The sequence below is a fragment of the Camelus bactrianus genome, chromosome 19, assembly GCF_048773025.1.
Source record: "Camelus bactrianus isolate YW-2024 breed Bactrian camel chromosome 19, ASM4877302v1, whole genome shotgun sequence".
NCBI lineage: Eukaryota > Metazoa > Chordata > Mammalia > Artiodactyla > Camelidae > Camelus > Camelus bactrianus.
In genome coordinates, this window is record NC_133557.1 from 8,903,351 (window position 1) to 9,024,455 (window position 121,105).

At 44.7% G+C, this 121,105-nt stretch overlaps 4 protein-coding genes, 1 non-coding gene and 1 pseudogene across 9 annotated transcripts; all 6 read left to right on the top strand.

The window, feature by feature from the left end:
• The first annotated feature begins 13,588 nt into the window (after positions 1–13,588).
• Positions 13,589–31,966, top strand: LOC105073647 (signal-regulatory protein beta-1). Its single transcript, XM_074347051.1, has 7 exons — positions 13,589–13,745; positions 16,743–17,096; positions 24,726–25,040; positions 27,749–28,060; positions 28,798–28,909; positions 29,330–29,459; positions 31,678–31,966. Exons 1-6 carry the CDS (start codon positions 13,670–13,672, stop codon positions 29,406–29,408), a joined length of 1,248 nt encoding a protein of 415 aa, XP_074203152.1. The 5' UTR covers positions 13,589–13,669; the 3' UTR covers positions 29,409–29,459; positions 31,678–31,966.
• Positions 31,967–32,478: 512 nt separating this feature from the next.
• On the top strand, positions 32,479–33,529 carry LOC105073646 (hsp70-binding protein 1 pseudogene; annotated as a pseudogene).
• Positions 33,530–42,632: 9,103 nt separating this feature from the next.
• Positions 42,633–54,178, top strand: SIRPB2 (signal regulatory protein beta 2). The gene is made up of 5 exons (XM_010960940.3): positions 42,633–42,833; positions 47,638–48,003; positions 49,104–49,445; positions 49,986–50,051; positions 50,999–54,178. The coding sequence occupies exons 1-5, from the start codon at positions 42,713–42,715 to the stop codon at positions 51,094–51,096; spliced, it is 993 nt and encodes a 330-aa protein (XP_010959242.2). The 5' UTR covers positions 42,633–42,712; the 3' UTR covers positions 51,097–54,178.
• On the top strand, positions 53,113–53,185 carry TRNAD-AUC (transfer RNA aspartic acid (anticodon AUC)). Its single transcript has one exon. It is a non-coding gene; the product is annotated as a tRNA-Asp (tRNA).
• A 4,217-nt stretch (positions 54,179–58,395) lies between the features above and the next one.
• NSFL1C (NSFL1 cofactor) lies at positions 58,396–77,495 on the top strand. Of its 4 annotated transcripts, XM_074347052.1 has the most exons (10): positions 58,396–58,556; positions 60,931–61,028; positions 64,641–64,766; positions 65,984–66,058; positions 68,668–68,833; positions 69,476–69,568; positions 70,595–70,704; positions 71,109–71,246; positions 75,783–75,947; positions 77,095–77,495. In XM_074347052.1, exons 1-10 carry the CDS (start codon positions 58,452–58,454, stop codon positions 77,255–77,257), a joined length of 1,239 nt encoding a protein of 412 aa, XP_074203153.1. In that variant the 5' UTR covers positions 58,396–58,451; the 3' UTR covers positions 77,258–77,495. The 4 variants fall into 4 exon arrangements, with proteins under 4 accessions (XP_074203153.1, XP_010959241.2, XP_045377039.2 ...); XM_010960939.3 differs by lacking the exon at positions 64,641–64,766; XM_045521083.2 differs by lacking the exons at positions 64,641–64,766; positions 65,984–66,058.
• Positions 77,496–88,847: 11,352 nt separating this feature from the next.
• On the top strand, positions 88,848–110,186 carry FKBP1A (FKBP prolyl isomerase 1A). 2 transcript variants are annotated; one of them, XM_074347056.1, is made up of 5 exons: positions 88,848–89,007; positions 89,106–89,153; positions 103,430–103,542; positions 107,034–107,198; positions 109,093–110,186. In XM_074347056.1, the coding sequence occupies exons 1-4, from the start codon at positions 88,971–88,973 to the stop codon at positions 107,160–107,162; spliced, it is 327 nt and encodes a 108-aa protein (XP_074203157.1). In that variant the 5' UTR covers positions 88,848–88,970; the 3' UTR covers positions 107,163–107,198; positions 109,093–110,186. The 2 variants fall into 2 exon arrangements, with proteins under 2 accessions (XP_074203157.1, XP_074203156.1); XM_074347055.1 differs by lacking the exon at positions 89,106–89,153 and having other exon boundaries at positions 88,879–89,007.
• Positions 110,187–121,105: the final 10,919 nt, after the last annotated feature.

Genomic DNA, 121,105 nt, shown 5'->3' on the forward strand with positions numbered 1-121,105 from the left:
ATTTAGAGGGAAAAAACTATGAATGACTTCAATTTTCCTATTAAAATCCAAATAGTCAGATATGTAGTGAATTTATACCACTTCTACATAATAAATGAAAAGCACACAACAACTTTTAAATACTGAACTACATACACATATGTTTGCTGTGGTTGCTGTAACCAACTGTCACAAACTTCAGGGTTTTAAAACAGCAGGAATAGACTTCTGTGGATGGCATGACAGTGTGAAGAGCTCCACAAATCTACTTTCCAGTGAAACTGGTAAAAACTATTTTAAAAAATTATTTAGGGGAGTGACATCAACAAGATGACAGAGTAGCAAGCTCCCAAACTTTGTTCTTCACTCATAGGGGATTCCAGTGAACACTGTAGGAAACTCTGCAATGTTTTTTACACTCATACCCTTCCTCCAACCTGTTATAGCAACACAACGGGGAGGAAACCTCCCATACCTGCTCCTCCCTCAGAAATACAGTGGACCATGCATCCAATATTCTGACTTGTCTGGGGGCTGCCTGAGGGATTCGTTTCTATCTCATCTGACTCAGAGCACTAATAGGAATAGCAGCACAGTTCAGAAGTGCTGAGAAGAAAGGCTGTGGAAGGGGTTCACTAGAGCTGTAGAATTATGCAGTTCTACAGGAAGACATGGGAATGAGATTGTGAGCTCCTGAGAAGAAACAGGTAAGTTGTTTAGGGAATTTGAGATAGCTAAGTACACATATAAGCCTAGAGAAGACATATCCCCAGAAAAGGTTTGAAAGACCCCAGAATCTAGCCAGGAGGACTGAAGAAGATATTCCCCTGCACAAAGCCAGTCCATAAAGAGATGGTTATCTTAGTCCATTCGGGTGACTATAACAGAACACCATACACAGAGTAGTTTATAAATAATAGAAATTTATTTCTCACAGTTCTGGAGGCTGGAAATCCAAGATCATGGCAACAGCATAGCCAGGTAAGAGTTCTATTCTGGATCACAGAACTCTCATTGTATCTTCACACAGCAGAAGAGACAAGGGAGCTCTGTGTGGTCTGTTTTATAAGGCCATTAATACCATTAATGTATTATTAGTATCATTTATTGTGATTCTACTTTCATGACCTAAGCACCTCCTAAAGGCTCCACCTATGAATACTATCACATTTTGGGGATGGATTCCAACATATGAATTTGAGGGACACAAAAATGGTCTATTTAAATGCCCAAATCTCAACAAAAGATCAGAAAGCATACAAAGAGTGGGAAAACACAGCCTAATCAAATGAAAAAATCAAAATGCCAGAAGCTGACCCTAAAGAAACTCAGATCATGTACTGGCCCACATGTATGAAGAGAAAATCTAGCTCAAGGGCAGAAACTGACATTGCCAGCAGGAGAAAAACCAGCTTAGTAATGAGATACAAACCCCTTGGACACTGACCCAGCCCCCAACCAAGGCATGCTCAGTGGGATAAAAGTGAGACCAACACAGAAGTATAAACTCTTCAGCCTCTCCCATGACACCAAGGCAGAGACTTCCGTAACAGAAGGGAGAAACCTAACTTCCTCAGAGCTTCTGCTCAAGTACTCTCAGACATGCCCCCTGCCCCAGTAGGTGATGACTGCCATTGAGCACAGCAGAAGCTTCAACTGCAGTTTGGCTCTGGCTCTAGTCCCTCCATCTCCAGCCCTAACTCTCATCAAGGTTGTGGCTGCCAGCAAATCCTGAGAGAAGTGACCCATGCTCATTTCAGATCCAGCTCGCCTATCAAAGCTACTATGCACACACAGACTGTATAGGGATGGTCCAACACAAGACCATCCCTTCAAGATTGCAGTAAGTGACTGTTTCACCTATTTATATACAGAGAAAGTTGAACAAAATGAGAAGATAGAGAAATATATTTCAAACCAAAGAACAAGAAAAAAACCCTGAAAAAACTAATAAAATGAGATTTTAAAATTGAACAGATAAAGAGTTCAAAGCAATAGTAATAAGAATGCTAACTGAACTTAAGAAAAGAATATATGAACACAGAATTTTAACAAAGAACCAGAAAGCATTTTTTTAAAAAGTCAGGGTCATGGCTGAAGAATACAATGTCTAAAGTGAAAATTATACTCAAAGCAATTAACAGCAAACTAAGTGATACAGGAGAACACGTAAGTGGTCAGAAAGGTAGAACAATGGAAATAACGTATTCAGAACAGAAAAAGAAAATTTTTTAAAAATGAGGATAGTTTAAGGGACTTCTGTTACAACATCTAGAATACTAACATTCAGAGTACAGGGATTCCAGAAAGAGAAGACAGAGTGGGGAAGAAAATGTATTTGATAAAATTATGGCTAAAAACCTCCCAAGCTGAAGAAGGAAACAGATTTCCAGGTACAGGAATCACAAAGAGACCCAAACAAGATTAACTTAAAGAGACCCACACCAAGACATATAAAATGCTAAAGTGAAAAATAAGAAAATAATTTTAAAGGCAGCAAGAGAAAAACAAAGAGTCACATAGAAGGGAACCTCTATACAGCTATAAATTGATTTTTCTGCAGAAACTTTGCAGGCCAGCAGGGATTGGCATGATACAAAGAGCTGAAAAGTAAAAACCAACAACCTACAGGGTAATCATTTAGAACTGAAGCAGAGATCAGAGCTTCCAAAACAAGCACAACTAAAAGAGATCATCAATACTAAACCAAACATAAGTAGTATTAAAGTGCCTTTTTAAGTGAAAAAGAACAGACTAACAAGAAGTAAGAATTTATAGGAAAAGGAAATCCCTACTACTAAAGGCAAATAAACTAGTACAAAGGTTAAAAGACAAAAATTGTAAAATCAACTATAACTACAATAAACAGTTAAGGTACAGGCATGAAGATATCAAATATGATACCAAAACAGAAACGTAGGAGATGGGGGAAGATGTGGATCTTTTAGAATATGTTTGAACTTAAATGAGCATTATTTAAAAATAAGTAGATATAGTTCTAAGTCAACATATATGAACTCAATGGTAACCACAAATCAAAAACCTACAATAGATATACACACAAAAAAGAAGGAACACAAGCATAACACTAAAGAAAATCATCAAGCCAAAAGGAAATAACTAACAGAAGAAAAAAACAGACAATCAAAAACAACCAGAAACCATTGTATTTTAATTAAAAAAAAAAAAACAGAAACCAAGTAAGAATATGATGATACCCATCAACAATCTCTTGAAATGTCATTGGACTAAATGCTTGATTCAAAAGAAATAGGGTAACTGATTGGTTTAAAAAGAAGATCCATATATTTTCTACCTACAAAAGACTCAATTCAGAGCTAAAGACACACACTGAAAGTGAGAGGATAGAAAAAGACATTGCATGCAAATGGAAAAAAAATAAGAAGCACTATATATAAGGAAACATAGACTTTAAAACAAAGTCTGTATGCCCAAAAAAGAATGTTGTATATGATAAAGGGATCAATAAAAGTAGGACATAACTCTCATGAACATATATGTACAACAGCACACTTGATCTCATCAGAGTATGAATCAAAGAATTTGAACACAGTTCATTTGAAATCATTGAGTCAGAAGAGCCAAAGGACAAAGGAAGAGAAGTGAGGAGAGTATAGGGGCCCATAAAACACCATTAAGCAGAACAATATACACATTATGGGTATTCCAAAAGACAGAAAGAAAGAGAGAACTTATCTGAAAAATCAATGGTCAAAAACTTTCCAAAATTCAGGGGAAAAAAACAGGTATACAAGTTGTACACAAATCTGAATAACTCCAATCAGAGTAAATCCAGAGACCCACACTGAGACACATTATAATGAAACTACTGGAAGTCAAAGACAGAAAAACTTCATAGCATCAAGAGATAAGCAATTCATTACATACAAGAAGCTTCTTTTAGTGACATATGTGAGAAGCTTCTATAAGATTACCAGTGGATTACTTGGCAGAATCCAAGCAGATCAGAACACTATGGGATGATATGTTCAAATGCTTAAAGAAAAAACCTGTCAACCAAGAATACTGTATCCAACAACACTGTCCTTCAAAAGCGGAAGAGAAATTAAGTGGAAATTTTCCAGTTAAACAAACGTAGAGGGAGTTCACTACCACTCGACCTGCCCTAAAAGAACACTAAATGGAACCTTTCAAATTGAAATTAAAGAATGCTGGACAGAAACATGAAGCCATACAAAAATATAAAGTTCTTCAGTAAAGAAAAATACATGAACAAATATAGTAACCTCTATTACTATACTTTTGGTGCATTAGTTCACTATTATTTTGTGTATATAATTTTAATGAAAATACATAAAAAATACAAATCTATGTTAATGAGTATATAATACATAAAGATGTAATATGTAACAACAGCATAAAGTTGGGGTGGAGCTGTAACTTGTGGTTCAAGGACACTGAGCCAAAACAACAATTAATCTGCAGTTTCAATGGAAGCCATTTTCCCAGAGTAATCCAAATGGAAAATAATGACATGGCCAACCAAACAGACTATTCCATCCACATCACTAATGTGTTACCTGAGGATGCTGGCACCTACAGTGTGCCAAGTTAAGAAAAGGGCATCCAGCCCATTATGGACCAGTCACCACTGCATATGTAAATGGTGAGTACAAACTGGCCCACTTCTGCATTTGTAAAGATAAACTTAAAAAAACCTGTAACATGTACCAAATCATTACTACACACTGGATATTACGCCTCCGCATACAAACAGCACTGTAGGCTAGAATTCTACAGATGGCCTTTCTGATAAGCCATTCTGGGGTCCTGTGGCCAATGTTGAATCAAGACATGTTACTATGCCTTTCCCTGGCGGTCAATACCAACAGAACCCAATGACACAGGACAAGGGGACACTCCCATATAAAAAGATAGTGGGTAGGCAAAATGCAACTGCATGAGTGCACTGCATGCTTCTAAATGTGAGAAAACTGAGATTTAGAAGACTGTCTGACTTTTCTAAGACTTTAGGAACAATCCTGGAATGAGAACTATCCAATGTGTTTCTCCTACCCTGCACCTGAGACTGAATTTCCATTCACTGATCCTTATAGCCACATGTTAGCTTGTAGACTCATAATGAAGTCTCAGCACAGGTGAAGTTTGCACCCAAATGCCAAAATCTCCCAAGCCAAAACAAACAGATGGTCAGGTAGACAGAATCACCACAAGCCTGCACAATTTCACTCACCAATTTCCAACTGGAATGTGATCAAGACCTGTTGGCAGGTACCTGAGAAGTCGCCAGAAGTCAATTACTGGGTATGTCCTCCTACACAGCCAGGAGTAGCTTTCAGGGAATCATGAGACCAGGAGGAGGAGTCACGTGTGTCACCCACTCCTAGGTCTTCTTTGGAAAAGCCCTCCTAGAGTCACTCTCCTGGCACTTGACTTTTTCCTGGTCTGCCCTGAGAGTTCTACTCCCAATTCTGCTTTTCTCTTATTCTCTGAAAACAACCAGTGTTTCCATCTCCTTGCCACTGTCTGAATTAATTTCAGGAAATACAGTGAGATTAGGGTGTCCTTCTTTTCTTCCAGGAAAACTGGCCTGCCCTAATAATGTTTTCAAGTCTAGCCACATTTCACAGCATCCAATTCACCAAGGAAAATTCACATATTTCTTTCAAGCTGAAAAATGTACGTACAGGTGGCTTACCTGCCATTCTCTCCTGCATTGCAATTGCATAAAGTTCCATCTAATAGATCATCTTTATCAGGTTAAGTAACTCACTTCTATTTTCAAATATTTAAAGATGAACATTGATATTTTAACGTTTTCCTGCAACTATTGAGATGGCCACATGTTTTCTATTGCCTTTCTTTCAATGTGTAAGTGTGATGAATTATATGGTTTGATTTTGTAATATTAATTTCATTTTCCATTCCTGGAATAAAACCAACTTGGTGTTGGTGTGTTACTTGGTTTGCTAAAGTTTTACTTGGGATTTTTAAATCTGTTTTTAAGTGAGAATGATCTATGATTTTACTTCTTTATAATATCCTTGTTGGAGTTTTGTTATTGAAGTTACGCTAGCCTCAAAAAATGAGATGGGAAGTGTACCCTTTTTCTATTCTCCAAGAATGCTTATGGAAGATTGAAAGTACATTACTTGAATGTTTGTCATAACTTGCCTTAATGTCATCTAGAGCTAAAGATACTCTTCTATTATTTTTCCTCTAATAGTTTCACCAACTTTTAGATTTAAGAATGTAATCTGTTAGGAATTTTTTTGTGTTCAATGAGATTCATAAAACACTAATTATCCCCAACACAACATGTTGCCTGGCCCACTTTTTCACTGATCCCCAAATTCCCAACGTATGTGAGTTTTCTAATCCATTAGCCTTTTAGTAAACAGATTTAATTGCATTTCCTGTGTAGGTTTATATTATATTTTTCTTCCTTCCAAATCATTATTTATTCATAACTTTTTCTTGCTTCATGTATTGGCCAGATTCTCTAGTAAATCACCAAATAGATGCAGTGGAGTGTATGGTATCCTGTTGTTGCTAATTCTAAAGAACATTCTTTTCTTTTCCCAGGATATTTTTAAACCTTTATTAACTTATAATATACATAAAGAAAAGTTCATAGATCATGAAGTATAGATCAATAATCACATAGTGAACACACTTTGGTATCTAATACCTAAAGCAAGAAATTAAATGTTATTAGCTATCCATAAAGGACACTCTTGTAAAATTCCACATTAAAGGTGACATGTTGTTTTAGGATTTTGGTAGATAAATATCAGGTTAAGAAAGTTCCCTTCTATTCTCAGTTGTCTAAAAGTTACTAATGAGAATGAATAGTAGGAGGAACTAACACCAAAAATGGTAAGGGTATAGGAATGTGGCTCCTGAACAGAGAAACAGTGTGTCTGAGGAAAGAACACAAACTATGTGACTGGAGAAACCCATATTTCAATTTTCCAGCTCTGCCTACTGCTAGTATGTCCCTTGCCTCTATGAGCCTCCATTTCCCTTTTTATAAAATAGACATAATCACAGAGTTGTCAGAATTAAAATCATATAAAGCACACCCAATGCTGCCTGGCTCACCAACATTAATGGTTTATTATCTTCTTTCTTGTAGCTCCACCTTCTCTGCCTGTGATAATAGGCCCCTTGGGGAGGGCCCTAATTGGGCAGGCTGTGAATTTCAGCTGCACGTCCTATGGCTTCTTTCCTGAAAACATCAGCCTAAAGGTGGTTCCGAAATAGGAAGAAAACCTCAGCTCTCCAGACCCAGGTGGTCAAGTTGAAAGACACCAATATCTACAAAATCCCCAGTACCACTGAGGTAGTCCTGACTCTACAGGGCTTCTACACTTACGTCACCTTCGACGCGAACCACCTAAGCTTATGTTATTCTCTTCAAGGGACTATTGATTTGTCTAAGACCATGCTAGGTAGGTGACAACACATGTGGCTTTGGGGAACAGTTTTCCCCAAATTTTCTGCAGGGAGTAGGCCTAAATAATAACAGAATCTTCCAGCTGCTGAGTACCTACTCTGTGCTAGGGACTGCCACATGCTATGTAGCTTCTAACTAAATGGCCGTCGAGTAATAGGTAAGATGGATCTGATTGTTTCTTGGAATCTGAACCTTTGTCCTAGGCTATTTCAGTTCCAACCACCATGTCTCTCTTTGAACACCCTATCCCAAAGAAGATAAATTTCACCTGCAAGGCAAAGAAGTTCTATCCCCAGGGCATACAGCTGACCTGGCTGAAGAATGGAAATATCTCTCAGATAGATAAAACCCTGACCCACACCAAGAGGAGAGATGGACTGTACACCGTGCAGAGCTCAATCCTAGTGGACAGCCAACCGTACAGAGGACACTGTGCTCACCCGCCAGGTAGAGCAAGATGGGCAGCAGGAAGTCACTTCAAAAATGACATTTTTGGTTTCTGCTCATCTGGACAAGTCTAAAAATTAGCCAACGCCAAATCCTCAACGACTTATTTAAGGAAGCACTGATATCTTTCTTTAAAAGTTTCTTCTCAAAATTGTGTGATTTTAAATTATAAAAGCAAAGCTTGCTCTCTCTCTTTTTCTGTCTGTCTGTCTATCTGTCTGTCTCTCTCTCTCTCTCTCTCACACACACACACACACACACACACTCACGGACATATCCAAACAATCCAAATGACTCAAAGTGACATGAAGTGGATTAGACATTATATAACTATTAGAAAACAGCACACCCAAATCCAACTCCCCAGAGAGATCGCCTGCTTACGATTTGCTCACATCCTTTTAGGTCTCATCTAGCCACAAAGCGGATCTCAGTTACCTGGTTGTGGGAGGACTAGATAAGGTCTGAGGCCCCTGCCAAACCAGGGAGGCAATGTTCCCTTGAATGACCTTAATGATTTCTTGCCAGGTTTTTTATTATTCCCTCAGTTCCTATTGAATTCAAGTCCTATGCTGAGCAGGGAAGCCTTGAAATTGTCCAAAGAGGAGTATGTTTATACTCCACCTACTACTAGAATAAACAAACAATCCTGTGACCTGTACCCTGATGTGTTGTCATTCTCCTAGTCCCCCTCTGGATGTCTGGATATCCTGTACTTTCCAGATCTAGTGGGGCAGCAATAATGAGCATAGTGTTTCAGACATGGGTTTGACTCTCACCAGCTTGTGACCCTAGAGAGTTTCCTAAAATCTCTAAGCCCCAACTTTCTCACCAACATGAGGATAATAATGCCCATCTCATGGGACTATGTTGGGGAGCACACAATGTCATGCAAGATAATTAAATGACTGAGGCTGCCCCTCCTATTTTCTACATAAAGCCCAGCCCAGCAGTGTGAGATGTATGTGTGTTTGCCTTGGCCCCTGCCTCGGGTTTCTGTGCCAGACAGGACATACTGCAGCAGGAACAGTTGTCACCAATGATGGGAAAGCAAAGCCCCCAGAGTATGACTCCCATGTATTCTGTTGGCTCCTGTCCCCCACCCTTCCATTTGGGGCTCTCCTGGACCACAATGCGTTGCTAGTGATGGAGGTATCTACCTCTCCTCTGCATGAGGCAGAAGACCTGACAGTAGATTGAGAGGAGACTCAAGGGGGTAGGACAAAGTGGTGGCCACAGCCTGGCCCAGGAGCAGGCTAAGATTAAAATCAGTCCAAGAAGGGGCCACCAGCTCACACGGTGCTAAGGTGCACCTGGAAATATGAAAAGGACACACAGCTATTACTTCCCCCACGGATTCCTAGAATCTTGTAAGTAGCTGGAGTTTGATAATACAGGAATGGGGCTTGATCAAGGATTTGCAGAAGATGTCTAAGGGACAATAGAAGGATAGGATGCAAGGAAGGGGCAGCTTCTGATCTCATAGTGCTGAGTATCAACTCACCCGTAACTCCCCACACCTCTCCAGACTGAGCAGAGATGTCGACTTGAGTATACACTCAGGAAACCTGCACTGACTAACTGAGTAGACGCCTGGACATGTTTCCTCACAGCTATTTCCTTTTCTGCACTGTGGGAACTTCAGTCTCTATTACTGTCTTCTGTCCTGAGGAATTCACCCTGAGAGAAGGAAAGAGAAGAAGCCATCTAGGTCTTGGGAGCTTCACTATGGACCATCTGCCTGCCACACTCCTTTGAAAACCACGGAGCTCCCAGAAAGAGTCTCAGGACAAGACCTAGAGATGCTGAACAGGAGACCCTGGGGGGCTCATTTCACCTCCTGGGAAAGCAGAGCAAGGGATCCTGAATGCCACTCTCCTACCTAAGTGTTCATGAGTTCAACTCGTGAACCTGGAGAGTTTATCCGGGACACCAGGAGAAGGGGCCCCATGCTCCGAGCTAGGGAAGGAGAGAGCAGGGATGTGTTCAGCGCTTGAGGAAGTGAAATTGACCAGACTGGCAACTGATGGCGGAGGGTTAGGGGAAGGGAGGAGGTAGGGGTGACTCCCAGGTTTTTGGGCCCAGGCTACAATGTCTCCAGCTTAAAACGTTTGGTTTTGTAAAACATTGATGGGAAGAGACACTGTAGAGCGTCCCACATGATTCCCAACACTGCTTTTAAAGCTCTAGGATCTGTATTAGCTTTCTATTCCTGAATTTAAAAATTACCCCACAATTTAGTGGCTTAAATCAATAGATATTTTCTCACAGTGTATCTTAGTCAAAAATCTGAGTGTGCCTCTGGTTCACAGTCTCATAAAGGCTTCAGTCAGGGTGCCAGTCAGGGATACCGTCAACTGAAGGCTTCAGTGGTGGGGGTTGGGGGGGATCTGCTTCCAAGCTCACTTCCCATGGCTGGTGACAGGACTAGATCCTTGCGGGCCAAGACACCAGACATCAGTTCCCTGCCTCATGGATCTTCCCCCAGGGCATGTCATGACATAGAAGCTGATCTCCCTTAGTGTAGCCAGGGAGTGAGAGGAAGAGCAAGACAGCACTCGCAGACTTAAGACTACGTTATGGAAGTGACATCTCATCACTTTTACTATATTCTGTTCACTTAGAACTGAGTCACCAGGTGCAGCCCATAAGCAAAGAAAAGATGCTGCACAAGGATGTGAACTCCAGGAGGCAGGGATCATTGGGAGCCATCTCAAAGACTCTCAACGGCATATGCCTAAATCTTGGAATGATCCTTGGTCCTCTTTTGCCTCATACCCCACATCCAAGTTGTAGCACACATCTTATCATCTCTACATTCAAAACAGACCCACAATCTGACCACTTCCAACCACCTCCAAGGCCACCACCCTGTTCTAAGTCTTCGTTATTACTCACCTGGGCTACTGCCATAGTTCCCTAACTCTGGTCTCCCTGTGTCCACCCTTACACACCTCAGGCTACACTCCTCAGAATAACCAGAAGGATCCCACCACTCTTCAAACCCAGTGCCATCCTATCTCAGAGTAAACCAGAAGTCCGTGATGGTCTACGAGCCCTTATTCCAGGTAACCCACCTCTCTGACTTCATCTCCTGCCACTTTCCCACTTACACACTGGGCTCTGGCCACAGTGGGACCGTAGCCTTCACTGTCTTCCCTCAGGAATTTGCCTTTGCTATCCTGTCTTCCTGCAACAATCCCCTCCCATTATCTGCACAGCTCACTCCTTCATTTCTTCTAAGTCTCTACTGAAATATCTTGTTATTTCTAAGAGACTGACTGCCCTATATAAAGCAGTACCATCCAAGCCTAGCATCCCATCCCGGCTATGCTGCCATATCCTTCTCTTAGCAATCTCACCGTCTGACATTCTATGTATTTACTTGGCTGTTATTATATGGCCCCACTCAAATGCATGTTAGCTCTTTGGGGACTGAGGGTTTGCCTTTTTTTCCCACTATTATACACCCTTATCTAGAACAGTGGCTGGAACCAACCAGATCCGTAATAAAGACTTCCTAAGTGAATGACTAGATACTCCATTCAGGACTTCGGTTGCTGTTTACAATATAAATCAGTTGGAATTCAAAAACTTTTCTCCACTAGTCACCTGACTCTTGCATTAAAAGCCTTAGTTCTACAGTTTACTGCTTTGACTTTAGCTTAAAAGACCCACTCATGTTCTCTTTGTTCTCGGTTGTGCCCACCCCCACCCTTAGGGATCTCACCTGAGTCTTAAGGTCTAATTCTAAACTAGTGGAATGGTCTGTACATGCCATGCATGAAATTTTTGATGTCTTCTGTGTTAATACACCCAGACTTTATCCCATCCCACAAGCCTAAGGCTTCCCACCACCACCATTCCATTCTCCAGTACTTTCCAAAGCCTACCAATGAGCCAGGCACCTACAATTGAGACACTAAGAAGTCTGCCTCTTTGTCTCCTCGTAACATTCACCCAGGGGAGCTTCCACTATTAAAAGGAGAGCCCAGCCCAACTAAGTGAGGTCAAGATTGAGTAGCTGTGAGGCCACCTCTGTGGTTTAGTTTGATTGTCAGGCTCCCAGGGCTTCCAAGAATAGAGGAGCCCCAAGAAGGAAGAAAAGGAGAGGGAGTCTGTGGAATACCAGGAAAAGTAGGGATCCTGTGGCTCACTGCTTCTGGGGAAGACCAGACCAGTCACTGACACCTGGAGTCACTGCACACATACTTGCCATGAATCCACTATCCAGTCCCTCCTTGGTCCAAGACCACCTGTTGAGCACTCTCTGTGGGAAGCAGAGCAGACCCAACCTCTGTTCCCACTGAGGAACACACTCTAGTGGGGAAAGCAAACGTTGACCATAAATATATGATTACAAATTCTGATGAGGTACTTAAGAGTGCTTTTGGTTTATCAATAATATAGAGGAAAAAAGGAGCATCCCCAGTACAAGGAAGAAAAGGAGGACATGGGGAGTTTGAGTCACTGCCAAAAGGACAGTGTAGCTGAGCCGAAACAGGACTGAAAGGACTTCATAGCCGAGGCTGGCAAAGCTTTTGGGTCAATCATGATGAGTTGGGCACATGAGAAGAATCTAGTTTTACCTTCAGAGCAGAGCGAAGGCACTTAAAGAGAGTGGCACAGATTTCTGTTTTTAAAGTAGCCCTCTGGCTACATTATGAGGAAAAATTTGAAATAGGGAAAAAGTGAGTGAGGCAAATGGATAGGCTGTCCCACCAGGGATGAATGTGGAGAGAGAGACACACTGGAGTATTTAAGATGTATTTAGATGAAGGGATGTGGGGGAATGAGAGGGCTTAGCAAAAATGATACCCAGGTTTGCTAGCTTGACTAACTGGGTGGATGGGGACACAAAATGAAGAGCCTGATGGGGAGTTAAGATGTTGGAATCTGAAGTGGGGTCCTTGGACAAGGCTTTTTTCTTTTTTTCTGCTTCTCGCGGCCAAGGGTACTTGGGGAATTGTTTCCACTACAGCAAGACAAGGCTGCTGGTGCAAGAAGAAAACGGGAGGTGCGTTCTTGATGTGAGAGTTTCCCCTGCTCATCCTCCCCTCCTGCCCAGAGCTGGCTCCAGACCAGAGCCGACAGAAGAGGCACCCTTGCTCCTGCCAGCTGTGATCTGGTTGTGTTGCCCTCCCCACAGGATAAACATGCTAAGGCCTCTTCTACTGGCCTCCTCTATTCTCTAAAATAGTAGTCATCCTTACCCTCCAGGGACCTAACTCCTTGCTCACCCAAAGCCATGTCCCCTGCAGTGTAGTCTCAAAGCCAGCGGTGTCCATCAGACACTGCTCATTTTTACCACTGACACCTCTGGAGTGGGGAGAACATGGCTCCACTCCCTTGGGGCCCATTCCCAGGAGACCTCCTGCGAGCAGCCATGCAGTCACTGAGTCCACTTCTTGGACTGTCACACAAGACTGAATATATCCTCCATACGACAAAATTAGTCCCTGAGGCTCCTGGATGAGGAAGGTCCACCAGCACCCTTGAGATGGAGTGTGGGGGCCCTGGGGTCAGAAACTAGGCACTAAGACAGTCTCCCAGGGCCTTTCCAAGCATTTGGGACCCTCACAGCAGTAATTTCTTAACTTGTGTCTGATTCCTGTTTCATCATCTAGAAGCAGGAACTGTCAAAAATCTGACAGCCCTTTCCTCCCATCATAGTTACTTCCTCTTATATCAGGAGACAAGGCTTCACCTCTCACCACAGAGCACAGAGTTCCAGGCCTCTCCAGCACAACATTTCAGAGAAAGCAGGCCCCAGAGGCCACCATGAAACCCATCCCTGCCTCCCTGTGCTGCCTGCCCCTCCTCTCCATGCTGCTGCCTCTGCTACTGGGACCCACAGGTAAGCACCTAGCCCTCAGGTACCACTGCACCAGGATGCTCACTTGAGTTTGGCAGTGATATCATTTTCCCATTGGCAGTGAGGCAGATGGATCTCTGTTCCAGAACCTCTTTCTTTGCTGCCTCTTGCCCAAGACATTTCTCCAAATATTCTCTTCTACAAGGATCTCCCAAACAAAAACCCCAGAGTTCTTATTACTTACAGAGGTCCTTTCCTCTTCGTTGCAGGTCCAGGCAGGCTTTTCTCAGTGACAGGGGTTAACCAATCCCTCCTAACTTCCCACAACCCTGACACCCTGTGATGTCTCCTGGACCCCTTGGGGTGAACTGCAGGACCTGGTGCCATCCTAATGGACAAGGCGGAGATGTGGTATCTGACTCTTCTGACCTGTTGGAGACCATAGAACCTAGGAGTCAGGGCTGTCTAAATTAATGTGGATACAGTTTAGACAGACAAATAGGTATATGGCAAGTACTACATACAGAATGGGGAACTATTAAAAAGTTAGAAAAAATCAGTTCTTTGTAGACTATTAAGTCTCCCAGAATCTCAGCATCTCAGGATTATATTCTTGGTGTGAGAGCTAATCCTGCCTGTCCACTCCCTTCTCTCCACAGCTGACCCCAGAGCCAGGCAGAAAGGAGAGGCTCCCCTCCCTTCCCAGTGGTGTTAACATCTCAGTTGAGAGGTGATTTTCTAGGAAAGTGGTTAAAGGCATAAATGTATTTTGAAAACAATGTGCCAGGGTTCAAAACCAAGTTTTATCACTTATACCATGTTTGACTTTGGAAAAGTTATGAAACATCTCTGTGCCTCTGTTTTCTTATCCAGGAATATGGGTAAGTAATAATGCCTTACTTAATAGGATTGTGGCAAAAATTAAATGAAAATTAAATTTTTAAGAGTTTAGAGTGATGTGTGGCAAACAGAAGCTTCTGTGTAAGTTTTGGCTGTTAATTGCACGTATGAACATAAAGTGGTCCCGCTGATTCTGGCCATTATCGCATTCACTCTGTGTCCTTGACAAGCCTGTGCTTCATTTAAAACTCACAGCATGGTGAAAAAAAATATGAAAATGAATATAAGTATATTCATGGATGACTGAAGAATTGTGCTGTACACCAGAAATTGATGCAACATTGTAAACTGACTATAACTCAATTAAAAAAAAAAAACCTCACAGCAGACGCAGAAAAGAGAAATGATCCATCATGCTTCATAGAAGAGGAAGCAGGAACAGAGGAAGGGAGTGGCCTTCGAGAATCACCAGGCTTGTCAGCGGGGCCTCGAGCCCACATCAGCCTGGTGGTGCTCAGGCCAGGGCCCTCCCACTGGGGAGGCCCCTCAGACATAGTCCTGAGTGTATCTCAGAGGTTTTCAGATTCAGTCTCACATAAAGTCACAAAAGAAGTCTTATTTTCCTACTAAATATGTTGCATAGAGAAGGAAATTGTGGCTCAGAGAGTAAGTAATTTTCTCAAGGCTAAACATCAAGCAACCACTTGAGGAGGCATTTGAACCCAGGTCAGTGGAAGCCCACAAGCCCTCGTCTTAATCTCTTCACTGTGCTGCTTTCATCTATGTTGAATTTTTAACAAAAATAGATTTGCACTATCTATGGTGTTCTGTTATCTTGCTCTTTTGCTTAATAATAAATCGGAGACCTCTCCCATGCTGATGTATGTGTCTATGTCATCATCAATACATCCCCAATATATACTTCCCCACTATTTTTAATAGCTAGATACTTTTCCATCGTGTGTGTGTATCTTCACTTATTTAATGAACTCCTTATTCTTGGGCAGGTACCTCACATCAAACTTTTCAAAATTGTAAATATACTGTGATTGCCATTCCTTTACAAAATGTCTTCACCCTTGTCTGACTGTTTCATTGAATAAGTCCCTAGAAGAGAACTTGCTAGGTCAAAAGGTATGCGTACATTTTGAAGGCTTTTGAAATATAGGATTTCCCAATAAAACATGGATGTCTCAATGTAAGTAAAACATTATTTCAATTCATTACAACACAGGAGAGCAGTGGATAGTGGACTTACTCAGTATTTATGATCGGAACATATTTGGTTAAAGCCTTTCCCCTCTGCTTGTTAAACCACAGCTCAAGCAAGTGTACACATATCACAGGGTCACAACTATGATGCCATTAGTGGCACCTAGAAAGGTTCCATCATTCATATTCCCACCAGCAGGACGTGGCAGTGTCTGCCCAGCTGTACTCTTGGCAACACTGAAAACTGGAAACCTCTTTCATTTTTTTGCCAAGATAATATTCAAAAAACTGTGTCTGTTCATAACTTACAGAAGGGAAACATGCTTCATTTTATTTTACTTTCACAATACAAGCTCAACATGAAAAACCCAACCAGGGAGAGAATGCATAAGTAAAGAATGAATGTGTGTTCCCATCCCACTCCCTGGAGGCAGCCAGTTTTTAAGGGTTGTGTTTGTTTTCTTCCAGATAGTTTTCTGCCACAGACAAAAATGACACCTTCATCACGTGGTAATTCAGCATAGTACCTTGGTCCAATTCTAGGCTCTCTCTTCTGTTTCACTGACCTTCTATCTACTTTGGTAACTGGTCTCTATTATGTAGCCTAAAATTGTGCTCTAACATTGAATCTGCTCAAATCTGACTTCATTATTTTTTAACTTTCCCAAGTATTCTGCTGTGGACTTTAGCATTTGACTTATGATTAAGTGTACATTTCATCATTTACTAGGAATTGTTGATTGTCTGTTCATAGATTTGTTTCTTCTGCCATGTCTTTCCCGCATGTGGCTTTTGCGAGGTATGGCCGTCTACCTGTCTTGTCTCTATGACACTCTCAGCACCCAGGTCAGCAGTCTGTCCATCCCAGATACATGGGCTAAAAAGAAAGAATTAATGAAATTTCAACTGCAGTCTAGACCTAGGCACCTGCTCGGCCCCAGCTGGGCCAGGGCAGGGGACTTGCAGCTAACTTGCGTTTCCTTCCAGGAGTGGTGGGTCAGGAGCTGAAGGTGATTCAGCCTAAGAAGTCAGTGTTGGCTGCAGCGGGAGAGACGGCCACTCTGCCCTGTACCACGACCTCCCTGCTCCCTGTGGGGCCCATCAAGTGGTTCAGGGGCACAGGGCCAGGCCAGGAGTTAATCTATGACCACAAAGGAGGTCACTTCCCCAGAGTAACAAATGCTTCAGACACCACAAGGAGAGACAACATGGACTTTTCCATCCGCATCAGTCACATCACCCCGGCAGACGCCGGTGTCTACTACTGTGTGAAGTTCCAGAGAGGAAGCCCTGGTGACGTGGAGTATAAGTCTGGACCAGGCACCTGGGTATTTGTGTCTGGTAAGTCCAGATCCCTGAAAATCCAGCCCTCTGTTCTAAGACACTCACAACCCCCAAGCCCTTAGCCCAAGACTCCCCTGCCACTAGCCATTGTGTCAAGCTTGAGGACAGAAGATGGCGATAGTGAGCAGTCACAGAGGAGGAGCAGAGTAAAATGTAGAACTGTGCAGCTTCCAAAAGCACATAAATAGACTGGAAATCACAGTGAGTAAAATTACAGACTCCAGGGCCAAATGGCCTGGGTTCAACTTCTAACTCTGCTATTAACAAGCTCTGTGACTTTAGTGAGTTTCTTAAATTCTCTGTGTCTCATTGTCCCCTTCCATAGGATAGGGGTAAAAGTGGTGCTCACCTAGTGGATTTACTGTGAGAATTGTAAACGTAAATGAATTTATAAATGTGAAATACTTTCAAGAGCGCCTGTGACATAAGAATTATTATATTAGTGTATATTATCAGCTTTCAGAATATTAAAACCGATCAGACTTTAAAAAAATCTTCAAAGCAAGGAACAATACATTTACAAAGGATGATACAATTGTTTGGGGAGAAAATTATAAAATCACATTTTTTGATGTCGAATATGTAATCCTGATGCTTCCTAAATTTTGTCCTGGATTTCTGTAAGTCCTGTATATTCTTAGGTTTGGTCCTGGATGATATAATCATGGCTGAAAACAAAGCCTGCAAGACTCTAAACAGCATCCATTTAAAAAAAGACAGAGTATTGATGAATTAATAATTATAGTGTTTTACCTATAAAATAATGAAGTGACAATTTAGTCTTAAAGAACCACAGAAACATACATAACAGAATTTTTGAATCTTTTAAATGTTAGCACCGGAGGACCATGGAGAAACAGAGAATGGTGCGCAGTCTTTTGGGCAAAGAGAAGGTCATATGATTTTCAAGATTTGAAAGTAGAAAGCAAGTTGTATGTGAACCACTGGAATGAGATCAGCATGAGATGTCCAAGGTAACACTGAAGATTGAGTATAAGGACTACTGCTTTCAAAATTCTTAGGGAACCTGATTTCCAACCTAAAATTCTACACCCAGACAGTTTGTTGAGTTTGTAAGATCACCAAGAACTACCTTTCATGCACCCTTTTTGCTTTACCAAAACAAGGGTTAAACAAGACATAAGAATGGGAAGCACAAATAGGAGATTGGAGACCCCAAGATAACAGCTGTACAGGAGGGACAGGAATGGCTACTGGGTCATTACAGACCAGGAGGACTGAGCACTTTAAGAGGGACATCTCAAAAAGATAGAATTGCTAGAATATTAAATAGCTTACAAATCGCTCACACCCACCACTTCTAATATTATTTAACATCATGTTGAAGTATTAGTGTTTTTATGGGGGAGAAAGAAATAAAAAGCATAATAAATACAGAGGAAAATGATCTCCCCTTGTAGATGACATGGCATCTGGAACACTTAATAAAGCAACATTAAGCTTTACAAACAATGAGATAATTTAGCACCATAGCAAGTTAAAAAATGACCAAACAGATCAATAATCTTTATATATATATATCAAAAAAAAAGATATAATGGAAAAGACAAGCACAAATACAACAGCAAATTTAAGTCAATTATATACTTAAGTCAACTTATACCAAAACAGAGATAGGGATTGGATTTCCTCACTCACTAAAGATCTGGACAAACTATATGAAACAGTGGTTCACAAGACCCTGGAAGTCAGGCAACAAAGGACGGTGACCTCTAACAGATGGGAAACAAATGAGGTGAGACCCAAAACTGCCTCCAATTCACGGTCTCAGAAAGCTTCCAGGCCACCATGCAGGGAGAGAGAACTCAGAAGGAGCCTGGACAGCTCCCCGAGTTGATAAGAAGGAGTTAGAAGTCTAAGGAGGGCAAAGTGGTAGAGTTTTCAGAGTGCAGCACCAAAGAGGCGAGAGAACTCCAAATATCTTCAGCATTCCACTGAGTACTAAAAGTGTATGTACATGAGAATCTACATGTATATGAGTGCATTACATGGCCTCAGGGGAAAAAAACCTCTGGAACTTACGCAAGGCTGAGAGTAGTGCTTGTTTTCAACAACCTAAGGAAAAAAATCTCATAATTCATGTGGCAGCTGATAGCGTATACTGCCTCAGTAAAGGTTAAAAAAAAAACTCGCCGTAGGCTAAATGATGCTGTGGTCCTGCACCACAAATCTTAAATACAACACATGAGGAGATAAAATGTTCTTGAAGTCATTTGATCATGTCCCGAAAAAAGTCCAACAATCCCACTTTTAGAAATGTATACACTAACATAAATGCAAGATGACTTATTTTTAGGCTCTTGATTACACCACTATCTGCAAGAACAAAAGATGAGCTGGTAAATAAACCATGGTGCAGTCACACAATGGGGTACTATGCTACTATAAAAGGGCATGAGAAAAACCCAGCACACTGCTTCAGAGAGACCACAGGACATCATTAAACAAGAAAAGCAACGTGTAGAACAGAGTAGGGAGCACACCACTTTTTATGATAAGAGTAGGAAATACAAGCATATACATATCTGCTTCTAAAAAATGAGTAATAGGGGAGGGTGTAGCTCAGTGGTAGAGTCCCTGCTTAGCATGCATGAGGTCCTGGGTTCAATCCTCAGTGCCTCCATTAAATAAATAAATAAACTTAATTACCTCCTCCCTAAAAATAATAAAAAAAAAAAGAGTAATAAATCAAAATATACTTTTATAATTTTACTATAGTGGATGGAGGGAACAAGAACCTGGAAGCAATGACAACCCAGTAGTAATGATGACTGCTATACACAGATATGGTCTCCAGGCCACACTTTCACTAAGAGAGAACCAGGGGTCCTCAGGGAAATGACTGATTTCAGACCTTGAACAGGGAAATGTGTAAAATGAGCTTGGAATATTTTGTTGTACTAGAAGCAAGGAAGCTTCTCACGTCTCCTGAAGTTGTATAAAAAGACTCAGTAACTAACGTAAAGGAGGCTTTCAAAGATGTGACAATTTGAGCATTAAAAACGATAAAGATTACACTATACTGACATTCATCAAATATGTTAAAGAAATGTCATTGGTCACTTTGGAGATTACTAAGGCACCAACTTGTTACCATGAAATCCCAAAGATAGTAAGCAAAGATGTTTATCCTGCCTTTCCTGTAAGAACTGTATGTCAGAGTAACCAAGAAGAGTTGAAAAAGCCAGTTCCAAAATAAAATGGTGTAGAATTGATTGTGGTGCTAGTTACATATCTCTGTGAATATAGAAATTGCTAAATTGTACACTTGAAGTGGGTGGATTACTTGGTACATATGTGAATTATATCTAAATAAAACTGCTTTTTAAAAAAGAAAAAAAAAGTTGATGAGAGAAAGAATAATTCCAACTAATAAAGGCAGAAGGAATGGTAGCATTAGACTATCACCAGTGTGCAATCCCTAAGGAAGTGATGGATCTAGATAATAATTGTCTACAGCTGTTAAAGACACTGGTCTAAGGGCTAGTGGAGAACTTTAGGTGGATTGAGATGACAGTGTCCAAAGCCACTAGTCAATCTAGTGGCACGAAAAGAAAGACAGTCAAACATCACATGCCTTCTCATGTAATGTAGTAAGAAGCTGTCAGAATCATAAAGAATTCTTACCAAAATTATGAACTTGATCCTAATCAACTAGACCCTCTAGTTCCATCTACAGTCAATACAGGGGAGATAGGATCATTTTAAATGATATGAGCTAAGGCATATGAGCTAAGATGTGGGAAATTCTGCAGATTTTTCCTGCAGACCAAGTTTTTTTTTAGCAAACAGTTGTTAAAAGTAAGAGGGAAGGGGAAATCCTTTAGATCAAAAGAGTACTAAAAAGAAATAACAACAAAATGTAACCAATGGATCTTTTTTGCATCCTGACTCAAACAAACCATTTAAAAAATGATATTTGGGAGACAAGCAGGAGATTTTAAATGCTGACAAATATTAGATGATATTAAGGAATTATTCAATTTTAAGTGTGATAATGGCATTATGATTATGTTTAAAAAAATTCTTAAATCTTAACTATACACCCTGAGGTAATTGTGATGATACTCTATATAGAAAACCCTAGAGTCTCCACCCCAAAACTATTAGAACTAATAAATGAGTTCACCAAGGCTGTAGGATGCAAGATTAATATACAGAAATCTATTGCATTTCTATACACTAATAATGAAATATACAGAAGAGAAAGTTTTTAAAATCTCTTTTAAAATTGCATTAAAAAATAAAACATAGACATAAACTTAACCAAGGAAGTGAAAGACCTATACTCTGGAAACTATAAAACATGGATGAAGGAAACTGAAGATGATTCAAAGAAATGGAAAGATATCCCATGCTCTTGGATTGGAAGAATCAATATTATTAAAATGGCCATACTACTCAAAGCAATCCATAGATTTAATGCAATCTATATCAAAATACCCAGGAAATTTTTCAAAAACTAAAACAATTAATCCTAAAATCTATATGGAACCACAAAAAAAAAATTGCCAAAGCAATCCTGAGAAAAAAGAACAATGCTGGAGGTATAACCCTCCCAGACTTCAGATTATACTACAAAGCTACAGTAATCAAAACAGCATGGTGTTGGCACCAAAAAAGACACACAGATCAATGGAACAGAATAGAGAGCCCAGAAAGAAACCCATGCACTTATGGTCAATTAATCTATGACAAAAGAGGCAAGAATATACAGTGGAGAAAAGACAATTTCTTCAACAAGTCGTGCTGGGAAAGCTGGACAGCCACGTTTAAAAGATAAAATGAGAACATTCCCTCACACCATATACAAAAATAACTCAAAATGGTTTAAAGATCTAAATATAAGACCTGAAACCATAAAACTCCTAGAACTGAACATAGGTGGAACACTCTTTGACATAAATTGCAGCAATATTTTCTTGGATATGTCTCCTAAGGCAAAAGAAATAAAAGCAAAAATAAGCAAATGGGATCTAATTAAGCTTAAAAGCATTTGTACAGAAAACAAAACCAGCAACAAAATGAAAAGACAACCTTTGCAGTGGGAAAAAAATATCTGCAAATGTTGTTACCAACAAGGGTTTAATAACCAAACTATACAGACAGCTCATACAACTCAATATCAAAAAGTCAAATAATCCAATAAAAGAATGAGCAGAAGACATACAGATAGCTAAAAGACAAATGCAAAGATGTGCAACATCATTAATTATCAGAGAAATGCAAATCAAAACCACAGTGAGGTATTACCTCACACTGGTCAGAACAGCCATCATCAAAAAGTCTACAAATGACAAATGTTGGAGAAAATGTGGAGAAAAGAAAATCCTTCTACATTGTTGGTGGGAATGTAAATTGCTGCAGCCACTAAGGAAAACAGTATGGAGGTTCCTTAAAAAACTAAAAACAGAAATATCATATGATCCAGCAATTCCACTCCTGGATATATATCTGGAACAAACAAAAAAACTAACTCAAGAAGATATATGCACCCCAATGTTTAAAGATATAGAAACAACCAAGTACCCATCAACAGACGACTGGATTAAGAAGATATGGTGTGTATATATATATACACACACACACACACACATATACACACAATGGAATATTCCTCAGCCATAAAAAAGAATGAAATACTGCCATTTACAGCAATGCGGATGGACACAGAGAATATTATGCTTAGTGAAATAAGTCAGACAAAGAAAGACAAATACTATATGATATCACTTATATGTGGAATCTAAAAAATAATACAAATGAATGAACATACAAAACAGAAACAGACTCACAAATATAGAAAACAAACTTGTGGATCCCAAGGAGGAGAGACAAATTACAGGTATGGGATTAACAGATACAAATGACTATATGCAAAACAGAGAAGCAACAAGGATCTACTGTATATCACGGGGGATTATATCTCATATCTTGTAATAGCCTATAATGGAATATAATCTGCAAAAATCCTGAATCACTATGCTGTAAACCTGAAACTAACACAATATTATAAGTCAACTATGTCAATAAAAATTCAAATTAAATTAAAAATAAAAGACATAGCAACCTATGGATCTTGTTTGCATACTGAGACAAATAAACCACCTGTAAAGTGCTTTTGTGAGACAATCAGGAAATTTAAATATTAACAAATATTAGAATATTAAGAAATTATTATTAAATTTTAAGTACAATACTGGCATTATTATTGTGTTTAAAAAAGAATTCTTAACTCTTAGATATATATGCTGAGGTAATTGTGAATAACATAATAGTGTGTCTGGCATTTCCTTTAAAATAACCTATGGAAGGTACAAGAATAAAGATAAAATAAGATTGGCCATTTGTTGATCATTGTTAAAGTCCCATGATAAGCACTTTCTATTTTTTTCTTCCAGTTTTACTTAGATATAATTGACATATGACACTGTAAGTTTAGGTGTGTAACATAATGATTTAATTCACATACATCACAAAATAATTACCACAATAAGCTTAGTGAACATCTATCATCTCATATAAACACAAAAATTTTTAAGAAAAGAAGTTTTTTTCCTTGAGAGGAAAACTCTTGAGATTGACTCTCTTAACAACTTTCATATATAAAATACAGCAGTATTAATTATATTAACAAGTCCCAGCATGATTACTTTGTCTTCATGTGTGTTTACAAATTACTATGATAGAAGTTTTTTTTAATATACGCCTTTATGCCCCCTAAAAAGTCTTTCTGCACTCTTAGTTATACGTGTATTCTAAGCCGCAGTCCACTACAATACGAAGTTTCAAAAGTACTGGGAAGAGTTATACCTATCTGGCAGAAAGTCTGGGGATGAAGTTGTCATAGGTTCATAGAAAACTAAGCAAATAAAAAGAATGAGACCATTAAGAATTCCTGGAAAGCAAAAAGCTGCACAAGGAAGGAAATATAAGCATGATTTATTACATGGCCCAGCTGTGAACAATGCTCCTTTGGTCACAGTAATATAAATTCTGAATACTGATGAAATAAAAAGATTTGGAGGTGTCTACAATAGGAGGTTGTGAAGAACAGAAGTGTGAATGCAAGTGGAGGGAGATGTAGAGCTAAATTATCATCTTCCATAGTAGTAGGTCTACCAGTAATACATGACACTGAGAAATAATAGCTTAAGCACGTTATTTAGAAAAATAGAAATGTCCTAAGAATCAGCTGAAATACTTAAGAGTGGTTGGTCTGTAATTTTTGCAAGAGGAGGAGGAAGCTATGTGTCTGTTTTTTTTTTTTTTTTATTACACACCTTATATGATTTTGTAAACAGTGTGCTTTGGAAAGGAAGAGAGGGAACAGGAGTGATATGGTCAGATCTGCATTTTAGCATGATCACCACGGTCTGGTGTCTGAGTGTGGGTGCAAAGGTGGAGAAGCAAAGTCAGTGAGGCCAGCTAGCAAGCTGTTATGACATTAAGAGTCATAATAAAAATGAAAAAGTGGAGAAAACTAGAGATGAGAGATTGAGGTGACAAGTCTCGCTGGGTAAAGCAGAAAGGCAGATATTGTACTAGATAGTAACTTGCCATCTTCACTTCTCTCTCTTCTCTCTCCACCTTGCCTTGATCAAGCTAAGCCCTCTGTCCCAGAGGTTTCTGGCCCCACCAAACGGGCCAGCCCAGGTGAGGCAGTGAATCTCACCTGCAGATCAACTGGCTTCTTTCCCAAACACATACAACTGAAATGGTTTAAAAATGGCGTGGAGCTTCCAGCCCATCAGACTCTCATCTTCCTGCCTGGAGATGCTTCCTCCTACACCATTGTCAGCATCGCCCTGGTGACCCTTGACTTGTCCTCACTCCACTCCCAGGTCACCTGCCAAGTGACTCACAGTGAACTGCAAAGGCCCCTCAGTGGACGTGTGAACATCTCTAAATTCCTTCAAGGTAAGAGCCCCAGCACACAACCCCATGGCCAAACCTAGGTGACCTCCGCCTGTTCCGTTTGGCACACCTCACCTGAGTCCCCCTATTCACTCTTCACCAAGACCCACGTGAGGTGGGTACGAGGTTCCCTATCGTATATGACCATCTTATTCCCTTGAATGCCATAATTGGGTCCTTCTCTTTCAGAGCTCCCTTCCCTCTAGTGTATTTGGGAGGTGGGAGTTCATTCATTCAACAAGGATTTACTGAGCATCTGCTGTGTAGTGCATTATTCTAGATGCTGGGAATTCCACGGTAAACAGAACAGACCTGGTTCTGCCTCACTGACTTCACAGTCATGTGAACCTCATCAGCCAAGATGCAAACAATTACATGGTATAACTTGTAACATTTGCTGTGAGGGGAAGACAGAGCACTGAAATAGATGAAAATAGGCAAAATCTAGCTTACTCGAAGAGTGCGTGAAAAAGGAAATGGGTGGAGAGAAATCACAGGGATCAGATCACACAGGGCTTCTGGGCCCCAACAAGGAAGCTTCTCCCACTTGGACGCTCAGGTGGACTCCTAAAACATGGTCCAAACCACCACACCACCACTGCTTTGGTGCCCATCATTGCCTTTGAAACACACTTCCTGAACCCACTCTGGCATCAAGGGAGGGGACGATGCAGGCAATGCCACACTCCACCTTTCTTGCTCTGAGCTCATAAAGACAAACCTGCTACTTTGGTGTCAAATCAAGGCTTCACATCAGACTTGCTCAACATTTGCTTAAATAGTCACTCAGAACATAACTCCTGGAATATTACAAATGTTCCATCACTCTGAAAATGTTCAATGGAAAAGTGACATCGTGGTGATTTGCTTCCCACCATCATCCATTTCAACAAACAAAACAAGGTTTTCTTTGACAACCAGAATCTATACATATATCCATCCATTTTATTCCTGAATTTATATTTCCATTCTAATTCTTGCAGAGAACTTTATCCTAGGATAGCATATTTTATATGTGGAAATCTTTTATGGGCCAAAAATTGCACATATAGAGAACTATGAGAACACAGAGAACTACAAATTTATGTATATAATGTGTATGTATATGTATATAAAATATGTATATAAATTAAATTTATTTGATTTTCTTCTTATGAACTAAGGATTTAAGTATTTAAAAGATTCTTTTGGATTGAACTGCATAATTGATCAAAACAATCTAGACATATGACAAATTTTGACAAATAATGATTAAAATAACAATTAAAATTATATCAGAAAGGCAGTTCAGTGAGATAGATGGAGGAGCTATTTGATAAATCAGGCTTTCTGGTCAACAATATTTTGAAGTGTCCTTTTGTTTTGTGTCCCAAAGTCTTTACACCAAGGACAGTGCACCATAGTTAGTTTCGAGATGTGTGAGAAAAAAGGGGTTTTTTCTTTTTGTAAAGCTGGAGAAGTAGAGTTAAGAAACAGTGAAGGATCTGGTCTTAGTTGCAATTTTAGAAAAGAGTCATACGAGGGCTCAGGATCTGGAAATCAACTATATTAAACTCTCAGTGTAGGTGCTCTTTAGGAAGTCGCAGGTGACCCCAGGGTACTTGTAGCAGCAGTTAAGTGCAGACAGTCTTCAAAGTGGCTATGACCCTGGCTTCATCTTGCTTACATTCCCCCTACTCACCCTGAGCACCCTTCTGTCACTGCAACATGCTAGGCATCCCCTCAGGGCCACTGCACGTGCCCTGCCCTCTGCCTGAGATGCACCTCCACACACGCAGCCGCTCCCAGGGCCCTCCCTCCTTTGTCTCACCCTCCACCAGCCCCTCTGCCTAATGTTCCAGTTACTAGGGCTGCATTATCCCAAACTTATCCCGATATTCTAAACCTACTCCAAATCCTAAAAATTATTATGCTCACATGTTCTGTACTTTAGGAAATTCAGACAGAACCCGGTAAGGATGGCTCGTTTCTGCTCTATTACATCTGGGACCTCAGCTGGACAGTTAGAGGCTGGAATCATATGAAGGCTCTATCACTAACATGTCGAGCCTCTGGTGCTGGCTGTTGGCTTGGGGCCTCAGTTCTTGACACAAGCTTCTCCTTATCATCTTTCCACATAGGCTAGTTTGGGCTTCCACAAACCTTTGTGGCTGTGTCTGAAAGGTGAGCGCCCCAAGATTCCCAGACAGAAGCCATATCGACTTTTATAACCCAGCCTTGGACGTCACACAGTGTCACCTCTGCAGCATTCTCTTCCTCATGTCGTGCATTGAAAAGTAGCCCCCCCCCAGGTTCCCAGGGAGCAGAAGTAGTCTCCCCCACTGATCGGAGGGGCGGGGTTCTGTATGACATTGTATGGCTTGCTGTGACCATTCTGGAAAACACAATCAGCCATGTGTAATTCACTGCTATTCATCTTTCAAATTTCTGCTCAAAGGCCACTTCATCCATAAACTCTTCCCTACCTGCCCCACTTCCAGACCAGGTCAGGTGCCCCTAAAGGCTCTCATAACCTGTATGGGGGTCATGTGAATGCTTTTTCCTCCCTGTTCTCCTTACCAGACTGGGCCCTCCGTGAGACAGGGAGCATGTCTGTCTTTGCTCACTGCTGTATCCTAAGAACTGAGAGTAACTGGCTATAATGGCATGGATGCTCCTTAGGCATCTTTTGCATGAAGGAAGAAGTAACGAAGGGAGGCCTGTTGTTTCAGTTGTCCCCACAGTGAACATATCAGCTCACGGTGTCCCAAGCCTCCAGGTGACCATTCTCACCTGCCACGTGCAAAGGTTTTACCCAGAAGTCATACAAATCACCTGGCAGGAGAAGAACAGACGATTCAAGTCTTATGAGGCCTTCACCCCCACCAAGAACCCAGATGGCACATTCAGCCAAGACAGTCATATCCTGGTCAGCACCTCAGAGGACAAAAGGCTGTTCGCCTGCCAAGTGTGGCGTGAGGACCAGACACTGGTCCAGACCAGCGTGCAGCTGAGCGAGCTTACAGAAGAGCAAGCCAGTTTGGGTAAGTAAGGGTGGAATAACCAAGCAGTTAAAGAGTTAAACCTGGAGACACACAGGCCAGGCTTAAATGCCGGCTCAGCCATATTTGCCATGTGTGTGACCTTGGGAAGATCACTTCACCTTCCTGAAACTCAGTGTCTTCATCTATAAACTGGAACAGCAAATATAGCTACCTCTACACACTGTGAAGCCTTAGGTACCAAACAGCAGCAAGCACCACTTTATCACACAGCTGCATCCTAATGACACATCCCCTTTACCAGATATTCTTGGGTGGGGAGGATATAGCTCAGAGGTAGGGCACATGCTTAGCATGCATGAGGTCCTGGGTTCAATCCCCAGTACCTCCATATAAATAAATAAATAAACAAATAAAAACCTAATTATCTCCCCCTGAAAAAACAAAACAAACCAGCTATTCTTGTGAATAACTAAGTTAACATGAAATTTCTTTCCCCAATTCCCACCCATCTTCCCAAAAGCCATTCAGATTCAACAATTACTGAGCACCTATTAGGAATTTTGCTGGGTGCTCTCCTTTGATATACAAAAATGATCTAAGGTACATGTTATAATCCCCATTTTAAAGATTAGGAAACTATGGCTCAGAGAGGAAAGGTGACTTCCTCCAGGACCAAGGTGTGGTCTTGTTACCTGAGTCTGGGGTGGACTGAGCCTGGGGTGGCAGAGTGATGGAAGCAGGAAGCCATGTTCATCCTGATATCTTCCTGTCACCAGGTGCCACAGCATCCAGCTCCCTCTTTGGGACCCTCCTCCTGCTTGGCTGTAAGTTGTTTCTCCTGACTACAGTTTCCATCATCTATGTCCTCAGGAGGACCCTCCCTTCCAGGTAAACTGGAGACCCCAGAGAGGGCTTGGGCTCCCAGGGGTGGGACTCCAGGCCAACAGGGGGCACTGTGAGGAGAGGCCACAAGGTGCTTCCATTTCTCCTCTACCTTGAAGGCAAGTTGAATCCAGCAGGTCCCTGAGAACAGCACCCCAATTCCCTCAGTCTTCCCTTCTGACTCGCACAGCTCCAGTCTGAGGATGCAGAAAGATGCAGGCTCCCTTGGTCTGGGCAGGGGTGGGGGAGAACTTAAGGAGGGACATAAAGGAGTTAGTATAGAGAGAACACTCGTGAGGTGGCCTCTGAGGAGAAGTTTGAGAAGAACAAAGGCTTTGCCCCAGCTCCCTGCTTCCTCTGTAGGCCAAGGCACTGTGAGGCCCCCCTCAGTGACATAGGACCCTTGTCTCCTCCTGTCTTATTCAGGAGAACTGATCCAGGAGGACCACTTCCCATGATGTCCATAGCCTCTACCCCATCTTTTCCTGCCGCACCAGCCTTCTGAGACCTGTCCAGCACTGGCTGCCCCTCCCTGTCTCCTGCAGCCCCAGAGGAGGTGAGAGCCTGGACCAGAAAGTCAGTAGTGAGAGGTGGCCTCTCATGTCCTACCTAGGAGTGAGGCTTCTGTGGACACCTGACCTAAGCAAGAAATCCAGCAGAGGCAGGATAGGCTTCTACCAGGAAGAAACATATGTGCGATCCTGAAGGCGTCTTCCAGCCCCTCAAGGAAAGCCCCTTGTGGGCCCCCAAACTAGCATGAAACCTTTAAAACCCCTTCATTAGAATGATATTAAAGGAAATACTTATGGCCAGTAAACATATAAAGAGACACACAATCCCATTAGTGATCAGAAAAGGCCAAAGTAAGACCACACTGAAATGGCAATTCACCTTCTCTTACATTGCTGATGGCCACATAAATTGGCACAGATGCTTTGGATAACAGTCTGGAAATTTTTAAGTTGAACATTCACATGCCCCATAACCAGGCATCTCCACACCTTGGTTGTTCCCCCAAAGAAACTCTTGTACATGGACACCAGGAGATATGTACAAATATATACATGCTAGCATAGTTTAAAATTACCAAAACCTGAAAACAGTCCCAATGCTCATCTACAAGATGATGAACAAGTAGTTAAGTACAATTACAGAATGAAACGTTCTACAGCAATAAAAATAAATAAATCAACAGCTATACAGATAATATGGACTAGCCTTAGCAAAAAAAAAAAAAAAATTAGGTACGTAAGCCTCCAAAGATTTTATAAAACATGATATATGATAAAACCATATTTTTTTAAAAAGGAACAATATATACAAGATTTTAAATAGGAGTTGTCTGAAGTGGAAAAAGGCAGATGAATGGAAAAGGTGGATACGTACAGTTTTAAATTAATGTCAGGGTTCTAGATTCCAGGCTGGGTGCTGGCTTTACAAATAATTGCTCATCTCAAAGGAGGTTGTGCCTTCATTTATTCCACAAATATTACTGAGCTTATGCTATGCAACAAGCACTGTAATAGACACAAGGGAAACACTGGTACTGATGGTCCCCACCCTTGAGGAGTTTACAGTGTGATGAGGACAGACAGAAAAGAAAGAAGAGAGGGAAGAATGGGGAGGGAATGAAGGAGGGGAAACTTAGGAAGAAATAAACAAGAAGGTGATGAGAGATCTGAAGAAAATAAAAGGGTGCACAGAATGGGCATTTCAATGATAGAGCTCTCCACAGGGGTCGGGAATTAAGTGTCTGATACCTAGAAAGAATGGTAGAGAAAGCCTTTCTGAGAAAGGAATCTCAAAAAGGCTTATCTAAAATTTGCAATAGCCTGGGGGAAATACTCTCTTGTTATTGGGAGCCCACAGTGCCAAGCCCTGAGGTACAGGGAACATGGAGTGTTCAAAGAGGAAGGGGGCCAGTGGAGCACGAATCTGACAGTAATGGGATATGGAACAATGCTGAAGAAACAGGCAGGAGCCAGTCACACACAGCTATCTGCCATGGTAGGGAATGTGGATTTTATTCAAAGAAGAACGGAAAGACATTAGAGTTTTAATTGACAGAGTAAACTGCAAGATCTGATTTAGAATTCTGGAAATCACCACGACACCTGTGCCCTAAATAGATTAGAGAGAAACAAGGAGTCAGAAATCAGATGTGTGGTTACCGCACCTAACCAGGGAGCAGTGAAGGTGACTTGAGCTATGGCAGTGCCAGCAGAGTTGGAGAGAAATTGACTAATGTGAGGTGTATTTAAAGACAAATGACCAGAAATGTTTGGGAACTGAATGTGAAAGGCAATGGACAGGGAGGAGTCGGGGGTGGCTTCCTGGCAAGATTGAGCAATGGATGAGATGGAGAAGACAGGAGGAAGAATAGGTTGGTGATGGGAACTACGGGTTCAGTGTTGAACATGTTAAACATAACGTTTGTTCATCGTCCTAGTGCAGATGTTGAGTAGGCAGATGGGCATATATGTTTCTAGCTCAAGAGAGGGGTCAGAGCTGGAGAGATATTTTTAGTCATTAGGTCTGTAAAACTGGTTGCCAGGGCAGCCAAGCAGCAGAGCTAAAATAATCATTTTCCTTTTCCATCCTTCTTCCTTCCCCCAAAGCCCTTGGATACAATGCGTCTCCAGGCTCCTGTACAAAAGGGGTGCTTATGTATGTGTGGGTTGGAGGGGGAAGCAGAGAGACAAAATGTTTCCATTTGTCATGATGACATGATGGTACATATATTTTCCTTCTGCATTGTCATGTGACCTCTGCAGGGATTGAGAATGTCCTCCTTGTCCCCTGTCACACTGGGCTACACTGGTGATACTCAGCAGTCTCACTGGACACTGTGGGAAGGACTGCTAACAGAGTGACATGTAAGGAGAACATTCACAAGTGGGCAATGGAACAGCTGAGAGAATCAGAGACTTTAGCATCATGGTCAATCTGAGCTGGTAAACTTCTTGATACCATCTAGTCCAATTTCTCCTCTCCAAACCAGAATGTGTTTTGGAGACATTAGGCGACAAGACGAAGGTCAAATAAAGCAACTCCAAGCTACCATTCCAATGTGTGCAAAAATTTTTTAAAAATTTTTTCCATGATTTAACATAATTTCTATTTTAAGATCCTTTTCCATGGACTTACTCTTGGTCAAATCAGGATCTCCTCCATCAAATCTGCATCTTCCCTCACCCCCTAACCACCCCCTCACCCCGCCATCCTCTCCATTCCCTGCCATGTTAAGTTGCCTTTGTGATACTGGTCCATGCAGGACTTTGCTAAGATGTCCATTACCCTGTGCTGCCCTTGACTACATACAGATCCTCACAGGTGCCCCTAGCATTAACGTCTTCCTGGTCTCACAGCTTCCCGATAGCCCCGCGATTGCAGCTCTGCTCACAATCCTCTCGAGCGCAGTGGACGGTCAATATGGCGGCGCCCAGCACAGTTAGGTGCGGGAGACTCAGCCTTTAGCAGCAATGGCGACGCGAGGCCCAAAGAGCAGACCCCCAGGAGTCCACCAGTCAGGACGCAGCGCTACCTTAGCGTGACCACCCCTTACCCCAACACATTCTTACCTTCTTCGCAAACAGCCCGTGGCGGAACAAGGCTCCGGAGGCTGTCGCCCTCCCCTGGTGCTGCCCTCAGGCTCCCAGCGTTGCTCTTCCGGGGCAGCGGCTCCTCCGCAGGGGGCTTGGGCAACGCCCCGCCCCCACGACACCTCCAAGGCCTGCCGCAGAGGGCCATCAAGGCGGGCTCTGCAGTGCCACACCCCGCTCCAGAACCCATGAGTTAGGAGAGGTGCCAGCGGCTGCGGGAGGCCGTGTGGGCCGCCCTCCGGGCCAGAGGGAGGAGGTGGAGCAGATGAAGAGCTGCCTCCGAGTGCTGTCCCAGCCTATGTCCCCTCGGCTGGTGGCGCTGAGCTGGCCGCTGACCAGCAGGAGCGCGAGGGGGCCCTCAAGCTGCTGGCCGACCTGTGCGAGCAGCTGCACAAGGCCACAGACTTCTGCCTGTCAGGCATGCACGTCCTGGTGCGCGGGTACCTGGAGGCGGGGCCTGCGGGGCGCGGGACGCAGGCGCAGCTCGGCCGCACGTGCATCCGGAACGTGGGCGCCATCCCAGAGCAGGTGCCGGGCCTCGGCGCGCTGCTGCGCCTGCTGGATCCAGACGCCTGTGACTCCGCGCGTGTCGAGGCCCTCTTCATCATCTACTGTGAGTGTCCTGTGGGCTGCTGGGCTGGGGCTCGGGTCCCCAAGGGCCGGCACCAGCCGATGGATCTGCTTGGAGGCAGAGTGAGAGGGGCCTCGTTGATTCATTTCTTCCCATTACTTGTTGGGACCCTTCTGGGTGCTGGGGACAGAACTGTGAGCTTCGCACAGACCCCATCGGTCAGAGAGCCAGATCCTAACCACACAGGACGAGGCTCAGCTCGAGTACTTTAGGCCTGACAGGGCTTCTCGGCCTCGGCGCTGTTGACATCTGGGACCCAATTGCTCTTTGTCGTGGGGAGGGGGACAGCTCTCGACGAGGTTGCATGAGTGTCCTGGCAACATGGCAGGTGGCTTCTCCCAAAGAGTGCAATCCAGGATGCCAGGCAGGAGCAACAGGAACTACAATGACCTTTATCTTTTGTTTTTTGTACCTCTTAAAACGCACCCCTATCTTGTTCCTCCCCCATTCCCTCTACCCTCTGGTAGCCCCTACGTATGTGACTCTGTTTCCTTTTTTGTTGTATTCAATAGTTGTGTTTTTTAGATTCCGCATATAAGTGATAACAGTATTTGTCTTTCTCTGAATCATATGCTTTAAAAAGATAAATTGTACAGACTGTGGAATTATATCATAATTAAAAATATTTAAACGTAAAAAAAAAAAAAAGCACAGTGGAAAATCTGGCTACTAATGGGACCCCAGGAATCTCTGCAAGGCGGTCTCAGATCCATTCTCGCAGGCAGAGCACACACCCAGTGCTGCCCTTCTGTTGCCAGGCCAGGCTGGAGGCAGGAATTCTACAAACCATGTCACCAGGAAGGAAAGCACATGTTCTCCTGATTCTCCCATCCCTCTCGTATCCAAACTGGACCTGGGGTCTGAGAAGCAAGTTGTAGGACCCTTCTCAGATCCCCCCCACCCAGGGCTGTTTCCCTCCAGTTCCTCTCCTCTCTGCCACAAGTCGTACAATGTCGTTTAGTCTCAGGAGGTAACTGGAGTGTGGGGGAAGGTGAGCAGGGAGTGGCTGCCTCTACCAGAGCCTGTTATTTTTCCAAACTTTTGCATCTTTCATCTGGATAACAGCTTCTGAAACTCAAAGGTGCATTTATCCTCTATTTCTGTAAAACAGTCTCCCTTGAGACAGATGCATTACATTTATCTGCTGCCTAATTTTGTCAAAATAAAACAATCCACACTGAGATGAAGGCATCAGTGAAACTCTGCCTCAGTGAGAGCTCTTCAGTGACACCAACAGGCACACTTTATAACTACATGTCAGAAGTCTATACACTCAAGGCTGATGTATCTCAACTCTGAATATACTCAAAACCATTGAATTGTACACTTTATATGGCTGAATTTTATGTTAGTTTAATTATATCTCAATAAATCTATAATAGAAAGTGATATAGTTACAACAATGACCCTTATTCCTTACAAATTCCAATACTCCTCTATTATTAAAAAGAAACTACAAACCAATATCCCTGATGAATATTGATGTGAAAATCCTCAGCAAATTCTAGCAAATAAAATTCAACACCACATTAAAAGGACTATACACCATGACCAAGTAGGATTTATACATGAAATGCAAGAATGATTCAACATAGGAAAACTAATCAATGTAATACACAAATAACAATGACAAAATGAAGGACAAAACCCACATGATCATCTCAATTGAGGCAGAAAAATCATCTTACAACACTCAGCACCTTTTTATGGTAAACACACTCAGCAAACTAGAAGGAATAGAGGGAGACTACCTCAACATGATGAAAGCTGTACATGAAAAGCTGACCGCTAACATCATACTCAATGGTGAAAGACTGAAATCTGTTCCTCTAAGATCAGAAACAAGGATAACAACTTTCGCCAGTACTATTCAACATACTACTGCGAGACCGGTTAGACAAGAAACAGAAATAAAAGGCATCCAAATTGGAGAGAAGTAAAGTTATCTCTCTTTTCAGATGAAATCATATGCAGAAAGCCCTAAAGACTACATACACACACACACACACACACACACACACAAACAAACACACACACTTTACAACTAACAAATGAGTTCAGCAAAGTTGCAGGATACAAAACCAACACATGATAATCAGTTGTACTTCTATAAATTAACAATGACCAATCCAAAAAGGATATTAAGAAAATAATCCCATTTACTACAGCAAGAAAAAGAATAAAATGCTTAAGTGTAAACATAACCAAGGAGGTGAAAGATTCATACAGTGGAAACTACAACACATTGTTAAAAGTAGTCAAAGTCAATATAAATAAGTGAAAAGATATTCCATGCTCATGATTGAGAGTCTTAATATTGTTAAAATCAAAAGTCATATGCACTTCATATTTACTGCAGCATTATTTACAAAAGCTAAGATAATGGAAACAACCTAAGTGTCCATCAGCAGATGAATGGATAAAAAAGATATGGTATATATGTGTCAGAATATTATTCAGCTATAAAAAAGGATGAAATCTTGCCATTTGTGACAATATGGGTGGACCTTGAGGGTATTTTGCTGAATGAGATGAGTTGGACAGTGAAGGACAAATACTGTGTGATCTCAGTTACAATGTGTAATCTAAAAAAAAAAACAAAAGCTCATAGATACAGAGAATAGATTGATAGTTGCCAGAAGCTGGGAGGCAGGGGGCAAAATGGGTGAAGGAGGTCAAAATGCCCAAACTTCTTGTTATAAAATAAGTAAGTCATGTGGATGTAATGTACAGCCTGGTGACCATAGTTAATAATACTGTACTGTGTATTTGAAACTTGTAAAGAGAGTAAATCTTAAAAGTCCTCATCACAAGAAAATATTTTTGTAACTCTGTATGGTAACAGATGTTAACTAGATTTATCATGGTGATGATTTTGGTGATATACACAAATGTCAAATAATTATGTCATACATCTGAAACTAATGTAATATATGTCAACTGTAGCTCAATTTTAAAGTTAAGTTAAAATTTAAAACCACAGTGAAGTATCATCTCACACATTAGGATGGCCACCATTAAAAGAACAGGAAATAACAAGTGCTGACAAGGATGTGGAGAAATGAGAACCCTTGTGCCCTATGGGTAGGAATGGAAAATGGAAACTAGTGTGGAGGTTTCTCAAAAAATTAAAAATAGTACTATTGTATCATCCAGCAATCCCACCTCTAGGTATATATCCAAAAGAATTTAAAGCAGGACCTTGAGGAGATATTTGCACTCATGTTCATCACAGCATTATTCACAAACACCAAGAGATGAAAGCAACCCAAATGTCCATTGACAGAGGAATGGATAAAGAAAATGTGGTATGTCCATACAATGGAATATTATTCGGCCATAAAAAGAAGTAAATTCCATCACATGCTACAACTCAGATGAACCTAGAGGACATTATGCTAAGCAAAATAAGCCAGCCACAAAAGGACAGATACTGTATGATTCCACTCATATTAAGTACCTAAAGTAGTCAAATCATAGAAACAAAGTGGAAAGGCAGTTGCCAAAGACAAGGGGGTTAGTAGAAGGGGAATTAGTGTTTAGTGGGTATAGTTTCAGCTTTGCAAGATGAAAAAGTTCTGGTATCTGTGGCACAACAATGTAAATATACTTAACACTGCTGATCTGTACATTTTAAAAGGGTTAAGATGGTAAATTTAATGTTATGAGTTTTTTAACCACAACAAAGAAACCCCCCCCAACACACACACACAAAAACTTTAAGATAAGTGAAAGAAGCCAGACACCAGTCACTGTATGACTCCATTTATGTGAAATTGAAGAATCAGCAAAACCAATTTATGGTGATAGAAATCAGATTGGTGGTTGCCTATGGGGCCAGAGATTGAATAGAAAGGAACAAGAAAAAAAGCTTCTATGTCTTAGGGTGGTGATTACATGGGTGTAGAGAGATATAAAAAGTCTAAAATTTCAGTAAGCTACATATTCATGGACTTACGTGCACTACTCTGTAAGTCATACTTCAACAAAAATTGAAACAACACCAAAAAGCGTGTCATGGGATTTGACATAACACACCAAAAGGGGAACAAGAAAGGCAAAACAAAGCACAGGACAGGACATGTTGCAAACAGCAGAGGGTCAAGTTCAAGGATCTAGAGGTTTCAAATGCTTCTTCTAAATAGAGAGAATGGCTAAAATGATGCTAGAGGACTTCAAAGTCAGGTCAAAAAAAGCCATGCACTCCTGCTTTGTTCTCATGGGAACTGGGGGTTTATTGCATACAAGCACTGCACAGCCTCACCGCTCCCTAGTTCACTGCTAGCTCTTGGAAAATCAAGAAGCTGCAAGATTCACAGGAACCCACTACCAGTGGTCACAGCTGCCTGTGATTTACAGAAGAGAGGGCGGAGGGCACTGCAAAACCTCACATTTGCCATCTTCTGATGTCCTTGCAGCTTCCCCTCTCCATTTCTAGAGGAGCAATCATGTCTCTCCTTCTCTTCCCCCTTCCATATCTACTGCAAGCACCTCTTGCATAGAACCTAATCCGGAGCAAACCTGACAAGGAGTTCTGGAAAATGTCGTCCCCAGGGGTCAGCCCCTCTGATAAAGAGGAGAACAGAGAAAGGAATGGAGATAAATGTTGATTGCAAAAACGCCAGTGTTGGTATTTTTTAAATTGGTATTTTTTTTAATTGCTGCTGAGGTTGAATGTTTTCCCTAGACTTTCTTACTGGGCTTGCCATTTTGTGGTATACAATGAAGAAGCTGTTGTTTTACGAAGTTCCATTTTTGCAGGGAGAAAAAAAGCCAGTGTAAGGGTAGACTTGTGTTTTATGTCTACCTCAGGTGACCCTGCTGAGAACGATTGAGACCTAAGTCCTCAAGCTAGTAATAGACACCACTATGCCTGCAGCAACTGAATACCAAGTCCCCTAACCAGGAGGAGAATCACTGCTCCCAGCTACTGAGCAATTACCGAGAGCCAGCACCGCACTGGCTCATCCCATGGCATCCATTTTACAGTGAAGAGACAGGTTTAATTTTTTTTTTAATTTCCTTGTGCATTTTTCCTCTTCACAGTAATCCAGTTCTTCCCTGTGCAGCATTGTCCCTTGTCAAAGCTGGAGCCTAAGACTTGTTGCCTCGAGGAGGGGGCTGGAAGGATTCCAGCTAGAACAGAGAAGACCATCTGCTCGGAAGAGGGCTGAGCTTAGGAAAGTCCCTACAGAAAGAAAGAAGGGGACGCCTTCCCTATGACTTGAAATGAAGTGGAGGAAGGGCAGGAGTCAGGATGCTAGGGTCCTGACACCCCCACACTCTAGGGTCAAAACCCTGGAGTGGGATGAGGATGGTGTATACAAATTCCAAATACGTTTAAAGATCCAAGAGCAGGAGGGATTTGGCCTGGCTGCTAAGGGTGCCACAGGCCACCATGGGCCATGGTCAATCTGATACCTGAGCAATAGATCAAAAATAGTGAAGAAATTGAATTATCTCCAGAAACTGATGTGTATGGTTAACCCTAGGGAAGGTAATATTGGGGAGCCCTATGAAGGAGGCTTTGAATTCTGTGCATTATGAACCCCACGTGAGACAGGAAAGAAGGGGGCAGGGCATAGCTATTAATGGAATGACACAGCAGTGAGCACCAAGTTGGTGGAAAATCCAACTCTAAGTAGACCTTGAGCCCCCAGATGGCCAGAGACTTGACTTCAGTAGAACTTGAGCTTCATTGTATGCTCACTGTAATATATTAGCATGGTAAATGACACACACACAGGCATATGATATTTCCAAGGTTAACCATAAAAGGTCCAAAAGTGGGCAGTACCCAATTCCCGGGAATCCCAGCCCCTTCCCCAAAGTAGTTGGAATAATCCTCCCACTTTTTAACATATGAAGTTACTGAGCACATAAAAACTAACAACCCCACACCTCATGGCTGCTCTCCCTTCTGAGTGTGTATGGAGTGTGTACCTACTTTTACTTTAAGCTAAACACCCACCCCCATGTCTCGTGGCCTCTCTGGCCTTCTGAGATGGCCTATACTCAGTCTATGGAGTGTGTATCTCTCTGAATAAATCTAATTTTACTGTACTACGTTTTGCTTTTGAATTCTTTCCTGCACAAACTCAAGGAGCCTTACTTGATGGGGTGAGTCCCAGGGACTCGTCCAAGACCTGGGACGTGGCCATCCTCTCGTGCCCCATTTTCTTGTATCACATGGATGCCTGTGGTAAATTGCAAAAATATTCACAATTTTTTACCCCCTCCCTGCATGCACACCCTCTGCAATCTGACTTTGCTGCTCCTCCTATCAAGAAGTGAAGTCTATTTTCCATCCCTTGAATCTGCTCTGGTCTTGTGACATGCTTTGGCCAAAAAGCAATGTGGAAGAAGTAACACTGTACCTTGTAACTTCTGCTCCCTCTCAGAACTGCCCCCTCAACTGAACAAGCCCGGACTAGCCTCCTGGAGGGTGAGCAACCACATGGAAGAGAACTGAGGTGGCCCAGGTGACAGTCAGCCAACCCCAGTAGCAAAGCCACCTAGCCAACCTGACACTGATCTCAAGTGCATGGCAATCCCAGTCAAAAATCAGCTGATGATGGACATTTGGGTTGTTTCCGTATCTTGGCTATTATAAATAGTGACTGCTATGAACATTTGGTTCCATGTGTCTTTTTGAATTATATTTTTCTTCAGCTATATGCCCAGGAGTGGGATTGCTGGATCAGATGGTAAGCCTATTTTTAGTTTTTTAAGGAACCTCCATGCTGTCCTTCATAGTGACTGCACCAGTTTACATTCTCACCAAAATTCATCAAATTGTGCATCTGAAATATGTGTAGTTTACTGTACAGGAACCCCACCACAATAAAGGTGTTATCAATCAATCATAATCACCAATGAGGAAAAAAAATCGGCTGAGATGTGTGGAACCACGGAGCCAAGCCCAGACAGAAGTATCAACCCACAGAATCACCAACTAAATAAATGGTTTTATTGTTTCAAGCTATCACACTTTTGGGGTGGTTTCTTACACAGCAATACAATGCCTTACTTAGTAAAATAAAATTAGTTTTAAGTAAAACTGGAGAAAAAAAGAAATAGCTGAGAAAGGACTTCACATAGTTGAGGGTCTGATTCAAAAGTTCCTTGTGAGGATGACATGGAGGTCCTGAGGGTCTGGTGGAATTTTCTAGGCCTGTGGTCTGTTCAAAGAGGCTGTAATACACAGGTCTCCTCAACAGGAGAACAAGTAGAGGAAGCAATGGGATTTAGCAGTGGTGCCAATGCAAGGTCCCAAAGGGCCACACAGTACCAGCCGCACCTCAACAGACCCAGTGCAAAGTGCTCAGGAAGCGGGCCAGACCACCCTCCTAGACGGTACTCACACCCAGACCCCCAGACAGTGTTGCCAAGTCCAAACTCATTCTGCTCGCCACACGACAGGCCAATAAATCGGGAGATGCGGTGTTGGGGCAAGGAATAGCGACTTTATTCGGAAAGCCGGCAGGCCGAGAGAATGGCAGGCTAATGTCTTGGAGAACCATCCTGCTCTAGTCAGAATACAGGCTCCTTTTATACAAAAAATAAGGGAGGGAGAGGGAAAATAAGGGAGGGGGTGTGGTTGATTTTTGTAATTTTCTTGCTGCAGGCATTCTTTGTTCTTGCAGCCATCCCCGTGGGCTAGGTCGTGGTGTCCCTGTAAACCTCCAACAAAACAAAGGTTATTCTCTACTACAACAGTGCTCAGACCCAAGTCCCAGCATCCCGCCCCAGGAAGAAACTTCAGCTTCCTCTGCACCCAGGACCCTGTGGAGTAAGAAGGAAGGAGGGAAGCACTGAAAGCTCGAGCTTTTTTTTTTTTTTCCTGGAAGAGATCCAGTTAACCTAAAAGAGAATGATGGCGGTATATATCGTCCTAACTCCACCCCATACATGCAACCATATTTCTATTTTTATTTTACAGAGCAGGAAACTGAGGCACAAAGTGCTTACATGATCACTAAGGTCACACAGGCAGATCTGGGTAAAGCCAAGATTTGAACCCAGACAGTGCAGCTAAAGGGGCTGTCAGAGCCTAGAAGGGCCTGGGATTGCTTTAATTGGCAAACAAGCCTTTTCTTCCTAACAGCCAGTGTGATGGGTGTTAACCAAGGAAGTTTAGATCAGTTGCAGAAAATTAAGATGCCCCGAACATAAATTTTTGCACAATCTGATTGTGTTACATTTGGACCCCAGGTAAAGGAGGTTTAGGGAGTTGCCCATGATTATACAATTAGAAATGGGGTCTGTGCCCACCCTGCACTGCCAAAAGGAGGCCTCCAGGAGGCCTGTTTTTTAATAAATCCTCTTTCTTAAGTAAATGTTACCCCCTTTATTTCCTACATATCATCAGTAAGGATGGCTATTATATTTAGCCTTTACATTGTGCTGAGCCCTCCGGCACATATCTCAAATAATTCCTGCAATACCATTCTTAGGAAGAGATCATTTTACAGATGAGGTAACAAAGGCTCAGAGATGACAAGTGACTTCGTTTTGTTTTTTTTTTAACATTTGTTTATTGAGTAATAGTCACTTTACAATGTTGTGTCAAATTCCAGTGTAGAGCACAATTTTTCAGTTATACATGAACATACATATATTCATTGTCACATTTTTTTTCGCTGTGAGCGACCACAAGATCTTGTATATATTTTCCTGTGCTATACAGTATAATCTTGTTTATCTATTCTACATTTTGAAATCCCAGTCTGTCCCTTCCCAACCCCCGCCCCCTTGGCAATCACAAGTTTGTATTCTATGTCTATAAGTATGTTTCTGTTTTGTATTTATGTTTTCTTTTGTTTTGTTTTGTTTTTAGATTCCACATATGAGTGATCTCATGTGGTATTTTTCTTTCTCTTTCTGGCTTACTTCACTTAGAATGACATTCTCCAGGAGCATCCATGTTACTGCAAATGGCGTTATGTTGTCGGTTTTTATGGCTGAATAGTACTCCATTGTATAAATATACCACTTCTTCTTTATCCAGTCATCTGTTGATGGACATTTAGGCTGTCTCCATGTCTTGGCTATTGTAAATAGTGCTGCTATGAACATTGGGGTGCAGGTGTCATCCTGAAGTAGGGTTCCTTCTGGATATATGCCCAGGAGCAGGATTCCTGGGTCATACGGTAAGTCTATTCCTAGTCTTTTGAGGAATCTCCATACTGTGTTCCATAGTGGCTTCACCAAACTGCATTCCCACCAGCGGCAACAAGTGCCTTTGAAAGGTCACACAGCCAGGAAAAGGCAGGCTCAATTCTTGATCCACAGTTGGACTGACTTGCAGGCATACTATGACAGCCGTGCTCATCTCCCTCCCAGGGTGCCAAGGACAGGGCCTGGAAAGGGGCATTAAGGTTTTGGCACAGTGATTACAGGAACTACTGCCCAGACACGAAAGCCGGAAACCCCTCCACCCATCTTCTTCCTCTTGCACCAGCAATCTTGTCTTGCTGTAGTGAAAACACTTCCCCAAGTAGCCTTGGCCATGAGAAGCAGAAAAAGCCTTGTCCAAGACCCCACTTCAGAGTCCAGCCTCCAGCAGAGGGTAGAATGGCAGACAGTCTAGGGGACCACAGGCGGTGCCCTGTGGCCCTTTTGATGCCCACCCCTCCCTGCCTGGCTCACTCACCTCCCTGCTCCCGGCTGCTGGCACTGCTCCTTGTCCTCTCAGGTGAGTAGGTCTGGGACAGAAGAGGGTCCACCCCTGGCTCATCCTATAAAGGGCCCCAGCAGGGGCTTGACCCCACCAAGATGGAGTGGGAGGAGGGAGATGAGAGCTTTCCTGATCCCAGCAGAGCACAGACCAAGTGTCCAGAGAAGGAGAACTTTTGGGGCAGCACAGGGATCCCAGGCTCAGGGCTTACACTGATGGGCTTCAGCTCTGCCACTTGTGTGCCCATGTCAGATGCTCTCCTATAGAGAGCCACTCATAGGCCCTTTCTCTAGAGGTGCTGTGAGTATTAAATATAAGAATGGTGAGCTTCAGCCCAGGATCAGCTACATAATTTGCCCAGCCCAGCGCAAAATGAAAACAGGTCCTTTGTACAAAAATTATTAAGAATTTTATGACAGCAACAGTAGAGCATTAAGGCAAGCATGAGTCCCTTCTAAGCACGAGGCCTTTTGCAACTCTACAAATCATACGTCCACAAGCCAACAGGGCTGTATAAAATGGGGCTAATTCTAGGACCCACCTCATAACTGGAGGATTCAACAAAATAATACCTGTAAATACTTGGCACAATGTAAAGATTTAATAACTGACGGCAATTATTATCATACTCATGTCTCCCCTAAGTCAGCCTAAGGCTGAGTTAGCCTGAGTTTTGGGGCTTCTGGGTATAGCTCAGCCTCTGAGCCCAGAACCCTCTGATCCACCAGACAAGCTGTGTAGCTCTTAGTGGGCTCATTCCATCCCCTACCCATCCGGGTCTCTGCCCCACACCCTACTGAAATCTAGATTCTGTTCATCATACCTTGGGGCCCCCAGGATGGTCACCCCAAGAGAAGCCCCTGTGGGGCCCAGGTGTGGAGTCAGACCTGGATGCTCCCTCACTCACTGGCTGTGACTTGAGGACCCCCTCTCTTCTCCAAGCTGGTTTCCTTGATTATAAAGTGTGAATCATAATTCCTAGTCTCTCATTTCACAAATACTTTTGAGTGTCCACTATGTGTTAGGCAGTAAGCTGGGAAATCATGTATCAAAATGAACTGGGATCAAATATATTCAAAATATTTTTGGAAAATGTTGATTTCTACCAGGCTTTCAAAAGGGAACCCCTTGACAGGGATCATGAAAACCAGGGTAGGCAGGTGGAAAATGTATGGGAAGGAATCCCAGAGCTGTGGGAAAGGGTTGGTCCAGTTCCACGGACAAGGTACAGACAAAGCTCCCAGGGCATTTCCCAAAGTCCAATGACAGCACGGAAGGAGAATCAAAAAGGGGAAAGTGAGAAGGGACAGGGAGCCTTATTCCAGGCTCCAGTTTCCTCCCTGCCATTTCGCTTACTCAGACTTGCCCTAGCTGGGATAAGAATCATGGGACTTCCTGAACCCTCGCCTTTTCCCAGTGCCTCTTCTCCATCAGTTCTCCCTTTCTCATCACACACAGAAGCTTCATCTTCATAAATTTGTTAACAGCTTTACTGAGGTGCAATTGACATACAATGAACTGTACATATTTAAGGAGTACAGATGACACTTTTTGTGGGCATTGGACATGTTTCACATTTATGAACTTACCGCCCAGATAATCAAGGTGATGAATACATCTAACACTTCCAAAAATTTCCTGGTGATTCAGCCTTTCCACTCCTCCTCCTCCTCCCCAGGCAACTGCTCACCTGCTTCCTGCCACTATAGATTAGTTTGTGTTTTCTAGACTTTTATACAACAAACATCATACATCATGTATTCCTCTTTGCGTAGCTCCTTTTACTCATCATAATCATTCTGAGATTGATTCATGTTGTTGCACATGTCAATAGTCACATCTTTTCATTTCTATCTACTGTCGGGGTAAATCACAGTTTGTTTTACCACTCACCTACTGTCAGACATTTGGGTTGCTTGCAGTTTGGGGCTATTACATATAAAGCGTCTGTGAACATTTGTGTAAAAGTCTTTGGGTGGACATATGCTTTCATTTCTCTTGGGAAAATACCTAAGAATAAAATGAGTAGATCATATGGTAGGTGATTATTGAACTTTTTAAGACACTGCCAAAATGTTTTCCAAAGTGGTTGCACTATTTTACGTTTTCATCATCAGTGTATGGGGATGGTGTTTCCCCCGCATCCTTGCCAACACTTGGTATGGTCAGTCTTTTCAATTTTCAGTTGTTCTGAAAGTGTGTAGTAATATCTCATTGTGCTTTTAATTTGCATTTCTCTACTGTGTAATAATGTTAAACATCTTTCGTGTGCCTCCTTTTTGAGGAAGGTCTGTTCAACTCCCATTTTTAAATTGTGTTTCTTATTATTGAATGTTGAGAAGTCTTTATATATTCTGGTTGCAAACCTTTTTATCAGATGTATGCCTTGCAGAGATTTGCTTCTACCCTGTGGCTTGTCTTGTCATTCTTTCACAAGTGTCTTTTGAGTTCCTTTCAAACAAGATTTCTTAATTTTTATTAATATAGCCACTCCAGCTTTCTTTTGATTAGTGTTAGTATGATATATTTGTCCATCATTCTCCTTTTAACGTATTTGCACATTTCTATTTAAAGTGGATTTCTTACAGGCAACGTATAGTTGGATCTTACTTTTTTATCCAATCTGACAATCTCTAACTTACTGAAAGTATTTAGACCATGTACATTTAAAGTAATTTTGATATGATTAGGTTTACTGTTAACTTCCTGTTTGTCCTACTGGTTCTTTGTTCTTTTTTCCCCTCTTTTTCTGTCTTCTTTTAGTACTTTAATATTTTATAAGGTTATTTTACCTCCTTTATTAGCTTATTAGCTACAACTCTTTATTTTGTAATTTAGTGGTTGCTTTAGGGTTTATAATATATTTCTTTAACTGATCACCATCTACCTTTAAGCAATATCGTACCATTTCACATATAGTGTAAGAACCTTAAGATGGTATATTTCCCTACCCCCCCGCCTTTATTCTATTGCTGTATTAACTTTGCTGATACATGCGTTATAAGCCTCACAATAGAGCAGTATTATATTTTATTATTTGGGAGCCTAGCTTTTCAGATTTGCTGGATGGGACTAGAGTACTTCTCTCTGGGTTGAATACTCTCTTCTGTAGTCTACCCATTGCCCCATCAGTCATGAGGTTTTCCTGTCCGACAGGCAGGAACTGGCAGTATTCCCAGCCCTGCCCTGAGCGGCGGGCACAGTTCAGTGCATACGTGTGAGGAAGCAGCCTGAGGCCAGGGAAAGGACCACCAGAAAGTATCGAGAGAATAAGATCCGACTGATTCAAATCATTGTGTTTGGGGGTGAGTGTTGCTGAACTTCTTGGAAGTAAGGACACCAAGGACAAACAGAATCCCTAGGATTAAACATGGGGTGTGAACTTGGTCACAAATGTGAGGCAGTTCTTAGTGGCTAATGACGCATTCTTAGCTGAAAATGGGCAGGAAAAGAATTTAGAATTCCACAGCCCTTCCCCTGATCCTCTTAGAAGGGAATGTTTGCTTCATCTTTCTGCTCCTCCACCTCACTCGAAACTGAGAAACACCATGAGATACTGCACACTTAAGTCTTGGAGTGAGATCGAATTATTCCCAAGGACTGAGGGGAGCACAGATTAAGGGAAACTCGGGGCACAAAACCGATGAGCCTGTGGTGAGCAGAACTTTGTCACCTGATCTGTGTCCAAATCCTGGTCATGACATCTACTGACGGTTTCCCTCAGGTATCTTCACCTCTCTAAGCACTAGTTTTCTCTCAAAAATGGAGGACCTCACAGAGTTCTTGGATGGAGTGCCTGTGGTGATGTTCGTAACCCAGGTGTAGAAGAACTTCCACGGGAGGCCTCGGCCCTCTTTCTCTGAGCCCAGTCTGAGGCCAAACTCAACCAGTCAACCTATCACCAAACCAGACCCACTTCACAACGCATCAACAGGTGTTGTAGTATGTTGAAGGAGCCACAGGAGGCAGGAAGGGCCTCTACACCGAACATCACAGCACACAAACTTTACATGATACATTTGAAGGTTAAGAGCAGTGACTCCAGAAACAGACTGCAAGGGGTTGGATTGAGGCTCTGTCACCTTCTTTTTGGCTGATGTGTTAGTTTGCTAGGGCTGCCATGACAAGGTACCACAGGCTGCAGGTTTAAACAACAGAAATTTATTTTTCACAATTCTGGAGGCCTGAGGTCCAAGATGAAGATGTGGGCAGTTGGTTTCTTCTGAGGCTCTCTCGTTGGCTTGCAGATGGCTGTCCTCGCTCCATGTTTTCACGTGATTCCCTAATCTCCTCTTCATATAGGGACACCAGTTATATCGGGTTAGGACCTACCTGGGTGACCTCATTTTAACTTAATCACTTATTTAAAGACCTTATCTCCAATGCAATCACATTCTGAGGTAACAGGGGTTAGGACTTCAATCTATGAATTTGGGAGGGAGGCACAGTTCAGCCCAATAGACAGTAATCCTGGGAAAGTTACCCAACCTTCCTGGGCTCTCAAAATCTTCTGCTGTGCGATGGGGATGATGCTGCCCAGCTCAAAAGAGTGTTGGTGGAATAAACAAGACCTGCTGTGCCTGGCACATGGTGAGCTCTCAAGTGCCACCTATTACTCATAAGTTCTCCGTTCAATAGCTCTGTGCTCTCTCTCTCCCCAGCCAGCTGCCTCACCTCCTCTTTTACTCCCCTTTCCACCAGGACTCTTCCAGTGTTCTGAGCACCTGTTCTCAGCCAGCTAACAGCTGGTTTATTTTAAGCTTGCCTCTTAGGGCTCCAAGTCCCTCCCGCCCAGCACGAGGCCTTTCTTCCTCTGTTGCAGGACCTTCTGAGCAGAGCAACGGGGATGAGTGGCAGGTGCTGCAGCCCGAGGGCCCCATGCTAGTGGCAGAAGGTGAGACCCTCCTGCTTAGGTGTACAGTAGTCGGAACCTGCACCGACGACATGATAAAATGGATCAAGGTGAGCAATCAGGACCAACAGGAAATTTATAACTTCAAACATGGCCTCTTCCCCGGAGTGATGCCTGTAATCCAGAAGACACTGGAGCCACTTAACTGCGACTATTCCATCTATATCCACAAAGTCACCAGGGAGCATGCTGGAACCTACCACTGTGTGAGGTTTGATGGCTTGAGTGAGCACTCAGAAAGGAAGCTGGGTGAGGGCACCTCAGTGCTTGTGAAGGGTGAGTATCAGGTCCTGCAGGTCATTGCATTCTGTTCTGCCTCCCAGTATCAGCCACCCTTATCCACAGTCATGCGGTACACACAAAATCTCAGTGGCACACAGCAACTAGTATACCTCATTCACGTTTGCAGGCAGCTGGGGTGGTTCTGTTCTACACGTCTCATTCCAGGGCCCAGACTGGCCAGAGTACATATTTCTCATGGAGATGGCAGAAGCACAAGAGGGCAAGTCCCAACCCCCACAGCACATTTCAAGCTTCTGCTCATATAATGTCTGCTAACAGTCCATCCATTGAAGCAAGTCACATGGCTAAGGTCACAGTCAAGAGACAAGGAAGTGTACCCTGCCACCATGAGGCCACGGCAGGAGTATGGATGTACCACACTGTCAGAGGGGAGTCAGGAACTGGGGCTGGTCACTGAATCTACCACACTCCCCAAGTAATCAGTCATGCTATCTGTGAGTCCACCTTTGGTGACTTGGGCACCCAAATCCTGGGTCTATCATTCAATGGAAGTGTGTTCTTAAATCAGTCACTTCAGCTCTATATCCATCAAGTGCTTAATCTGTAAAATAGGCAACATAATTCCCACTTCAAAGATCATCCAGGTGATGAAATAGAAGCATGGGCGTTTGTGAAACCACCCTGTAAACTGCTGACGTGGAGGGTATCTGTGTGCATGTGTTGGGGCGGGCGGTGAGGGTGGGGGTTCATTTTAACTTAATGCAAGAATTTCAGGAAGTCTTCTCTGGCTCCTTCCAAGCTGGGACAGATGCCTTCTCTTGGTCCAGCAGTCCTCTGGGTTTCCAACTTCAGGGGGATTTTCTGGACCATCTTCACCACCAGACTGAGCACTCCTTCGGGGCAGGACATCTGTGTGTCTTGCCGAGCTTCCTTTCCCCCAGTCCTAGCATCAGCACATAGTAGGTACTGAGAACTTCTTCACTGAGGGAATCAGCTAGTGAACAATGAGCGAATGCAGGAGCGAGTGGCTAAGTGAAGACATCGGAGAGGGAAAGGGAGGGAAGCTATGAGGGAGGAAATGAGTGGACTCGGGAGGAAGAGCAGGAGCAACAAAGTCCTCTCTTTGGTTTCAGGAGCTGGAGACCCAGAGCCAGACCTCCGGATCATCCAACCCCAGGAGTTGGTGTTGGCAACCACTGGAGACACTGTCTTCCTGAACTGTACGGTGCTTGGAGATGGTCCCTCGGGACCCATCAGGTGGTTTCGGGGCACTGGTCTGAGCCGGGAGGCCATTTACAACTTTAGAGGCATTTCCTCCCCCAATGTGACAGCGGTCCAGGCCTCCAACAGCGATTTCAGCATTCTTCTGCATGACATCTCCACTGAGTCTGCAGGCACTTATTATTGTGTAAAGTTTCAGAGGCAACCCAGCAGGCAATACCAATCTGGACAGGGCACCAGGCTCAGAGTGAAAGGTGAGACAGGTGGTCCAGGAGGTGCTGGGGGAGAGGGGGAGGTGGTCCACAAGGAACTTTTTACCATGTCCCAAACAAGCCAGCTCTTCTTAGCCTCAATCCCTTTACATAGGCTGTCTCCCCCTGCCTGGACTCCCTCTTCTTTTCTGTGAAGAACTCCTTCAAGGCCCAGCACAAATAGCCCCTCTTCTGTGAAACCTTCTCCTTCTCACAGGCAGAGTTAATTTCTCCCCATTCAGGGCTCCACAGAACTTTGTACATACTGTTAATGATTCAACAAACATCTCTTACATGCCTGTTGACTGCTCTGCACTGTACTAGATGCTGCAGATACTGCCATGATGCAGACATTGTCCCTACCCCAGAGATGCTCAATCAGATCTAACTAGTCCTTCATAGTCACAGGGTTTGACTTCTAGTCCCCATCCCAGGTAGAAACTGGCAGATTCATCTCAGTGACCTCAGTTTCTAACACAAGGGCTCAGGAAGTGGAGGGATAGAAAGAAAAGGGGAAAGTGAGACTGCTTCTCTCCCTTGCAGCAAAGCGCACCTCTCCCAAAGAGTCAGAATTCACCAGTGAACGTGTAGTCAAGATGTCTCCATCAGGTGAGTGTATCTACCTCCAACTAACTGGAGTTAACCAGTCCTACACATGTAGGGGGTACCAAACATGGCTTGGCCATGGGAAGAAAGCAGTCCCAGACTTCCAGAGCCTATCTGCCACCAAGAAAGTTCCCAGGACTCCATCTCAGCTGTAGAACCAGAACCCAGAGAACCATGTTAAAGCTCAGTGGAAGGAAAGACTTTCTAACAGTGCTAACTATTCAGTGGGCAGTCTTGTCTGCGAGGTAGTGAGCTCCCCATGATTCAGTGCAAGGATACACCGTGAAGCTGTGCATAACTGTGCTGAAGAATGTGGCTTTGTAGCCAGCCTCCGTGGATCGAGCCCTTTGCCAGCTGTGAGATTGTGGACAGGTTGTCTCCCTCCTTGAATCTCTGGTGTCCTGTGCTGTGCACTCGAGGGCATTCAATAACTGAGGGGAACTTGTAATAGAGGTGACCTGGTTAGCCTCCCTGATGCTCAGCCCTGTTCCTGCCACTCTTGGGAGCCAGACCACCTGGTCCCATCACTGCTCTGATACATATGGCCCTGAGCAAATCACTTCCCTACTCGGGGTCTCTCTCCTCATCTATACAAGTTGCTGTCCTACCTTGCATGATGAGTTTGAGGCTCATAGAAGGCAGTTAGGAAGTGCTTAGCTCAGGACCTAGGACAGAGGAGCTGAGCAGCCAATAATGAAAGTAGTTTTCTAATTATTATCAGAGCTCAGGGATGCAGTCAAGGTGATTAAAGGTATAGGCAGGATATTGGGCAAAGCCTCTTTGAGCCCGGGACAGGGAAAGGGGTGGTCTTTGATCTCTTTCAGTGTAGAAAGGGTGTGGCCCCAGAGTTTATACAGAAGCTGAGTCCAACTTCACCATAGGGGCTCTGAGCTCTGGGCTGTCAGGGACTCAACTGGGGTCCTTCCTCAGCCTTCCCCTGTGTCCCCCAGGCCTCCTGTCCATGCTCACACTTGTGGTCCTGGGGCTGAAGACAGTGACCTTGGCTGTACTTCTGCTGGTCCTGGTTGCCCGCCGGAGGAGCCCTTGACAAGAAGATGTCAAAACTTCAGGCCCAGCAGAGCTGTGCTCATCTTAGCATGGGGTGTTGGATGAGGGGTCAGCCCCAGAGTGGATCCTCTGAGTCAGAGAGGGCTCAGGGCTCCCCAGCCACTTCTCTGTCTCCAGTTCCAACCTCTAGATGCCCCCAGACCACGTGACGAACTCCGGGATCACTACACCTGATTTCAGTTCACTTGGTGTAATTCCCCATTGGGTGCTGGGCTCCCCTCTGATGTGCCTTCCTCTCTCTTCTCAGCCTGTTCAAGCCCTCTTTGTCCTTCAAGGCCTTGCCCAGGTCTCTCTCAAGGCCCCTGTCCCTGCTGCAGCCCCTTCTGGAGTGCCCACCCCCTTGCTCTCTGCTCCATATTTTCTCATTCTTCAAGATCCAACTTGGAGTCCTTCCCAAAAGGTTTCCCTGAGCGTCTCTGAGCTTGCCCAGCCAGACCACCTGTGCCCCTCCATCCACATCCTTCTCTCCTCTTTTCCTGCCTTCTTTTCTTCCCTGCTGTGGCTGGCCTGGGTGGCTGTAATAGTTAGAATACAGAGTTGACAACTTTAACAAAACTGTTAAGTAACAGTGGGTCAAACAGTGACTCGAGAAAGTTGGTTTCGGTAGTAATTTTCAAGCATAAGAAAGCCAGGCAATTAGGGGGAACCCTGGTATTGAGACCCAGGATTCTTTGATCTTGTTGCTACCAGGTCCACATCCCAGGCAGAAAGACCAGGGAAGGAGGCAGTACAGGGGAGCATGACATTTTCTTCCAAGGGCAAAGTTAGAAATTTGCCTGCATTATATGTAATTGGCTGGAATGTTGTCACATGGTCACACCTAGCTGCAAGAAGGCTGGGAAATGTAGTCTTTATTCTGGCAAGAGTGTGCCCAGCTGAAATCTGTCACTGAACCAGAGAGTTAATATCAATAGATAACCAGTGACGTCCACCTCCGTGGCATAGAGGCAGCTTCTTCCTTGTTCCATGGGACACCTGAGTTCAGTTCCGAGCAGAAATGGCACCTCTTTGTACCACCTCCTCCACTAGGGCAGCATGATGAAGGGGAGTAGTTCTCAGGAAAAGGATATCTTTCTCCCCAGGGGATATATGACAATGGCTAGAGACATTTTTGGTTGTCACAACTTGGGGGGGGGCACTGTTGCCATCTAGTGGGTGGAGGTCCAAAATGCTGCTGAATATCCTATAATGCACAGGGCAGACCCCACAACCAAAAAGTTACCTGGCCCAAAGTATCAGTAGTACTGAGGTTGAGAAGCTCTGGTGTAGGTGAAGCAGGCATGCCCTGGAGTCAGACACGTCTGATTTCTAATCTTGATGCTCCTACTCCCTCCCTGTGTGCCATTAGTAACAAATCAGTCATTGCACCTCTTAGAACATTAGGGAAAATAAAGTGGACTCTGCATTGTATAAGAAATGATTCAATTCAGCATTGACTGAGGGCTTCCTAGGTGCCGAGTGCTCTGTGTATGGTCGGTGCACGAGAACTCCCTTTTCTCTTTCCACGCAAACACTTATTAGCACCTACCATGTGGGGAAGTGGAGCAGTCTGGATTTTTTTTGTTATAACAAACAGGAAAACAGCTTGAACAAAACTAAGCCTAAGGGGCCATTAATTTAGTCTCATGTTTTATGCCAGTTTCAGTGTATCCTGATGACCAGTGTTGTGGGTGGACCAGCCCATGTTGTTCTTATTATGATTGCAAGATGCCCTTCAGTGATAGCCATCACGGAACTCTGAAAAAATAGTTTATTACTTATAAGACCTGTAAATTACACAGCACTCCTGGAGGAGGTGAGGCGGGGGCATGTCACACAGCGAGGTGGTTGACGTGGTCGAGGTCGAGGTCAAAGTTAGGGAGAGAGAGAGGAATGGAGGGAGGGAGAGAGAGGGAAGAGAAAGCGCGCCTGAGGTTCTGTTTTATTGGGTTTGGTGGGCTCACTATTGGTGAATTTAAAACATAAAAGCAAGAATTTAAAGTACAGGAAGAGAGGGGAAGGGTGTAGCTCAGTGGTAGAGTGCATGCTTATCATGCACAGGGTCCTGGGTTCAATCCCCAGTACCTTCATTTAAAAAAAAAAAAGCCTAATTACCTCCCCTCCAAAAGAGAAGATACAAGTAAGCAAATAATAAATAAAGTTTTTAAAAACATGACTGTGAATTACATCTCAATAAAGCTGTTTAGAAAAATAAAAATAAAGTGCGGAAAGAGAAAAAAAAAAAAGTAGCTCAAATGATGGGTTATTGAAATCAACCAAGATCGCTAAAACAAAGGAGCCTCAGTTTGGGGAGGAGCCTGACTCCTTATCTAACGTGAGGCTGGCAATGTGTTTATTGGAGATAAACACACGGAAGGGGATGCCTCCTTGAAATGGACACTTCTGGAATCAAAGCTTAAATCAGACAGTCGCATTACAAAAAAGGAAAAAGAAACAACTGTCAGGGTTTACACTGCACTGAGAATTAAATAAATCATTGGATTACCAGACATCAAAAGAAAAGGGTAGATATAATAAACTGAATAATGTGACCCCACAAAAGATATCCAAGTCCTAACCCCTGGAACCTGTGAGTGTTTCCTTATACGGCAAAAAGGACTTTGCAGATGTGATTAAGGATCTTAAAGCGGGGAGGTTGTCCTGAATTATCCAGGTGGACCCTAAATGCAAACACAAGTGTCCTGATTTGACTAAGAAGAGAAGGAGAAGGCAATGTGACCACAAAGGCGGAGATGGGAGTGATGTGGCCACAAGCTAAAGAATGCTGACAGCAAGAATCTGGAAGAAGCAAGGAACAGATTCCCTCAGTGCCTCCCGAGGGAGGATGGCCCCCTAGCACCTAAATTTCAGCCCAGTGATACTGATTGTAGACTTTTAGCCTCCAAAGCTACGAGAGAATAAACTTCTGCTGTTTTATGTAGTATTTGTAGTAATGTGTTTTAGGAGCCAGAGGAAACTAACAGCATGGAACTGGGCTTCTGAACAAACTGGAGATGGTTCCCTCTGCTCCTGAAAACCTCCTCACCCGACAGGGTCCTGCATGATCTGATCCCTGCAAACCACACCCCCCCCACCTCTTCTCCCACCACCATCCCTGAGACTGACTCCACTCTGGCCCCACCTGGGCCTTGGCCACACACGTCGCCTAATTCACCCAAGTCTCTGCTTAACTGTTTCCTTCAAGAGGCCTCCTGGACAGCCCCGTCCACCGTGACATCTTCCTCCTTCTCATTTCCCATTTGCAGTTGACATTTTCTTCCCAGCACTTGCTGCTCCAAGTGAATGCCATGCCATGTGTCTGTTTCCTTGATGGCTATTTGCTGTCCCCATGGAATCTGAGCTCACCCAGGCAGGAACCTAATTTTTCACTATTGTAGCCCTTTTCATTCAGTCATAAAAAGTAGTTGAAGGCTAACAATGTGCCAGGCAGATGGTGGAAGGTGGGACTGGGGAAAGGCTAGGATGGGAACCAGGCTGGGGAAGAAACTTGGGGAGCAAGTGAGCTTTGGAGGGTAGGGATGCAGGTGGTACAGGGAGTGGGGTTAGGGGTGAAAGGGGCAGGGCTGAGTGGGGCAGGAGCTGCTGCTGCTGGCGCATCTTCAAGATAGGGGTGAGCCTGGAGGTTGCAATGGTGGTGGGACTTGGGGATGGGGGCGAGTGGGCAGGCAAATGGAGGGAGGGGCTGGAGCTAGGAAAGGGGGCGGGGAATGGAGCTGGGCCTTCAGCACCACCCCTACCCAGTTTTGTTAAGGATATTTAGGTAAGTGTTATGGAAAGGTAGTTTCAACTTCACACCCTCACATCCCCTTCTAATCAAACTGTAGGCCTAAATACCTCCAGATCATCTAGAGCTGGCTTCCAGAAACCAGACAAGGAAGCACTGTCCTACAGGCCAAAGAGAGAGAGAGGGTGGTGTAGTGGTTAGGAACATACTGGGTGCTCTGGAGGAAAAAAAAAGAGAAAGTAATTGGAATAAAATGATCTGTATTTCAATCCTCAGGTAGATAAGTGAGGTGCAGCCACCTCACCGGAGACCACGTGTTTGCAGTTCCCAGGGTCACCATTTCTCCCAGCCACAAAGGCAGCTATTTTATGGAAAATAAACATTTGTATTTATTGAAATTAGGTCCTATCTCACAGTCAGCTGAACATTCCTCCGGGGTTGCGAATGAAAAATATCGCTTGCCATTTTATCAGTAAACAGAGGATGTTGCAGCCATCAAGACATCACAGTGTAGCTGCTCCAGTGGTGCGCCCTGAGGGAACTAAGGCGCCTGCTGCCAAGCCCTCAGCCGCTGCAGCCACCCCCAGGGTGCCCCCTGAGGAGACTCAGAATGGGAAGCACAGGAAACTGGCCCTAGAGAGCTAAGGCCAGTTTGCATATCAAACAAATGTTTTCCATGAGCCAGACTCTTCCTATACATAGAGAAGTGCTAAATTCCTTAACTTGAGATACCTGGTTTTCTTTATTAACAGTAGTCTTTCATACAGGCACCGTAGTGTTCATAGTAGCACTATTTACAATAGCCAAGACATGAAAGCAATCTAAAAGTCCATTGACAGATGACTGGATAAAGAAGTTGTGATGTGTACACACACACACACACACACACACACACACACACACACAAATGAGATACTACTAAGCCATAAAAAAGAACAAAATAATGCCATTTGCAGCAGCATGGATGGACCTGGAGATTGTCATACTAAGTGAAGTGAGCTAGAAAGAGAAAGAAATACACCATATGCTATCACTTATACATGGAATCTTAAAAAAAAAAAAAAACGGACACAAATGAACTTATTTACAAAACATAACAGACTCACAGACATAGAAAACAAACTTATGGTTACCAGGGGAATAAAGGGAGGATGAAGGGATAAGTTGGGCGTTCAGGATTTACAGATACTAAGTACTATAGATAAAATAGATAAAACAACAAGGTCCCACTGTTTAGCACAGGGACTATATTCAATATATTATAATAGCTTATAATGAAGAATATGAAAAGGAATATCTATCTATCTATATGTATGACTGAATTACTAAGCTGTATACCAGAAATTAACACATCATAAACTGACAATATTTCAATTAAAAAAAAAATAATCTTTTGATCTTCCCCACTACCTAGTCTTTGTTGCAAAAAGTCACATATCCTGGATCCTCCCCTACCTCTTCAGAGCAGTCCCTTAGCGCTACCTGAGATGCTGCCTCCTGGGCTTAAATTCTTCAGAATGTCTGATGAATAAAACATAATTCTCAACTTTTAAGTTGTGCCTTTTCTTCAGTCGACAGGGTCCAAGTACCTGCCCTTTATCCTTGTCAAATTTTAAATCCTATCCAGAGTTCTGCATTCTATACAGATTTCTCACCTGGATATGCAGCTACTCAAGGTTTCATTTATTCACTCCTTCATTAATTCAGCAGAGACATTAAGTGGCTGTTTAATGCCAGTGACTACAGATCATGGGAGATAAAATGACAGCTAACACTTGCTGGGGCTTACTAAGTGTGAATCAGTGCTCGCAGTAGTTCACATCACTGCAGAAAAATGTGTTACAGCTTGGTGTTACAGCTCAGTTGTGACAGCAACCTGAATCAGCACAACAGAGCAACCACCACTCAAAGAGTCAAAGAACTCAGGTTTAATAACGCCAGCGGGATCAGAAAACTTACCACTGGAAGCTCTGGACCCGCTCTCTAGACACAGGCCTTTATAGGCTGCCAGTTTTACACTTTGCAACATCATATGCAAATAGAGTATAACAGAAGTTGACCAACCAGGAACAAGCTTTGTAGAAATAGACCAATCAGGAGTGAGAGAAGTAACCAATCAGGAGTGAGCTCCATGCAAATAAAGTACTACAAATGGACCAATCAGAAGTTAGGGAAGTGGACCAATCAGAAGTGAGAGTAATAACCAATCAGGAGTGAAGGAAATAACCAATCAGAAGTGAGCTCAGGGAACCAATAGAATCTTAGGGGTAAGTAAGCCATTTCAGAGGCAAAAAGTGAGATAGAGCCTCTGGGCCAGGGAACAGGATGGTGCTGCCATGAGAGTAGTGGCCCTGCTTGGGGGCCCTGCCTGTTTTTTTATGGGGCTTCCCGCCTCAATATGAATCCTCACACATCCCTTTGAGGTAGCTACTTTAAAGAGCTCCATTTTACACATTAGGAAACAAGCTTAGAGGTATAATCTGCCCAAGATCACATAAGCAGTAATATCTAGGTTTCAACCCCAGGTTGAGTCCAGGACGTGTGCTCTTGAGCCATTTTGTGCAGGAGACAGTCATAGTCCTGCTGTCACAGGGATCATGGCTCTTGGGGAAGGCAAACACTTACATGGTGTCAGAGGGCAGGCACTGGGGACTGTCTGATAGAGCCTGGGGATGTACAAAGGCCTCCTTGAGAAGGGGACATCTAAACTGAGAAGGGAAGGATGAGCAGGACAAGGGAAAGTGGAAGAGAGAAGCATCCCAGGCATGGTGGCAAGAGGCAAGAGGGCAAAGTAGCTGAGGACCTACAAGCTGGGATTGTGTCTGAGAAGGGGCCCTGGGAGCAGAGGCCTGAAGACAGTGAGGGAGCACCTTGCCACCTGCAGGGGAACAGTGTTCCAGGCAAAGGGGGCAGCAAAGGCTCTGACGCAAATGTCTGCGCATTCAAGGAACAGCAAGAAGGGCACTGTGCCTGAATCAGACGTAGCCAACGAGAAGCCCAGGAGGTGAGATGGAGGGCTGGCTCATGGACCTCACAGAGGCCATGAGACTTTGTCTTTTACACAGAGTGAGATGGGGGGCCACGGAAGGGTTGAGAGACAGGAGTGACCTGTTATTCAAGGTCTTTCGGTTTTTTCCCCCCTCAAATGTGAGCAACAAGAGGGCAGGGGCTTTGTTTTGCTCGCTGCTGATCCTCAGCCCTGGAAAAAGTACCAGGCCCTTAACAGCACTTAATAAATACTTGAACAAGTAAATAAATGAACGGATTAATTAATTAATGAAGTGAGGGAATGATTCCATGAATAATTGTGAACCTGACTCGTTTCGGGATTCTTCATTCCACAGGTACTTACGTGGGAGACCCGCCCCTCCTCTCATCCTCCCCTGGCTGCTATCCCTGCCATTAGACTGCGGGTCCGCGCTCTGGCCGCCAGAGGGCGCGGAGCGGCAGAGTTTCCCGCACGGAGGACTTTGCGTGAGGCACCGCGTGGGGCGGGGCCTGCGGACGGGCTCCACTCCGCTGAGTCGGGTCAACCGGCAGGAGGAACGCGGTGGCTGGGCTGAGGCTGTGCGGCGGCGCCCGGAGCAGTTTGGGCAGCGCACGGGGCGAAGATGGCGGCGGAGCGGCAGGAGGCGCTGAGGGAGTTCGTGGCGGTGACGGGCGCCGAGGAGGACCGTGCTCGCTTCTTCCTCGAGTCGGCCGGCTGGGACCTGCAGGTAAGCGCCGCGAGGCGGACTGCATCGGGCGGGCGGGGGGCTGCGGAGCGCGGACCCCTGGCGCTTCAAGCCCGCGGTGGCCGAAGCGCATAGTCATCCCGCCGGGCCGCGGCCCGACCCAGGCCTCAGGGTCCTGGGGCCCCTTGCCACGCGTCTCCAGCTCGGTCTGGGCGGCGAAAACGCGGGCCAGCCCTGGCCCGGACCTGCTCTGCCGAGCCTCAGTTTCCCCTTCTACTTGGCTCCTGAGTCAGCGAGACTTTGGGCATTGCCGCCACCCGCGTGGACAGGGGGAGCCTGGGGGCGTGGCTGCCGCGCCGAGTCTCGGCTGCGGGCCCGGCGGGCCGGACTGACCAGCTCCCGGGTGGAGCAGCGCTGGGGACGAGGTGCGTGTTCATTTCCATTTCCGCAGCCCCGGCCGCAGGTGGAGGGAGAAGCCCAACCGGGAGTTGGCCCACGCCCCCTCCTACCTAATTGCTGGGAGAATCTCCCTCTGGGTGATGGCGAAAGGTTGGAGCCTACTCATCTCTCTTAAGTAGCTCATCTGTAAAATTGGAGTCTCGTGGAGTTTATCGTTTGGTCACTGGCACTTGTTAAATACACTTTAAATACTTAAATATTTATTAATTAAGAAGACGTTAAGACATTAATCCTATACGAGGCAAGGGTTTTTGTAAACTGTTGAATCCCCTGTGCATAGAACAACGCCTGACACATAACAGGCACTCAGTAATTGGAGAAAGAATTGCATAAATGCTCTTGGCTAGCCTACATCTTAGGTAGATGATGATGATGAATATTTATTGAGTACCTACCATGAGCTAGGTGCTGTTCTAATTGCTTTATGTGTCTTAAGTTAGGTAACCCTTGCATTTTGAAGCTGAGGTTTAGAGAGGTTAAGTAACTTGCTCAGGGTCTCATGAGCTACCAAGTGGAAGAGATGGCATTAGAACTCAGTTGTCTGATGCCAGAGTCCAGGCTTTTAGCCACTATATGCCAGGCACTTTTCAGATGATGATTCGTTTAATTCTAGCAACACTGAAGTAAAAACTACCTCCATACTATAGATGAGGAATTGGAAGCTCTGAGGGCAAGTGATAGGCCCAAGGTCACACAGTCAGGGTTAGGATTTGAACTGGGTTTGCTGACTCCACCATTTATATGCTTCCCCAAATTAAAAGAGTTAGGTAGAGCATCATGCCTGTACAGACACACTGTGAAGCCTCTGTGTTGGACAGAAGTACAAAATGCAGCTTCTGCCTGAAAGACTTATAGTTGGTTATAGTTACAGTTGGCAGGTCATCAGTCCCAGTCTCCTCATGCTCTAGGTGGGGAAGCAGGCTCCTGCATGCGACATGACTTGCCTGGCAGGGCCAGACTTGAATGTAGAACCCCCCAATCCCCTACTGGCAGCGCACTGCCTCCTAGCAGCCCTGCTGTGTCCTGCGAAGACCCACTGTTCCAGCAGGCTGGTTATGTCCCATGAAGCAACACTACTCCTAGGAGGCTGGTTATGTCCCACAGCAACTCAGTGCCTCTTATGAGGTGGCGACCTGGAGGACAGGAGCCATGTCTTTTTCATCTCTGTAGACTTCACTGCTCTCATTTCTTTGTGCCAAGTGATTAGTAAATACCAATGTATTGAGTCCATGAAACATTCAATCACAAAGGGCTAGAAGACTCCTTTATCTTTTCTGTATGTATACAGCTAAGACATGACGGTGCATAAATGTTAATAGATCATTTTTGCAGGGTTTTGCAGGTTTTGCTCCTGTTGCACAGATTAGGAAACGGCCTCAGAGAGAAAGTAAAAGTAGAAATCTGGACCAATCTCAGAGTCCCCAACTCCTGGGTATCACCTAAGAGCTAAGAGTAAGGGCCTGAGCAGACTGCCTGGGATCAAGCCTGGCTCGACTCCTTACCAGCTGTGTAACTTTGGGCAGTTTCTTAACTTCTCTGTACTTCTCTATCAGCTATAAAATGAGATGATAATAACACTAACTACAAAGGGTTCTTTAAGGATTAAATGAGTAACACAGGTAGATTGTACTCGGAACAATGTGGCACGTAAATAAGTGATCAGTAAACGTACGCTGCTTTTACTCTAGAGCGCATTTCCTAATAAAATGAGAATGAGGAGTGTCTCCATTCCAACCTTCCTTCTTGCCTTCTTTTCCCTGCAGCAGGTGGAACATGTTTCAGGTGATATGAAAACTAATAGTTGGGCCGTTACCTTTTGGTCTGTATTCTGTGGCCCCCAGATACAGACTGCCTTGTAAGTGTGGCCCATATCTTTGTGTCTTTGCTCCTTTGTGTTCAAAGGAGATGTGTTAGATGAAGTGTTTAAAGATCCCAAGTTACTACCTCTCTGTTTCAGATCGCCCTAGCGAGCTTTTATGAGGATGGAGGGGACGAAGACATTGTGACCATTTCGCAGGCAACCCCCAGTTCAGTGTCCAGAGGCACAGCCCCCAGGTAAGGGCCAGTTTCAATTATTGCTACATTGATGTGCTTCCAGCAGTGATGAGCTATTCTTGACTTGACAGAAGGTTCAGACCTGGGAATGTGGAGCAGTGGGTTTGAGTGAGAAAGTTAGACTGCCTGGTGGGTAGGAGTTGCTTGCAAGACTCGTTCCTTTCCTGTAGAGATATGCATAATTCTTAACTGAGTGTGGTTTCTGATCCCCTGAGGAAACCACAGAACCTGCTTTTAAGTTCTTTGGGGGTCTCTTAAGTGAAATGTGAGGAGTTGCTTCTCCATCTCTGGAAATTTTTAAGTAGAAACCAAAGGACTTAGATGCTGTAAATGTAAAAGGGTAGGCCAGATGACTTTAGAAAGGCTCTTTGGATATTTTAGGATGCCCATTGCCCTATCAAGGAGACTTTAGAGAAAATAAACCTTGTCTTATTTTATGAAAGGATATTAACCTTTGTGATCCCATTTGCATCCCTGTCCCAGCCACCCTGGCTCTGAGGTTCCCACAGTGGGACAGTGCAGGTATTCTGGGAGATAGGCAGGGCCTCTTCCTGTAAAGCTGTCTGAACTACAAATCCCCTCTCTGCTGTAGCCTAATTTGTTTCTACTCTGGTATATATTTTCACCAGAACAATTTATTTGGGTTTGAATTCAACCTGAAAATACAGATGTAGTGTTTCTTTACCGCTGAAGTGGTAAATTGTGTTTCTCTCTGAGGGTATCTGAGCTTTAAATTACATTTCCTCCTTCATTTCCTCCTTTTCAAGAAGACATGCTAACGCCAGCTCTCATAGCTTCCTTAACTTCTTTCCCTACTTCCATTCCCAGAGAAAGGTGGTAATAGGCAATAGTTATTCATAGTTGAGGTGAGGTGTCAGTGATGCCACATCAGGATATTACTGCCTGGGACCTGGTTGATTGAGTAAGGGCACTTCTTGCAGCTGCTAATAGATGATAGAGGAGGGTGATTTCCTGGGGTTTGTCTTTCACAGCCACCCCAGATTACTGTTGGGATGTTAGAGAAATACAGAGGAAGAGAAGTTGAAACCTAGTCTCTGATGTCAGTCACATGTTCACACCTGTCTTCTCTGGTGGATCCAAAGTCTTATCAAGACAGTCATTTATTAGGGCTAGGAGCCTGACTGCCTGTGTACAAATCCCAGCTCTGCTACTTTAGAGCTTTATGACTGGGCAGGTTACCTAACATCTCAGTCCCTCAGTTGTCCTCACCTGTCAAATGGGAACGATAGTAATGCCTACCACATGGGAGATTAAATGAGTTAATATTTACACAGCACTTAGAACACAGAACATGTTAGCTGCTATTGTCATTTTATTATTATCATTATTAGCATCCATTCTCATCTTCCCTGTTCTTTTCTTACTTGTTCCCTGTCCCATTCTACAAGTACATACGTGAAGAAGTAGACTTGAAAGTAAAAGAATCAAGGAAACAGTTTAACATTAAGATTGAGGGGAGTGAAAAAACTGAACACACTTGCAGGCCTAAAGGTCTTGCTTTTTTGCTTTGGTTAAGCCTCAGTCTTGGTACTGGGCTTAGGTGAAGCCAAGGAATAAACAGAGGAAGGGCACAGTTTGTTACATCATTGTCCTTGTCCAGAAGGAAAACGCTGACTGCATTCTCAGGAGAAGCCAAGCTTGTGCTCGCCCCTCAGAGGAATTCTACGTGGGGCCTGCCTTTCCCACCCCCACATTTGACCTGACTGTTGCAGGACACTTTGCCTGCTGTTGCGCTCTCCCTGCCCGCCCCCCACTGTCACCGTCTTGCATACCCTTTCGTGTCGTCACTGCTGCTGTGGCACAGCGCCCAATGAGTGAGTTCCTCTTTTAGCTCTGGAACAGGGGTTCCTCACATGGAGACCCAGAGCCCCCTAGGAGGAATCTATGGAGTGGCTGTCAGAAGGTCTATAAATTACCTGAAATTGTAGGTACGAACTTGTATATGTGTTATATCTTTTCTGGCAAGAAAATTCATAACTTTTATCAGATTCTCAGAGGGTTGTGGGACATAAAAGGTTGACCATTTCTATAGCAGAAAGTCTCAGCTCCTCAGTAATAACTGACAGCTGTCACTTACTGAGCGCTTACCAGGCGCCGGGCACTGGGTTAAGCTTTTATGTATACGTCTTTTAAATCCTCGCTCCAACCCTATGAGGTGGGTACTGCTGTTGTTCCCATTTTACAGATGAAGGCATCGAGGCTGGGCATCTTCCCAAGATCACACGCTAGTAAAACAAGGATTTAAATGCAGATCTGTTGCTGCTTCCAGCATTCAGCTCTCAGCCAGAATGCCTCTCCCTGTGGACTTACAGCATCTTCCAGAGTTTGCCATGAACCTGCCATCCTAATCTTACCCCCTTTTCCTCATTTCTTAAGTCTTTATTCCAGCCAAATTGATTTCTTTGGTGTCTCTATCTTATTCTTGGTTCTTCTGCTTTTGTTTGAGCATCTCACCTGACTGGATATGCCCATTCTCTTGCTTTCTTTCCACCTGTGCAGATCCTTTGTGTCCTTCCAGGTTTAGCTCCCTCCCTACCTTCTGTACTGAGCAGGTCATCCCCAGCCCATAGGCAGCATGCCAGTCCTGTTCCTCAGATCTCCATCACGGCCCATATCCACATACTGCTCTATGACATCTCTCCTGTGTTGTTTTGAACTCTTCTCCTGATAATTTTTTATTACCTTAGTATTTTTCTCCCTATGTAAATTGTAAGTTCCTGGAAGTGGGAGGGCTAGTATTTCAGGAGCGCCCACTATCTGTGTAGCTCTGCCAGATAGTCTCGTATATGTCCTCTTATACCTCAGTAACCGTGGAGGTAGGTAAGGCGCTCACCACTTCACAGGTCAGGATGCTAAGTCTTAGAAAGGGTGATAGCACATTTGCTGGTATGGCAAGTTCAAGCTCGGGTTTGTCCATAGCTGCGTCTGCTGCCGCTTGCTAGCTGCCTCACTGTCTAGTACCTCCGACCCACGTGCCTAGCACAGGGTTGAGCGAGAGATTGACTGTTAGTTTCTTCCTTTTTCTTCTTTCATCCAACAAAACTATACTTTCTTAGAATTTCAGGGACTATCATTGTCTGATTCTCTGAAACTGCAGTCTAATATGATAGCCAGTAGCCACCGATGTGGTTTTATCATTAAAATTAAATAAAACAAACATTCAGTTATTCATTCACACTTACTGAATTTCAGATGCTCAATAGCCACATGTAACTAGTGGCTTCCATATTGGACAGTGCAGATACCACATTTCTGTCACTGCAGAAATGTGATCTGACCAAGGACTTTGATGCCACTTCAGGGTACCTGGGAGGTAGGGTTTTGATGCTGAACAATTGAAATTTCTAAGATATTTTGCCAATTTTTGGAGGATATTAAGACAAAGTATTCTGAAACTGGTAATGTCCCCAGGACACCCATACAGTCAAGCCAACTCTCAGAGCATTACTCCAGAGAGAGCAGTGGTTCTCAGATGTGAGCATGCATCAGAATTTCTTGGAGAACTCCTTGAAACCAGATTACTAGACACTCCTGTGAAGTTTCTGATTGAGGAAGTCTACGGTGGGTCCTGAGAATTTGCATTTCTCACAGTTTCACAGGTAATGCTGATGCTCCTGGTCCAAGGACCAGCACTTTGAGAACCACTGCCCAAGAGCAGTACTTGAAATGTGCTACACAGTGCATTGGCACCCTGACTGTTCACAGCCAGACCATGAGGTTGGTGCTGATTGTCTCCATTTTTACCTGAGAAGATGAAGGCTTAGAGAACTCCATTCGCATGCCCCGGGTCCCAGGGTGGGAGGCTGAATTGGGATCAGAACCAGGTATGTGGACACCAGAGCCTGTGTTGGATACTGTCAGGAGTCTAGGTGTAAGAACTTCAGGGGCAAGAGTCAAACCCTTAGCCAGAGCAAGTGGTTTGCTCAAACAAGTATGCACATGTGTATTTGAAGATGTTGAAAAGTGGAGAGATAGAGGATTTTTTTTCCATAGCTGCTAAGCTGAGCATCTGGAAAACTCCCCTGGGAGGATTAATGAGTGGAATTAGCCTTTTAGGGCACTAATATGGATCTTATCACTTGCATCCTTTTGAGCTGTGTTGTGTGGAGCATCAAGGAATGCCCAGGGGGTTGCTCTCAGCTAAGTCAAGCAGGAATGTACTTGCTACATCGATTACTCTGTGTCCTCTCATTTCTGGTTGGTGGAACCTCAGAATGTTTTCTGTCCTCTGAGTGTCTCTTTGAAATAAATCTTCAATACTGAACTGGAGTAAACAGCTCCTTTCCCCACCAGCACCACCTCACACCCCCATCCTTTAGCCACCTGATTGACCATCCGCCACCAGTTCTTCAGCGCTTGGTCCAAATGTTGCGCTTTTCTGGGAAGACTTTCCTGACGTCCCCCCACCCTCACCCAGAACAAGAGACTCTGTGCTGTCACATCCCATGTGCTTCCCTCTGTCACAGCCCCTATTGCACAGTATTTAATGGATGGTTTCCTGGCCAAAGTGCCACTAGCCTGTAAGCAACTAAAGGATGAGAAGTATGCCTGATCATTTTATAGACCTGGCATCCAGTTCTGTGCCTGGCACACAGGCATTCCCTCAGCATTTAAAAATCAGATGATATAAACCACAATCCAGCAGTAGGTTTTAAAGTAGCACAGACCCTGCCCTGTTCCCTCCCCCTGACAGGAGAACTTAAACGGGAGTCCCCTTTACTTCACGGTACACTTGCTGACGTACTCTCAGTCCTGTTTGACCTGGAATAAATAAATGCCACATTATTTTGCACATAAACTTGAGAGGTTAACCCTCTTCCAAGAGATCTTCTTCCTGCCCCACCAAAAAAATGAACTCTTAGCAGCTATAATGATGGGGCTCACCTTTCTTTAACTCCCCCTTGAGATCATTTTGCTCCTTTCTGTGTCTCCAGCGATAATAGGGTGACATCTTTCAGAGACCTCATTCATGACCAGGACGAGGACGAGGAGGAGGAAGAGGGTCAGAGGTGAGTCTGTTCAGGGGCACAGTCCAGAAAAGTCCATGATAATGTGTAAAAAAATCACCTAAAAGAATAAACATGCTCGGTTACCATTAGCCATTACTGCTGTGGGCTAGTCACACACATACTGGAAACAGTTTCCCATTCCCTGTAGCTTAGAAGTGATCCCTGTCCTCTTAATATTTTTTTTTCTCCTTTTGGAGTATTCTGGGTTTGTTTTCATTTTTTGTTTTGTTTCAGTGGAGGTACTGGGGATTGAACCCAGGACTTCATGCATGCTAAGCATGAGCTCTACCTCTGACCTATACACTCCCCTCCCCCAGTTTTGTTTCATTTTTAGTTGTTACAATAGCGTGTATTTATTCAAGAACATTAGGGCAAGGGAAATAAGTCAGTAGAGAAAAAAGCCATTCATAATACTAAAACCCAAAGGTAACCAGGTATCAGTATTTTTGTTGTATTTCCTTCCAGCTTTTTCTTCTTAATTGAAAAAGCAATACCTCACATAATGAGCAAAATAAAGGCTTACAAATGTATATTCTCCCCATATATAGACACAGTACTATTTTTTGTTTGTTTTTAACCTTTAGGAATGTTGTAATAAAATTAGTGTCCATTGTGGAAAACACAGAATAGTGTAATGAAAAAAACATAACACTCGTCTACCATTTGGTAACTACAGTTAATATTCTGGCATATTTCCACTTAGTCTTGATTCTGTGTATAAACATACTTAGTTTCTATTGTATTCTCACATCATGAAGGTCAGATAATTTTGTTTCTTGCTTTTGTAGAATTAATACTACATGTTAAATACTTCTTCATGTCATTAAGATTCTTCGTAAGTGTTTTCAGTGACTGTAATAATCCATCATATGGAATGTCCAATGTTTACATCAGTAACATTTTTTTTACCACTGTAAATATCAGTGCTGTGAACATCTCTGTGTATTACTCTCTGACTTCATTTCAGATTATTAGAAAAGTTTCTAGAAATGAAAATACCGGGTCAAGGGCATGAATATTTTTATAGCATTCTTTATCACAGGTTCCTACTTTGTAAGCCAAGGCTTTGAGATCCGTTAATAAAAATCTTACAGTCCATTGAGCAAACCTTTTCTACCTGAAATGAATAAAGATGAACTGGCTACAGCCTCATTTCATGGGTTTTGGTTTTCCGTGGAATCTGCCTCAGTCTGTGAAACATTCCTAAGGAACATTGGATAGTAACCATTATGGAAATGCAATTACCTGCATTTTGGTCACTCTTTGGGAAGTTGGCTGAGAAATTACCTATATCTTGTTCTCCATTTTCATCCATATGGTGACCTTTACACTGTCTCAGAGCCTTCTATTTAGATACACTGAAGATTCAGGAACAAATGTAAATTTCAGTGTTTTAACACACCTTGAATGAAAGGGAATGTCATCAAGTAAGTGAATGTTCAGTCCCTTAGTGACCTCCTCCTCCTTCTCCCATCCTGTCACATCCTCTAGCCAACAACCTTTTATTTCACATCCCTGTTACTTCCTTGGTCCCTTAGCATTTCAGACCTAATGATACCGGTGCTGTTGTCCCTGCCAAGGCCTTGGGCATTCCCTGAGGAATGTCAGGAAATAAAAGGCTGACTCAATTTTGAAGGTTCTCAGTTCTCTCCACTCAGGGGTTTGCTGTTGACCCAGCTGTGAATAGGAGTGGGGAGGAGCCAGCTAGCCAAGGCTGCATGACTGCAGGTTTTCAAACCCAGTAAAAAAAAAAAAAAAAGAAGAAGAAGAAGTGCTGACAGTCTCAAGCCTTGTTTGGCCCATTGCAAAGCCTGGTATGGGTATCTTGGGGCTTGTATTTGAGCTTCCCTGATTTTCTCCAGTACCCTCTCATCAGTTCCCGCAGTGTTATGTCACAAAAGTTGCAAGATGAGATGAGGCTTGGATGAGCTCTCGGTTCTGTATCACACTACCTTACATGTGTGTATTACTCTGTGCTTGTTCTTTTGCATACATCCGCTGGTTTGAACCTCTCGGCCTTGACTTAAGGAGCAGGTAGGTAGGGCATGTGGTCTTTTCCTCTCATTTCAAAGAAGGAAAATGAGGCACAGCTCAATGCACCGGCTTGCCCAGGTCACTCTGGCAGAGCCAACACTGGAGCCTAGCTGCCTGTACTAACCACACCACTGCCACCAGGGCTGCTAGTGGTAGCTGCTTCTGACTGTGACCGTAGTTACCATCTCCTGGAAAGGTGCTGACCACTGGCTGGATAATTCCCAGCTGGGACCCTCTCCAGAGCTAACATGCTGTCATGCATGCCTGGAATGCCCTTCCCTGATTTCTTTTCCTGATAAAAACTTTATCCTCAAGATTCAGCCCAGAAGATTCCCTTCTAGGAACCCTTGACTGTCCTCCCCAGTTCAGTGTTCCCAGAGCACCCCTGACTGACCCCTGACTTCAGTATGCCTGCCTGCCTCTTTACATATGTCCCCAACTAGACAGTGAGTTCCTTAAAGATGAGCATTTGTACCCTTTGCTTCAGTGTGCTCGGCTCTTAGCCCAGAGTCTGGCACGTGCTCTAGTCATGTTTTCTAAGTGTATTTGGTATTAGATGTGTATTTTCTGCGCAGGTTTTATGCTGGGGGCTCAGAGAGAAGTGGACAGCAGATTGTTGGCCCTCCCAGGAAGAAAAGTCCCAACGAGCTGGTGGACGATCTCTTTAAAGGTGCCAAGGAGCATGGAGCCGTAGCCGTGGAGCGAGTGACCAGGAGCCCTGGAGAGACCAGTAAACCAAGAGTGAGCATAGCGGGTCGTTGTCTGTGTCCATAGGGCTGAGGTTCCAGAGCAGGGAAGGAGGCCTTTCTCACCCCAGTAGTGACTAAATTTGTTTTTGTTTTTCATTTGCTCACTTCTCGTATGTGGAAGAGCAGTGCAGTTTCTCTTACCCTTTAACATGAAATCAAGATTTGGGGCAAAGTTTTCAAACCTGTGATCTGTGGTCTGGATCAGGTCCTGCAGACATGTTTTATTTGGCCTGACCAATTTGACTTAGTGTTTTGCTTTATTTTTGTTTTAATAGAATCAGTAGCCACCTGTTTTACGTTGAATCTTGATTTCTGTTTTCTTTGGAAAAATCAGAAAATTGATTTTTTTGGTGTTATTCTGCACCTAGATTCCAACATGGTCATAATTAACTAGAGCTTAGTAACAGTCATTCCCTTTAGCCAAGCACCCTGCCCCCTGCCTGCCCACCTTTAGTTTTCACCCCAATCCTGGCCATTTAATTCTTCAACCTTTATTTTCTGGCCCTGTAGCTCTGAGTTTGCTACCCAGAGAAAGTACATCTAGTAGTTAACGAGCTTGAGATAACATCATTGTATCTTAGTAACCTGATCGCTGTTGACCCACTTCTCGGGTTTATGAACTTATCTTTTATAGCCATTTGCAGGTGGTGGCTACCGCCTTGGAGCAGCACCAGAGGAAGAGTCTGCCTACGTGGCAGGAGAAAGGAGGCGGCATTCCGGCCAAGATGTGAGTGTGCGTATAACTTTTCTAGGAAAACTCGTGGACTGTTTTATCATTTTTTAGAAGAAATTGGTCCCATGTTACATGTGAATCAGCAGCCTCTGAAAAGGAAAAAAGAGCACCTTTGCTGTGGTTTGTGAATGGAAAGAAAGGCTTACTTGAGAATCAAAGGCATCTCTCATCTGGCTGGGTGGGGAGTGGAGGGGCTCATGAGAAAGGGTGGGCAAAGCAGATGAATGAATGGAAGGGTTTTCTGAGCATTCCATGGATCTCAGGCAGAGGGATAGTGATTCCAAGGTTCTCTGGTAGTGTGGACATGGCTAAAGAACTTGGAATTCAGACCACCCAAGGAGGCCTGAAACATGACTTTTAAAATTTTTTCTTGCTATTGTCCAGTCCTATGCATAGGGGTCCCCTCCTACTATAAGTGTAACCATACCGTAGAGACAATTTTGAGTTTTTGTGACCATTAGTTTCCATAATGTATTTGTTTTTAATCACTTGGGGGTTTATCCTAAAATAAAGTCAAGCAAGAAAAAATAAAAATCCTATCTTCCTGAGGCAGCAGCTGGTAATGTTGGTTTTTAGTTCTTTGGACTCTTTTCTGTGGATATGTATAGGGAGTTGTTAACAGAAATTGTCCATACTGTTTTTAATGACTGCAGAGTACATATAATTTTTGCCATAGTAGTTCAGTTGAGCACAAGCTTTGTGCCGAGCACACTGGCAACCCTACAGAGAAGGAAGCCTCAGAGCCACTTAGCTAGTGAGTGGCAAAATTACGATGCAGACCCAGGTCTGCTTAAATCAAAGCTCATGCTCTCAACCTGTGCCATGTCACCTGCTTATTTTAGGTTAATATTCATTTTGTTGGTTGTTGATTGATCTCCTTTTGTATGTGTATGTTTGTCTGTCTGTGTGTTTTAATAATAACACAGTAAAATAGTAAAAACTCGCTAATTTGCAGGTTCACACTGGTGTGCTTGCCAGGTTCCTGACAATGTATGGACTGCTTACCTCCTGTTGTCACAGGTCCATGTAGTGTTGAAACTCTGGAAGAGTGGATTCAGCCTGGACAATGGTGAACTCAGAAGCTACCAAGACCCATCCAATGCCCAGTTTCTGGAGTCTATCCGCAGAGGGTGAGCAGAAAAACCCTTCTCCAGGTTCCATATCACTGAGTGAGATGGCAGATGGGAAAGAAGCTGATCAAAAGTTTTTTATTTAAGAAGTTTAGAATTTTAATCAGATTTAGCACAGTTCAAATACAGATTCACAGATCTTTTCCAAAAACCCTGTGTCTCTACTTTCCCCTTTGGGCCTATGACAGAGCCAAGTCATAAAATAAGATACAGGTCTCTGCTATGACTCTGAACAGGTATGAGAGAAGGTGGAGGCAGACAGGTAGCCACTAGAGTAGCTGACTTCCTGTGGAGGCCCAGCAGTTTTCACTGTTGGAGCTGAGAAGTTCCTTCTCCCTTTGCACCCATCAATGTCATCCCCATCCTGCTGTATGTGGGCCCCAGCATTGCCTTTTCTCCCTCAGAGAGGTGCCAGCAGAGCTGCGGAGGTTAGCTCATGGTGGGCAGGTGAACTTGGACATGGAGGACCATCGGGATGAGGACTTCGTGAAGCCCAAGGGAGCCTTCAAAGCCTTCACTGGCGAGGGTCAGAAACTGGGCAGGTAAGGAGACACACAGGTGGGAGCGGGACTGTGTGGGTCACTCCTTCCAGGCACAGCGGACCTTGTGTATTGCTCACTTTATATAGCTCTTTACTGTTTATTATGAAGTACTTCAAATTTTATTTTTATGAAAGGAAGAGTATTGAGAACATGGGCTTTGGCATTAACAGACTGGAGTTTAAATCTCTACTTTCCAGCTTGGACTTTACAGCTTCAGTTTGCTCAACTAAAAGTGGGACTAAGAGTCCTTACCCTCTCAGTTACTGTTGGGAGGAGCACGTAGAGCACTGCCCCCACGGTGAGCAGTCAGTGTAAGCAGTAAAGTGCTGCTTTGAGTCAGTAATTTAGGGTGTTCAGGGCAGGGGTGATCTCCTTGATGGCTTTAAAGCTGAAACAGACACACACATTCAGGTCACCTGAAATGGGGCTTCAGAGGGAGTAAGGAGTCTTGGACTATTCTGCTCAGCCAGCCTCGCAGCAGCATTGTCCAGGATCCAGGGAAGCCCAGGGCTATCGTTGCCCCTGTGCAGGCTGCTGCTCTACCATTATGGTAGCTCTTATCTCTGCTTCTTTGGCCCTGCCTGACACTCTGTCACTCCCTGTGACTTTTTTTGCTTTGTGTCCTCTGCCACTATCTCCATCTTTCATTCAAACCCCTGATAGGACCTGATTGGTTGATGGTTACTATTGCTCTGGTAGGCAGGGTTCTCTCACCAGATCCTTGACCAACCCATAGGCAGGCAGCCTTCTCTCAGGGGCCCACTCAGCTTTGGCCATGGTCATGGGGTCACTTGGTCAATTTTCTTCAGAGGGATCTGTGCCCATGAGAGGCACTCGGAGTATAGTGACCCTCCCTACCAGTACAATCCTTGTTTTGCAAAGGGAAAGCTAAAGCTTTTGGACTTTAAGGGTTACCCTTGGGTGCATGACTGATATGTGGTGGAGCCAGGACTAGAACCAGGCCTTCTGATTGGCATTCCTTCCAACACTCCTGCACAGCAAGACACCCTCTCTGACCTGGCTCTGGCAGCTCTTGAGCTAGGCATTACCCTTGCTCACCTCACCACCATCCACAGGAATCAGAGCATGGTCTGCCAACAGCTGTGCTCTTTGAGCTTCTGGCTGGCCCTCTTCTAGAATCCCCTACCTCCCTGCTGGCCATTCATGCCTCATCAGGAGCAAGGGTCATAGCTCAGAACATTAGAGACAAATAGATTGTGATTTACCAGAGCCAAAATAGTTAAGTCCACCCTGCTCACATCACTTTAGCTACCACAGTGGGGCCTATGGGTTCGTCCGAGACAGCTGTTCCCAGAATGGTCCATCTGTGACTTCCCTGTCAGCTGTGGTAAGCTTTGTGGAGCACCAGATAATTTTTTTCTTTTCTTGTTAAAATGAAGAATTTATCTTAAAAAAAAAAAATAGACAATACAGATAGAAAATAAAAACTATCCCTAAACCTAACAGCCAGATATATCCAGTTAGGATCTGGGAAATATCCTTCTAAGTCTTAATGAATGTACATAGATGTCTTGTGTATGTGCGCATGTAAGTAAACATGCTGTTCTATCACCTGCTGTTTGGCCTGGTCAGTGTATTACGCCTTCCATTCCGTATCAATAAATGTATTTCTACAATATTGTCTCTAATGCTAACATAATTTTCTGTCCTATATATGTGCCATAATTTAACCAGTCCCTGCCATTAAACATTAGAAGCAGTATTATAAATAGTGTTATGTGCAGCATTACAGTGAATATCTCTAATTAAATCTTTGTATACTCCTCAATGTTGAGCTAGAAGTAAAATTGCTGCTTCAAAAGATCTTCATACTTTTAAGATGATGTCAGATTGCCCTCCAAACATGTATCCTTTTTTCACCCACCAGCAGTTACAGGGAAGGCTCAGAACACCATGCAGTTTGAGTTTGTCTGGTTTTATGTTACTAACAGAAAATGCTTCTGCTTTTAGAAAGTCTAATTCTTTTATGTGTGTGAGATTCCACATCTCAAAAATTAAATATTTTTAAGGGTCTGTTTTAGCAGGATGGGAATAAATTCTTCATTAGTGTGGGGGATGAATAGCAAGTCATGACAGGGCTTGGTAATGGGATGTGATTTGCCAGCTAAATAAATGTTCATTGCCAGTTCCATTTTGATTTTATTTCATTTCTGGCTTTTTATGAAAAATGAGCTAAAAAAAAAGTTTTATATAGCTAAGAGAGGTGGGACTTTAGCTTTTCAATCTAAACCAGATGGACAGCTTTTTAAATTTTTTCAATAAATTTTGCTATATTTTTCATTGTCATTTTGTTAACTAAAATGATCAGGAAGGCAAAAGTTTAGGAAAATTTTCTCAAGTTTGCCTCAAAAATCAGTAAATCCTGGGTTTTTTCTTTAATTATCTGGAAAAATAAAGTGAAAGAATAGATTGTTCTCAGTTCAAAAATTTGAAAAAGTTTTTTCAGTTGTATGAAACTTTTGTTTTAGGTTTTGCATTTGCTTGGGTGGAAACTAATCTGAAGATTGGGAAGACTGCATTTATTTGATTTTGAGTAGCAAACACCAGTAGTGCAGTGACGGTGGGGGTGTCACTGCTGCGAGGGCTGAGCTTCAGCTGCCCACCATGCTTTCTGTGGTGGTCATCTTTGTAAAGCCGGTGGCAGGGTCTTAGGACTCATCATTGTGGCAGAAAGCACCTTAGTGCCCAATTTAGTCCTACTACAAAATGAGCAGTCAGGTGACTCAGCTTCTTTCTCATTCAGGCCTTTCTGGCAGCCAGTAGCCTCAGTGAGTACCTGTCATGTACTTGGATTGTTATAAACAGTTGAGGGATAGGCTGCCTAGAGTCTAAATAGAGAGTTGACCTAATGCCCATAAGACTAATGAATAGACAAAGAAGATCTTAGGCATTTACAGCTGTAACATTTAACTTCCCACTATGTCCAAGCATCTCTTCCAGCCTGTGGTGGTATAATTTATCTGTGTCTCAGCTCACATTTGGGCCCACATGCTCTGAGGCTGATACATAGAAGAAGCTCCTTTCCCAGCCAGTAAATGTGGCCAGGGTTCTCTTCTGAGCTCCACTTTGTAATTCTTTTAAGCCCACATTTTTCACATGCACAGAAAAGAGTGAGTTCACTTTTTGGTTCTTCCTTGCTAATTATATGTTCTGTGACAGCATCTCACGAACTGTGTTCCATGAAATGATCTGCAGGAGGTTAAGTGTAACATGAAAAAAGGACTTGGTGGTCAAATAAGTTTGCCTTAACTGCATGATCTCTTAAGACCTTTAATATGTTAGTGGCCTGTGATGCTGCTGGTATAATATATGACATTACCAAAATATTCCTGGAGATATATCAAGGGATTGGGGTCCCAGGGAAACCACTAGGAAAGCACTTTGAATTGGATTTGCTACAAATACCCTTTTTAGGTTGTAAAGATCAGAGGGAGGAGTGAGGTGTAGGAAGTGATCTAATTAGAGGCTTTGGGAGGAAGTGAGGGAGCTCTCACCTGATGGCCTCTGTACTCTGCAAAGGTCTAGGCCAGGGCATCTGCTAAGAGAAAGGCTGAGAGTGAACACAAAGATGGTTTATAGGAGAGAGATGAAGCCTCCAAACTGCTGCAGAGAATTAGGAGTTCGTTTGCTTTTTGTGTTTGTCAGCCACCCTGAGTGCTTTATGTAGTTCTCTTTAATCCTCACAAAATCTGAGCAAGGCAGGTAGCCTTAACTCTTGTTAAAGAACCTCATTACTACCCTCACTGAAACTCAGGGAACTTAAATAACTAGCCCAACACCACCGTAATTAGTGGGTGAATTCAAACCTTGGTCCGTCTCATTCCAAGATTTGAGCTCTTAAACGGCAGCAGGCACCATGTCCTGTTCATATTGTATAATTACTCCCTGCAGTACCAGGCACTTAATTGGCCTCCTGGAAATCTCTGCCACCTCCTGATAGCTGACAGCTGATTATGAGATGCTCACAAGAGTGAGGTTGCACTAGGGCATGCAGGCCTGAAAATTCCATCAAAGGAAAAGGGTCTGGACTTGTCCCTTACATTACAACGGTCAGTTGCCAGGCTGTGTCAAGCCTGCCTCAGCTGCAGACCTGGAATGCCCCCTCCCCATTCTGCCCTTGGCCTCTCTCATTAAGACTAAAACTCATTTGGCCCATTGGGTCCTCCAGCCCTCAGGTCCCAGTGTCTCCCAGCCCAGGCCATAGTCCATACTGCTTTCCTCCCTTCAAGCCCTTGTTCAGTTGTGAACACCAAGGAAGAAGAGTGTTGGTGATTTGCCCAACTCCAGGAGTTGGGGAGCAGGTAGTAACTCGGGGTTGGAGGTGCATTCTGCCCTAGCTGTAAGTTACATGAGGGCAGAGATTGTGTCTTGGTCACTCCTTCTATCAGCAGCAACAAGCAGAGTGCCAGATGAAATGAATGCTCAGTAAAAGTCTTTCAAAGGATTTCAGAAATCCTATTTCTTCTTCTTGGGGCCTTGTTTCCATTCAAGCCTGATGCAATCCTCTCTCCTCAGCACTTCCCCCCAGGTGTTGAATACCAGCTCTCCAGCCCAACAGGCAGAAAATGAAGCCAAAGCTAGCTCTTCTATCTCAATCGATGAGTCACAGCCTACCACAAACATCCAAATACGGCTTGCCGACGGCGGGAGGCTGGTGCAGAAGTTTAACCACAGCCACAGGTACTGGGAGTTACGTGACCTAGGTTATTCTGGGAGGGTCCTCAAAACTCCCACAAGTGGGTGAGAAGCAGGGAGCAGTTCTTCCTCCTAAACACCAGCAGGCACTCCATGCTTTCCCCAAAGGAGGCAGTGGGATGGGCAGGTATGTAAGTGAAGCCTCTGGTTTGGTCCCCACTCTTCCATTGTGTGGCCAGTGACTGCTCACTTGCCTCCGGTGGGGCTCATTCCCAGTATCTAAGTCTGATTATGGGATTGGATTCCTCAGGGGTTTCTTTTTTTAGCCACCAAACTATCTGTTGAAAGGAATTTCATGTTAAGCCCAAGTGCAGAACACATAAAATTTGAACTGCTGTGGTTGATGGAGGGGAGAGAGGACACAGTGCCAGCATCCCACCCACCTGGCCTCCTCTACCTCTCTCCCCACAAGTGGCCTCTGAAAACCACTGGGCTACTAAGGTCTCGTCTAGGTCTGAACTTTGAGAATTCTAGAATACCTGTTCTACTATCTCAGATCATCTGGGCTGGATCAAAGCAAGCGTGCCTCTCCCATGTAAAGACGAGGAAACTGAGGCACAGATAGCAGGGCCGGACTGTTGCCAGTGAAGATATTTAGCAGCTCCTTTTTCTAGAATAGCAGTGTCTCAGTTACATCAGTCATAGGCCATACAAACCAGAAGCCACATGCAGGGCCCAGGGAGTGGTTCACCGGTCCTCGAGTGCAGACAGGCTTCATGTGAGGCTAGTTGTGAAACAAGTTTGATAAGGATTACAGAAAAGGGATCAGGCAGAGAGAGAAGCCTGTAGGAAGAGGAGCCCAAATGTGTGCAGGGAGCAGAGCATGATAAAGAACAGAAGTGGGGAGGTAGGAGAATGGGTGAAGGAGGTGGTATAAAATTAGACAGGCCTTGGGACCCTAGTCAGGAGATTGGTGTTTATGCCAAGGAAAATGGGAGCACTCGTGAAGGGTTTTGGGTGGGAGGGAATGACATGAGCCCCTGTGCTTCCAAATGAGAGCTTTGGCCTCTGTAAAGAAGGGTGGGCCTGGGAGGGGACTTGAGGATGTGAGGCAGCCTGCAGAGCGTGGGCAGCGTGGCCAGCAGAGAAGGACACTGCTCACGCACCTCCCCGCTCAATCCCACTCCACCAGGATCAGCGATATCCGACTCTTCATCGTGGATGCCCGGCCAGCCATGGCTGCCACCAGCTTTGTCCTCATGACTACTTTCCCAAACAAAGAGCTGGCTGATGAGAGCCAGACCCTGAAGGAAGCCAACCTGCTCAACGCCGTCATCGTGCAACGGTTAACATAACCGCCCGGCCCTACCGGCAACCTCATCTCCCTCCTGTGTCTCCCGCGGCCAGCTGCCCCATGGGGACCGCCCCTCCACCCCCTCCCGCACACCCAGCAGTCCAGTGCCACGCCTCCTCCGTAGCTCTGGGTTCTTAGATCTCAGTTGGACATTTGTTTTCTCCTTAGTTGCATTTCCTGGTTTTTTGTGACGATCAATGGACTTTAAAGAAAAAATAAAAATAACCAAAAAAATTGAAGGAATGTCACCAGCATGTTGTACAGTGGAACAGCTGTACAGTCAGTGCAGGCTTCAATTGCTTTAAAGTCATATTTATGTTTAGGGTGTGTGGGGAGGTGCCTTCCTTCCATCCTCTGCGTAAAAATTACATAGGGCACACAACACCCATCCACATGCGTCTGCCCGCCACCCCCATGGTGACTAGTGGAAGATCTCCCCTCTGTAGGGGAGGGAGTGGGGGACTTAGAGAAGACGACTTTGCATCCACTCGCTTCCACAAGAGCGGATCCCTTACATGGATAAAACTGGGCAGCAACAAGAGTCCCCTAAGTGTGGGGTCAGAGCTATAGGCTCAACTCCTTCAGGTGAAAATAATTACTTCCCTGTGCGCCTTTCGCTCACACCCTGGGAAATATACGCTCCCCAGGCCTTAGCCAGTTGAGATTCTAACTATACCTGCCTGCCCCAGCCCTTTCACCCCTCATCATCCGGGCTGCTCTGTCCTTGCTTTATTTACTCCACATGCAGAAATCTGCCTCGGAGGAGATAGGGCATCTTTTTACTGGGAAACAGCTAGTGGCAATCCAGATGAGGTCACAGTCAGGGTATCATGGCCTGAAAGAGAAACAGAATCAAAATATCACTGAGCACTGATGATGCATGGCAGGTCACATAGTGAAGAAGGGTGGGCTCCCAGTGCTCTTTTCACTGTGTTGGCACCTGCAGGAGGCTTCTGCTGCCTGAAGTTAGAGTAACCATGAGTATGGCTTAGGTGTGAAGGCTCCACTCTGTTGTGGTTCTCTGCTGAGTTCTGACTTGCACCAGCTTAGGCAAAGACCTCCCCCCACCCCCCGCAATAAGTGTGCCAGTTTGGGAGAGGAGGCTCACTGGGGTCTTGGATGGAAGCCTTTCCACCTCCCTGTTAAATGAACCAGAACTTGGAATCAGCGCTGACTCAATCTCCTGGTTTTGAATTATAACATGCCTCAGTCCTCTTTCCGAGCAGTCATCACCGATCACTTTCTCTTTGCTGCTTCACCCCCTGCAAGGAGCCACGAGCCAACACTACCATCCAGAGTGGGGAAGGGCTTTGGGTTTCAACCTGGACCTGTATTGAGAAAGGAATGGCTTGGTGCTTCCAATCCCAGAGTGGCAGGGGGCTGCCAGGGCGGCAGCATCCACCACAGCGTGCCCTCCAGCAGGTGGAGGTAAACATGAAACTAAATGCGGGTCTGCAGAAACTGTACTGTCACCTTGACCATTAAAAACCAGAATGAGGACAATGGAGTTTTGTACTTTCTAAGGGGTTGCTTTGAAGAAGTTGCGTGATGACAGCAACCATCCTAAGTGCTTCAGTGCCTTCAGTCCCGTTTTACAGCACAGAACTGTAGGCCAGGTCACACAGCTGGTGAGCAGTAAGGTCTGCCTGCCCCTGAGGCACTGCTGTTAACCACCATGCCCCGTATACATGGGCTCGCCGCCCCCTTCAGGGTTCCTGCCTATGTTGGTTAGTACATACCAGAAGAGATCATAAAGACACTGCTCACACCCTGCATCATCTAGAAGAGTCTGCAGGAGCTTCTTTGGATTCCCAGCCACAGGAAGTGAGCAAGGCAGCTGATCTAATTGTTGCAGCCACCACAGTGCAGCCCAGTCAAGCGTCCAGCCACAGGTGAGAAGGACTGCCAACCACAGAGCCAGGGGTCACACTGATCTGGTTCAAGCCTGGATAAGGATGTTTCAGCCCTGATTTTTTGTTCTTGGTGGCCTCACACATAGGCTTTCATATTACATAGATTTTGAAAATAAAAATAGGGGGGTTACTCAGCCACAGGTGCTGGGGTTTCTGAATTCAGGGCAGTCATTCTCAACTGAGGCATTTGGAATCATCCCCAAAGTTGGTTGGCAAGTGAGGGATCTTCCTGGCATTAAATAGGCTGGGCCAAAGATAAATTGCAACACATGGGACATGTCCTAATGGAAAGGTAGCCAAAATTTTTCATTGAGTGAAAAATGTAAGTTAGCCATCACGATGATGCCCTAAAGTGTTCATTTTAAACTGGTCTACCTTGGGACGTGTGTTGTTCCCGTGTGGCCTCAAACCACAACATGCCAGTCCTGTAGGGACAGCTTGCAGCACATCTGGTTGCTTCCTCAGGAGATGGCCATGGGAGGAAACAGACACGTGGGGTGGAGCTGGGCACGTGTTTATGGCTTTGAGTGGCATTGCCAAAGTGCCCTACTGAGCTGGGGCACCCTTTCCATACCCATCAGTGGTGCAAAGTGTGCCCATCCCCACCAGGAACTCCTTAAAGCTGACTCGGTGCTCACTGGGAAAAGTCAGCACAGAAACGTGGGTTCCCTGCTGCTTCCTCTACCCTAAGCACTGCACTTTCACAGGGAACTGCTGTCAGGACTTCTCCCTCCCAGAGCCAAATAAAAGGAGATCTTCCTTCTTTAAAATGGGCTCTGCCCCCTTGTCATGGGCTGTGGCTGTGGCCTCCTGTCCCCCACTTCTAGGTCCACTCTCTTCTCAGGCCAGGCCAGGGAAGCAGAGCAGAAAACAATGTTGACTTCTAGGGTCCAGCCTAGGTCCCATTCTGCGCAAGCTCCTCTCTTGGCAGCCTGCACCTCTCTCTCAGCAACCTCATGCTTCATTCCATGCCCAGTCCCTCAGCAAGTCCTCCAGGTTCTGCTGCAAACGCATCCCAAATCCAGCCACTTGTCACCCCTGCCCTATGATCCCCTGGGCCCATCCTCCATCACCTCTCGTATCAACAACTGCAGTGACTTCCTCATTGGTCCCCCTCTGCTCTTGCCCTTGCCCCTCACAGTCTGTTCACACACAGGTCTCACGTCCATCACTCTCTTCCTTTAAAGTTCTCAGGACCTCCCCGTTACCCCTAGAAACTTTTTACTAAAGCCTGAAGAGCTGCGCAGGACCTAGCCCCACCCACCACTTTATCTCTTTGTCCTGCTTTATTTTCTGTCTTACCTCCGTCTGATGTGTTATATATTCTTATGTTTGTTTCCATTGTCCCTCCACTAGATTATAAGCTCCATGAAGCGGGGGGTTTGTGCTCTTTACCCTTGTACCTTGAGCCCCCGGCACAGTGCCTGACACATAGTAGGTCCTCAGCAAATAGCTGGGTGAACCTGTGAAACAGAGATTAGACAGCCTTCCTCCCCCATCTACCTTCCTCCCAAGGCAGGTTCTCACTCGGCCACAGGGAGGCATCGTTCTCAAGGGCTCTACAGCTTCAGGTTCTTCCAGCAAAGGCTCTAAGAAGGCAGAACAAAACACAGGTGTGTATGTGGGGAGGGGGCACAGGGTATAGAGGGAATGCCCCCCTGCATTTTCCCCACCCTGTGCGGGCTGCACTAGGAAGTTCGTTAAGGGCCAATTACCCTCCATAGTGAGCACCTGAGATCCTCAAGGCCTGGACCAGTTCTTTAGCTTCTGCTAGTGATGACAGCAGCTGCCATTATCTGAGCACCGGCTTTATGTCAGCCCTGTGTGCACTACCCCACATAGTTTGACAACAACCCAAAGGTGCCACAGTTACCCCACTTCATGAAGGAAGATACTGAGGCTTGGCGCAGAGAAGGGCTTTGCCTGGAGACATACACCAAGTAAAAGGCAGGACCAAGAGTTGAATCCCCAACTGCCTAATTCCAAAGCCGCGGCCCTTAACCACCAGGCTTTACTGCTGTGGAAAAGGTAGGCCCGAGGACACAGGTGAGAGTGTGACACAGGCTTAGATGATTGACAGGTGGAGAGAAGGGCACGGGAAAATCAGAGGCCTTCACAGAAGAAGGCACCCTTGCGCTGGGCTGTGAAGGATGATGGGGTCTGGTTCATTAACAAAGGAGGCAAAAAGTTTTTCTTTCCTCAAGAGACAGACCAAAAGGATGTGTGAAGGTATAGGGCAGGCCGATCTGGCCTTGAACTTAGGTTGCGTCTTTTACCAGATATGATGTTGGACAAGTCACCTAACCTCTGGGTTCTGAGAGGGAGCCAATGCCAGGGACAGTATCTTGTCCCCTACTGAGGGGCAACACTAAGTTCCCCTTGGACTTGTGGGATGAGAGAAGACTAATGAAACCAAGAATGGACTCCAGAGGCCTGGCTTCAAACCCTTCCTCCTCGACTCACCCCACTCTCTCTGCTCTGCAGTTTTCCCATCTGTAAAATGGGCTCACAGCAGAATTATTGTATTGTTAGTAACAATTACTGTAAGGCTAGTAACACTGTTTCCAAAACCTGTGAGTTCCTGTATCCCCAGAGCAGCCAATACTATTGGTTTTGACAACACTCCAGCCTCCAGGGCAGATTTGGAACACCTAAACTCCCCCAGGTGATGGGGTATATCAGAAGATTCCAGACTGATCATATGGCTAGTCATCTTGCACCCTCTCTCCCCAGGGGTTTGTCTTTTTCTGGATGATTTCAACCAGGAATCTGGAGAGCAAGGCCCCAATTAGCAGAGACACCAAAGGCTCTTAGCAGATGGGACCACTTGACCCCATGAAGATGGGAAAGCTTTCTTTCCAGGCAGGCCAGACAGGGCCCCAAATCCTCAGTGGTGGCCAGAATCCAAGAGAGACTTTAACCATCTGAACACTCTCAGCTCACTAGCCAGACAACAGAGATCTAAAGTTGATGGTGATGGGAGAAGTTAGGTGGTGAGAGTTATCGTAAAGGCCTGACAATTCTCTAAACCAAGTCCCTGAAGCCCCAGGTAGAAGTGACCAAGAGACAAAGTGCCCAGTGCCCTGAGCTGGACCTGGATTGAATCTTGCCACACCATTTACTGGCTATATCGTCTCTCTGAGCTTTAATGTCCTCATTTCTAAAGGAAAATAATAGTTGTATCTGCCTCAGAGGGTTACTTAACGTGTATGGGCACACACTTGTTAAGGGTTAGTTGTTACTGGATCAGTGCAGGAAGCAGATAAGCTGTGACCTCAGACCAATGAGCTTGCTGATATCCCTCAGGACCACCAGGGCAGCTGAGATACTGAGCACATGGAAATGCACTTTCTAAAGTCCAGGTCTCTCGCAGATTTAGGAGATTAAAAGAAGTGAGAGAAAAAGCCCCTGGTATCCATCAGTCAATGAGGATTGGTAAGCACCTGCTCCGTGCCAGGTCCAAGGGTCTAAGGTGAGCCACCAGCTCCTTGAGGGTCACACCTTAGGTACAATCTGCAGGGGAGAGAGACAGTGACCAAAGGACAGCAAGGAAGGTGAGGGGCAAGACAGACACCGGAACTTCTCACAGGCAGGCGTGGCCTGTCAGGGAGCCAGAGAGCCATCCTCAAGGAGAGGACTTTGGAGCGGAGAACCAGATGTTGTGCAGGAATCAGCCAAGTGGTCAGAGCTGGTGAAGAATGTTCCAGGAGGTGGGAGCAAAAGGTACAAAGGCCAGGAAGCCCTAGAGAGTGTGGTGCATTCTGGGAGATAAGTGAAGCATGTGCATATAAATGAATGAATAGCTTTGAATCAGTCTGTAATATAAGACTCTAAATGAATTTAAGCACATGGTTCAGTAAATTATGGTACATTCACACAGTGAATACAATACAGCCATTTATAAAGAATGAGAGCTCATGCATGAAAATGGATGTTCTGGGTGTGGAGTATAGCTTAAGTGGTAGAGCTCATGCTTAGCATACACAAGGTCCTGGGTTCAATCCCCAGTACCCCCTCTAAAAATAAATAAATAAATAATTAAATAAACCTAATTACCTCCCCACCCAACCAAAAAAAAAAAAAAAAAGAAAGAAAAGAAAAGTAAAAGAAAATGGATGTTCTCCAAGATACCTGATATGTCATTTCCAAAAATACGGCTCACCATGTGCCCGGCACTGTTTAAGCACTTCATAAATATGAACCCATGATCCTCACACCAACCCCATTAGGGAGAGAAGAGAAACATAGTGTAAGTTTCTTGCCCAAGGTCATGCAGTCAGTAGGTGGAGGAGGCAGGATTTAAACATGAGGACCTGGTTCCATTTTCCCTCCCTCCCTTGGAATGTGTAGTTTGCTTCTGTAGGGGGGCAAAACTTTACCTACCCATCTTAGATTTTCATCTGGGACTCTTACAAAAAGATAGATTAACAAGAGAAGAACAGTTTATTAATACATGCAGCACACATCATGTGGGAGAATCCTAACGAAAAGTAATTAAAAACCGCAGCTTAAAATTCCAGCATGTATAGCATCTTCAACAAAGAACAATAAAGTTATAGACAAATGACAGAACAAAGGAAGGCAGTTTAAGCTTCCAAGATGGCAGATTGTGGGAAGGTAAATACATGGAAGGAAACAAATGGAATAAGGTTTGTTTGTAGATTCCTCTGCTGTCATCTTTTGTCTTCAGCTTAAAATAATTTTATGTCAAAGAGGTATATTTTGGGATGACATACTCTGGTTTCCTTCACTTCTGTCTATATAGAATATAAATGAATATAAATACGTATTTGCCTGTTTCTGTGTAGATCCCACACACACACTCCGGAAAGATACACAAAACAGCAATTGTGGCTGTAAGGAGAAGGGACACCTGAGTGGCTGAGGGACAGAGTAGGAGAAGGACTTATGTTACATTGTTTTTTTTTTTAATTTTAGAATTTTGAACCATGCACCTTTCATATCTATTAAATATCATGCTGTCTGGGAGAAGGAAATAAATTGGTAAAACATACACTGTGGATGGGAGAGTAAATTGTTAGGATTATCCTGGAAAACAAATTCTCCTAGGTGTATACCCAAGACAAATGAGCCCATATGTCTAAAAAGGGCATTTCAATAGCCCCAAACTGGAAATATTGACCTGAAACAAATAGACTGCCAGATTTTTCTCCAGCAAAGATAGGTTTATTCAGGATCAGCAGAGAACTGCCATTCAGGGTCTGCAACCATGGTGAGCCACGTGCAAGACCCTGCAGAGCAAGGGAAGGAGAACGCTTTTATAGAGGGAGAAAGGAAGTTGGGAGGGCTCTAGTAAACTAAGAGCCCGAGGCTTTTCATTGGCTGGCCTCCCAACTGTATTTAACTGAGGTTTTTGTTTATTAGTTTTTTTTTTAAATAGAAATAGCCTAAGTTCCCATTATGATAGAATATATAAATAAATGTGGTATGTTTTTACAGTGGAATACTATGAGCAGTGCAAATGAACCGATGACTGCTACAAGCAAACATTCTGATGAATTTCACAAACATAAAGTTAATCAAAATAATCCAGACACCAAAAGAGCAAATACTATACGATTCTATTTATATAAAACTAATCTGTGGTGTCAGAATCGAGGGTACCCTCAGGGAAAAGAGAAGGAGCCGATGGAGGGGCCCAAGGGGACTTCTTAGGGGTTGGTCGTCTGCTATTTCTTGGTCAAGTGATGGTTTCTTAAGTGTGTTCAGTTTGTGGTGTGCACTTTTGATTTTGCAATTATCTAGATGTATGTTATACATGAATAAATGGCTTTAAAATGAAAGAGAAGCCTGGAGGCATTCGCAATTGTCAGGGTGGGAGATGAGATGTGACAGAACCCGGCCTGGGTGCTGGCAGTGGGGTGGAGAGAAGCGGGCGATTTGAGGGCTTGGGAGGGGGTAGGATTTTCTTGATTGGTGATGGGGCATGAGAAGCCAGGAGGGTGCCCAACTTCTGGTTTGCCACTTACATTGGTGCCATCCGGAGAGACAAGGAAGCTGGTAGGAGACAGATACCTGTGGGAGTGTGAGGAGAGTGGCTTTTGCAGTGCTGGTGGGATATGCATGGAAGGCGTCGTGCAGAGAAATGGCTGGATGGGTCTGGGTTTGGAATATTTGATTTTACAAGGTCCAACTTGGAGCTCAATCCAGGAGGAATCCCACTCACTGGGAACCTACCTGGTCAAGAAAAACACAGCCTTGTCCCTCTGAGCACTGTCTCTGGAGCTCTGGTGGCTTTATGGAACCTGGCAGTTCTAGCTGGCTGAGGACAGGTGCTGCCTTTCTCTTGGTCAGGACTCTGGGGCTGGAGACTTAGGAAGGTCAGTGAATGGGAAGGGGTGGGGTAGATGTCACCCAGGGCCAAAGCCCTTGGCTTTAGGAGAAGTTAGGTCAAGGGCTGAGATAATAACTCAGCTGGCCATTGCCATGTGGTTCCAGTGAGGGCCTCTGGGGCCCATCTGTACCATAATCAAGGGGTAGACACAGGAAACTAATGCTTCACAAAGACGTTCAATGTAGTCTCACTACAGAAACTCAAATATGCTCCCTTCTTCAAGAGGTCAGACAATCCCACTACAAGGTATCTATTTCCAAGTGGTCCCCAGATGAAATGCTCAGATCCACAAGCACAACTGCCTGCACCACCTCCTCCCCCATCTCTACCATCGTCCACCACCTCCTCCCCAGGCAGCCCTCTCTCACCATCACCTTTACCATCATGTTCAAAGTTACCTGTACTTCTCCTTCCTCCACCTCCTTGTCTACCACCACCACCATCTTCACAACCTCCACCAACATCCTTACTGTCACCGCCTGCACCTCCACTACCATCAAATCCACCACCTCCTCTTCTACCTGCATCTCCACCATCACCTGTACCACCACCATCACCAGCACTGACTCCCACCATCTCCTCATCCCCCTCTTCCTCCATCTCCCTCTCCTCCACCTCTGTGTCCATAATCTTCACCCCTATTTCTTCCAAACCCAAGCTATCTGAGACTGCCCACACTGCACAAGGAAGTTTTTTTTAAAGGAAATATATTAATAGCTATTTTTTTCTGATTATACCCGATCATTTGAAACATAAAACACAGATAAAAGTACTGTCCCTCCATAATCCAGCATTACTATCCAAGATAATGACAATCTCTCATCTAATGTAGATCCTCCCTGACTTTTTTTCTATGAGATAGCCAGTATCCGCTGAGTGCTTACTTCCTGCTCAAAGCTCTTCTGAGTCTGAATGAACATTTTCCACAATAGAATTATAAATTTAATTCTCACAACAACCTGATGAGGTGTGTGCCATTGTTTTCTCTGTTTTACAGATGAAACCAGGACACAGAGATGTGGACTGAGTGGCTCCTCCCCCTCCTCTCCCACTGGGCTCCCCACCCTGGGCTCCCCTGCTGTTGTTCAGATGTGCCCAGCATGCTCCCACCTTCCAGGCCTTTGCATATGCTTTTCTCTCTGCCTGGAACACACTTCTCCAGATCTCTACATGGCCTGTTTGGTCCCCCATACACACACACTGTACTCAGGCCTCTGATCAAATGTCAGCTCCTAGAAGAGGCCTACCCTGGACCCCACCCATTTCAACCAGCTTTGTTTTGCTCCATAACAATTTTCCCCACCTGCCATATTCAATCATCCATTAATTAAATAATCAAATTAATAACTAGGCTATATATAGAATCAAAGCCAATTTGCAAAGGACCCCTCCCAATTATTTAAAAGATCTTACAAATCTTTAGTAAGTGTCCCTTGTTCTGCACAGCACACATCAGTCCTGGGGTTTAATTCATTGCAGGTCCCTGCAGCATATCAATACCAGTGGCTAAAACAGGAGCTACATCTTTTCTTTCTTTTTCTCAAGCCAGTGAAGAGGTGGTACAAACGTGAGGTCTTTGGTAAATCTCCGTAGAAAAGGGTAAAAAAAAAATCTTACACCTGCAGATTGTGATGCAGACTGATTCAAAGTCAGGTCTATGTGTTGAACAGATGCTCAATCCAGAGCCATGAAAGAACCATCAGATCACAGAACGAAAAGTGACGCAATCCATATCCTACTGGGATTCAGGGAAAACTGGACCCAGGAACCCCCTGCAGTCTGACTTTCTCTAGATGGTTTGGCGGTGAAGGAGCTGCGGCGGGGGGCCAGTGGTGGCGAGGGTGCTGCTGGGAATCACCCTTTCTAATCTTGCCTCAATAATCATTTTTCCCTTCTTCTATGAAACGGAATCCCTGATTCTTAGTTGGGCACATGACCACCCAGAATAAAGACTATATTTCCCAGCCTCCCACACAGCTACATTTGGCTGTACGACGAGTTGTAGTCAGTAAGGTGAAAGGGGAAGAGATGCAGAGGTGTATGCAACTTCCAAATCATGCACTTAAAGAGAGGGATATACCCTCATATTCCACCTTTCCCCTTTTCCACTGGTTGGAATGCAAACATGTTGGAGAGCCACTTGGACCCTGCCTATGAGGGTAGAATCCTAAGGATGGAGAAGGAGAAAGAGCATGGGTCCCTGGACAGCCCAGGAAACCAAGCCGTCCTACCTGCCTCTAGGCTGTTAAAAGAGAGAGACATCAACTTCTGTCTCTTTTCAGCCACTGTTATTTTTTGTTGTTGTTGTTACAGCCCATATCCTAAACAATATGGAAATTGCCAAAGCAAGCTTCCTGAGATTCTAGGGAAAGGAGACAGAGATGACAGGAAGAGGGTCAAAGAACTTTGAGGTCATGTTTAAAATACCTCAGGAGCACATGTATCAAGATCAGCTTCCCTCAGGTCCTCCTCTGTATCGCAGTGCTTCCTCTGCATATTCCTTCTGTCTCACCTACCCCAGCACACACAAGCTGGTCAACTCCTTCAGACCGTGGCTAAACCTGACTTCAGGGAACCATGTTACCACACTCCAGGCTGTTAGGCATCTTTATTAAATGTCCCTCATAGCGTAATGCCAGGTACTGCTCTCACAGTACTTACAGATTTGAAACTTCACATTTATCTGTGTGGTTATTCAATGGTCTCTCCCTCATAAAACTGTAATTTCTGTGACTTAACATAGGAACTGAGTCTGTCCCTTTATTGCTGTTTCCCCAGCACCTAACTCACCGTATGGCATATTGCAGGTGCCCAATAAGAATATATGTATGTAAGCTGTGACTGGATGAATGAATGAATTAATGAATCCGGACAGGAGAGGACAGGCTTCCTGCAGGGCAGTGTAAATGCTACGGCCTCCTCCAACGCAGAAAAGCAGAGCCCAGAATCGTGAACCACCGACTGAATGTTAACATGAACGCACAGATGCCTCTCACAACCACCATTTTCAGCATGAGTAAGTGTGAACTTGTGGTCCCCCGGTCAGTAACTGGCAGATCCCCAATTCTTACTCTCATTTCTCAGATGCGGAAACTGGGTTAGAGAGGCCAGCCGAGCTGGGAGAACAGAGAAAGGAAAGGTAGGGGAAACAGGACCGCCCCTCGGAACGGCCGCATCCGGAGGCCTCGGGGCTTCCGGGCTTCCGGTCCCCCTGCCCCGCGGCCTGGGCTCCGGGGACGTGCGCGCCGTGTGGGGCGCGCACGCAGGGCGGGGCGTGCGGGGGCGCGCGCGTGCGCAGGCGTCGAGCGGAGAGACGAGGCAGAGCCGGGGAACCGCCGCCAGGTCCGCTCTCGTTCCACGCCGCCAGGTCCGCTCTCGTTCCACGCCGCCCGTCGCGCCGCCCGCCCGCCCGCCCAGCGTCCGCCGCCGCCGCCGCCGCCGCCGCCATGGGAGTGCAGGTGGAGACCATCTCCCCCGGAGACGGTAAGTAGGCGCGCCCGGCGGCCCCAGAGTGACCCGCCGCCGCGCGCATCCGCTCACCGCGCCCGTCTGTCTGTCTGTCCGTCCGTCTGTCTCCTCAGGGCGCACCTTCCCGAAGCGCGGCCAGACCTGCGTGGTGCACTACACGGGTGAGTCGGGGCCGGGGGGGCGGCCCGGGGGCGGCCGTTGCGGCCTGGGGCAGAGGCCCGGGGCGGGGCGGCGGCGAGGCCCGCATGGCCGGAGGCCGAGGCCTGGGCGGTGGCAGCGCCCCCGAGGGGGCAGCCTCGGGCCTGCCGGACCCCGACAGTTTGAGCCGCGCGCGCGAGCCCTGACCGGGGCCCGGACATCATTTCGCACTTCGAAAGCAGTTGTGTGCCTCAAAGTGCTGCCGTTCTGCCCACTGCACAGATGGGGAAACTGAAGCTTGGGGAGGCGAAGTCACTTGTCCAAGGTCGCACGCTCAGGAATGGGCAGAGCCCTGGCCAAGGACCATCCGAGAGAATTTGTACCATTTATGTGTCCGGATTGACACCCTACTCCCGCTTCCGCCCCACCCTTCGATGGAGATAAGGAGGGCGAGGTAATTCCCAGTCCGTGGGAATTCAGCCTCTTCCGTGGGGAACTCGGGATTCGCCTCTCCCCTCCGTCGCGGGTTGGGAAACGTTCCACTTTCTAAGTCATTACTTTGGCCCAGCGTGGCCTTGGAGGAACTAGATCTGCACGATCTTCTTCCTCATCTTACTTTTGAGCTACCTACAAATCCAAGCCTCGGTGGCAGTGATGGCCCAGGCCGACAGAACTTGTGATTTAGCCCTCTAACCCTTCTAGTAGAGATTTTGCTCATCCCTATTTTAAAGCTAAGTAAATTGAAGCCCAGTTAAGGTACCTAAATTAAAGGAAGCTAAAAGAAAGCTAAAGGAAATATTAGACCTTCAGCCAGAATTCTAACATGACAGTCATATGCCTTGAAACCATCTTTTACTTCATGCCCTTACAAGGTCCTCCTGGGTTGTACTGGGGGAGGGAGGGAGTCTCAGTAGGCGGAGACTTCTTGGCTGTAGTGGGGGGCTGATGATTGGTGTAGCTACAGTTGTTAATATGAATAACTTTCCCTCCCCCTTCTCCTTCCCTTTTTTCCCTCTTCCCACCCTTTCCCATGTTCCTCCTCCTCCTTCCTCTGTTTCTTCTCCTTCCCTCCCTTTTCCTCCTCCTCCTCCTGGGGAGTAGGCTGTAGGCAGTTCTGACCCTTCTACCCAGGGATTCGCTCTACCTTTCTCTCCCAGATCATAGGGGGAACCCCCTGTTGAGGGAAATGACTTTGGGAAGGAAAAAAGGCAACAGCCCCCGCTCCGGGTGTCCTTTTATTTCTCTGGCTTTTTTATTTCTCTGGACCTTCTCCATGGGTAGAAAAGGAGGCAGAGGGTGGAGGGAGTTAGAGACTACAGCCTCTGAAAAGGCTACCAAAGAAGGAAGTATTGAAACCTACCTTTGTACCACGGATCTTTGCCACCAGTCTCGCGCCTGCAAACGAAACTGGAAAGTGGTTTTGATGTTTTAAATGGCTATCTTTGTAGACCACGGTCGGCATCTGAGCCTAGGAATTCTAGGGGAGGAAAACTTGTGACGTTTGGTTGTTTTTGATCTGTGAGATGAGAAGAATAACCATTGCTGGGGTGAGTGGGCAGTTCAGCTCCCACAGCCACCCGGGGCAGAGACTGACTCAGAGAGGTGATGAGGTGACTTCTGTCCCCCTCTCGCCCCCAGTTTGTAAGTAGCCACACTAGGATAATTTGCTACAGCTGTCCCACTCCGAAGTCTGTGCCCCTTGTCCTTGGGTCCCCCAGTTTCTGGTGCTGATGGCAGAACTGGACACCAGCATGTAGGTAGAACCGAATTTCACTGTGCCTCTTGGTGAAATGTCCCCATACAGCATGTCTGTAGTCTTCTCCTAAGAGAACAGATGGTCGTGGGACCCAGAACACCATCAGGTCTCCCAGTGCCTCTTCTCCAGGTTCGTGTTTTCCTCAAGGGTGGCACCGACCCACACGTTCCCAGAACAGCAGCAGGACCCTGGCATGCATTAGGACAAAAGCTTTCCTTTTTATTTCATTTTTGATAAGCCCTACAAAGACACCCTGGTGAGAAGCCAGCTCTGCTTCATTGGGCAGGTGGCTTTATTACCACAGGTCTTTGCCACCAGCCTCCCAGGAAGAACCTGTTTGAGACCTGTGGGGGTGTGAGAGAAATGGGTAGGCGCTATGAGATTTCATCTGTAGCAGTTAAGGCTTTTAAGCCACTGGGAACAGAATTCATCTCTTCTCAACATGATGAAGAGATGGGGAGTTTCATAAAAATCTGAGGGTCTTCCAAGCAGGAAGCCCAGTGGGCCTCGGGAAGGGAGAAGAAAGGCTCATCATGCCCCTAGTTTTCATCTGTCTTTATCTCTCCCTGGCTGCCTCAGTAGTCTCCCGTACAGCTTTCTGTCTTTCTGTTTCTCCCAAGTGGTGGATGGTGGAAGTCCCTGTGTGCCCACCCACCCTCCTTCCACCCCCACGCCCGGTTTCTCTGTCTTCTTTTGCGTAGCTAGCTCAGATTGCTTGGCTTCCATGGTTACAGTTCCTAGGGAGAATCTGATTGACCCAGGTTCAGTTCGGGTGAACACTCTTGATCCAGTCTGCTCTAGCCAGGTGTCTGCTACTGCTGATTGGGAAGCATGTTCAGAGAAACAGCAGTGGAAGTAAGGAAGCTGGAGTCCCGTCTTCACTGGGTAGCACAGACTGACTTTGGCCACATAGGTGTTTTAAATACTCCTAGCAGCTGCCAGTAGTAGCCTGGATGCCTCTCTCAGGGCTCCCTCTGGTGCCTTCCGTGGCCTCGAGCAGAGCATAGCATGAGCATGGCATCATAGAATGGCCTCTGCCACCTCTTTGTGGTGCCACAAAGGGTAGAAGGGAAAATGAAAACTTTACTGTCCCCAGCCAGGCACCTCCTAGCAGCATGCCAGGCATTGAGGTGGGAGGGAGGAGGTGGAAGGGTGGCCTGCCAAGTATGTGCCTTGAGGATCAAGTGGATTCTCACGGCTGCCTCCTTGCCTCCAGCAGCTTCGTCATCTGTATAGTAGAGCTTGTGCTGACACACAGCTAGGCTTGTGTCCCTTTCACTCACATCAGAAAGCCATGTGCCTGCCATTGTCAGAGCCACCTCAAGTGGACTGAGGAATTCTTTTTTCAGTTGACATCGTGTCCTTGGGATTGGATTTAAGTTGTCCATACCCTGGCTTCTGATTGAGAAAAACCAAGGCTCCCTGAGCCTTTCCTCCTCAGGAGCTCCACTTGGAGGGACACTGAGGCTCCCAGGGCAGGTGTAGCCACTTTGTGGCAACCACCTCCCCTTCCCTCCTGCCACCCCTTGCTTTTCTTTAGCTTCTGTCTCCCCCCTCCTCTCTGCTGTTTTCCACCCACTCCCCTGCTGGGTGTTTCTTGGATGATGATCTGCTGTCTGGAGGAAGACTCTCCCCCAGCAGAGACTGCTCAGATGGCTCCCCCGATGTGCTGTGTGGGCAGGGCCACAGCAGGGCCCTTTCCTTCTACAGTAGGTATTTACTGAGTGACAGCAGCCAGCCAGGCATTGGAGACCTGGCCAGTGAACTGGGCAAAGACCTGATCTGGTGGAGACGAGACTGATAGCGCAAAGGTGTGACATGTCAGGTGGTGAGAAGCTCCGTGGAGAGGCTGATGCAGAGTGAGGGCCTGGGAAGGGGGTTTGCTGCTTCCCTTGGAAATGGCCTCTGACAAAATGACATTTTAATATTTACCCAAAGGACGTTGGTGAGTGAGTGGCGTGGCTGTCTAGGGGAAGAGTGTTCCAGGCACAGGGAGGAGCAGTGCAGAGGCCCTGAGGCTGGCGCATGCTTGGTGTGTTAGAGGGGCAGTGAGGAGACTGGTGTGGCTGGAGTGGACTGTGTGAGGGGGAAGACGATAGGAGATGAGGTGATGGTGGGACCTCATTGGTTATTGTAAGAACGTTGGCTTTCTCTCGGAGTAGTGGGAACCTTTAGAGGGTCATGAGCTGACTTGGATTTTAACAGGACCCCTCCCTTCTGCCTACTGTGTGGACACTGGGCTGCTGTGGCAGGTGCAGAAACAGGGCCCTGGTTGTATCCGGGATGTGCCGAGCATGCCAAGGGCAGGTGGGCAGAGGTGGTACCAGGCGGACAGTGATCCCCAGGGGGGATGTGGGGCCTTTGCTGGTTCAGATCTTGCTTCTGTAACATGTTAATGGCAGCTTGGGCAGAGTGAACCACTTTTCTCAGCTTCTGTGTGCGCCAGTGAAATGGGAGTCATGATGCCTGCTGTGAGGAGGTGCTGGGGGCACGCACGTTCTGGGAGAGGCGGCAGCAGCAGTGATGCTCTTACTGCACATACTGTGTCCCCGGCGCTGGGTGATGCATCGTCCTGTTCTGTCCTCGAGCCGGCACCACCTGCGCTGTCTCGAGTGGGAGAAAGGTAGAGTCCTGGACTCAGCACTCCAGCTCCTGGCGTGGCCCAGACCTACACGCAGCTTAGTGTTGGCAGAGTTGGATGGGCCAAACCTCATCCCCCTCCCGTTTCACAGGTGGGGAAATAAGTCATTACAAAAAAGGGATGAGTCTGAGTGAGGATTCATCTAAACCAAGCCTGCACGTTGCCTGCACAGTATCGGCTAAGAAGGCTGCAGCTGTTCTCTTCAGTTTGGGGACCAAGGGAGGTTTTTAGCGTTTGTCGTGGTTTCTTGGTGGGTGTGAGCGGGGCAGGGTTTGGCTACAGCAGCCGGGCTGTGGGAGCCGGTTACAGTGTCAGTCTTTTTCTCCTCCAGTTTCCTTCACATAATTGGATGTTAACATTTTGCTGTGAAAACATTATTTTCCTTCCTCCGGGATTGTGATTCCCCAAGTACAGACTCAGGCACGGGCCGCGCTCTCTTCTTCCACAGGTGAGAGCAGAAGGCTTGTTCGTCTGAAATGAACAGAGACCTCACAGCATTCTTGGTCTGTGTGCAGCTCTTATTTGTTAAGTTTTCAGACATAGAGAAAAATCAAAATAGAGTAATAAATACCCATGTGCCCACCACCCAGATTCCACGATGGTTGACATTTTGTTGTATATGCCATCTCTGTCTACTTTGTTCATACTGAAGAGCTCAGTGAGTCCTTGCGTTTCTTCCCTCAGGCCCCTTTCACTTTGGCCAAATAAATTCCAGCAGAACAGAAAGTGGAAAGAGGAAAAGGAGAGAGAATGGGAAATAATCACATCCCGGGTGCTGCCCTCTGTGCTCTTGTCGCCTTTACTTTTCCCCTCGCAGGAGCTCAGCCCTCCATGGCCTGCATTCAGTTCCACAGACTCACCAAGCTTTCCCCACAGGAAGGTCGCTGCCCCTCTGTGTAGGTGCCACCACACTGCCCTCAGTCCCCACCACAAGGCAGGTTCTTATTGCAGCTTAAATAATGCCCCTTCACTGAGTCTCCCCAACCCTTGGCTAACGTGGTCCTTCACACAGGCGTACACACTCATGCCTCTGTCTCCAGCAGGGCACCCTTCCTCTCAGCCTTCCTCACAGTCAGGCAGTATAGACTGCAGGCTCCAGGAGGCCAGACCCACACTGGTGGTGTTATGCAGGCCCTCCCCATCAGTGCCTGGCCTGGAGTAGGTACTCAGTGACTGTTTTGAGTGGTCAGTTAGGACCTGGCATTAGACTCTAGCTGGAGTGTGGGAAGCCCACATTCCTGTTGTGATTGGTATAATTCTTCTATTTCCTTTAAATTAGAATAAAAAAGAATATTTACAATATTTTGGGTTTTGCTTAGTCCCTGTGGATTAATATAACTGTGACCAGTTCTTCCTCTCACTCACTACATGCTGGTGAGCACACCAAACCTTTCCCTTAGTCTTTCAACAGATGTGTTAGGAGCTGGGGAAAGCCTCAGCCTTGCCCTGGAGGGACCTACTTTGTGGGGAGTGAGTGCCTTCTCTTGTGCTTACTGTTACAAGGAAAGTGCCTTGAGCAGGTCACACCTGGGGCTAGAAGTGCCACATGGTCTTAGATGTGCGTGACTCAGTCGGGGAGGAGGAAGGGACTTACCAAGTGTGTGCAGAGGCTGGGAAGAGGGAAGAGTACCTTTGATTTTTCAACAAGTAGTTGCTGATTATCTGTTACGTGCAAGGCAGTGTTCTGGGTACCAGGAATATAGGAGTGAAGAGGAGAGGCCCTGCCCTCACAGATCTGACACTGTAGGGGGAACGACAGATGACGAATATGATTAATAAGCAAACATATATTGGACATCAGCCAATAAGTGCTAAGGAGGAAACAGGAGGTGGTTGAGATTTTAGAAAGAACAGTGGAAGGCCTCAGTGAGAAAGTGACATTTGAACAAAGACCTGAAGGAGCTAAAGCAGTGATCCATGTGACTGTACAAGAGCATTTTAATCAGAGGGGACAGCAAGGACAGAGGCCCTGGGGAGGGAGTATCCCTGGTGTGTGTAAACAGAACATAAGAGAAAACAGAGTTCTCGGAGTGGGGAAGTGTGAGAGTAACCAGAGATGGAGTGAGAGATGGTGGTATGGGGTGGCAGCTCTTACAGGGCCTTGAAGACCATTTTAAGGACTTTAGCTTCTATTCTGAGTGAAATGGGGAGCAATGGAAGAATTTTGAACAGAAGAGTCATAGGGTCTGTCTTGTATTTTTAAAGAATGCCTCTCTGGCTGCCATGTCGAGTTTAAGCTGTGGGAGAGCAGTGCAGAAGCATGGAGATCAGGGAGGGAATTACTGAAATAATCTGGAGCCAGTCTCCAGAATCCATGCCTTTAATCATTGCACCCGACAGCCTACTGCCTCTATTTTCTGGAAGACAGAAAAAAAGAAAAGAAAGCTAAAGATCATATGCATTTCTCCCAGTTTCAGATAGCCTCTGTTACTGTGTTTCCTTCTGTGCATCTCCCCATACCGCCATGAGACACAGTGTGGCAGCCCTCTTGTTTGTGAGAAAGTACAAATGGAAGGCATGCCCACAAGGACTTGCGTTCTGTCTGTATCCTGTGATCCTGCATGTTCTTCCCATCATGGGCCTTCCTTTGGAAATACACTTTTCATCATAGAACCTGAAGGAATTTAGCCAAAGGTTAGAAGCATTTTCAGATAATAGATGGGAAACGTTCTTGCACTTTGTGTGATGGGGAGGGAGAAGCTGATTCTCTCTTTGAGTTGGCACTCGACTTTTGATCATAGCACGTGCATGGGATTCTCAGAACTCCAGTTCAGGAAGGTTGCCCTGAGTTCAACCTCAGAGGCCCGGAAATGGAACCAAGACAGAGGCTTTGAATGACTACTTTTCCACTACCTCAGTGTGTAGAATCTCTTTTCACCCATCATAATTGGGACAAGTGGATAGTTGATATTTAATCATAAAAGTGACTTGGTTTCTCTAAATATTGTATTTCAAATCCAAGCATCTATCATTTACTAAAAAGCCATGTCTTTCTTTTATGATGGCTTTTCTGATGGAATTTCCCATCAAGGTTCTTCAAAAACTAGTTTGGGCTTCTTTTAAAAGTAGAGCAAGATTTGCAAATGTTAACCACTGCATATAAAAATGGATTTAAAAAACACAGATTTCTTCTGTATAGCGCAGAGAACTATATTCAGTATCTTGTAATAACCTTTAATGAAAAAGAATATGAAAATGAATGTAAGTATGTATATGCATGTGCTGTACACTCAAAATTGACATATTGTAACTGACTTCTTAAAATAAAAAAAAGTAGAGCAGGGACTGTTGTGAGGTCATCTAAGTGCCAAACCTTTCTAGGTTTTTAAGACTACTTCCTCCAAACATTAGTCTCATTCACACATAATTATTCACTAGCAATATTTTTTAGTGACTTGTCTTACTGAGTCTTTCCAAGCAGTCAGCTAGGACCACTCTTTTTCTACCCACACTCATATTTAATTACATGCTATTTAATTATGTTATCTATATTCAGTAAGTATAACTGACATAAATGGATTTGGGAGTAAATATAGCTGACTGACCCTTGGAAAGCATAAATCTCACAGGGGAAAGAAGGCATGAGGATGAGCTAGAGACTGGGGCACAAGGAGCTTTCACAGTCTGGGGCTGTGCGGGTGTGGTTTTTGTGAGAGTGTCTGGTGAGACAGTTGAGTGAAAGGTAATTGAGAGAGCTTCTGTATATAAGAAGGAAGGGGAAAGGAAACAGCTCAGTCTAGGTCAGTACATCCATTTGAAGTGTTCCAAGTGGCTTCAAAATGCAAATCTGTGGGGAAAAAATGGCGATTTTTCAGTTTGGCTCCCCTGCCTCCATTCAGTCATTGTACTTTTTGTACGTAAGAAACTACCTGATACTGAGTTAAAAGTAGAAATCCTTTCTCCCTCTCCCAACTGTAAATGTTAAGAACTTTATATAGTTTTGAAGGTTTGGAGTTTGGGATGTTCTGTTTTGTTGTCATTGTTTGATATAGGTTTGGGTTTTTTCGTTTTTAGCCTTAAAACTTTCCATATTTGGGGCCCTATAAAATGCTGCTTGTGAAAACCACCTGCAAAGATTCATCAGCTCTTGAAAACCACACTGTGAGTCACGCTCCAGCTGCAACAAGTGCTGAAGCTGTGGCTCTACAGGTGCCTTCCTCAGGCATCTTCCCGTACCCAGTAGAGGGTGTAGGAGGAGTGGGTGTGCTGGCAGTGGAACCGTTTCTGTTGGATTATAAGTGAAATAACCCAGTGGTGCTCCTGAATCTCCAAATGCTGGCCTTGGGTCTTAACCACTGCTTCTGTGACATGAGCCAGGCATCAGGGACACAGTCCAAGGGTCCTTTGCACAGCAGCTGCTGGCCAAGTCTGCCTCTTTAGGTTCCTTCTCGGGGTGGGGGTGGGGGAGATATGATCTGGAGACTCTTCCCCACACACTCTTTCTCGCTCTCTTTAAGCCCTCCTGCTCCCCCTCCAGGGATTTGAATTTGCTTCTTCCCTTCTTCCCCCAAACAACAGCTAAACAGTTTGGGAGGAGACTCAAGTGAAGGTGACATCAACTGCTTTGCTGCCAGAGGCTCAAGCAGCCATAGCTTTTGCTTCTTTCTTGGTCTTTTGCTTTTAACTGGAGACCTCCAAATTTTTACATTTTCCTCACTGATTAGTAATTTAAAAGTGCCAAAAGTAAAAAATTCTGGAATTAAACCTCAGGTTCTTCCTACCATATAGGGAAGAGGTCCAAATATGGAGGCCTCATGCTTGTCCTCCTCGTTCTTAAAAAACATGCAAATGAAGCAAATCGAAAAGTGCTCATGAGTGCCAGTGTGGCGAGTGCCCGGGCTGAGCCGAGTGCCACAGGGACATGGAACTCTGAGTCCAGGTCTGTGACCTCGAGCTGTATTCAGTCAGGAGAGACAAGAATTAGTTCTCAAAATTGAGAATAAGTAACCATCCGAGGTCATGAGGTACAGATTTGTGTGTAATCAGAAATGAAATCAGTCAGTTCTGCACATAGAAGGTTGTGCTGGTGATCCAGGTTTTTGCTAAGAGTAACGTTTGGAGCTTAAAGAGTGTCAGCTGTCGTGTCTGAACTGTAACCTCAGTTGCCTTCTCTCAGCAGAGCGTGCTTTCTCTAGGAAATTACGGCGCTAACTTGGCAGGTGGTGTCAGTGTTCAGGGGCTCCAGGTCCTGGCACGGAGATGTTCAGAGTTAAAACCAGAGCAGCTGCTGAGACTTGACTTGCTGCCTGCTTTACCTGCTCCTTCCCTAGACAGGAAGCAGCTGCCATCCAGCGCCAGGTCTGGTGTGGAACGTAAACATATGTAGGATTTCAGTAAATCTCACTTTTTTCCCTGCCCCTCCCTTTGAAATAAAGTTTTATAGAGGCATAATGGACTTCCGGACTTCCTATAAACTGTACAGTTTCATAAGTTTTGATATATTTCTTTGTTACTCTCTGGAACATCTCCCTTCTTCCCATCCCCAACAAAGGCTGATAGGCTTTTCTTTCAGCATAGGTTAGTTTGCATTTTCTAACGTTTTGTATAAATGGAATCATACAAAGTGTATTGTTTTGTCTGGCATCTTTCACTCAGTATAATTATTCTGAGATTATGTTGTTCCATGTATCAATAGTTCATTCGTTTTTATTGCTGAATAATTTTTCTACTGTATGGATGGATATACTTGGTTATCCATTCACCATTTGGCAGACATTTGGGTTGTGCCAGTTATTGGCTATTAACTATTACAAGTAAGTCACTGTGAATATAAGTCTTGTTGTACAGCCATAAGCTGTCATTTCTCAAATTTCCAGGAGTAGATCGCTGGATCAAATAGGAGGTGTGTGTTAAAACTGTCAAGCTATTTTCCAAAGTGCTTGTTCTGTTTTATATTCCAACCAACAGTGTATGAGAATTCCAGTTCCTCCACATCCTCACCAACACATAATATGATCTTTTTAGTTGTACTCATTTTAATCAGTAGTAGTTTTGTCTCCTAGTGGTTTTAATGTGCATTTTTGTAATGCTGATAATAGATCCAGGTTTTTACTTTTTTTTTTTTTTTTACTTTTGCCTGTAGGTGTCCAGTCCCAGCCCAGTCACCTCAGGCATTGTAGTTTTCATCTCCAGAAATTTGATTTGAATCCTACTGTCTTTCTTTACTAAGTGTAAGTTCTAGAGTGATGTGTCATGTGTCAGTTCTAGGTTGATTTCAGTTGATTGATTAGTCGCATTGTAGGTCGTGTTTTCCTGCCTCATTGGATGCTTGGTAATCTTTGAACACAAGACATGGTGAATTTTACCTTTTGGGATGCTGGATATCTTTATTCCTATAAATCTTCGTGAGCTTTGTACTGGGAAGCACTTAAGTTACTTGGAAACAGATTGATCCTTTTGGGTCGTGCTTTTATGATTTGTTCGGTGGGGCTGGAGTGCTCAGTTTGGGCCTGGATATTCCTCACTGCTGAGGCGAGATCTTCCTGGTTATCCTGCCCAGTGCCTCATAAACTGTGACTTTCTTTAGTCTGGCTGATGAAAATCAGGCACTGATTCCAGTCCCATATGAGCTCTGAGCACTGTTCCTTCTAAACCTTATGGATGGTTCTTTTCCTGGCCTTGAGTAGTTTCCTCAAACACGTGCATTGATTACTGAATACTTAAGGGGACCCTCTCTAACTCTGGGAATCTTCTCTACAGCTCTCTTCCCCGTGGTATGTGCCCTGTGGACTTGAGTTCCAGCCAAGTTTCCTTTCCTTCGAAACTCCCAAGGACGTAAGCTGGGGCAGTCATAGGACTCACCTTTTTAGTTTCCTGTCTCTCAGCAGTCAGTTTTCCATTGCAGTGTCCAGTGTCTTAATTGTTTTAGCTATTGTCTAGGTTGCTTCTCTTTCTCTTTTGTTCTCACTCTCTGTCTGTCTCTGTTTCTCTCGCTCTTTTTTTTTTTTTTTTTTGGTTTGTTTGGTGCTTTTTTGTTTTTATTTTTGGCTGTTTAGGTAGGAGGGTAAATCTGATCCCTTTTCCTCCATCTTGGCCAAAACTGCCTGTTATAATGCCACAGCTTCTCTTATGTCCTGCATTCAACACTGACCCGCCTAATTCCCACTTGAGAAAACACGGTATCATGCGCATTCATTCCTGCATCTTAATGGACACTGCTTCCCCTCTAACATCATCTCCTCTCCCTGCCTGTGACAGTTGTGTGACATCCTGCTCAAATCTTGGGATATCATTTACTCTTTGGACTTAGATTATAGGAAATCCCCACCTCACATCTAATGAACCCCACCCTTATCAACACCACCCAACCTTCTGTGTGAAGATGTCACCTCAGAGAAAGTAGCTGAGACTGACAGATGGTGACTGTGCTCTGAAGTTCTGGAGTGAGGCTTAAGTCCTCTTCTCAGGGATAACGGCTCATCTGAAATAGGGTAGGAGAATAAGGATCCTTGGCAAAACTCCTGCTTAAAGCCCCTTTACTTTGAAATCCTGTTTCTTGGCTTTTATGGTTTATTTTTGCCCCTCAGTGTCCCAGAAAAGCTTAAGGGAGCTGGGGTTAGACATCTTCCCAAACCCAGTCTCTGCACTGAAGACCATCCATTTCTCCAGTCTGGCTCAGCAGCTGGTAGAGCCTGAGTCTTACCTTGTGCTGCAGGCTTGGTACCAGTCAGGCAGTTGAAGCATCTCACCTTCAGGCAAAGCAGGATGAATGCATGTAACATCCAGAAGTTGCTTAGCAATGCATTTGATCAGGAATAAATGGAAAGTATAGGGATTCTGTCTCAGTACCCAGTGGTTTTTGTTGCAATCAAAATATGATCTTGCTCTGATTGGAGGCATGTTCAGATTTGACAGGAAATAGTATAATTCTTTTGTAGGTATACTGTATTTCTGTTAACTATGAGTTGCAACTCATTAGTGTATCATGAAATAAACCTAGGGGTCACAATCAGCGTTCTTTTTAAAAATGAGAAGTGCATCTGACATAGTAACTATTACATGTAAATTTTGTTTTGTTTATACAGATTTATGTGTAGACTGGGTCCTGACATAACTGGTTTGTTGTCACAATCGGTGATAGCTCTTAGTGTGATATGGGTTGTTGAGTTCCATTTCTTTGTTAACTTCTCTCATGGCAACACTACAGTGGGATGTACTAAGTAAATGTCAAAAGATTTTCCTTATTCCATTTGTTATTTCAGCTGCAAGTAACTGAAAACTTGACTTAAGGCAAAACAGACTTTTAATCACCTCAGAATGCAAGTCTTAAGGGAGGTAGTTTGAGGCTGGTTCAGAGCAAAGGAACTACTACTCTGAGGTTCCTGACTGACCTCTTGGTTACAAGGTGGCTGCCATGGCTCCAGACATCACATCCTTACAAAACAGCATTCAACAGGAAGGGAGGGCAAGAGCTTTCTTCTTGGGTGTGTTTACCAGTGACGCAGGTCTTTCCTGGAAGATTCCAGTAGACTTTACAACTGGTCCAAGGGCCCAAACTGGCCTATGTGCCCACCCCACGCCAACACTGACAGAGGAGAAAGGCTTACATTGATTCTAGTTCATCTCCTGGGTTAGGCTGTTGCTGCTTCTGGAAAGTTGATACTCAGTTAGAAAGAGAGGTTGGGGGTGCTGGGTCTGGATTTTCCAAGGGTCTGGAATGTTCCATAGCCTGGGTTTCAGGTGCTCCTCTGGACAGTTTTTCTCTGTGGGTTTTGTCCAGCCAGCCCTTGCAGATGATTAGGGCTTAGAGGGGACCCCCTAATATCCTTGGCTTATTCCCAGGGGACTTCCTCACCTAGTGACTTGTCCATCGTGGCTGCTCAGGAAGCCCCTGGGCTCTACTCAGGATCTACTCTAAAGAGCGCAGACCAGGAAGAGGCTATTTCTGGTTTTCAGTCTCCTTCAGAGTTCACAGTCCCCGCTGAGCTAAATAAAGCCATTTGCTAGAGCCAGGCCCCACTACCCACTGGTTCTGACCTTGGGCGGGTTACTGAGCCTTGGAATTGGGTTCCTTATTTCTGTCACAAGCAGTGTCTGGCAGGTGGATGGAAAGGCTCCTACCTGGCCAGAGAAGGGATTATGCAATTCCAGCTATTTGTTGCCTGCTCTCACCATTAATGTTGAGTTCAGTTGGGTTGGGTCCAGTGTATGAAGTAGAGCTTGAAATGGGCTGAAGGGAGTGTCTGCGGTCAGTGTTGTGGAGAGTGGAGACCTAGTCTTCTCCCAGTTACTCATTTATAGGAAACTATTCAAGTCCTACCTTTTTTCATTTCTTTTATCAGGTAGTGATTGTGTTCTGGTAAAGAGGTGAGCTATGTGTACCCCCCAGCTCGTTAGTTCTGGCAGAGGTGGAGCCCCATCCTCCTGTCTCCCTCTCAGTCCTCAGCCTCAGGCTTCAGGCAGTGTCCACATCTACCCTGCCCCAGGACATCTGTCTCCCTTCCTGCTCTGTTAGGACAGCAGTTTCTGTCCCACATCACCTCCCCCTCCCCCCGCCTACTCCCTATTTCCTATTTTGTCAAAATACAGAAAGTCTGGTGGCTGTGATAAAGCTCTCAATTGATTTCTGCTTCCCCATCCCACCAACCAGTGTTGACGTTGTTTAGGTTGGGGTTTCCCTCCCCCTTTAAAACCATACAAACACAGCAGAATCCTGTGCTGTCTTACTGCTTGGAGTTGGGGAAGAGCATTCCAGATCTGAAGTAGAGGGACTGTCCCAGCTCCTCAGAGGCCTACTGAGGACACAGGGAATCCTCCCTGGATGCTGCAGTTCCTCCTCAGGCCTGGGACATCCTGCCAGGCCCTCCAGTGCTACCCTCTGGGCCCGGCACCCTGCCACTGGCTCTGACTTGCCTCGTGTCATTACTCCTCATTGCTCATGTTACAACTGCCCTTTTCCACAGGGATGCTTGAAGATGGAAAGAAATTCGATTCCTCCCGGGACAGAAACAAGCCCTTTAAATTTATGCTAGGCAAGCAGGAGGTGATCCGAGGCTGGGAAGAAGGGGTTGCCCAGGTATGCTGTCGTTTGTTTTGTTTTGTTTCCTAGTGTCTACCTTTTAAATTATGTTTATGGGTAGTCATTCATATGGTTCAGAAGTCCGAGGTAGAAGTGAAAAACTTCACTCCCAGCACCCCACCCAGGTAACTCCTTTTATTATTGTCTTGTAGAGTTTCTTTAAGTTGCCTTTTTTTTCTTTTAGACACACACACATTGTTCGGCACTTTGCTTTTTCACTTAATCCATCTCTGATACTTTATATACCAGGACATAAAAAAGGAGGAAGCTCTCCTCCTCACAGAGCTTCATAGTGTGGGCACTCCTCAGAGACATCGCAGGTTCGCTGCCAGACCACCAAATTTTTCGGTTTCCCAGTTACCAAAGTTATGTTTACAGTGTACTGTAGTCTATTAAGTGTGCAATAGCATTATGTGTAAAAAACAATGTACAGTTTACCCTTGAACAATGCGAGGATGGGGTGCCAACTCCTGCCTCAACCAGTTGAAAATCCATGTCTAACTTTATAATCGGCCCTCCACGTCTGCAACTCCTCATCAGAGGATTCAACTGCAGATCATGTAGTATTTACTATTGAAAAATATTCATGTGTAAGTGGACCCATATAGTTCAAACCTGTGTACATACCTTAATTAAAAAATACTTTATTGCTGAAAAATGCTAACTGTCATCTGAGCCTTCAGTGAGTCATAATCTTTTTGCAGCAGTAACATCAAAGATCGCAGATCACCATACAAATATAATAATAATGAAAAAGTATTGAAATATTGTGAGAATTACCAAAATGTGACCCAGAGACATGAAGGAGCAAATGTTGTGGAAAAGTGGTGCCAATAGACTTACTTGACACAGAGCCGCCACAGACCTTCAACTTATAAAAAACACAGTATCTGTAAAGCACGGTGAAATGAGGTATGCCTGTATTCCCTTGGGAGTACTGTAATTTGTCGATGGCCATTTGGGTCATTTCCAGAATTTTGATCATGTAAACAGTGCTGCAGTGACTAATCTTCTGTAGACTTTATTTTACATTTGTGCTGGGATTGCCACAGCTTCTCAGAGGTGGAGTGCGTGGTTCAGTGGCTGTGTGCACTGTATTTTGACATTTTACCAGATGGGCTTACTTACACTGTGAATTACCACCAGCGGGCTGTGAAGGTAGTGTCTCTTCTCAGCCCCTCCAGCACAGTGTATAGTTAAACTTGGCTTCAGGACAAAGTAATGAATGAAAAATGTTACCTCAGTGTGGTTTTAATTTGGTTTTGTCTTATTATTGACCATGTTGTATGAGACCAGTCCTGAGAGGTCACACTCATGGAGAAAGTAATTTTGTTTGTCTTGAGTCTGTTTCTTCACCTTTCCCCTCCCCATTTGTATCAACAGCTTTTGTTATTTACACAGCCAACACTACGGAATTCCCAGTAGGCAATAGGTGACCCAGGGTTGCCAAATTTCAGTTGGATTTTATCCTTGCATCGAGCCTAGGAACTTTTTTCTTGGCACCAACCAGGTAAAAGAATGTTTATAGTGGCCTAAGACCCAGGGGGCTTTGTAATTAAGCCCTGCCGTGATGGATAATTAGTCTATTTCCTCTCACCAAAGAGAATTGGAGATTTAAACATGTGGAGAGAAAGATTTCTGTCTGTCTCTCTCTTTTCCAGAATGCACTAATTTCTTTATAAAATATCACTGGTTTATCTCCAGATAAACTGCTTAAAACTCAAAAACTGAGCCATCCCATTCCCAGGTGTCTAGATTTCTGTTCCTACACAGCAGAGGATCAACAGTACAGAAGGGAGAGGATCTTTGTGTCTTACTTCCCTTTGGAAACTTCCCCAACTATATCTTTCTGTCCCATCCTGTCCCCACCCCCAACGTCTGGCAGGCTCTTGGGTCTGGAGCCCATCCCCCATCTCTCGTGCCAACTATTGTCCACCCTACAACTCATCTTCTGTGGCTGTTCCAGCACTGGAACAATCATGGTGTTGTATGTTCCAAGAGCCATAGCTGCCACCGAGATAGCGTTATCAGCCTGTTTCACATCCCACGCTTGGTGAGGCATGACGAAATGCTGGGGAGGTGCCCAGGCTCCCCCTGGACTCAGTGTGCTTTGGGCCAGTCACAGCTCTCACCCATGAGAAGTCTGGGTGGTGAGACCTACGCAGAGCATCTTCTTTTACTCCACAGGCTATTTCTTTAGCAAATAACTTAAAAACACTTGTGCCCCCTTTCCTATTCTTTTGATATTGTTTTGGTTTGTTTTATGTTTACAGGTCTGCAGTCCTGCCACATGTACTATTTTGGCAGCTTGCTTTTTTCATCTAACAATATATCTTGGGCATCTTTCAGTGTTGGTATATTCAAGGCTTTAAGTACATTTAATCTTTCTGGTGAAACAGTGGTGCTTTGTGTACCTGTGATGCAGGTGTGCGTGTGAAACCACTCCTCTTGCAATAAGCATTTGGATTTCTATCAAAAGATTCTAGAAGTGGAATTACTAGGTGAAAGGATATGATTGTTTTGAGTTCTATTAGGTTAAGCCAATTGCCTTTAAGTGTCCTTACTGCCTTGGTCCGACATGTCCTAGTTTCTGAAGGGAGCTGTAGGAAGCAAGCCTGCAGCTTTCTCTTTAGTCACTATCTCTTGGGCTGGGTCCGAGAGCCAGGAATGTACACATGGAGACTTAGAAGACGTAAGTCAAGGATGAATATGCAGCTAAGGACCTGCTCACTGTTCAGAAAATAGATATTTAAACTTTTTTGTATTTTTAATTAGAAAGTGAAAAAAGTACAAGTACATTTTTAAAAGTGAAATATATTTTCCTCCACTCTCTATTCTCTCCATAGAAAAATGCTGGTGATATTTGTGTCCTTCCAAAGATGTTTTCTGTTTATACAGGCAGGTGCGAATATATATTTTCCTCTTTTTCACACGAATGGTAGCATGCTGTACATGCTACTTTGTACCCCAGAAATTTATACTGTCTTAGTTTTTCTATATTTCTGAGTATGGGTATAAATATATAAAGTCCAGAAACCTGCCCCCAAATACTATGTTCTGTGTGTTCTCTTTTAAAGCAAAGTTTTTATCAAAGTGCTCCTTTTCTAAGAATGTAGATGCCTCTTAACATGTCCTTTGAGTGACAGGCCACTCAAGGACTAGGTGGTGACACTTCCAGAGTGTTGGCTGTCCAGAGTTAGATCAGTAAGACCTGGGTAGAAAGACTGAGGGCCTGACTGTTCCGGGAGTTAAGAGGGTTTTTTATCTGCTGTGTGGCCCCTCAGAGCCAGATGCAGGGCTCATCCAGCCTGACTGCCTACCTCCATGTCCTGCACAGGGGTGCCCAGCACCCAGGCAGCCATGCAGTCACTGAAATGTCCTAGTCACATCATCCTGGCCAAGGGACACCCAGGTAAACAGCTCTGCTTCTTAAGGAGACAGTTGGGGAGTGTATCCAGCTCATTCGTTCTTCCTTGTTCTTTTCACAGATGAGCGTGGGTCAGAGAGCCAAGCTGACTATCTCCCCAGACTATGCCTACGGTGCCACTGGGCACCCAGGCATCATCCCACCAAATGCCACTCTCATCTTTGACGTGGAGCTTCTAAAACTGGAATGACAGGAATGGCCTCCTCCCTGAGCTCCCCATTCTTGGGTAAGGAACTGAATGCTGAAGGAGCTTCCTTTAACTACCTTTGCTCCTCCCAAGTCATGCCCAGTGTTTGATGGGCATCAGAGAGAACCAGAAACGCCACGGGCTTTTCCCCTTACATTCTCCTTCTCTTGGCTCCATTCAGTTTCAGTTATTAGTGGATACCTTGGGAAGGAATGGCATGTGCTCTCGAAAGAACTCATGGGGTTGGGGCACCTGATGGTAGCTGTTTAAATGAAGTATTTTTACATGTAGCTTAGAACTAAAACTGAGTTGGGAATGGGAAATACAGACCGAATTTTCAATGCCAGCATTTTAGTTCTTTCGAAGTAAGACTGGTGATGACTTTGCTTGCCCTGCCTAGCTTGTGCAGCTCCCTCATCTGTATAGTCTGTGGTCGCTGCCTGTTAGATGATGTGAGACATTACCACTTGGGCCACCCGCCTCGGGGAGCAAGCCCACGACCCTCAAGGCCAGCAGGCCAGCTTGTTACCAGTGCACTGAAAGGTGAGGCCCAAGGATGCTTTTGAAGTGTAAAGGATGCTCTCAAATAGTCTAGGAAGGGGTCTTGGGGACCTTAGTCAGCCTTTCTGTGCAACAGATGTGGAGACCGAGACCCAGAGAGAGAGAAGCCTTACTTAAGGTCACATCCAGGCAGTGGCAAATTAGGACAGAACCCTGTCCTGCTTCCTCTTCTTGGACTTTTTTCCCTTCTCTCATTTCTAGAAAACCAAATACAATATCCTAATGGCACATAACTTTTCATGTGGGTATTAAAATCATAAAGCACATGAATGCTGTCATCTGTTTTCCAAGTGGCCCCAGACATTTGCATTTCCTCCCCTCCTGCCCCTGGAATCAGAGGACCACAGCCGGGGGCTGGGTGAAAATATGTCGTTTAAAAGCAGTAGCAGTGGCTTCTAGCCAGTTATGGTGTACCTTGTCCTGTTGTGGACTTCTTTAAATAGAGGGGCCTTTGTTGTTTCCACTCAGTGGTTTGAGTCCTAAACACCTGGGTTGTACAGGCCTGGTCAGGTTTAATCAGTCTGGCTTCTCCACCTGTCATTCTTACCAGGCGGGAACCTGGCACTTTACGAGCCTCTCCTTGCCCAGAGGTCCACACCTAGTCCAGACCCTGTCTCCTGTTCTTTGAGAGCTGAGTCCATAAATGTACTTGAGGGAGTCTTAGAGTTACTCTGATTTGGGAATAGACTTTCTGTAAATCTGGTAGGACAGAGGGAGGGAGAGGAGGAGAGAGAGGGCTGAAGGGGCATGAGTCACTCTGGCCTAAGCCTCCCTATGCACTGCCAAGGAGCAGCTCAGAACTTCTGGTAGGGGTCTTGAAGGAAAATCCAAGGGCAAACCCAGAGAGTCACAGGTGTGACGGAGTGAATGAAGACTACAGACAGTTTCTAAGTCTGTTTGACCTGAGGAGCAGCAGCTTAGGGCTGTGCACATTAAGTCCTTGGGAAGCTTTTAAGACTCTCTTGATGCCCAGGCTGCACCCCAGACCAGTTAACCACAATCACTGGGAATGGGGTCCAAGCATTCAGATTTTTTAAAGCCCCCAGGTGATTCCTGTGTACGGACAGGTTGGATACCTGTTGATGATGGGGAACTGTATTGTCAGCCACGTTGCTGGGCTGTGCCCCTCCTGCTGTCCTCAGCAGCATAAATGTAACCTTAGGTTTAAAAAAACACAACCAGTGTAAGCAGGAAGGAGGTTGCTCACCTGGGCCTCCAGCCCTCCCCAGCTGGAGCAGAAGGGGCGAGGTCCACGTCAGACCTCACAGCTGTTGGGGTAGGGACTTGGTATGGCAGACAGCCTTGTGGCTGCCCTCACTGCACACACACAGCGTTGAGTTGCTGGAACTCACCAGTTTTCTGTCCCCAACAGATGTGACATGGAGGGATCTGGCGCCTCCAGACGCGCACACGCGAATCCGTACGGAGCTCTTCCTGATGTTCCACTCCACTCCGTGTAAACATCTCCCCTGACTGAATGTGTTCTGTCACCGGCTTTGCTCTTCCCCTCTCCCCGTATGTGTGTTGACCTGAACTATATGCCATAAACCTCAAGTTACTCGTTTTATTTTGTTTTCGTTTTGGGGTGAAGATTGAGTTTCAGTCTTTTGGATCTAGGTTTCCAATTAAGTATTAGTCAAGTATTAACAGCACAAGTAATGGGTTAACTTTAGAATAGGAATTGGTGTGTGGGGGGAGGTGCAAGAATCTTTATTTTATTTTATTTTTTTGGATGAAATTTTTATCTATTATATATTAAACATTCTTGCTGCTGCGCTGCAAAGCCATAGCAGATTTGAGGCGCTTTTGAGGGCCGAATTATTCTCCAAGTTGAGAGATGTCCTTGGGTTGAATTAAAAGCCCTACCCAAAACAGAAGTGGGAAGGGGGAGAGCCTTTGCCTCCACTGCCCCACCCCCACCCTCCCCTTAAACCCTCTGCCTTTTGAAAGCAGATAGTTTTCACTGAGATGTTGGACACTACAGGTATCTGTCCCCGAGCCAGCAGGGACCTCTGAAGCCTTCTTTCATGGCCTGGCTTTTTTTTTCCCCCCATCCTGTGGTTTTTCTAATGGATATTCAGGACTTTTGTAATCTCATAGCTATCCAAGCTCCACTTCCTAAATTTTAAGAACTTTAATCGAAAGTTTAAATTGAAGGTGCTGTTTGTAGACACTTAACACCCATGAAAGCCCAGCCATCATGACAAATCCTTGAGTGTTGTCTTAAGAAAATGATGCTGGTCATCACAGCTTCAGCATCTCCTGTTTTTTGATGCTCTGCTCCCCCTGCTGATTTCAGAGTTTCCTGGCTTTTCCTTCCCCCCTCTCACCCCTTTGCTGTCCTGTGTAGTGATACGGTGAGAGAAACTGCTGCCTACACCCCACCCGTACCCCTACCCTTCTGCACTCCATATGAGTTTCAAGTTTTATTATTGCAATAAAAGTGCTTTATGCTGGCTTTTCTCAGCCCTGCGTGATGGTGGTTACTTTCAGGTGCCTCTCCCTGCCCTTTGGGGGATGGGGTTGGGGTGTGATGGTGAGAGTGTAGTGTTGGAGGTTGTGTTTTAGCAAAACTGCTGCAGGAGCACCTTCCCCGTCGGCCTCTTGGGGGCTGGGGGGCAGTAGATTTGCATCATCTACCAGGAAGGGAACTACTTGGATGTCAGGCTGGGTCATCAGGGAGCCACTCCCTTGCCCATCATCAGATGTTCATTAAATGTGTGTTCTGGGTCCAGTTCTATGCTAGGTTCTCTGAGGTTGCCAAGAAGTGGTGGATGCAACCAACTCTCAAGAAATGAGCTACAACCCAGTTGGAGGTGTAGTACCAGCAAACTATAAAAAGTTACAAAGGGAAGATTTGGGTTTTAAATCAGTGTTCCTCGGTGAACACTTGGTGTGGATATTTTTTTGTCATGTGGATGGTCTGGGTGGTTGCAGTAGCTTCCCTGGCCCTACCCAGTATATGCTAGTAATACTCCCCTCCTCCCTCATCACAGACACCAGAAATAGTGGTGGTCCACACCTTTCTAGACATCTTCCAAAATTTCCCTGATTGAGAGCCTTTGTTTTAAACAGAGAGAGAGTTCAAGGACTTGCTTAGTGATTTTCCAAATCCACCCCTGTATTAATTTAAGTCACCAGAGTATTATTTCAGGGCTATGTCTTATTGTCCCCAAAATTCATCTATAAAAATTGCCAGACAACAAATAAAAGATTTTTCCAGTGAACACCCACCCGTATACCTAACTACCTAGATTCTACCATAAACATGTTACTGTACCCCTATTTATCACATATTTATCTATTCCTCTATCAATCTGTTCCTTTATATCACATTTCAAAATAAATGGCAGATATCACTACAATTTCCCCTAGATATATATTAGAATTTAGTATTTGTTTATACTTTTGTACCCTAAAACCCTATCAAAATATAGAATGTCACTATCATCTCAGAAAGTTCCCTTACACCCTTCCCTCATCAGTCCCCACTCCACCCCCACAGGCAACAATTGTTTTAATTTTTTCTACCATACTATTGCCTGTTGCAGAATTTAATTTCAGGAAGATTTTACAATGTCTTGCACTCCGACACATGGGGAAGCTATTAGTTCTCATTGAACTTAAAAGTTCAAAGAAATCATCTGGATAGGGGACAGGGATCTGTGACAGGCAGAACCATGGCCCCCAAAGATGCCACATCCTGATTCCAGAAGCCTGTGAGTATGTTAACTTACATGACAGAATGGATTTTACAGATGTGATTACAGTAAGAACTCTGATGTAGGGAGACTGTCATGGATTACGTGGGTGGGTCCCTCGTAATCACAAAGGTCTTTAAGTGAGTTAGAGATGTGAGGATGGACGGGAAGACATTTGAAGATGCTGTGTTGCTGGCTTTGAAGATGGAGGAAGGGACTACAAGCCAAGGAATGTTGGCGACCTCTAGAAGCTGGAAAAGGACAGGAAAAGAATCCTCCCCAAGGGCCTCTGGAAGGAACCAGCCCTGCCAACACTTCGGTTTTAGGCCCAATGAGACCCATTTTGGACTTCTTAACTCCAGAGCTGAAAGATGATAAGTGTAGGTCATTTTAAACCACTGTTGGTGGCGATTTGTTACAATGGCAATTTCAGCAAAAGGAAACTTACACAAGGTCTTTGTTTCTTTTAGTTTTTAATGTATAACAAAAACCAGAATAATAATAAATCAGGATTTAAAAAAAATCTATAAGATCCTGCCACCCTAACAAATCAGACTTCAATTTTTTTCTTCTTCCCCTCCAATTCTTGCCCTAGGCACTTACCGTTTTTAGTTTTAATCACAGTCTAGTACAAATTTTGCATGCTGCATTTTTTTTTCCCCACTGCATGTTTCTGATCAAGAGTATTTGTTAATGTAGTTAATGTGGTCTTTATAACTATTTTAAGAGGGCTCTAAATGAAATCAAGTGAATGTACTATGTTTATTTAACCACTTTGTTAAGGGATAATTTTTTAGAAAGTAAAATCCTGACTCAGATGCAAACTGAACATGTTAAAGATTTTAATTCATTAATTAATGAGAGAACTAGTAAGATGTTTTAATAATAAGCCTAGTAGGAATGCTGAAATGAATTTGCTTAATAAATAAAAAACTGGCAAAATTGGCCAGTATCCACAGAGCAATAATGTTACATTGTGCTGGATGAAATTTGAATTTCTCTGCACAGGAATCATCTGCATTATCAGTTTTCCCTTAATTTACCTCATTCTAAAGTAGCTTAAAAAGAGTGAAAGGTAGAGACAACCCAGAAGTGGGGGTAGATGGAACACCCAGTAATTGCCGGGGGGCAAGAGAGGGGAGCTATTTCAAAGTCTTTCGCAATGTTTCCTGACACCCTATTGTTGGCTACTTGCCGTACTTTCAATTTTTTGCTTTTATTAAACCGCTTTTGAATGTGTACTTTTTTCTTTACTAACTGCCTTGTTTTTATAGGGTAAAATACTAGAAGGAGGACTTGTAGGGTCAAAAGAGATTTTTATAACTTTCAGTTCATGTTGCCAAGCTGTATAAGCCTTTTCCCATGCTCTGAAAACGAACCCCACTGGTGTCCCATGGCAGAAAATGGGCTATCACTTCCATGGTCTCCTAAAAAAAATGAGCACTTTCTTTTTCCAGATACCCACCCACCCACTTTTCCCTCATGCTTGTTGGCCAGAATTAAATCTGTGGAGAATTGGCTGATCCAGACCGGTTGAGACACATTACCCACTAGTGCTGGCTCTCCTGAAGCCCAGGGCCCCTGAGCCCCAGAACGCATCCCAGATCCATTACCAAAGGAGCAGGGCCACTGGTGGGCCCGGCTGGAACTGGTTTATGTTGATACTGACTTGATTGTTCCTTTTTTTCCTCTTTTTATTTTTGAGAAGCATGGTGGTTATAGTCACAGCCCTGAGATTCAGGAGCACTTCCTAATTCTGCTTCTGACCTTTGCTATGGCTTAGATCCTGAATTACCCTGTGTCTGAGTTTTTCCATTTGTTGAATGAACTTGGGGTGGGCGCTGAGGTGTGTGTGGTGGGTCAGAGTGACCAGATGTATTTTAAGATAACTTCCAACTCAAATTATAATCATTTCAAATTCAGTGATCGTGTGGGAAACTTCAGTTCATGTGGTTATGGCAGCCACACACCTCCTCTACTCGCTAATAACTAGGATGACAGTTTGACTACAAAAAAGCATTCCATGGACTCCCCACTTGCTCCAGGAAATGGCTGGCCACAAAAAACCCTCCACCTCTTCCGCTTTTGAAATGTCCCCAAACTGCTTGCCTTGCCCCTTGCAGCCAACCAAGGAGGGCCCAATGCGCTTGAAGAGCCCTGGTCTCTCCCTCACTCTACAGACCCTACCCTACCAGAACAAAACTTGCTGATGAGACGCTGCACCAGTGTTTTGTTTTTACTCAATTAGCATACTCCCTGACACCTTTGAACCCCTGTTGAAGCAAAGGTGACGGCAGAAGGGTTTCCCTTGCTTCAGGTTTCTGAGTGAACAGGCTTTGTTCATTTTGTCTTGGACTTAGATTTATCTTTGACACATGTGGAATATGTGTCTAAGAATTCTGCCCTCTGCATGCACCTGCTTTCTGGATAAATGTGAGTTCACTTCAGTTGACAGCCTTGGCTGCACTGGGTTCTTGGGGACCATCGAGAAGCCAGAGCTTAGGGATTGCTGTTCAACCCTCTAATTAAAGCCAGTGAATTAATAAGGGACAGCTGACACCAAAAATGCATTAAATTAAAAATGCCAAGGGCAGCACTCTCCTGGCTTCTGCCCAGAGTGGTTCTGATGAGTTCCCCACGTGCATCGGGCAGATGGATTACGGACCATCAAGGGCTGGGCTTTGCCGCAGCTGCCCTGTAGGGCACACAGGAAAACAGCTGCCAGCTTTTATTAGGAAGGTGAAAATATTTGCCAGGAGGGTATGTAGGACTGGTAGATTATTGGATCTGTCTGCCAAATACCACAGTTCTTCCTAGTTTAGAATTAATTCATATATTTCTCAAAGCATTAGTTCTTCCTAGTTTAGAATTAATTCATATATTTCTCAAAGCATTAGTTCTTCCTAGTTTAGAATTAATTCATATATTTCTCAAAGCATTAGTTCTTCCTAGTTTAGAATTAATTCATATATTTCTCAAAGCATTAGATGCCCAAGATTTAGGGAAGTTCGGTTAACCACAGAGTGTATTTATGGTATGCCATCCCTGTGATCAATGCTAGTCTAGGTGTTAGGAGTGAGTTACAAGAGAGCAAAGAGAAAGGTGCTGCCTGCAAGGACCTTACGTTCTAGAGGAGACCCAAAATGTGAGCAAATAAGTAATGTCAGCTCTCAGAGCATGACAGCAGGGAGAGTGACAAAGTACCCAAGTGAGGGCTTGGAGGAAAACTGTTCTGGGCTAATGGAACTGCTCATGCAAAGGCTCTGAGAGGTGATGATTTAGGGGTTATGAGAAAACAGGCCATATGGGGAGAGCAGAGGGTGAGGGGCAGAGTCGGGCAGGGGCCTGGTAAGGCAGGGCATTAGGGTACAGGTATAGTGAGCACTGGTGGATTTCAGCAGGGGAGTGATGTATGTTTAAAAGATGTCTCTAGAAACTGGGAAGTTGAAGTAGATCGTAGCTGGTCTCCACAAACGGCCCCCAGTGATTCCTCCTCTCCCCTCGAGTCTGTGCTGGCCTTGTGACAGCTTTCACCATTAGAAGGCAGTGGAAGGGATGTTTCGGGACTTCCAACCCCAAACCTGCAGAGGATTTCCAGCTTCCACTCCCTTCCTCTTGGAACACTAGCTCTTGAGCCCAAGCTACATGGAGAGGCCATGTGGAGGAGAGCTGGGGGCCATGGCTCACAGTCCCAGCTGGGGACCCAGCCAACTGCCAGCACCAACTGCCAGCCAGGTCAAAGCCACCTGGACATTCCACTCAGTCAAGCCCAAAGACGCCCACAGCCCCGGCAACCTCTCGTGAAAGGAGGAGCCACTTCACTCAGCTCAGGTCAACCACAGAATTGGGGTTGCTTAGGCCAGAGGTGAGGGAGGCCTTGACCAGACTGGTGGAAGCGAGGGTAGTAGATGGTCAGATTCAGGAGTCACTTCATCAGTGTAACTTTCAGGCTGGTCTGTGAGGGACAGAGTCCCCATAGAAAAGCAGTGCCCTCCTGCCTGGACCTCCTCACGCCAGCCCCCCCCCCCGCCCCCACCCAGGGATGACTAGTTTAAACTCTCAGTGCTCTCTTCTACAGTCACCACCATACTGTACCAATTGCTTATACTGTTGGGGTTTTTTAAAATAAAATAATATTAACATAAATATCTTTGAGTGGAAGGAGCCTTGTTAATCAAGAAACAAAACCTCACAGAGGAAATTAATAGATATAACCACCTAAAAATGAGATTAAAAACAAAACTGTGTCATAAAGAACAGCATAAATGAAAGATAAGCCAGAATAGAGAGAAAATATTAGCAAAATATAACAAAAATCTCATACTATAAATACACAAATAAATCTAAAGAAAAAGAAAATTTAGTAGAAAATAACATTAAACTACTCTAAGAATTTTACATTATATTGCTGTGTCTTGGCATCTCACTTTTAGATTATCTTCTCAGGTGGTCTCTCGTCCCACAGTAGACATGCCCAGGCCTCTTCACATCATGACGGTCTCAGTTCCATGCGGGGGCCTCTCATCCAGAAGATGAAAGGAGATGTGTCCAGGCTTTTGTAAAGCCTTGGCTGTGGAACTCACACAGTGTCACTTCTGCCATGTTCTACTTGTTAGAACAAGTCACAAGTCCAGCCATGACTCAAGGGTCTGAAGAGACAGACTCCCTCTCACTGGCAGGAACAGCAGAATCGCATCCCAAAGTGGTGTGGCTGAGGAGGAGGTGTGACTCATTGGGACCACGACCATAACACTGCCACACGGTGGTGTCAGAAAATGGCTTTCTTCTACTCTCTTGATTGATAGTTTGGCTGGGAATATTATTCTAGACTGGTAGTTATTTTCCCTAAGAACGAAGCTTTGCTGCAGTGTCCTGTAGTTTCCAGTGTTGTTGAGAGTCATGATGCCATTTTGATTTCTGTTCTTTGTAAGTGATTGCTTTTATTCCTCTCTGAAATCTTTCAGGATCTTCTGCTTATCTGTGGTAGGATGAAATTTCATAATACAGCCTTGTGTGAGTCTTCTTTCTTTTATCTCCTCCTCCTCCTGTTTTTCATTTACTGTGATGGGCATTTGGAAGGTCATTTTAATCTGGAAACATATGTTCGTCAGTTTGAAAGTTTTTCTTATATAATTTATTTGATAGCTGTATTTTCCATAAATATATTTTCTTACAAAACATAATAGAATAATGGTGTTATTTTACATTTTTTGTACATCTCTTTAATGCCTGGCTTAATAGAAGATGGCTGAATTCTCACAATTCTGCATTCCTTCTGTTGCAATGTGTTGTTTTCAGTTGAAGTATAAGAAGAAATTTTGACTAGGCACATTTTATTGATTGATTAATTGCAGAACAATAGAGAGGATTTAATAAGGGGAATTAGTGTACAAAGGGGTTTGGAGGATTTTCAAATCAAACATGAGAAGGTCAGGTAACCTAAGAATTAGCAATGGTGCAAAGCTAGTGTCTTACCTAGGGTTGGAGGAAAAGGGTGAGAATCAGAGCCCAGAATTGGAATCACCTGGAGGGGACTAGAATCATGAAGAACCAGAGTTGGAAAGGAATTCCCTGCGTTACTCCTTCTCCTTGTCTTCCAGTCTCTTGAGAGTCTCACATTGGTTTGACTCTATCTAGAAACCAGATTTCAAGGAAGCCTGGAAATGTTAGTTTGCAGGGCACAGTTTCCTACAATACAGAACAAGAAGCAGGAAATATGGATAGGAAAAGTAGCAAATGATCAGCAGAGTGGTTTCAGTTCATTCCCAATTTGTATATAGGACTGCATCATTATCTCCAGATAAACAAGACTGCTCAACTTTCCTTGATAACAGACTTCAAGTTTTACTGTCATAGTCAAAAATTTATTTCTGTTATTTAAGATTTAGTTCATTTTAGTAGTCAGTTAATTCATTTTTGGTGGATTTCAGTGGATAATTACATCACATGTAGAGGCTTTGGCATCACTGTATTTTAAAAACTGTATAGATACTTTTTTTTTCCAGAGAAAACCAAGTTAAATCATGTTACATACAAGACAATATCTTTTTGAAATTACTTCACTGCTTTTTGATTCCAGGAAAATGGTGGAGGGGAGTGGGTGGCTTGGAGAAGGTAAGAAAGATTTTGGCCAGTTTTCCTAGATGGGGTGGAGGAAGCCACAGAAGTTTGGCATGTCCTGCCACCTACCCTAAGCATGATTAGCCCTTCAGGGCCCTGTGGTGGGACGCGAGTCTATGGAGTAAAAGTGGCGGGACTGGGGGAGGCCCCTCAGTCTACTTTACAGACTTGGACCGCAGAGGCTTCTGGGAGCTCCTTCCACGGCTGGTGCGCATGCGTGGGAGTGCGCTGACAAACGTCTTGGCATTTAAGAGACAGCCAGCCGGTCCTGGTGTGTAAGGGCCGAGTAGAGCTTCGGCTTTTTAGTTCTGGCGTGATGACCAACGCAAGCTCCTTTACTTCGCGGGGACAGCAACTTCTGAGGCTCCTCTGAACTGGGTGTGATTGAACCGAGCCCTGACTGGGAGCCGTGCTTGTAGGTATCTCGTGGGTCTGCGGGCGATGAGGACGCAGGCGCATGGAATTGGAAATCAGACTTGAGGGCGTCCACATGGAATGTGCAGTTCTCCTCGTCATGTTTGCAGTTCCCTGGATTCCAGCTCTGTGCTCTGCAGTCTCTGCAGGAAAAGCTAGAGGAGGGCACAAGCTAACAGAGAGGTGGAGGCCTGGGCTATGGAAGGGAGTGCATGAGAGAGGGGAGATAGAGAGGGTTAGGCGTCGGATGTTGGATGGCTGGGTTCTAAGTCCAGTTCTGCCATTCTGTAATGGGGGCAGTCTCCAGGTGCTTAACCTGGTAAGTGTATCTTGCTGAGGTGGTTTCAGAATGACTAGTATGTGTTCCATAAGAAATGTGACTGAATCAATCAACTGGAGAATTTCCTTTAAAAATTTTTGTAAAGCTGGTTTGGTGGTACTGAATTCTTTTATCTTTTGTCTGTGAAGCTTTTGAATTCTCCATCATATCTGAAGGACAGCTTTGCTGGACAGAGTATTCTTGGTTGTAAGTTTTTCCCTTTCATCACTTTAGATATATTGTGCCACACTCCCTTCTGGCCTGTAGGGTTTCTGCTGAAAAATCAGCTGATAACTTTATGGGAGTTCCCTTGTATGTTATTTGATGTTATTTGTTGCTTTTCTCTTGTTGATTTTAATATTTTCTCCTTTTTTTTTTTTTTTTTTTGTCAGTTTGATTGCTATGTGCCTCAGTGTGTTCCTCTTTGGGTTAATCCTTTGTGGGACTCTGCACTTCCTAGACTTGGGTGACTGCTTCTTTTCCCAAGTTAGGGAAGTTTTCAGCTATTATCGCTTCAGTAATTTTCTCATGTTCTTTCTCTTTCTCTTCTCTTTCTGGGACCCCTATAATGTGAATATTAGTGCACTTCATGTTGTCACAGAGGTCTCTTATTAAGCTATTCTCATTTCTTTTCATTCTTTCTTTTTTCTGTTCTGCAGTAGTGATTTCCACTAATCTGTCTTCTAGATCATTGATCCATTCTTCTGCCTCATTTAGTCTATTCTTGGTTCCTTCTAGGGTGTTATTCATTTCAGTTATTGTATTCTTCAACTCTCTTTGGGTATTCTTTGTATTATCTAGCTCTTTACTAAAAACTTTACTCTGTGTATCTTTTCTCCTCTTGAGTTCTCCGAACATCTTCACAATCATTAAACTCTTTCTCAGATAGACTGCCTATCTCCTCATCACTTATTTCTTCTGGGATTTTATTTTGTGCCTTTGCCTAGAGTATATTCCTCTGCCATCTCATACTGTCTAACTTTCTATTTGTATTTTTAGGTAGATTAGTTATGTTTCTTGGCCTTGGAGAAGTGGCCCTTTGTGGGAGACATCCTATGTGTTCCAGCAGTGCACTCCTCTCTTGTCACCCAAGGGCCAGGGTTCAGCTGGTCCCAGAATAGAGTCTGGCCTGTGTTTGCAGATTCCTTCCACAGGCTTTGGGATTGTTGTTTTCTTACTTCTGGTATCTGCCCCCTATTGGATAAGGCTGGACTAGAGGCTTGTGCAGGCTTCCTGGCAGGAGGAGTAGGTGCCTGCCCACAGCTGGGTGGAGCTTGGTCCTGGCCCTCTGGTGGGTAGGGCTGTACCTTGGGGCATGTCTAGAGGTGGCCCTGGGTTCAGTAAGTCTGCTAATGGGTGGGGCTGAGTTCCTACCCAGTATATTGTTTGGCCCAAGGCTTCCTAGCACGTAAGCCTTCAGGCTGTTGGGTGGGGCTAAGTCTTGGTGCTAATGACCCAAGCAAAATATCAACCTCCAGGAAAGCTCATGTAGATGAACACTCCCCGAATGTCTGCCACCAGCTTTTATGTCCCCAGGGTGAGCCACAGCCTCCCCCTACCTCCCCAGGAGGACTTCTTCCAAAACCAGCAGGCAGGTCTGGCCCAGATTCCTATGAAGTCACTGCCTCTGCCCTTGGACCCGGCGCACAAGAGATTCTGTGTGCACTTCCCAAGAGAGTGAAGTTTCCCTCAGTCCCTTGGGGCTCCTGGAGTTAAACCGCACTGGCCTTGAAAACCAGATGTTCTGAGGGCTCCTCCTCCCAATACCAGAACCTTGGGCTGGGGAGCCTGACGTGGGGCTCAGAACTCTCAGTCCTGTGGGAGGGCCTCTGCACTTTAATTATTCTTCAGCTTGTGGGTCGCCCACCTAGGGGGTATGGGGCCTGATTATATCACAAGCATGCCCCTCCTACCATCCCACTGTGGTTCCCTCTTTATGTTTCCAGTTGAAGAAGATCTTTTTTGCTAGGTTTCAGGCTTTTTTTTTTTTTTTTTTTTGATGGTTGTTTACCAGTCAGTTGTGGTTTTGTTGTAGTCATGAGGGGAGACGAGTTTGTGGTCTGACTGCTCCACTATCTTGACCAGAAATCGACTAGGTACATTTTAAAAGAAGCTTATGTCTGAACAGAAACCAATATAATTAGTGTTTTTCATGTACCTTGGTCTGAGCATGTGATTGGTATATGATAGAGCAGATCAATTCAGGTAAATATGGAAGAACCCATCCTTTTACTCAGATTTTATCCTAGCCACACCTTGAAATAAGTACTTAGTGATACATCAAGTGTTCCTTCCTTGGGTCAAAGAACAGGAACTTTGAGAGCAGAAATAGCAGTGGTGGTGGCAGGAGCAAGTGTAGTCCATTAGCTCTCGGGGTTTGTCAGGAAGGAGCAGAGGATGGTGACAATCTAAATGAAAGCATAGACAAACCAGAATGGAATACTACTCAGCAATAAAAAGGAATGAACTGCTGATATACCCAATGATGTGGATAAATCTTCACAGATATACCAGGTAAATGAAGACAGACTTTTATCAAAGAATACACTATGTGATCTTCTTTATCTGAAACTAGAAAAAAAACAAGTCTAATCCATAGTGACAGAAATCAGATTACTGCTTGTCTAGGCCTGGGATGGGAGTAATTGATTGGGAAAAGGCACAGGAGAACCTTTGGGGATGATGGAAATATACTGTATTTTGACTGTGGTTACATGTTTATACCTTTGTGAAAATTCATGGAAATGTGCACTTTAAATGGATACATTTTATTGCATGTAAATTATACCTCAAAAAGTTGACTTAAAAATTAAAATTATGGGGCTTCCATT

Bases quoted from the DNA above. Each gene is read 5' to 3' on its own strand.
- NSFL1C (XM_074347052.1), top strand. From the start codon at position 58,452: ATGGCGGCGGAGCGGCAGGAGGCGCTGAGGGAGTTCGTGGCGGTGACG. The intron at 58,557-60,930 runs GTAAGCGCCGCG...TCTCTGTTTCAG, and splicing joins CGGCCGGCTGGGACCTGCAG to ATCGCCCTAGCGAGCTTTTA. The intron at 69,569-70,594 runs GTGAGTGTGCGT...CTGTTGTCACAG, and splicing joins GGCGGCATTCCGGCCAAGAT to GTCCATGTAGTGTTGAAACT.
- FKBP1A (XM_074347056.1), top strand. From the start codon at position 88,971: ATGGGAGTGCAGGTGGAGACCATCTCCCCCGGAGACG. The intron at 89,154-103,429 runs GTGAGTCGGGGC...CCTTTTCCACAG, and splicing joins CTGCGTGGTGCACTACACGG to GGATGCTTGAAGATGGAAAG. The intron at 103,543-107,033 runs GTATGCTGTCGT...TTCTTTTCACAG, and splicing joins GGGAAGAAGGGGTTGCCCAG to ATGAGCGTGGGTCAGAGAGC.
- LOC105073647 (XM_074347051.1), top strand. From the start codon at position 13,670: ATGAAACCCATCCCTGCCTCCCTGTGCTGCCTGCCCCTCCTCTCCATG. The intron at 17,097-24,725 runs GTAAGTCCAGAT...GCCTTGATCAAG, and splicing joins CACCTGGGTATTTGTGTCTG to CTAAGCCCTCTGTCCCAGAG. The intron at 28,061-28,797 runs GTAAGTAAGGGT...TCCTGTCACCAG, and splicing joins AGAAGAGCAAGCCAGTTTGG to GTGCCACAGCATCCAGCTCC.
- SIRPB2 (XM_010960940.3), top strand. From the start codon at position 42,713: ATGGCAGACAGTCTAGGGGACCACAGGCGGTGCCCTGTGGCCCTTTTG. The intron at 48,004-49,103 runs GTGAGTATCAGG...CTTTGGTTTCAG, and splicing joins CACCTCAGTGCTTGTGAAGG to GAGCTGGAGACCCAGAGCCA. The intron at 49,446-49,985 runs GTGAGACAGGTG...TCTCCCTTGCAG, and splicing joins CACCAGGCTCAGAGTGAAAG to CAAAGCGCACCTCTCCCAAA.